At 44.0% G+C, this 130262-nt stretch overlaps 5 protein-coding genes across 6 annotated transcripts; 2 read left to right on the plus strand and 3 right to left on the minus strand.

Annotated features, from left to right (window-relative positions):
* Nucleotides 1-9387: 9387 nt before the first annotated feature.
* KCNG4 (potassium voltage-gated channel modifier subfamily G member 4) lies at nt 9388-19932 on the minus strand. Its single transcript, XM_070953016.1, has 2 exons — nt 19189-19932; nt 9388-10170 (listed from the first exon to the last, which is right to left on the minus strand). Exons 1-2 carry the CDS (start codon nt 19930-19932, stop codon nt 9388-9390), a joined length of 1527 nt encoding a protein of 508 aa, XP_070809117.1.
* A 23192-nt stretch (nt 19933-43124) lies between these two features.
* On the plus strand, nt 43125-53648 carry WFDC1 (WAP four-disulfide core domain 1). Its single transcript, XM_070953041.1, has 6 exons — nt 43125-43272; nt 49057-49252; nt 50896-50979; nt 51063-51203; nt 52119-52160; nt 53472-53648. Exons 1-6 carry the CDS (start codon nt 43126-43128, stop codon nt 53528-53530), a joined length of 669 nt encoding a protein of 222 aa, XP_070809142.1. The 5' UTR covers nt 43125; the 3' UTR covers nt 53531-53648.
* A 13629-nt stretch (nt 53649-67277) lies between these two features.
* On the plus strand, nt 67278-90597 carry ATP2C2 (ATPase secretory pathway Ca2+ transporting 2). Its single transcript, XM_070953122.1, has 22 exons — nt 67278-67334; nt 67749-67857; nt 68360-68509; nt 69968-70036; nt 71129-71204; nt 72268-72334; nt 73343-73467; nt 75769-75866; nt 76165-76266; nt 76920-77009; nt 78360-78461; nt 79339-79495; nt 80656-80826; nt 81601-81698; nt 81803-81853; nt 83202-83368; nt 84838-84906; nt 85010-85126; nt 86336-86483; nt 87567-87662; nt 89352-89493; nt 89916-90597. Exons 2-22 carry the CDS (start codon nt 67765-67767, stop codon nt 90032-90034), a joined length of 2307 nt encoding a protein of 768 aa, XP_070809223.1. The 5' UTR covers nt 67278-67334; nt 67749-67764; the 3' UTR covers nt 90035-90597.
* A 65-nt stretch (nt 90598-90662) lies between these two features.
* MEAK7 (MTOR associated protein, eak-7 homolog) lies at nt 90663-103870 on the minus strand. Of its 2 annotated transcripts, none has more exons than XM_070953123.1 (9): nt 103708-103870; nt 101971-102163; nt 99366-99562; nt 98373-98603; nt 96726-96870; nt 94717-95157; nt 93730-93848; nt 92358-92537; nt 90663-91428 (listed from the first exon to the last, which is right to left on the minus strand). In XM_070953123.1, the coding sequence occupies exons 3-9, from the start codon at nt 99534-99536 to the stop codon at nt 91300-91302; spliced, it is 1416 nt and encodes a 471-aa protein (XP_070809224.1). In that variant the 5' UTR covers nt 99537-99562; nt 101971-102163; nt 103708-103870; the 3' UTR covers nt 90663-91299. The 2 variants fall into 2 exon arrangements, with proteins under 2 accessions (XP_070809224.1, XP_070809225.1); XM_070953124.1 differs by lacking the exon at nt 103708-103870 and adding an exon at nt 103559-103589.
* A 13083-nt stretch (nt 103871-116953) lies between these two features.
* COTL1 (coactosin like F-actin binding protein 1) lies at nt 116954-125907 on the minus strand. Its single transcript, XM_070952992.1, has 4 exons — nt 125767-125907; nt 124523-124605; nt 120603-120760; nt 116954-117500 (listed from the first exon to the last, which is right to left on the minus strand). Exons 1-4 carry the CDS (start codon nt 125841-125843, stop codon nt 117390-117392), a joined length of 429 nt encoding a protein of 142 aa, XP_070809093.1. The 5' UTR covers nt 125844-125907; the 3' UTR covers nt 116954-117389.
* Between the last annotated feature and the right edge of the window lie 4355 nt (nt 125908-130262).

Raw genomic sequence — 130262 nt, forward strand, 5'->3', positions numbered from 1 at the left:
AGGAAAGGAAGGAAGGAAAATGAAATAAAGAGAAGGAAGGAGGGGAAGGAAGGAAGTTGAAATAAGGGAAGGAAGGAAATAAGGAGAAGGAAGTTGAAGTTGAAAGAAGGAGGGAGGGAGGGAGGAAGGAAGGAAAATGAAATAAAGAAAAAGGAGGGGAAGGAAGAAAGTTGAAATAAGGGAAGGAAGGAAATAAGGAGAAGGAAGAAATAAGAAGGGAGGGAGGGAGGGAGGAAAAGAGGAAAGAAGGAAGTTAGTTTAGCAACATTATTCTCAATACTCGTGGCAAATTCATGGAAAAGTTCTAGTGGCTTCACGTTCAAAAGAAATCCCAAATGACAAAGATGTTCATTTGCTTATGGCACAGAAGACAATTTTGTGCTTTTACTCTCTCTGCCAATCTAGGGGCTTCTTTGCTTCTCAAACCAGAGGAACCTCTAGATTACATCACTGTTCCCATGTACTTCCTGCTGAGGATTGTGGGAAAAACACATCACCATTTCTCCGCGGTTTGAGCAGCTCTGAGACCTCTGCAAAGAAAAAGCAGGGTTGGAGGTCACGTGAAACTCGGGGGCCGCTGGTCGAGGGTCTCTGCCCTACTTGCATCCTTGCTTGAGGCAATCGCTAATTACAAATGATGATTTGCCCATCGCTTTAATGAGTGGTTTCCTTCCCCTTTGCAGCTTCCTCTGAAATTTTTCCACAGCAAAATTGGATTATTATTTTTTTGCGGTTGGAGATTAAAGGAGACAAAAAGAGCGGATTCAACGTGCTGAAGCTTCTCCCCATCCTGGGAACCGAAAGAGGGATCAGACCAATTTAGAAAGGCTATTCAAGGAGTAATTAATAGGAAATGTTGGTTACTAACTAACCCCCGACTGTGCTCAACAGGAAAGCAATAAAAGCAGCAGAACCTAACGTTGGCATCGGGGGGGTCTTGTTAGCGCTTAGCTCCACACTGCAAATGGCAGCACTGTGAGTGTGTTTTGTTACACACTCACCCCCAAACACAACAAAATCAACCCTGCGAGATTACAGATACTTTTCCACTTACGACCGGTCACTTAGCAACTATTCAAGGTTACGAGGGATCTCCCCCAGGCTTCGAACCTATTTAATCTCGATTTGATTTGTCAAAACTAAGGGGCATCGGAATCAGTGGTGGGATTCAGCGGGTTCGCGCGAACCGGTAGCGGCGACTGCAGTATGCCCTCCCACCAGCCTGGATGTAATGCCGTCCTAGTTCACCACGTTTTGGAAGCTGTGGGCATGCGCAGAAGGTGTGCGCATGAGCAAAGAGCCTGCGCGGAAGGCTGACCATGCGTGGAAGGTGGCATACATGCTTAAATTTGCGAACCGGTAGGGAAGGTAAGTGAATCCCGCCTCTGAATTCAGAATGTCTTCAGATGAGATGAACAAGTTTGTTGAACAGTCTCTCTCTCTCTCTAGAAATAATTGACCAAAGAAAAGCTTGGTTGCCTTCCAAACTCTGTTGGGCCAGGTTTTCAAGGTGAGCCAACTTAAGAAACCGAGACTGCCAAGATTCCAGAAATTATAGGGTACATAACAGAGTCTTGAAGGCCTCTAAAGACCTTTGCTGCCTTTTTGAGGACATGTTCAAGGCAGAACTGTTTGGAGGCTCTTTCTCCTGCTTTTTTCCCCTTTTTTTTCCTTTCTTAGGGTGAGTAATGGTGTCTTCTCACCCACTTCCTTCTCAAGGCCAAAGTTAAATTTTTCTGCATGCTGGCAACCCTCAACTCCACTTCTGGACGTCTTGCCCAAGAAGAAGGAGGCAGAGAAGAACAAGAATAGCCACAGCTGAGAAGAAAACAAGAGGCTGTCCCTGCAAACAGAAAGTGGAGACAGACAGGTAGACAGACGGATGGATGGACAAGGCAGACAAACAGAAATACATACACATATTTTTGGTTTAGAAACCATTTCCAGCTGGGAGATTTGAAGGATTTGAGGGATTTGGGGGGGAGATTAAATTTTGACCTTCCTTCCCTGAGGCTTATGTGATTTTCAGTTTCTCCTTGACCAGATTCATGGGCTGTTTTTCGAGAAAGAGGCGTTTTTGCTTTGTTGTCAGGATTTCAAGAGAGATTCCTCGCCCGCCAGTGGTTGGAAGACAACAAAGAGAGGGCTTCAAGATTTCCACATCCCTTCGGTTCAGCCTTCCATCTTGGACACATCTGGAAATGAAGGAGGAGAATGCAGTGGAGAGGGCAGGATAAAAACTGGACTGCAAGCAAAAATTTACAGAAAACACTTCTGGGAAAACTCCATGAATTCATTATGCCACCACACTGACCACCTGAGAAGATCCAATGGTCCATATACTCAGATTTTGATGATCTTATTTTGAAGACCATAAAAAAAGCCAGTTCTCTCCATCCTTCAGGTTGCTTGACACAATACAGATAAACTAGATGGACCACCACCTCCTCCTCCTTCTCTTTCTCCTCCTCCTCCTCTTCCTCCTCCTCCTCCTCCTCAACTTCCTGTTGGTAGCCCTTCTGTTCCTGGTACTTTGTCTTTGGGTGGACCTCTTTAGATCTCCAAAGCAGGGGTGAAATTCAGCAGGTTCTGATAGGTTCTGGAGAACCAGTAAATACCAGTTTTGAGTAGTTCGGAGAATCGGCAAATACCACCTCTGTCTGGCCCCAGAGTGGGATGGGAATGGAGATTTTGCAATATCCTTTCCCCAGGAGTGGGGAGGGAATGGGGATTTTGCAATATCATTCCCCTGCCACACCCACCAAGGCACGCCCACCAAGCCACACCCACAGAACCGGTAGTAAAAATATTTGAATTTCACCACTGCTCCAAAGTCTTCCTTGTCGGATGTGGAACTTAGCAAGATGGTGAGCTTCTATCTCCATCAGCCTTCCGTGAGTTCCAGATGACCACTTGAGCCTGGAACATCTTCCTATGTTAACTTGAATGTTTCAATCTAGCTGGATCTTGGCCAGGCTCCACCGAAAGCTTTCGGCAGTCCAGATCCTGGTTTGAAACGCTACCTTCTCCATCGATTCCACTGAAATCGGAAACTTTCCGCTTCGTAACAAAAACAGCAGCAGGAGTCTGAAATTTCTCCTAGCTTGGGCACAAAGGAAGAGGTACAATAAATTACAGTAATTCAACCCATCTGTTTTGTTTTCTTTTTAATTCTCGGGAGTGCTCAATAAAGTTAAGTAACCGGGCTTAGGTAATCATTGAGTCCACTCACTGCCATTTTACAGACCAACCCAAGGAAGGCTGGATTTTATCAAGCTTCTTTGTGTCATCAGTTTCTGATCCAAAATGGAGGCCAGGTAGGACATCTGAAAACCAGGATGAGTTACCCAATGTTTCTTATCCCAAAACTCTCCCAGCTTTGGAAAACCCCAGAACACGATTGATTTGCATCTGGCTTAACACACTGAGGAACTCCATGTGAGTTTGTAAACTATGAATCCTGGCTTAGTGCAACGTGTGACCCTGGCCTAATGGTTGTTAATAAGAGTTGAGCCCCAAAGATTCCTGCAAATGAGGCAACCAGATTTAAAAGATAAGAAGCGATCGACTCTTTTAGGAATATGCTGTAATTTCTTTTTCTTTTTTTAAAAAAATCCGTGTTAACACGTAAGGTCTCTTTGAAGTGATGCAACAACGCAAACCAACAAACTAGGGCAGTTTGCCAAGATGCCAAAAGTGTTCTTTTAATTAAGCCTGGTGATGAAATGATATGAACGGTGGTTCTTTGCTGACCCAATCCTTGCTGATTATGACTGCCCGTACCACCAGACAGAATTAAATCACGTTAAGTACAAAATGTTCTTTTCAACATGTTGCTTCCTTTTTTGGAACGAAGAAAAACAATATACCCCCAGAGAAAGCACACGAAAGATGAAATCGAAGAAAAGGAGGAACAAACCGGGACTCAGCTGGCTGGATCGAATCGTGCAAGGAGAAACCTCAAACAACTTTAACTGGCTTCTGAACCGCTTTATCTTTAATCATAGAACCCAGAAGGTGGAATCATAGGCTGGAAGGGACCTCGGAGGTCTTCTAGTCCAACCTCCTCCTCAGGGGTGGGCTCTAAATATTTTTACTATCGGTTCTGTGGGCGTGGCTTATTTTGTGGGCGTGGCTTGATGGTCATGTGACAATTCTTTAGGATTTAGCAGAGGTACTGGTCTACCAGGCTTTTAACTGCTTGCAGAGCTGTACCAGTCTAGTCATTTGTTCTTGGAGCATCCTGGTCCACCCATTTGTTTTTTTAGCATCCTGGTCTACCACCAAACTGCCTTTTAACACTGATCAGCTGTAGGGCGGCCCTTTGAAGCCCCACAGCAAGAGTTTAAACAGTTTTTTTTCCTTCTAGCCATCAGCTGGGACTCAGGAGGCAGTGAATAGATTGGGGGTGGGGCCAAATAAAAGGTAAGAATAACACTGGCAGGGCGGGAGGGCCCAGCTCCCGAACAAAGAGAACCGGTTCGGTGACATCATATCGTCACCGCTACCGGCTCGGCCGAACCGGGCCGAACCGGGCCAAACTGCTCCTCCTCCTCAAGGCAGGAGATTAGACCATCCCAATCAAATGGTTGCCAGTAAAAAAAATTGTGTTTAAAATAAAAAAAAACCTCCAGGGTTAGAGATTTTCAAAAATAGAAGCCTGTTTTGACTTCAGTAATGAGAAGTGGTCCTTTGAGCTAAATTACTTGCAATTCGCATGCAAAGTGTCTTTTACATCAGCTACAAGTACCGCTGGAACTCGGCTTCTCCATCAAGAGATTGATAGAAAATGTGAATGAAAATAGAGGCACATTTAATCGGGCTTCTACCCTGTTTCCCCGAAAATAAGACATTCCCTGATAATAAGTGATGCTTGACAACTGACTCACATTTATGACCGTTGCACCATCCCGGGGTCACGCAATCCCCTTTTGCAAAGTCAAGGGGTAAGCCCGATTCGCTGAACAACCGTGTTATTAGCTTAGCAACTGCCGTGATTCACTTAACAACGGCGGAAAGAAAGATGGTAGAACGAGACAAAACTCACCGAACCACCGTCTTGCTTAGCAAAATAAATTTGCGGCTCAGTTGCGGCTGTAAATCGAGGACTACCCGTACCATGCTTGAAATAATATGCTGCAGTCTCTCTTTTGCTCACTTTTTTGTTTTTTTTTTATTGTTTCTTAGCTCGGTAAAGAAGACGTGAAAAGAAAAATTGGGGTGCAATGTTCAATGGGAGCAGGCTGGATTTTCCAGGATGGGGCGTTTCTTCTTTTTCACTCTTCTTTTGGGGGAAGAAGATGGTAAAACTGAGTTGTTTATTGTGCAAACCTCATGCAGCTAGAGATCAAACAGTGGGACGAGGTCAGTGGTGGGTTCCTCCCGGTTCGGCCGAGCCGGTTCTCTTTGTCCGGGAGCTGGGCCCTCCCACCCGCCCCCGTGTTATTCCTACCTATATTTCTTCTTTTTTAGCCCAGCTGATAGGTGCAGCAGAGTGGATTGCCGCACCTCAGCTGGGCAGATACCTGCCATGCTTGCGGGGAGCGCATGTTTTGCGCGCATGTGAGAGAAGTGAGCACGTGTGCGGCGATCGCGTGCAAAGCGCGTGCACGAAGAGAACCGTTAGTAAAGTCGGTTGGAACCCACCACCGGACGAGGCACAAAAAAAAGCATCAGGAAAGGTTCCCCCTCCCCCATTTGGGGCATTAGGGGACAGGAGGATCCATGATGAAGAGACTTTGGGGGTTCGGCATTGTGGTACAAATAGCCAAGAAAATATCGGCGGCTCCCTAGGTGTCTCAGTGGCTAAGACGCTGAGCTTGTCGATCAGAAAGGTCGGCGGTTCGAATCCCTAGTATAGGTCTCCAGCGTGAGCAGGGGGGGTTGGACTAGATGACCTCCGAGGTCCCTTCCAACGCTGTTACTGTTACATCTCGATCGCTGGATGCAGCCATTCCTCTGCTTTGAAGTCACAGACAGCACTAAAAGGGTTTCTCGATGCTCCAAGAACTCTGGGAAAATTCTGTGCTGTGGCTGCCTTTTCTTATTTAGCCCAAATTGGGACGGTGAGAAGTTTTATATCCAAACGTATTTCATTAATCCAAGCGTTTCCATCTTCCTTTAAAACATTAACAGAACCCAGAATGGGCTGAGAATCCGCTAGATGATCGACAGTCGAGCTGAAACTAAGTTACTCAACTAAAATTAGCAAACTGCCTCAAAACCGCCCCCACCCACTGAATAAGTTTCCCAGGCCTAATCCACATATCAAAGGATGAGGTCTGCAAACACGGAGTTAATTAAAATTAACTCTCCCAGCATGTTCACAAGAATACATACCTACACACACGCCCTTCAAGTGTCATCCTAGTATCAACACGGTGACACTTCCATACCCTGGACAAGCTCTCCCTATATAAGTTTTGCCACTGTACCCCGTTTCTCAGCAGCTCTCCCTCAAAGAAAAATGTTTTTGCTTTTAGAAATAAATATTTCTTCTTTCCTCACATAATGTCTGGATCTCATTTTATTTATTCTTGCTCTGTCCCGGCTCGAGTTGGAAACCCAAATTATTCTTCTGACAGGAGGGAGGGAGGGAAAGAGGGAGTGGGATGGAGTGGGGAGGGGGGGGGAGAGCTGCGGTCCAGATTGCCACTATTTTAATCACCCTAATGGAACAGCTGGCAGAATAGGCAGCCTTTCGCTGCCAGATATTCCTCTCCTATTGACCTTCGGTTGGGTGGAAAAGGACTCGTGGGCACCCAACAACACGACTGGTGATGGGCTCTAGTGCCAGCTAGCCCAGCGGAGTCAAGAACTGGGAAGCTCGGGATGAGGGGTGGGGGAGCTGGATTGAATTTTTATTAGATTTTTATTCCACCTCTATTGCTTTTTAAGTAACTCGAGGCGGTGAACCTATCTAAATACTCCTTCCTCTGCCTATTTGCCCCACAATAACAGTTCTGTGAGGGGGTTTGAGCTGAGACAGAGGGACTGGCTCAAAGTTACCCAGCCAGCTTTCCTGCCTAAGGTGGGACTAGAACTCACCGTCTCCTGGTGACTGGCCCAACATCACCCACCTGGCTTTCATATCTAAGGTGGGACTAGAATTCCCAGTCTCCTAGTGACTGGCCCAAAGTCACCCAGCTGACTTTCATATCTAAGGTGGGACTAGAACTCACCATCTCTTGGTGATTGGCCCAAAGTCACCCAGTCAGTTTCATGCCTAAGATGGGACTAGAACTCATAGTTTCCTAGTGACTGGCCCAAAGTCACCCAGCTGACTTTCATATCTAAGGCAGGACTAGAACTCACCATCTCTTGGTGATTGGCCCAAAGTCACCCAGTCAGTTTCATGCCTAAGATGGGACTAGAACTCATAGTCTCCTAGTGACTGGCCCAAAGTCACCCAGCTGACTTTCATATCTAAGGCAGGACTAGAACTCACCATCTCTTGGTGATTGGCCCAAAGTCACCCAGTCAGTTTCATGCCTAAGATGGGACTAGAACTCATAGTCTCCTAGTGACTGGCCCAAAGTCACCCAGCTGACTTTCATATCTAAGGCAGGACTAGAACTCACCGTCTCCTGGTGACTGGCCCAACATCACCCACCTGGCTTTCATATCTAAGGTGGGGCTAGAATTCCCAGTCTCCTGGTGACTGGCCTAAATTCACCCAGCTGGCTTTCATACCTAAGAGGGACTAGATCTCTCTATCACCTGGTGATCGGCCCAAAGTCACCCAATCAGGGTTTTTTGGCTAAAGTGGACTAGAACTTACTCCTGGTGACTGGTCCAAAGTCACTCATTCAGTTTCATGCCTAAAATGGGACTAGAACTCACAGTCTCCTAGTGACTGGCCCAAAGTCACCCAGCTGACTTTCATATCTAAGGTGGGACTAGAACTCACCATCTCCTGGTTTCTAGGCCAGCACCTTAACCACTGACTACACCAAACTGTCTCTCATCTCATAAATATAATATGTGAGTAAATAAATAAACAGGCAATTTTCCAGGCCTTTCAAAATGTTGCCTGGACATATTTCTTTTATGTCTATAAGTACTGTATGTGCATGAAGGCTGAAAAGAGCAGGTTTCAGCTGGAATAGCTATAGTTGTAGAGTTTACAAAACTATGCTGGGTTCTAGAAGAGACTTTAAAAACTTTGCCCCTCGCTCTCCTCCTCCTCCTCCTCCTCCTCTCCTCCTCCTCCTCTTCTTCTTCTTCTCCTCCTTCTTCTTCTTCTTCTTCCTTTTGTAGGATGTGGGGGAGAAGGGGGGCATTCTATTAATTTGAAAGCTTTTACAGAGTGCGGTGGACTTGAAAAAAAACCCATTAAATTTAATTTAAAACTGGTGTTTCGTTTGTTCAAATTCCCCGTGGTTTGATTCATTTTTTAAAAAAATGTAGCCTCTCTGGTGATTTTTTTTTTTTTTATCCTGGCTTGTCTACGTTGGAGCCTTCACACTACTCAAAGCAAGGTATTGTCCCTTTGGCAAGAAAAGTGTTGCAAAAACATTTGCTGTCTACAGGGATAAGGAGGGGGAAAGGGAAGGGAAGGAGAAAAGGGAAAAGGGAAATAAAAGAAAGCAGCTAGGAGAAGAGGAGAGGAGAGGAGAGGAGAGATGGGAAGGGAAGGGAAGGGAAGGGAGGGGAGAGGAGAAGGAGAAGGAGAAGGAGAAGGAGAAGGAGAAGGAGAAGGGAGGAGACAGGAGGGAAGGAACGAGGAGAGGAGAGGGGAGGGACAAACGGACAACATAACAGCTGAATAGTGATCAGGAGGGCTATTTCTTCCTCTTTTGGTTTACACCTTGTCCAAGAGCCATCTGGTTGGATTCGAGGCTGGTTTTGCACAATTTGGTAACTGAATGGGGGAGTCCTCCAATATAATGGATTCTGGATCTGCACATCACCACATTACAAATTAACCCAAGCTAAATCTAATCAAGCTCTAGTAATATTTCGTGACAGTTTAGTGCAGCGCTTTTGCTCTGGCGAACTCTGGAAGCCCAGGACTCAAACTTCTATCATCTCTAACGCAGTCCAATGGAGAAGATGGGGACTTACAGCTCTACACGCTGAAAATTCCCAGTTTACAGAAGGCTATTTTAGGACCACAACTTGATAGGTCCAACAGTCAGGTTTCTTTCTGAGATGCTGAAGACAGCAACAGGATTTGATCATCTCCGTTCCACTCTTTGGATGGTAATCTTGTCCATTTCTGTCTGATCTCACTCAAGCATCCATGGTTGCATCTCAGCAAAAGATGGGTTGCAAGCGGTGGATTGCAAGAGCTGGAGACTACCTATCATCTTTGGGAGGGAGGCCCGGCAAATCGATGTTGGTGGTGGCTTTGAAGTCCACATTCCATGGCCAAGGAGGTGAGCCTTATCCTTTGAAGATGTACTTGATGGGGTATTCGCTATCGTCGGAAGCGAAGCTCTCGCTCTCGTTGAAGGTATCTCTTTCGCTGATGGTGTTGGCACTTTTTATTCTCGAGAGTTGGGCATGCAGTCGCTTGTGCCGTTTCCTCAGCTCCGCGTAGGAATGGGAGAAGGTATGGAAGATGGAGGTAGCTGGAAAGGCCATAATTAGAATCCCACTCAAGATGCTACTGAGAGCCACCATCTGGCCTGGAACGCTCCTTGGGACCATGTCACCATACCCCACCGTAGTCATGGAGATGATCGCCCACCAATAGGAGGCCGGGATGCTGGTAAACTCCAGGACCTTGCCAGATTCGTTCTCTGCAAGGTAGACTAGGGGAGAAAACAGGGTGATGGCCACGCACAGGAAGAGCATCAGGAGGCCAAATTCGCGAGTGCACCTCTGCACGGTGAGGCCTATGGTTTGTAAGCCCAAAGAGTGCCTCGCCAGGCGCATGACGTACAGTATCCTCAGCGCCCGTAAGACCCGTAGCACCAAACCCACCTTCTCAAAATAAGAGCTCCCACTCGGGCGGTGGTCGTGCTCCAAAACTTCGTCATCCCCCATGATGAGGGAGACATAATAAGGAGAAATGGCCAGGAAGTCAATAATGTTCAAGGGCCCTTTGAAAAACTGGCATTTGCTCTTGGCTTGGATGAACCGCAGGCAAAATTCCAGGGAGAACCAAGCGACGCAGATGGTCTCTATGATGAAGATGTAGTAGCACTTTTGGGAACATTCACCCTGGATGCAGAAAAGGGGGAAAAGCCAAAATAGTGTTAGTATCCTGCAGTTCTATTGTATAGCAGTTTAATGAAAAGAAGGACTAGGAGCGATACGATAGCAGCGTTCCAATATCTAAGGGGCTGCCACAAAGAAGAGGGAGTCAACCTATTCTCCAAAGCACCAGAAGCAGAGGTGGTATTCAGCCGGTTCGGACAAGTTCACTCGAACCAGTAGCGGAAATCACGGGTGGGTCTAGGCCCACCCTGGCTCTAGGCCATCCTATTTAGGCACGTTTTTGAGGCTGGGCACATGCACCGAAGGTGTGTGCGTCAACAAAGTGCACACATAGAAGGGCGAGCACATGCATCGACAGGCCACGTGTGAGCAAAGCAACTGTACATGTGCGCATGTTCACATTTGCGAACCAGTAGGGAAAGTAAGTGAAAAGCACCCCTGACCAGAAGGCAGGATAAGAAGTAACAGATGGAAACCTATCAAAGAAAGATCCAACTTAGAAACAAGGAGAAATTTCCCAAGAGTCAGAACAGTTAATCAGTGGAATGACTTGCCTCCTGAAGTTGTGAATGCTCCATCACTGGAGGTTTTCAAGAAGAGACTGGACATCCATTTGTCTCAATTGGTATAGGGTTTCTTGCTTGAGCAGGAGGTTGGACTAGAAGACTTCCAAAGTCTTTTCCAACTCTGTTATAGACACCCAAAACTCTTATCTTCCCATGGAAATTTCTATCTTATCTATATCTAACTATCTCTGTCATTGAAGAGTCAGATAAACTGATCTATTGTTAAAAGCTTCTGTACAGGAATCTTCTCAACTAATGGTTGGCACCTGGTTAGAATTAGATCAGGGTCAATGGCACTCAAGAGGGGTTGGACTTAGTTTGCTTGTGGCTATGTAGGGATTCTAGCCAATCCCTCTTTTCACTCCACCGCCAGACTAGTTCTTCCATTTCTTCTCCTCCAACATCTATCTATAGCTATCTATGTATCTGGGCTAAAATGCACAACTCATTGAATCTTCTTAAAGAACTCAAAAGCATTCTAACAGCAATGAAAATACGGCCCTATCTTAAAATGAGAACCATTAAGGGACATTAGCTCATTCCTTTTGATTAAGCCCCTCTTTTAGCTGAAGGGTTTCCGTCGCTTACAATAAGATGCAATATAACCATTTCCTTCCTAATGGAGTCCAGGGCATGAAGAGCAGTGAATTTAATATTGTTGTCTTTGGGAAGACTCATCACTACTTGGAAGTAAAATATGTTTCTTGCACACAGAGAGTCCCTTATAGAAAGATGAGGCCAGGGTTTCTAGGAATAGGCCATGCCCCATGAGCTATCTGGTTCGATAGAAACAGAATTGGCAGTTTTGACCCGTATATTTATTTGTATGCTCCCTGAAGCATCTTGACCATTGTAGAACATGAGGCCAGTTCTGCAAAAACAAATCAAAAGCCTTTCCAGCTTAAGATGTTCTTTCCAACAGCATCCAAGGAAGACCAACAACTGAACAGAAAGCCATCTGGTGTTGTTGTTGGGGATTCCTATGAAATATCTCCCTTGCTCCTCACGAAATGTCACATCCCAGGATTCCCTGGGGAACAACTCCATGTGGGTGATCTTATCTCATGGTCTAGCCTCCTACCAGCCAGATGCTATATTTGGAACTTCAGAAAACTCTTTTCCTATGAAAATAACATCTATATCTATCTGTCTGTCTGTCTGTCTGTCTGTCTGTCTGTCTGTCTGTCTGTCTGTCTATCTATCTATCTACAGTATTTAGATATTTAGATCCATCAATCTATCTCCATCATCCATCCATCCACTCACCCATCCATCCACTCATCCATCCATCATCTATCTATCTATCTATCTATCTATCTATCTATCTATCTATCATCTATCTATCTATCTATCATCTATCTATCTATCTATAGTGTCTGTCTGTCTGTCTGCCTCCATTATCCACCCACCCAACCCACAGCCACCCATCATCTATCTATCTATCTATCTATCTATCTATCTATCTATCTATCTCTACAGTATCTATCGATTGATCGATTGATCCACCAATCTATCCATCATCTACCCATCCACTCATCCATCCATCCACTCATCCATCCATCATCTATCTGTCTATCTATCAATGTATCATCTATCTATCTATCTATCTATCTATCTATCTATCTATCTATCTATCTATCTATCTATCTATCTATAGTGTCTGTCTGTCTGCCTCCATTATCCACCCACCCAACCCACAGCCACCCATCATCTTTCTATCTATCTATCTATCTATCTATCTATCTATCTATCTATCTATCTTATCTATTGATTGATTGATCGATCCATCATTCAATCTCCATCATCCACCCATCCACTTACCCACCCATCCACTCATGCATCCATCATCTATCTATCTATCTATCTATCTATCTATCTATCTATCTATCTATCATCTATCTATCTATCTATCTATCTATCTATCTATCTATCTATCCATCCATCCATCCATCCTACAGTATCAGTCTGTCTGCCTCTCTATCTCCATTCACCACATTCACAGCACACACAAAAAAAATGAAATGGATAAAGCTGTACCAATTAGCTAGCTCTGCTCAATTGACAAGAGGCAAAATTCGTAAGAAGTAAACACTGCAATGCAGGAGTGATGGCTGCATTGGAATTAATTGCAAGAATGTAGATCGGGCTTTGCTGGCATGTTTTAATTGTGTAATTTTAGGAAATGTATTCCTTGGAAGAAGATCTACTGGAAAAAATTAGCTGAAAGTTTTAGAAAGACCGATTGGTCATAAATATTTACTCTCCCCAGACTAACACCTTCCAGAATTCATGAAAATGGTGTATTTGGAATAAATTGTGGATGACAAGGTTTCTAACGGATCTGGAAAAGATTTTTTTCAAAGAAATATGACAAATAAGGAGATCAATGAGTCAACGCTGTTTGTGGGTGTGAGTGCCTCTGATTCTCAGCAGAGAAATCTCCAACCCTATAAGGCATACTAGTAAGAAATTCTTGACTTCAAAGCATATTTTACTCAACGGTCATGCAAAGTTGATAAACCCCCCCCACACAAACACACTCAAGATTTCAAAAATGGACTTTGCACTTGTTCCACTACCTAATCCTTGTTGTTATTCCCGTCTGTTTTAATAAACACACAACCAGACCAAAAAATACAGCACATTAAGTCCAGTATCAAATGCCATCCAATGGTCTTTGAAGGTAATCTTGACTGCTTTCTACCTGGATCTTTGTAGTCTTAAAAAGTAATGCAGACTAGAATTCTTTCTCTGAAACTGGCCTATCCAGGAAAATTCCTTTTTGATGTCAGGTCTGGCCAATGGGAAGTTGTAAGAGAGGAGCAATCTCATACTAACTACCGTGCCTGGAGAATATAAACTCCCATTTCTGCATCTGCAGAAAGTTCTGAAAAGCATACCATCATGAAAAATTTCTGGGTTTTGGTACAGAATGGAGGGCTGATTTTACCTACTGGTCAACCCTGAAGCTGATCTGATCGAAGCTTAAGTGTAGCTTAAGTGTTGCCACACTGGAGCTGAGGGATAAGGAGAAGGGAATAGAGATAGCTGGGGTTTTTGTAGCCGAAATAAAATACTTTCTCTTGGGAACCAAGGATAGTCTCACACCTGGTCAGAGGGAGGAGGAGTGATGTCACCAGGTGTTCTGACCAAGGCTTCCTGGGAAAGCATAAATCACAATTTTAGTCCCAAAAAACCTCTTTTATTGAGACGGCTGCGAATTATGTTCATTCACAGCCCATAATAAGTCCCAAGCAGTTTGTGAATAGTCTGACAGAAGTCTGCCACAGTCTTTTGGGATAAGGCTGATAAGCACCCACCTTTATCTCCCTTGAAACACTGCCAAAGACCTAATTGCCAATTAGCTTTGCAGGGCCAAACGGAGCACAAAGTCAAAACGGAGCTTCAGAGTTTAAACCAACCAGAACGAACAAAGTTGCTTCCTGCAAAAGCTCATGTCCCTTTGCTCCACCTTTATGTCTTATGGGAGGGGCCAATCATCTCCAAGCCTTACTCCCAAGTTGCCCCTTTTGTCTTAACTGTTCTTGCCTTCTGGCAGCACTGCGCATGCATGCACTGGGAACAGACTCCCCCTGTTCCTCTGCCTTGCTGGTGTCAGACTCCAGAGACTCCGGAGGCAGCACATAACTCCCAGATGGCCCTGGCCCCCTCTCTGCCTCTGACACAGAGCTCTTGCCCGAGCCTTCCCCAGACTCCAGGACTGGCCCATGTTCCTCCCCAGCCTCCTCACTGTCCAACTCTGCTGCGGGCTCCGCAGGCTGCCAGCAGACCACAACGCCAGGCAACCAGACAGCGCCTTGATTGGACCATGTGACTGATTGTTTGGGGTTGAGGGAAAACATTTACTTTTAATTAGGTGAAAACCATGGGAACCTTCAGAGTCAGTTTTCACTACATCTGTGCCAGTATGATATATCTAATAAAGCTAATCTTTGAGGAAGCTACCTGCCTCGGAGTTTTGCTCGCTATGGGTCTATTACAGTGATGGGTTGCTACCGGTTCTCCCCAGTTTGGGAGAACCGGTAGTGGAAATCTTCATAGGAGAGTGAACTGGTTCGCTCTGAATGTCATTTGGGCTCTCCTCCCCACCCCCGTGCTACACCTACCTTTATTTTGTTTATTTTTTGCTCAGCTGTAAGGCGTGGTAGAGGGGATTGCCATGCCTCAGCTGTTTTTTTTCCTCAATGCGCTTGCGCGAAGCACAATTTTGGCGCACATATGAGCGATGCGAGCATGCGTGGAGCAATCGCGCACAAAACGGATGCGTGATGCAAACAGGTGGTAAAACTGATTAGAACCCACCACTGGTCTATTACTTGGAACCCTGACACCTACATTCAACTGGTAAAAGAGACATTGAAACACTGATAAAAAATAGTTGCCTGTTTGGATCCAGAAATGAAGAAACGTAAGGTTTCCTTTGAGTTAAATTCAACTCTTGTTGACTTACGGACCCAAAAATGCAGTTTTCTTGCCAACTATCCAGAAATCATTTTTCACTTGCTTTCTTCCAGACTTTCTGGTCTATCTGGAACTCAATCAATTTTTGTCAGTCTTTGAACCAAGAGTTAACCAGGATTGTCCCTCTTTAGCGCCTTCGAGATCAATCAAGGTATCTGGATATAGGTGATATAGGGATAGAGAAATATAGTTATAGATGTCAGCAATAAAGACAGAATACAGAATAACAGAGTTGGAAGTATCTTGGAATTTTAAAAAACAACAACAATATGGATGGATTAACGATGTGTTGAAGGTTGACATTCTCCTTCCTTAATATTGCTAGAGATTTTTCCTCAATAAATAAATGATTGGGTATTTGACATCAAAATTCTCCTACCGCTTATAACCATCTGAAAACGGCTGAAGCTTCTCACAGCTGCATTCCTATTACAAGGGCCTCTGACTCACATTTTTTTCTGCATTGCTGGTTATATTTGAATAATTAATCCAAGCTAAATCAAGCCATTCAAGGTGAGAACCGGGCAATTAAAAAAAAAAAAAACTATTGGTAAGAAGCTACAGTATGCAGCAGCACCAAATGTAAGCCTACGTTGTCCCTCTTCCCTGAGTGATAAATCCATAAGCCCCAGTAAGAACTGTTCTCTATGGATCATTGGGAAGATTTTATTTAGTAATGCTATTTAACACTAAAGGTTATACAACTATCCCTTCCCTCCCTCCCTCCCTCCCCAAAGCAGAGATCTGATTTTAGAAAGCATTAGGAAATTTTAAAAAGGGAGTTCCACCTAAGAAGAAAATATCTTTTAAGCTCATTTCTGTGGTGGGGGGGAAAAAAAGAGAGATTAGGGTGCAACTGTTTTGATAGGATATGACTGGCAGTGTGATATGATCATTAGCACGCCGGATGTTGAAAAGACCGACCAGGATTGAATGCACAGTCAGCCATTAAGTTTAATTTCCTTTAGCTTAGACTGTGTGACACGACTCTTTTAAGTGGAATAGGTGGATAAACCTTTGGCAGAAATGGTGGTACAGAACCAGGAAAAGCGTAAATGAAATTTTTGGCTTTGTTTTTTTAAAAGAAAAATATCTGTCTTTAAAAGGTATACTAAGGGCAACTCCCTCTTCCTCTTCACAGTTTTGGGAGATGTTTCCAGAATTCCCCAACCCCTTTTTTATTTTTATTTTTTGTGCCAGCACATTGAGATCCAAAGATTTGGCACATTAAGATTTTGGCTTGGCCTTAGACATGCTATTATATCTGGAGTTGGTCACAAGGTGAAATTGCAAGAACAACTTTGGCACAAGCTTGGCAAAGAGGACCTTTCAGGACAATCTTTGAATGTATGGAGCAATGTCAAAATTGGATGGATGGATGAAGAGAGAGAGAGATGATAGCTAGATAAGAAGATAGCTAAATAGGTAGGTAGGTAAGTAGGTAGGTAGGTAGATAGGTAGATACATGGGTGGATGGATGGATGGATGGATGAAGAGAGAGAGAGAAATAATATGTAGGATAGAGAGAGGAAGGGAGGGAGAGGGAGAAATAGGGAGAGAGAGATGATAGTAAGAGGGTAGATAGGTAGGTGGGAAGATATATAGATGGATGGATGGATGGATGGATGGATGGATGGATGGATGGACGGATGGATGGATGGATGGATGGATGGAAGGAATTGAAAGATGTCACCATATCAAATCCAAACCATAATGAGTTCTTCAGGACCACGATAGAGGGCTAAAGCACCTTTCCATCCATTTTTCAGTCTCTTTCTGTTGTTACCAGGAGCTTGTTCTGTAAAAATTGGGCAATGAACTTGTTCCTTGCCTTGTTGTTAAAAATTCCTGCAGCTGATTTCTGCAGATCATCTCCTTGTTAAACACATACACACACAGTTATTTGTGGTTGGATTTTTGTGGTTATTACTGTTATTATTTCAGGTCAGCTGGCAATCTTAAAGAAAGGATAACCTATTTCTCGACCCTCATTTCCCCATGAAAATCTCCCACTCCTCGCCACCCTTTGCCTTCAGAGAAAACATAGAAAATGGAAAGATACTGTATATATATATATATATAAAGAAGAAGCAACATCTTCCAGATACGTTATTGTGCTTCCATTGTCAGCTTCACTCACTCTCCCTTTCATCCTTTCTGATTCTCTCGAAGCCCCAGGCCTTGGGGATTTCAGTCCACAAATAATGCATGCCTTGGATAGAAGCATCCAGAAATGCTACATACATCCATACATCTACACATCCTATCTACCTATCCATCCACTTCTGGCTCTACAGGTGACCGATACATGTAAGAATATAAATTATTCTTCTTGTAAAACTCAGGGCCAATCAAACAACGTTTTGATCTGAAATCTGTTTTAATTGCTCCCTCCATCTGCCATTAAAACATGCCTTTCCCGAGGTTAAGATGTTTCAGATCAGTGACAGCATCTTCTCAGAGGAAACGGGAGATTGACAGCACAACATTCAAGAAACAAGTCCTGTTGAGTTCCACTAAATTGAGGAAAACGATGTGTGGAATTTCAGGTGTGCTCATCCAACTCCAACGTTTCCCCTTCAAGGAAAATGATCGAGCTACAAAGGGATTCTGAAGGCCACCATGTCAATTGACATGGTGGCCTTCAACATCCCTTTTGCACCTTGATCGTTCAGCTCAAAGCCTCGTGGCTTTTTCGATGCCACGCCCTCCGTGGTGAGCAAAAATGTGTGGACAAGAGTCAGCTAATGCAAAAGGAAAAAAAAGGACACTTGAATAACACCTGTAGCAAGGTGCACTTTCGTAGCCACGTTCCTGCTTATGGGTTCTGCCTCCAATCCCCAAGTCTAAATCTAGATAGTAGGCATGTTTACTCAGAAATAAGTATTGCTAGATGAAGTCTATCAAGTTAGCTATCTTGGATGAAGACGTTCCATCTAGGATGCCCAATGACTAACTAGTCGCATAAATCAAATCAAAACTTGATTATGGAATCAAAACATGGACCAGAAATTAAAGAGTAGCATATTGTCACTTGTTTGAAATTAACCCCACATGACCCTTACAAAGCAGCGCCTCAACCTATCTCCATCGATAGGCTTAACATAGATTGGACAGTAACTTTTTGGTCATTTGGGCAACACTGGAATTTGTAGTCCTACTCCATTTGTTAGGGCGCCAGATTAGGGGAGTTTGCCTTGGAGATCCAGGCTGGTTGAACTGAAGTCTCTCTCTCTCTCTCTCTCTCTCTCTCTCTCTCTCTCTCTCTCTCTCTCTCTCTCTCTCCCTCCCTCCCTCCCTCCCTCTCTCTTTCTCTCCTTCCCTCCCTCCCTCTCTCTTAAATGGGCAGGAGATATTAGAAGTAACTATACAGTATTTGTGATGGCTGACAGGTTGGGAATGACTGGTTTAGTCTTCATGATAGCAACTTACAAAGTCTTTTTCTAATGAAGGAGAGAGCCTCAAAATTAAGTAACAACTGGGTAGTATTTAGGGTGGGGTAAGACATGATTTAAGAGCCTTTACAGTGCTTCCCTTATCTTTTCATGAGATGGTGTGTAGAAATTCAGGGACAAAGAAATGATGCTTCACTACTCAATGTTGGACAGTTCCATGTACAAGTAACGCAAAAGCCAACCTGCTCAACCTGACATCCAGATGTGCGGTATGGCCCTGACCTTTGACCTACACTGAGCAGGAATAGGTCCATAGATACAGAGAGCCAAGTCTCCTGCCAAGAGACAGCTATGAAATATCTGCTCTAAACTCTAATGGTCTATTGAACGTAGACGAGGGGTCTCCAACCTTGACAACTTTAAGACTTATGGACTTCAACTCCCAGAGTTCCTCACCCAGCAAAGCTGGCTGAGGAATGCTGGGAGTTGAAGTCCACAAGTCTTAAAGTTGCCAAGGTTGGAGACCTCTGGCATAGCCCATTCATCTTTGATTTATTTTGCAAGTAGAACATCCTTACCCTGTCTTCTTCTTCCCTCAAGTCTGGCATAGTGCTGATACAAAGGCTTATTGCTGTGGTTGCCACAAAGAGGACAGAGAGACAAGCAAAGATTTTCCCAGGGAGACCCGACTGGGGGTTTTCCACCATGTCCCTCAAGTTGTTCATGAAACGGCCATATCTGGTCTCCTCCTTCTGGGCACAGGCCATCAACTTGGCCCTCTGCAGTTCATCTTCTTTGTGCTCCTCCGACAGTTCCTCTACCTTTTGAAGGAGCTTCTGGAAACAGCAGTTCTCCAACCTCGACTCCGCAATCCCCCAATATTTTAACTCCTCTCGAAAAGACAGGACGCACGTATTACGAAGGAGCATCAGCTTGCCTGCTGCAAGGAAGCTGACAATCATCCCAAAAGCACTCGGGCTCCGGTCAAAGAAGAATTCGTGGGTGTCTTCATCGTAGTCATCACAGATCTGGGTGATTTCCTCATAGCTGTTGCACGATTTCAGTTTGCTCAGCCTGGAAGAAGGGAACTCGTCCAGTGTACTCCAAGGTAGGAGATATTTACTGCCACCAACGTTGATCATGACCTCCTTCTTGCTATCAATGGCTGGGAGTTGATCCGAGCAGTAAATTCTCTGGACCTTCTGGTAATGGATCCCTTTGGTGGGCAGGGACTTGACTCCTGTGATGGGAAGCAGATGGCTCCAAGATTTGCTGGAAGCAGAACCATAGTCATGTTCTTTGCTCCCAGCGAGAATAGGCATCTCTCAGGATGATCATGGAGGACTTGAAACAGCATCTGAACAATGCTAACGAAGGGAAATGGGGGGGAGGGGGGAGGAGGTTAACAGAGATAGAGAGACAGAACCGTGGTCACCGGGAGATGGAAGAATCAAAATAACCAGGTGTCCAACCCAATTTTCTTTCTTTCAACTCTGCTTTGGAGAACATCTAAGTCATTTCTGAACAGAGGATGCTGTCTGATGCACCATGGCATGACAAGCAAAGACTGCCACTAGATCTGCTGTTTCAGGCCAAAAAAGTAAAATAAAAATCCATGCTATGTGGAAGTGCCAGGACTTGACTAAGAGACCTCCTGCGTAGAGCAGTTACGTATTTTTTAAAACATGAAGACCACCTCAAGGAAATCACCTGTAAGAATCATCGCTCGGGGGATCCCATGAAGGAACTAGTTCCAGTGTGAGCAGAATAGCTCAATTAAAAAACAAGCAATAAGAGTGCCCGGCAGCATCAAAAGTCCATCTGGATTACTTTCCAACAGAGGATGTCAAAAAAAGTTCATCCACTACATATGAAGGAATTGATTTTCCTCCACCAATTGACCCTGTCACCTACTCTTCAGAGGCAGATGGTCCTTTGCATGGAAGATGCTTCAACCGATGGTTGACCAACCCATCCTGCATTTATCTCATTCTTTTTAAGCTATCTGAATTGGGGACTTTCCCACAGCTGGAGCCACACTAAATTAATTAGGTTGATACGGGGAGGATTGCGCTTGCTTGACCCAAATCTGTTGCAAATCAATTTTATTAGATGACAATATTTCCGGGACAAAGAATATCTAGGAGAGGTTAATGAAGACCTTTGTGTGTTTCTCTGCTTTAGGAGATTACAATCATAGTTGTCCATCCTTAGCTGGATATTTTGCATATTAACGTTTGTTTGTTTTTTAATCCTGGACACGGTAAACAGGGTTTACCTTGTTTTAAAATAACGACTGACACAAGCCCAAAGAAATTCCTAGCCGTATTTTCTAAACGAAGAAGCTGATTGCATTTCAGATCATGAGTTGGACAAAAGCCTGTCAGGATTACTTAATTCCAAACTGATTAAGCTTTCGCTTTGAACCAGGGGGGAACATCTGCAGCTAATCATGCGAAATTCAAAACAGCCTCAAGTTTCGAAATTGCCAAGCTACTGGGTGTGTTTGGAGGGTCATCAGAAAGCACTGGAGGAAGTTGCAAACTTGCACACGATTCCCTCTTCCCTCCCCCCCCCAAAAAAATATTCCCTTGTCGGCTGTTTAATAGAAATATTGATAAAAAGTAAGCTAAGATTATAGCTTAAGGGTAGCAGCATTAGAGAGTTTTTCGAAGGCTCCCTAGCTTTTATACAGTCTCGCAAGGCTTCCAAACAACCTGGTAAGGTAGAACAGGATGATTTTGCCCCCAAAAGGCTGCATCTGGAAACATTCAGCCCTATTTTGTCCCTTCCCTTCTAAAGAGGATGCTGTAGAACCCAGCAACTGTGAATGGCTGGTTGAACAGATACATGCCTGTTTTTTCCATGCAAGGTTTATTTTTCCATGCATCGGAAGGCAGCCTAGGCTTCTGTGTGGTTTCCGAGCCTTCAGGGACTTGGTAAACCATAACCCAACTGGGGGGGGGGGAACCAGGACCTTGGTGTCCTTCCGTCCCTCTCGTACCCTGCAGCAAGCCAACAGCCGTTTCCCAAACCAACTTTCCCAAAGTTACTTACTGCGCTAAACACCGCCTGGATGCAAGCTGTTTCCCTCGCCAACCAGAGCAGGAATTGGATTTGCATCGCTGAGCAGGACTGACAGCTCGATCGACATCTGTCGCCTGGATTCCACCGAGAGAGAATAAACAGCTCTTGTCAGCCGTCAGGGATCTGCCTCTCTCCCTATGAAGGTTAGATCTCCAAGCATCTTTCCCCCCTCATTCGCTTTTCTGCAAAGGAGCGTCCAGCAGGAGCTTCCCAAGAGCTGGAAGTTCTTCTTCTCCTTCTTCTACAGTCAAAGGCAGACAGGGGAGCTTTGCTTTCTCCCTGGAGATTGTCAGCATGGACCAGAACAAAGCAAGGAAGGGAGGGAGGGAGGGAGGGAAGGAAGGATTCTGAGATCCTCTTTCCTTTCCCCTCTTTCCAGCATCCTCCAGTCCTTCTTTCCTTCCTGATTGCAGGAGACCCAACCATTCATCAGCAGTCGGGATAATATCAGAGACAAATTTATTGGGGAGTTGAGGCTGGCCAAGACAATTTGGAAAGCAGTCTTCTTGTAGACCTTCTGGATACTTCCAAAGGGGTGCAGTTCCCTTGCTTTTTATTGACTTTGGGGGTGCCCCAAATGGAAGGTTTGGCGGGTTTTCTTTTCTCAGGAGCCAGGATGTTTCAACTAAGGTGTTAAGTTTCAATTAATTCAAGACCTAAACGTGCTGAACAAGATGGAGAAAAGGATGGAGAAAATGGGATTTAGGGTGCTGGGGTGGGGAGAGAATGGCTAAAATAATAGATCAAAGGAGTTTGCTAGGTGAAAAGTTTGCACTGTTTGCTAGGTGAAAAGCCTCCCTCCCCATTCAGTTCATAAAATGGGACGGGAGGGGGGGAGTAGGATTTTACTCAAAGTCTCCACATTTTGGGAAGCTACATTCAAGAGAATTGTCCATCTCCACCTAGCTGGGTTTGACTTTCTACTTTCAACAGGTGTTCAGGAATCCTGACAAAATTTGTGAGTGTGTTGCATGTACTTGTAAACACACACACACACACCAGATAGACAGACAGACATGTAGGCAATATTCCATTCAATTCCCACAACTTTTTTCATTATATTCTAATGTTGTTATGATTGCTTTGGCACTAGAATCTTTCCTTCTTTCCTTCCTTCCTCACCTTCTTTCCTCTCATTTCTCCCTCCCTCCCTCACATTCTTTCCTCTCCTTTCTTCCTCCCTTGCTCTCTCCCTCCCTCCCTCCCTCCCTTCTTTCCTTCCTTCCTTCCTCACCTTCTTTCCCCTCATTTCTCTCTCCCTCTCTCCCTTCCTCCCCTTCTTTCTTCTCCTTGCTTTCTCCGTCCCTCCTCCCTCCCTCCCTCACATTCTTTCCTCTACTTTCTTCCTCCCTTCCTTCCTCCCTCTCTCCCTCCCTTTCTTTCTTCCTTCCTTCCTTCCTTCCCTCCCTCCTTGTCATGGACTTCTCAGAGTTAAATATCCTGCAAGGCCAATCCTACCATTAGACAAATTCAGCCCCTGGTTTTTTTTTCTATTCTGTGCATTCCCATTCAGTGGCGACCACGGGTGGCCTCCGTGGCACATGGGCCAATGCCAGGGCCTGGGGTTGAAGTAACAATGTGCCACCAGCCTGATTTGTTTCTGCATATGAAATCTCTGCCTCAGGCAGCAAACTGTCTTAGGAACTTTAGCTCTGCTGAGGTGATTTTTTTTCAAGCTTTTGCTGGTGGCCAAATTAAAAGAAAATAGTTGCTTATAGCTCAGGATTGTCTCTTGATAGCCCATGGGTGAAATCTCTGCTACAACATTACCCCATGGGCTACTTAATATTAATGATTTTTCTTTAAAAGAAGAATCCTAGAATATTTTGCATTTCTAACTTTTCTTTCAGGAATTTTACATTTCATGCGCCTGATTTCATTATCAACACTGTGGTCTGTCATTATCCATCACAAACACAATATGGACATACACAAAACACACTGTAGATTTCATTCCTGGATACATCCTTTTTTTTTTTTTAATCCAAATTGCTTCCCCAGAATCTACTGCCATCTGAAATGTTTTCAAGTCTGCATTGCCAAAAAGAAATAAAAGGTCAAATAAAATTAATACTGCCAAAATTTGCGTAGGCGTAGCTTAGACAGAAAACTTGGGTTGATTATACAGTAAAGCCAGCCCTTACAAATAACAATAATTCAAATATTAAATGCATCCAACAAAATTACATCAGTAATAAAAAAAAAGGAACACGGTGAGTAGCAGGTAGCCATGAATGTTGGCCAAGATGCCAGAAGAAGAAACATTGCATTGGCTGTAGAAAGACAACAGAGTTGGAAGTCTTAGCAGATTATTTCAAAACAAGGCAGCAGCCATTGAAACCAAAAGAAACATCTCTTGCAAAAGTCTTGAACCTGGACAATTATGAAATGTTGATACTAAAAGTCAAAGTCTAAATTCTCGAAAAGGGGTTTCCAGCAAACCTCTTTTTAAAACTCTGTAGAGATTTTCAGTCCTCCAGGTCATGGTTGTCCCAAAGGTGCTTTTTCAAGAGGCCACTGGATTTTCTGGTTTTTTTCTTTTGAAGATGTTTCGTTTCTCATCCAAGAAGCTTCTTCAGTTCTGACCGGATAGTGGGGAATGGAAGGGTTTATATTCCTTGCAGACAGCTGGTCATTTGCATCCTTTTAGGGAGTTGTTGAGGCCACCTGGAGGTTTATCTGTGTCCTCAGGGTCACCCGAGTGGTGCTCCTGGTTCCTGTAGTCTGCAATTTTTTCCTCTGGAAATCCATTCCTACTCCCACATCATTCAAAGGGTGTTCATCCCAAATTGTATAGCTGAAAGTCTGTAGAGATTATATAGCTATACTACCCTGTTTTCTCGAAAATAAGACCCAACCGGAAAATAAGTCCTAGCATGATTTTTCAGGATGCTCGTAACATAAGTCCTACCCCCAAAATAAGCCCCAGTTAAGATTGTCAGCCAGATGGATGCATTTAGTACCGTATTTCCCCCCCCAAAAAAGACCTAACCAAAAAATAAGCCCTAATGCTTATTAAGACACAGTCTTATTTTTGGGGAAACACGGTATATAAATCCTTCCAATCCCCACTATCCTGTCAGAGCTGAAGAAGCTTCTTGGATGAGAAGTGAAACATCTTCAAAAAGAAACAAGAAAGTCCACCTTTGGGATTCTTTTTTAAGACCTTCAATGAACCTCTATATACATTCAAGCATTTCGGGTCTCACTCGTGTTCTGATCTCCCATTACAGATGGCCCTGAAGATGGAACTTCTTGCAAACTAATATTTTTGAGGGTTCTCTTATCAAGGCAAACTATCTTCGTGTTTGAAGAACTGTTAGCCTCTCTTTTCCTACTTCTGCCCTTAGTCCAATCTCCAGAATGGGTAGTTTGTAAAAAAAACCCCAAAAAAACCAACAACAACCAAGGAAGTAATTCACAGGGCTGGCAAGGAATAAATGTGTTGGTTCTTATATTTCACACATGTATTAATTTCTTCTCTGTGGCAAAAGACTATGTTTTGTATTCTGCATTTTCCTGCATTTATCCAGACCAGATGGGAGAGATTGAAACATCTGTAGGTGTCGGTGGCAGAGCTGATGAAGAATAAAAAAAAAATATTTTGTTGCGTTGCATTCATTCTGTTTTCCTCCACTTTTCTTTCCGGAGGTACGTTATGATCAACCGAATGAAAAACAAGTCATTTAGTTGCCTCCAGATTGTCATCGTTGTAGGTGTTGGTGGGAGAGAAAGGACAGAAATGAAGTCATAGGCATCCTGACATCACTGAACAACTGATGCATCTTTGCAAAAGGATGGTAACGGCTGCTTCTTGAGAAACTACAAGACCCATCTGCCTCATACAAGCAAGACAAAACTCAGTATCAATACAGGAGAATATTTGTAGCTCAGGGTTGAAAGGAAGGATCCTTGGTGTCTCTCAGCTTGGTGGTTTTCTTGCAGGTATTTCCTTACCCAAGTAGGTAACATCATCAGTGCTAGAAGGGAGTGGGATTTGAGGAGAGGAGGAAGAGGAGGACTATGGAGTCCTTGGTGTTCTCTGAGCTTGGTGATTTTCTTGCAGATGTTTCATTACCCAAACTAGATAATATCATCAATGAAACATCTGCAAGAAATCCACCAAGCTCAGAGAACACTAAAGATCTCCCTCAAAAATCAGAGTAAACAGATCTTCGGTGACAGATAGAGGGATGAGATTGCCGTGCAGATTTTTGAAACTATCTCTGGCTCAGTTGGCAGGAGTTCTCCATAATCTCATTTTTGCACATCTGAAAGGCAATTTACACTGAAATTCTCTCAATTTCCTCAAGATGATATCCAACACTTGCAAAAAGCAACCCTTAGAATCCTTTGATCATCTTTGCAATGTGCTACAAAATTCAGCCAGAAAGAGAAAATGGACTCAGAGCGCTGAAAAATATCACCAAAGATCTTTCCAATTTTTAACCCAGTTTCTTTAAAGTATTTTTTTTTCCTTGCTCTCTGGCTGGGGGAAAAAAAAAAAAGAAGACTAATCCCACTGTTGTCCCTGCTGTCCATAACAACATGCTGCAAATCCTGTATTGGGGGTGCGGGGGTGGGGACGCACCATTTCTCTTTCTTTTTCTACTTTCGCAGAATAAAAAGGATTTATTTTAAGCGGCCACCTCGAGACCAGCACATTTATTATCATCTAAGCTTTTCTAGATCCCAGGTCATTTAATCAGATGGACTACAAAGCTGGAAGGTTTATTTTGTATTTATGCCGTAACCATTTTTTGAGCCTTTAGGGTGCCCAAAGATGCTTCTCTCTCTCTCCCCCCCCCCCTCTCTCTCTCCCTCTCTCTCTCCCTCTCTCTCCTCCCTCTCTCTTCTTTCTCTTCTTTCTCTCTCTTTCTTTCTTCTCTCTTCCTTCTCTCCCACTCTCTTCTCTTTCTCTCTTCTCTCTCCTCCCTCCCTCTCTCTTCTCTCTCTTCTCTCTCTCTTCTCTCTCTTCCTCTCTTCTCCTTCCCTCTCTCTTCTCTCTCTCTTCTCTCTCTTCTCTCTCCTCCCTCCCTCTCTCCTTCTTTCTCTCCTCCCTCCCTTTCTCTTCTCTCTCTTCTCTCTTTCTCTCTCCTTCCTCCCTCTCCCTTTTCTCTCTCTTCTCTCTTCTCTCTCCTCCCTGCCTCCCTCTCTGTCTGTCTTCTCTTTCCTCCCTGCCTCTCTCTCTCTTCTCTTTTCTCTCTTTCTCTCTTCTCTTTCTCTCTCCTCCCTCCCTCTCTCCCTTTTTCTCTCCTCCCTCCCTCTCTCTTCTCTCTCTTCTCTCTTTCTCTCTTCTCTCTCCTCCCTGCTTCCCTCTCTGTCTGTCTTCTCTTTCCTCCCTGCCTCCATCTCCATCTCTCTCTCTCTTCTCTTTTCTCTCTTTCTCTCTTCTCTTTCTCTCTCCTCCCTCCCTCTCTCCCTCTTTCTCTCCTCCCTCACTCTCTCTTCTCTCTCTCTTCTCTCTCTCTCTCTTTCTCTCTTCTTTCTCCTCCCTGCCTCCCTCTCTGTCTGTCTTCTCTTTCCTCCCTGCCTCCGTCTCTCTCTCTCTCTTCTCTTTTCTTTCTCTTTCTCTCTTCTCTTTCTCTCTCCTCCCTCCCTCTCTCTCTCTCTCCCTCCCTCTCTCTCTAACAATCTTTTCTTTTCTTTTCCTTTTGGCTTTCCTAAACTCACCAGCATTTGGGAAGCAGTGATGTTCTTTCCCAACAAGAGTTGTCACATGTGAACAGGAGGCATGCCAGTTTTATATATAATCTCCACTAAATTATATATTCCAAAGGAGAGTTTGCGACTCCATTGCCTAGACGAGGGTCGTCGAAGCAATTAAAGTTGATTTCCAAAGCAGACACAACTGTTTGATAGACCAGGGACGACAGACAAGGGACAGAATATTTGATGCTGGAGGTCTGGCTTGGCCTCCTCTTCTTCGGAGGACATTCATGATTTCTCCTGACCTTCCAAATCCTGAGTTTGAAAGGTGATCTGGAGGTGGGGGTGGGGAGCAGGCAGATTGAGTTGGATTAATTATAACAGAACGGCGTTTGCATGAAGGAAAGTGTTTTCAAATCATTTTCTGGGTCAATTGTTGATTTATAGCTGCTGTAGGAAACCAGATGAGAGTCAAGACTTCTGTATTCTGCAGAAGTCACAATTTCCATGTGAGCCACAATAGTGTGGCTGGGGGGGGGGGCGTTTCTGCCTATATTTCAAAGGGGAGGGGGAGGGGGTTACCACTTTGAAATTTCACATTGTTGGGAAATGTGAACAGAAAGCTACATATGTCTTTTTGAATGAGCTCCAGTTGTCCACTGTGGGAACAACGCGGGAATTAGGATAAATATTTCCAATCTTATCACTTGGGTCACAATTTCTATTCTGCCTTAATCTTTTCTTTTTTTTCTTTTCATTGTTCCTGTTCTTTAAATAATTACATTATGCAAGGCAGCCCATTTTCAAACCGATGTACAGTACATAAAATAAAATAAAAATGAGCGAGGAAAAGAAAAAAGAAAAAATATAATTCAACACAACAAATAAAAATCCTCAAAAAGACCAAAAAATGCCAAACTTGTAATTACAAATATATTCTAGGTTCCCCTGATTTTATAAAACTTTGAAAGAGGAAACTAAACTTTGAATGTTCACTGAATGTAAATCAAGAACTGCCAGGAACCGTAGTGGTGCAGTGGTTAGACTGCAGTATTGCAGGCTAATTCTGCCGACTGCCAGGAGTTCGATCCTCACCAGCTCAAGGTTGATTCAGCCTTCCATCCTCCTGAGGTTGGTAAAATGAGGACACAGATTGTTGTGTGCAATAGACTGACTTTGTAAATGGCTTAGAGAGGGCTGTAAAGCACTATGAAGCAGTATACAGTATAGCAGTCTTAAGTGCTATTGCTATTCCTTCCTCCCTCCCTCCCTTCCTCCCTCTCTTATTCCCTTCCTCAGTCTCCTTCCTGGTGGTGCAGTGGTTAGAATGCGGCATTGCAGGATAACTACCGATTGCCAGGAGTTCGATCCTCACCAGGCTCAAGGTTGATTCAGCCTTCCATCCTTCCGAGGTCAGTAAAATGAGGACCCAGATTGTTGGGGGGCAAGAGACTGACTCTGTAAACCGCTTAGAGAGGACTGTAAAGCACTGTGAAGCAGTACATACATCTAAGTGCTATTGCTACCTATAATGGAAAATGTTTGAATCATAGAGAAGAACTGGAGAGGACTAGGTTCTGTTTGGGCTGGACACTTCTTTTTTGAAGGCCACTGTTGTGGCCCGCCAGTGGTCAGCAGAGCTGGCAGCAGATTCGGACAGTGAGGAGGTTGCGGAGGAACATGGGCCAGTCTTGGAGTCTGGGGAAGGGTCTGACGAGGGCTCTGCATCCGAGGCATGGAAGGGGCCAAGGCCGTATGGCAGTTATCAGCTGCCTTCAGAGTCAAAACATCAGTGAGGCAGACGAACAGCTGGAGCCTGTTCCCAGGGTGTGCATGCACAGAGTTGCCAGATGAAGGAAACAGCTAAAGAACAAGGGTCGACTTGGGAGTAAGGCCATGGGTGGACGATGAATGGCCCTTCCCAGAGGGAATAAAAGAGGAGCGAAAGGGGAGTGGAGTTTGCAGGAGACAATTAGTTCATTACTGCATTCTTGGCAAGTATTATGGTGTCTGAAAGATATTGGCCTGGCCACTCTCTAAGCCTCCAAGGTCGGTAATTGTGAACTATCTTGAAAGACTTTGCTGGAGAGGAATTCAATGTAAATTAAATAAAAGGGGTTTATCGGGATGAGGACTCGGCTTTGTGTTGCTGAGGAAGCCTAGGTCAAAACAGCCATGGTCCTTCAAGAGGAACATCCCGGAGAGTTTGATCATAGGTACAAATGACACAAGTTGCCCAACACACACACGTCACATTTCACAATCAGGGAAGAGGCACGCATTTAGAAGACAATATTGTTCTGCACAAGTTTTGGTGTTTTAATTTATGTTTCTGGGATAAAGAGGGTGGCCAAAGACTCTTGCAGCCAACCACTTTTAGCGAATAAGAACAAAACTCTCTGAAGTGGAGACGAGGACATGTAAATATTTTATCACTTTAATATTTGATGTGCCTGGACGTTTACTTCTGAATTTAAGATAGAGCTGGGGGGGGGGGAAGCCAACATATTAATTTCTCTCCCCCCCCACTGCAAACTGCAAGGACTGCAGCTTTTAGCACTGATGGATTCATTTAATAAGGCATTGCTGCTACTAAAGTCCAGGATAAATGTGGACATGAGTTTTATAGGAAGGTGGAAAGGCAGAAGTTGGACGAAGCTTTGAATGTTAGGTTTTGTTTCATGCTGGTGACCGATCTCTTTCAGAATATGGTCCAAGCAACCTTGGAGAACTTCAAAGACGGTATCTCATGATAATTAAAGGATAAGTAAATTAGGCATCAATGAAGGAATACATTAGTTAATTAGATTGAAAGACTAAATCAGGTAAAATAAAGATGCAACATGGGTCTTGTCACTGGTTCAACGATGTCCATGGAGCATGGTCAACAAAAAAGCCAAGATGGCAGCCATAACAATGGGATCTGGCTTTTTTAGATGTGTGTCACATAATTATATCATAAGGAAGGCTGAGCGCCAAAGAATGGAGGCCTTTGAACTCTGGTGCTGGAGAAGATTCCTGCGAGTCCCTTGGACTGCAAGGCGATCAACCTGGTCAGTCCTAGAGGAGATCAACCCTGACTGCTCTTAAGAAGGCCAGATCCTGAAGAGGAAACTCAAATACTTTGGCCACCTAATGAGAAGGAAGGACTCACTTGAGAAGAGCCTAATGCTGGGAAAGATTGAGGGCAAAAGAAGAAGGAGACGGCAGAGAACAAGGTGGCTGGATGGAGTCACTGAAGCAGTCGGTGTGACCTTAAATGGACTCCAGGGGATGGTAGAGGACAGGAAGGCCTGGAGGAACATTGTCCATAGGGTTGCGAAGGGTCAGACATGACTTTGCAACTAACAACAACAGCAATCACATAATTTAGGTGAGATGGCATCTTTATCCCTAGCCTTCTGAGGGTTTTCATGCTATTGTATAAAATGAGACAATATCATTTCAAAGGGCTAGAATCCTAGTGTAGGTGTATAAGATAACTAGAAACACCTTTCTGTTTCAAGTAACCTGCACCATGGTATCTTCTCTCTGGTCTGGCTTTATTTGATATACTATCTGAGGAATATCATTCTTTCATTGATTAAATGAAGGAAACTGATCTCTCTTTGCCTCTCTTTATTCTTTCCTAAGTAACACTCCCATAATTAAAAAAACAAACAAACAAACAAGAGTGTTTGTCTTGTGTAGCTTTTCTCCGTTGTGTCATTTAATCTTCCCAACAGAAATGCTTTTAAGAAGACAGCCTTTTGTCTGAAATGTTATAGGGTCTCCTGCTTGAGCAGGAATTCCGTAATCCTTAGAAACGTACTCCAATTTTCTCTGATCAAAATGGGCCATGCATGAAGGGAAGTTGAAGGCCAGGGGGTGTCCAACCTTGGCAACTTGAAAACTTGTGGACTTCAACTTCCAGAATTCTCCACCAAGGGAATTCTGGGAGTCGAAGTCGAGAAGTCTTAAATAAACCATTTCTAATGAACCACTTCATTCCATGGCTGGTTTTCTGATTCTAAATAAGAGAGGAAGCTACTCAATCAAATTACCACATTTACACACACACACACAAACACACACACAGAAGATGCTGCTCCCATCTGTCTGAAGTGATGTCATAAGTTCACACCCACGCAGCCTTAGTAGCACACCAGTCTAACGGTTCCCGTCATTAATGTTACAGATTTTGTCGGTCTCATTATAGAGCTGTCTTGATGTTCTGCCGAAGTTTGGTTTTTGCAGCCAAAAGTAACGTTCGCAGAGGTGTGAAAATCTTCGTGGAAACTCTCCATTTCCTATCAAGTTTAAGCTTTACCCAAAATAATTTTTTTAAAAAAGAAGAACAAGAAAGCCAGACGGAAGCCTTCGAAATGAAAAACGCTCAGATATGTCATCTTTATTTGGGAATGAATATCATCCTCTCCCTTTTTAAAAAAGGTGGTGGTGACTGTTTTTATATATTTATTGTTGTTGTTGTTTTTAAGGAAGCGAGGTATGCCATCCACTTTTCATGAGAGCTGAACAGCTGCATATATACGATAGGTAGGTAGGTAGATAGGCAGGCAGGCAGGCAGACAGACAGATGATAGATAGATGATAGATAGATAGATAGATAGATAGATAGATAGATAGATAGATAGATAGATAGATAGATAGATAGAAAGAAAGCTGAAAGTCAATCCAACTTGGGTATTTCAACTGACCATCGGAAATAGATGCCAAGCACCTAAATTGACCATGGGGTTGTTGCAATCATTGTGTGAGCATTGATTGTAAGTCACTTTTTTCAGTGCCATTGAAACTTTAAATGGGTTGGTAGAGGAGGAGGAGGAGGAGGAGGAGGAGGAGGAGGAGGAGGAGGAGGAGGAGGGGGGGGGGGAGGAGGAGGAGGAGGAGGAGGATGACTATGGGGTCCTTGGTACTTTTCAAGCTTGGTTGCTTTCTTGCAGACATTTCATGACCTAACTAGGTAACATCATCAGTGCTAGAAGGAAATGGGTTTTCTAGGGAGGAGGGGAGAAGGAGGAAGAGGAGGAGAAGGAGGAGGAGGAGGAGGAGGAAGAGGAGGAGGAGGAGGAATGTAGGGTCCTTGATGGTCTCTGAGCTTGGTGGTTTTCTTGCAGAGATTCACTACCCAACTAGGTAATATCATCAGTGCTAGAAGGGAGCAAGGTATGTGGAGAGGAGGAGGAGGAGGAGGAGGAGGAGGAGGAGGAGGAGGAGGAGGAGGAGGAGGAGGAGGAGGAGGAGGACCACCACCACAACAACAACAACAACCATGGAATCCTTGATGCTGTCTGAGCTTGGTTGCATTCTTGCAAACTTTTCATATCCAAAATAGGGAACATCAACACTGCAGCTGATGAAGACCTAAAGACGTTCCCTGGTTGGCTCATGAAATGTCTTGCAAGAAAACAACCAAGCTCAGAGAGCACCAAGGACCCCACAAAAACAGCTGCCTTTTACAAAAGGAGAGAGAGAGAGAGAGAGAGAGAACTCTAACAAATAAATACCTGGATAAATCTGAATCGTCCGTTCATTTTGCTGATTTGATCCACTCCGAGTTACCAATTCCAATCTGAAAAATGGAGGCAATTCAATACTTCAGATTGTTCAAACAGACCCCTTTGGAAAATGGAGCCCATTCGGGGCCTTCTTCTAATCATCATTTGCCTGTTCGATCCACATTGCGGATTCCAGATCGAAACATTGATTTGATCTAGAGATTTATTTATTTATTATTTATTTATTTTGTCAGATTTATATGCTGCCCTTCTCCCGTAGGACTCGGGGTGGCTCACAACAATAAAACAATAAGAGTTAATAATATTAAAACCAATTTAAAATCCCCAATCCCCAAGTTAAAATCCACAACAGATCAGGGAAGTTGATGAAAAAGCCATGTCTTTAGGTCGGCGCGGAAGGTTCGGAGGTCGGGGGCCGTCCTGAGCTCGGTGGGCAACCCATTCCAGAGGGTCGGTGCGACCACAGAGAACGCCCTCATCCTGGGGACTGCCAGCCGACACTGTCTAGCCGAGGTGACCCGGAGGAGGGTGGTCCTATGTGAGCGAACTGGGCGGTGGGAGGCCGGTAGGAGGGGATCCTACAGATACCCCGGGCCTATGCCATGAAGGGCTTTATAGGTAAGTACCAGCACCTGGAAGTGGATCGGAGAACCACCGGCAACCAGTGCAGCTCGCGCAATAGTGGTGTTATGTGGGAGTAGCGGGACGCACCCGTAACTACCCAATTTGCCCACGAATCAAAGCTCCAAGTCAAATTTCTCACACGTGCCGGAGAACAATATCTAAAATGCAGCCCTTCTCCCGCCTTCCCAATTAAGCATATGCCGCCATCTGCTTCGGTTATAACAATCTGCGTTTCCTGCTTCGTGCATTATTTGCCGATCAAAATTGATCAAGGAAAAAAAACAACATTCAAACAGTATCTGGTGAAGGAGATATCTTCTTCTTCTTTTTTTTTTTTTTGTTCTCAGCGTTTACCAAAAAAAAAAAAAAAAACTCCACAAACGCCTTCCTGCAAAAGGTTTTGTGTATTTTAAAAGCCGCCTGTTATTGAGATTGTCGGCTTTTGAAAGGTCAAAAAAATGTTTTTCTGCCTCGGTTTTCCGTTTTTAGATTTTTTTTTTTTCCACTGCCGTCTGTCGCTCTGAGAAACGAGAAGAATTGCAAATTTTGATTTGATGGTAGGTATCGGGGAAATGCTGATTGGGAATCAGAGAGACAGCAATAAGGTGGAACAAAAATGAGAATGCAATGAATCAGAAAAATAGCTGGCCTGCTGCTGTGGTTTTAGGGCAGTGTTTCTCAACCTTGGAAGCTTGAAGATGGGTGGACTTCAACTCCCAGAATCCCCCAGCCAGACACACATATATGTGTGTCGTCCTCGTGTTTATGGCCATAATGGAGCCTGGAAAGTTCTGTGATGTCCAACTGCCAAGCAAATTTCAGGTGAAACTCAAAATAAAATTTCGGACGCTCTAAGGATCTAGTAGAAATAAGGAACATCTGTTTTGCATGAGAAGAACACTTCCCTAGCAAGCCCACGATTAAGCGAAAAGTTGCCTGTCAAAACAACAGTGGAAAGGACTTTGCGTGGGAACCTACATCCTTTGAGCATTTCTCCCCGGCATTCATAAAAATCTTAAATATTATCCAAGCTGGATGAAATGACAGTTTTAAAATACCGTTAATCCAAATTACCTTCTGCGTGAACCAGCAGGGCCCAACCTTCATTGCCAAGCTTCCAAAGACCCTGTTCCCAGCTTCCTCCCTGGTAAACAATCACCTTTGCACCAGCCCTGGCAGAATCCCTGTAATTAAGAAAGCCCACATTAAACAGTAATAAAGATTAAACAGTTTTGTCCCTGACGCTGTAATCCATCTACGTGAATGCCAAAACAGCCCAGCGGAGTGGCCGTAGTAATCAATTCCGTATCTACCACGGGGTTGCAAGCTGTGGATTTTTAGACTTGGTCCTACTCTAGGGGGACGTCGAAACTCCTTCGGCGATGCCTGATCTCCTCGGGCGTCTTCTTCCAGATGTGAAACTCAATAAACCTGACACACATTTGTTCTTGATAATTATCCCCACTCGGTGGATGCCGAAACTAATTTTCTTCCTGCTTTGTTTCTCATCAAAGGGCACCATTCTGGGATGGCTGTGGTTGATTTGTAGCCTTCCGTGCCATATGGGAAGACCTTTGAATTCCAGGCAAATCAGAAACCGGCTGCGTAAATCAGATGGCCTTTGTAGACAGCTAGAAAGAGGTTTGCAGGTGAGTTTTGTCCTCTGTTGGTGTTCATCTAATCATTTCCTTTCCTTTCCTTTCCTTTCCTTTCCTTTCCTTTCCTTTCCTTTCCTTTCCTTTCCTTTCCTTTCCTTTCCTTTCTTTCCTTTCCTTTCCTTTCCTTTCCTTCCTTCCTTCCTTCCTTCCTTCCTTCCTTCCTTCCTTCTTCTTTCTTTCTTTCTTTCTTTCTTTCTTTCTTTCTTTCTTTCTTTCTTTCTTTCTTTCTTTCTTTCTTTCTTTCTTGTGTTCAAACTAGTTACTTTATTGTCTCTGCCTATAATACAGGATATATTGGGATTCGAACTTGGGCTGCCTGCATATTAGGCAGTTGTATTACTTGTGGCTCAGAGGTTAATACAACTGCCTAATATGCAGGCAGCCCAAGTTCGAATCCGAGTAAGGGTATGGCTAGCTGATGAGAGTTAAATAGCTTGAAATAGATCTATACTAGTCTCCCTTTATTTCTTTATCAGCAAATATAAATTTGGTATAAAATGGTTTGTCGTGAATGTGACTGCTTGAGGGCTCCTGGATTGGAGCTGAAAGGCGAAAGAGAAGCAGTACGCTCCCTCCCACATGCTGGGGCAGACCAGGTGCCTCGATAGAAAAACACTTAATCTCTCCCCTGGCTCCACAAGGCTTAAAGTTGTCAAGTTTGGAAACTCCTGATCTACTTGCCTAATCATCATTTCCTTTTAATGACCCCATTAATCCCTTGCGGGGTAGAGTCAGGGCAGCTGAATGGAGCTGAGTGGTTACTGGCCAGATACCCTTCCTGTCGCCAGTGTGGAGTTTTGATCGAACTCACAGCCTCCTGATTGTGAGGCGAGAGCTCCACCTCTAGGCCACCACACCACTTGGTCTACCTACCTAATAAACTCATCCAATTAACTTTTTTTTTAAAATTTTGATTTATATGCCGCCCTTCTCCGGAGACTCAGGGCGGTTTACAATGTGCTCAGCAATAGCCTTCATCCTTTTGTATATTTATACAAAGTCAGCTTATTGCCCCCACAACTGGGTCCTCAATCTACCTACCTTAGAAAGGATGGAAGGCTGAGTCAACCTTGAGCCTTGGTGAGATTCAAACCTGCAGTAATTGCAGGCAGCTGGTCTTAATAACTAGCAGAAGAGGAGACACTCAAACTCAAATCCCTGGCAAAGACAAAGTCAATTTCAAATCTGGAAAAAAACAAAAAACAAAGGTGCAGACCATGTCAATAATAAAGAATTGGGAATGGTGGTGGAGAGAAAATTAGAACTCTTAAATTTAAGCCGCAAGGGAAGAAAACAGCTAATTTGTTGGAAATCAAAGCAAGCCAAGCTTTCTACTTTGTTTATAGAAGGGGCCCAAATCCAGATGCAGCTGGACATTAGCGGAAGAAGAATCTTTATTTAAGACTAGAGGCCTGGTGTTTTTCTGGTTTTAAATTAGGACTCCCCTTCTACCAAAAACAATTCATTAAGAGAGTTAAGGGAGCCGGAAGCCCTCATGAAAATATCCACTTCTTCTGTGGACAATTTTCAGCTTTTTTGGTCTCCTTAGCTAAAATAAAACTCAGATTCAATCTTGGAGAATGGTATCAAGCCAGCCTCACAGATCCTATTACAAACACGTTCCTTGACATAGTGAATTGCCTTCCCTTTTCCCTGGGCAGCCACAGCTACAGAGAGAAAATCTGAGATTTGAATCAAAACATAATGGCAAGGTCTTTTGCAGTGTCCAAAAAAAAAAAGGTCAGAACAGTACCTGTGATTCTGAGTCTGTCTAGCATTAAATAGCTCCAGGAATTTATCAATTATCTTTAAACAGATTTTAACAGATTAACAGAGTTGGAAGGGACCTTGCAGGTCATCTAGTCCAACCCCCTGCCCAAGCAGGAGACTCTACATCTGCCCAGTGGTAGGATTCAAATAATTTAACAACCTGCCCTAATGATTTCTTCCAACAACCAGTTTGCCAAACTGCTCAGAAAGTTAACAACTGGTTCTCCCGAAGTGGTGCGAACTGGCTGAATCCCACCACTGCATCTGCCCCTACCTAGGATCGAACTCACAACCTCCTGAGGCCACTTCTAGGTCACTGGGTCTATAACAGGTTCACCTCTGATGTTTTATTACCTGACTAGGTCACATTATCAGTGTGACTCTGTGGTTTGCTCCTGCTTATCTTTAGTAGCTTGCTCTATCTGTGTTTGTGAAGGTGTGACTTTCTCCTTAAAGGTAAAGGTTCCCCTCGCACATACGTGCTAGTCGTTCCCAACTCTAGGGGGAGGTGCTCATCTCCGTTTCAAAGCCGAAGAGCGAGCGCTGTCCGAAGATGTCTCCATGGTCATGTGGGCGGCATGACTCAACACCAAAGGCGCACAGAACGCTGTTCCCTTCCCACCAAAAGTTATCCCTAGTTTTCTACTTGCATTTTTTAAGTGCTTTCGAACTGCTAGGTTGGCAGAAGCTGGGACAAGTCACGGGAGCTCACCCTGTTATGCGTCACTAGGGATTTGAACCGCTGAACTGCCAACCTTTCTGATTGACAAGCTCTGCGTCTTACCCACTGAGCCACCTGACTTTCTCCTTAGTAGTTCCTTAATTCTTTACTAGTTGGAATGTTTCTTGAATCAAGGAACTACCAAGGAGCAAACCACACCCTCACCAATTCAGCCAGGGCAAGCCATTTGTATATAAACAGAGAGCAAACCCCACTCCCTTCTAGCCTTGATGGTGTTACCTAGTTGGGTCATGAAACTTCTGCAAGAAAACAAGCCAAACTCAGAGAGCACCAAGGACCCTATAGTTCAACCCCACGCTACAAATATTCTCTTCCGTTAGTACACAAGATAATTTGTGAACTGGATAGCATCTTTCAATTTTGCATCTTCACCTTGGAGATATTTCTTCCAGCAGAGGGAGCTCAGTAACAATCCACTTTTAAAGCTGTCATCGCCCAGAAAGTCTGCATTGCATAAATATTTGAGAAAAAGCAACGTGTTTAATTTCTAACAGAGCTCTGCAGTCCAAATGAGTTTAGAATGTTTTCCTTACGCCCTGGATTAAATCCTCCCTTCAGATGCTAATGAAAACACGAGATTTGCTTCAACTGAACTTGTGTAAATCACCAAGGTTTGTAAAACACAGTTTATGGCAAACCGGGTTTGCTTGTTACTGTTTCATCTCAATATTCCCATGAGGACCTCAACGCAGCAATCCAGGAGAGTCCCCCTCGTTTTATTCTCACAATAACAAGCCAATGGCTGTTTCAGAAACACACTCGCCCCCAGACAAAGACTTTACACTTAGAAAACATGGTTTTAATCTCAATAATCAAGAAGGAATTTGAACCCAGGACTCCTCAGGTTGACTATACACTCTTCTTATTTACTCATCCTTGCTAAGATTCGGTCCAAAAATGCTTTGGCCATCTGTGAAACCATTCGTTGTTTGCATCCCTATCAGAATGTTTCTGAACTAGCTGGCGGCTGATATCCTTGGCTGATATCAAAGATATGGCCTCACTGGTTAAAGAGTGGGGTGGAGGAGTGGGGACACCCTGTTTTAAGCCTTGGAATCCTCAGTCATGGAAACCCCCAAGTGGGACTTTGGGTCCATCACTCTGAGAAGAAAAGAGAAGAGAAGAGAAGAGAAGAGAAGAGAAGAGAAGAGAAGAGAAGAGAAGAGAAGAGAAGAGAAGAGAAGAGAAGAAAAGAACAGAGTTGGAAGGGACCTTGGAGGTCTTCTAGTCCAACCCCCTGCCTAGGCAGGAAACCCTATATCACTTCAGACAAATGGTTATCCTAATCTCTTCTTTAAAACTTCAGTGTTGGAGCATTTACAACTTCTGGGGGCAAGTTGTTCCACTGGTTAATTGTTCTCACTGTCAGAAAATTTCTCCTTAGTTCTAGATTGCTTCCCTCTTTGATGAGTTTCCACCCATTGCTTCTTGTCCTGCCTTCAGGTGCTTTGGAGAATAGCTTGACTCCCTCTTCTTCAGCACACCCAACCTCAGAGGTTGTCTGTCTTTGGGATAAAATGCAGAAAGATTCTTATACTAACCTTCTTGAGCTCTGGAAGAAAAAGATGGACTATGAACTGACCCAGTAAATCAATCATTTCAGTCAAGGACCAATAGAGAAGGCTGGTTCTTCTCCACTCCCCAAAGGGACATGATGTAGCTGGAAGTCTTTATGATGGATCAGAAAACAAGCCATGACACAGTTCATTTTGCGGTGACCTCCTTATTATCCACAGCTTTCTCAAGGCAGTGCTCTGAATGGCATTGCCAGTTGATTGACGCTTCCCTACACAAAAGCTGAGGTCACCGTGAGAGCACCCCAAGGAGGGGCAACACCAAATGGACATCTCCATCGTCTCTGGTGATGAGAACAGCTGAACTCTGTTCTGCAGCTTTGAGGCCAAGCTGCCTTGGCAGTTCATAACCTTGAATGACAAAAGACTTTTGGGTTGGGTTTAAGTAGACAAAAGAGCCAGAAACTGGTCGGAAGGCTCCCAACACTTGGATGGATGAAGACTGTGGGGACTTAACATTTTGTTTCTGGTGCCAACTGGAAAATTCTTTTCATAAATGAAAATCCACACACCCTTGAGAAGAGATCACCCTTCTGCTACTTAACTTTCTGCTCACGGATTGGGTGAAAATCGACGGGGCCAGGGTGCTAATGGACTTTTTCTTAATTGTAAGGAAGGGACTTGATGGTGGCTTTAATTCAGAGCAGTCCTTTGGCCCCAAATCTCCCCAAATGCAAAAACGAAAAAAGAAAAAAGAAAAAAAAAGAAAGAACTACACTGTTAGTCTCTTCTTTAAAAAAAAAAAAAAAGGTATGCAGGCCACACTTCTTCTATTCTTCCAGTGTGCAGCTGTGAGTGCACCATACCATGTGGTCCTTGGCTCAACTGTAGGAAACACAACAGGAATGCGTTTTGTACAGACTCTCTGTCTCCTTAGACTTCACGAAATGTGTTGCAGGACTGGATTTAAGGTCCCTGCCAAGCCACTGTAAATAACAATGCAAGCCGATGGACGAATTTACCAACAATTGCATGAAATCCCAACGCTGCATAAAACACAACTCCAGCAAGTTTTCATTTGTGCTTCCTAGGAACTAATATTATCTTGCCTATCCATACTGTTGGAGATAATATGTAGTACAGTGGTACTACACCTTCAGAGGTGGCATTCAGCCGGTTCGTACCAGTTTGGGCGAACTGGTAGCGGCAACTTCGCCCCCCCCCCCCCCCCCCCCCCCGGCAGTTCCTCCCTTTCAGAGAACACTTTCCCCATTTCATTAGACAAGGACCCTGGGCGGTCTTTGAACAAATCCCCAACAGGCGTCGGTGACCAAAATGCTTTGTCTTTGGTTACGGGTGACTGATTAATGTGATGTTGCGAAGTCCTGACAGCAGAGGTCTTCCTGCGGTGCTGCTGCTGCTTTCCACACAAGGCGCCCAGAATAAAGATTATGTTACTGGATATCTCTGTGCAATTTGCTGGGCGTCCATATTTGGAGGCTGCTGGTGCTCCAACTGTCACAACCGACTGAAATCCAGACATCAGGGTAACATGTCAAGGATGGAAGATTGAGTCAACCTTGAGACAGTCAGGATTGAACACCTGGCAATGGGCAGAGTTTGCCTGCAATATTGCATTCTAACCACTGTGCATCATGGAAGGAAGGAAGGAAGGAGGGAGGGAGGGAGGGAGGGAGGGAGGAAGGAAGGAAGGAAGGAAGGAAGGAAGGAAGGAAGGAAGGAAGGAAGGAAGGAAGGAAAATAGCAATAGCACTTATATACCGCTTCACAATGCTTTTACAACCCTCTCTAAGCGGTTTTACAGAGTCAGCCTCTTCCCTCCAATAATCTGGGTCCTCATTTTACCCACCTTGGAAGGATGGAAGGCTGAGTCAACCTTGAGCCTGTTAGGATCGAACTCCTGGCAGTGAGCAGTGTGAATAACCACAGTGATTCGCTTAACAACCATGGCAAAAATGGTCATAAAACTGGCGCAACTCACTTAAGAATTGCCTTGCCTAGCAACAAAAATTCTGGTCCCAATCATAGTCAAGGATTACCTGCATTTTCTTTTTTTCAAATGTAAGAATCCTTGGTGTATTTCTACGTCTCCGTGCCAATTTATCCTTCCTGTGGGGTGCCTTCCTTAATAAGGCACACGTAGTTCGTTTCACGCAGTGCACAGTTGTGCGAGAAAAAAAAACCCTCAAATGAGGCCTTCAGTTTTCCTTTAAGTTTCAAATAATGTGAACGATCATTGTTTGATAGAGATAAAGGCCACATGGTTATCAAGTTTTGTTTGTTAAACTGGCTTCCATAGAGGCCAGCTGGGAGGCAAACGAACGATTGCAAACCCACCAAAGGAAAACAACATCCACAAAAATAATGAAAGAATACAAGAATAGATTGCTTCATGATATAGGGAGTCCACATTGAGTTACCATAACTAGAACCAACCATTCGATTGTTAATCTAAGATGTTGTTAAGTGAAAACATGACTCTGCTTAGGATCTTAGTTCATTTTTCCTTTGCTTTACAGATCTGCCAAAGTTGTAAATCCGAGGATCGGTTGCAAAGTGGGTTTTTTTCCCCATCAACATCATAAATGCAAACGGTTGCTAAATGAGGATTATCTTATAAGAGAGACTCGTTCCTTGTCTGTTTAAGATTTGGGGTTTCCTTGACTCCTAGGATGCATCGTTAGAAACGCATCAGAAGTGCAAATACAGAATACAGAAATCAACACAGCGTTCTTTGGTTTTAGCTAGGTTTGAATCTATCCCTGTTTCATGGTTATCTCTGGTTTTTTTTTTGAAATGGTTATTCCAACCATTGCAGATTCTCTGGTGTTTTCTGGCCCAACAAGATGCTAAAACCATCTTCTGGATTCCTTGCAGGACTCTGAGATTCTTAAACGTCTTTGGCTTCCCCGCAACATGAAATAAAATAAAAGTAAAAATAAAAGGGTTGTACACCTTGGTTGGCCACCAGGTAGAAAGAAAGAAAGAAAGAAAGAAAGAAAGAAAGAAAGAAAGAAAGAAAGAAAGAAAGAGGGAGGGAGAGGAAAGAAGGAAGGAAAAAAAAGAGAGAGAGAGAGAGAAAGGAAGGCAGGCAGGCAGGCAGACAGGAAGAAAGAAAGAAAGAAAGAAAGAAAGAAAGAAAGAAAGAAAGAAAGAAAGAAAGAAAGAAAGAAAGAAGAAAAGAAAAGAAAAGAAAAGAAAAGAAAAGAAAAGAAAAGAAAAGAAAAGAAAAGAAAAGAAAATTAGAAAGAAGAAAAGGCCCTTAACAGCTGTGATGGACTTTCCTGGAAAAGCTGTTTGCTCCAACATGTCCTTCCTATTCCTTGGAGACCGTTTTTATCACATCCTTCTTATTATTTTCCCAGCTTTCTCCTTTTCTTCGCTCCCAGCGGCTGACATCCGATCCTTTCTTCCCCTCCTAATTTGAATGACCTCCCTCCACCACCCACCACCTCTCTCTCTCTCTCTCTCTCTCTCTCTCTCTCTCTCGCTGTCTCTCTCTCTCGTTCTCTGTGGGTCCGCTTTAGGAGAGCCAGATGTTGAGACAAAGGTCTAAAAATAATCTTTTCATCTATCTTTCCTTGGAAAGCTGGGTGGCCGGGGAGAGGTGGGGAGACCTCCGCTTGGGAGCAATCGCAAGATCAGGAGCAACGGATCCAACTTGGAGCAAGGAACTTATTGGCAACGCCACAGCATCCTTTCTGGACCCGGTCTTGAACCCTTTTAAGGACAAACCGTCTGGGAGAGAAGAGAATTTGACTTCGGCGGATTAGCTAACTTCCATTCCTGCCTTTCTCTTTTCTCCTGCAAAGAAAGCTGAAGCAAATTCCATCCTCCACAGGGGTTTGCAATTTTCTTTTTTTTTTCTTTTTCTTTTCTTTTTTTTTTTTTTTGGATAGGGCCCACAAAGGCACCTGGAGGAGGACGTAGAATGGGGAGCAAGCTGCATTTTTGCACCAGGTTCTTCACAACGACTTTATGCCTCGTGTTTCTGCTCTACCCGTCCTGGAACTATGCAAAGAGGCGCTGGAGAAGACAACTGAAGGCTTCCCCATTGAAGCTGGCGGAGAATTACGACGTAAGTAAAAGCTGCAGTCAAGAAAAGGGGAAGGGTAGAACTGCGACGCGTTGCAGGAATCCTCCGAGGTCACTTAGTCTGACCTTCTGCTGAAGATGTAACAACATGTACGGGATGTAGGTTTTTGTAGTTAGGCTTCACGGTGGTTTGATGGTCTTTGAAGGAAAGAAAACTCACAAGTAAGTCTTTCAGCTTTCTCTCCAGAGAAATCGAGTGATTAGAAGCTTCCACGTTTGGCTAAGTTCTGTCAACATCTGTCTTCAGATTTTTGTCATAGTTTCATCGGAATTTCCATCCCCATCAGGTCTTTGCTCGTTGTACATTTTCTCTGTCCTAAATCCCCCAGAGAGTTTAACAGAACATAAGTGCTTCTGGCTTGGGTTGAGTTGTGTTGCTTGGCACACATCTGGAGAAATATTCTTTGCCAAAAGGGATGTGGTCTAATCAAGCAAAGACTCCCTTAAAGATGTTTTTTATTTTTACTTTTATTTCTCTTCTTCTGTTTCCACAAAGGGACAAGTTTGATACGGTTACTCTACCCACTTATGTACTTACACCTAATTTAGGAGCAGGGAGGTAACTTCTCTGCTGCGAAACTTTACTTTTCTCTTTTTAATTAACTTTGCTCTGTTAATTATCTATTGAATTGAAAAAAAAGTAATAATTGTGGAATTTAGGGTGATAAATTGTGATTTCTTTTCCTTACTTGCCCATGGTGAGTTATAGTTGAATTTACACCAGGTTACAGCGTGTTTATTGTGCTTTTAATTTATGGGGGGGGGGTTGATAGCTCCAATAACTGAAATCTTAGTTATATATGCTTTCTGGACTGTTTTAATGTTTGCAGAAGTTAAAATATGTAGGAACACTACGTATTTCTTCAAATATAAGTCCTAAGAGAATCAGAGAGAAACTTATTCTTAATTATGTGTTCATTCTGATTCTGAAACTGCAGAATAGAACTGAATTCTTCTTAAGAAAACAGTTTCTTAATATTGGCAAAGAGGTAGCCAATAATCTATGCATCCAAAAGTTTTGTGATGCCTAAAATGCTAACTCACAAACATATGGTTTGTGGCTGCCACTTTTCAAACACATATAGCTTCTTAATATGGGTCAGTTTTTAACAATAACCCTTTGGTTAGTGGGATATAGGAAACCAGTGAAATTCATTAATTAATTGTTTTCAAACACTGGCATCTCTTCAAAAATAAATAATAGGGGAGGGAAAAGCAGAATTAAAAAAGAATTAACTCTGGAATACTTTTTTAGGAAATAAGAGCTTTCAGGCAAAATGAGACAACACATTTAAGATCAGATATTTTATTAATTTACTGGATGGCTGCCTTACAAATCTTGTTTACTGGTATGAAATGCTTATAATGCAAAGGTGATTTTCAAAAGACAACTGGACTTTCTTGCAGGTTTTTTTTCCTTAAAAACATTTTGCTTCTCCAGGTTTTCAAGGAAAAAGACACACACAAAAAGACAAGTTGTCTTTTGAAAAGCACCTTTGGGACAACCTGGATGATTGAGACTCTCCCATGCACGTGGTCAGAAGGCCAATCCCACATCTGGCAACATGAAATCTTGGTATTTTACCTGGCAAACATGATTGTCAAGAGATTCATGATCATTAAAAAAAAAAAAATCTTTCCACCATGTGAACCTTTCTCCTCAACCAAGAAGAGAAGCAACCTAGAACTAAGGAGAAATTTTTTGACAGTTAGAAGAATTAACCAGTGGAACAACTTGCCTCCAGAACTCAAAAACTCCAACACTGGAAGTTTTTAAGAAGATGTTGGATAACCATTTGTCTGGAATGGTATAGGGTCCCCTATAGGGGGTTGGACTAGAAGACCTCCAAGGTCCCTTCCAACTCTGTTATTATTCTGTTCTGTTCTGTTCTGTTCTGTTCCTTTCCACTCCACTCCACTCCACTCCACTCCATTCCATTCCATTTTTCCACTCCACTCCACTCCATTCCATTCCATTTTTCCACTCCACTCCACTCCACTCCATTCCATTCCATTTCACTCCACTCACCTCCACTCCATTCCATTCAATTCTTCCACTCTATTCTACTCCACTCCACTCCATTCCATTTTTCCACTCCACTCCATTCTATTCCATTCCACTCCACTCCACTCACTTCCACTCTATTCAATTCTTCCACTCTATTCTACTCCACTCCACTCCACTCCACTCCATTCCATTCCATTCTTCCACTCCACTCCACTCCATTCCATTCCATTTTTCCACTCGACTCCACTCCACTCGACTCCATTCCATTCCATTCTTCCACTCCACTCCACTCCATTCCATTCCATTCCATTCCATTCCATTCCATTCCACTCCACTTGCCTCCACTCCATTCAATTCTTTCACTCTATTCTACTCCACTCCACTCCATTCCATTCCATTCCATTCCATTCCATTCCATTCCATTCCATTCCACTCCACTCCACTCCACTCCACCCCACCCCATTCCATTCTGTCATAGCCCACATCCATGTCTGCTGATAAAATTGTGCCAAAATTTACATAGTTTTCCAAACACTGTCCTGAACACATGCAGGATTTTGGCCTGGAATTTCCCCAGCGATTTCTTTGGCCTCAGCCAAATAAATCAAATCTTGGGTCAAATAAATAAATCAAATCTTCTTGGTGGGTTCCAGGATAAGATTCTCCCATGGTGTGTTCGGATACAACTTGGCTCCTTTTTAAAACAGGCTCCGTGGTGTCCTTCCCACATCTTCCCAAGACCCAGTCTCAAAGACCTTCCAACCTGGTTCCGAGGAACCATAAAGGAAGCTGTGGCACCAACCCAGAGCTGTGGACTGTTGGGTGGAGTTGGCTTTCCCAAGGGAGGAAACCAACTCTGGGGCAGGTGGAAGTCCCAAAGGGCCTGGAGAATTGTTTGAGGTTAAAAGGCCAAGGTGTTTTTTTTATCGCTGTTTCTTTGAAAGACCGTTTCCTCTCTTTGTAACAAGAAGCCCTGAGAATTTTCAGGAATGAAAACTTTTTTAAAAAGAGAGGGGGTGGTGGAAAGAGGAGGAATGGTGTTCTCCACTGAACTCAAGGACATTTTTTTAAAAAATTTGATTTATATGCCGCCCTTCTCGGAGACTCAGGGCGGCTTACAATGCGTTAAGCAATAGCCTTCATCCTTTTGTATATTTATACAAAGTCAGCTTATTGCCCCCACAAACTGGGTCCTCAATTTACCTACCTTAGAAAGGATGGAAGGCTGAGTCAACCTTGAGCCTGGCGAGATTCAAACTTGCTAATTGCAGACAGCTGGAGTTAAATTACAATGCATTAGTCTGCTGAGCTATCCAGGCTCCTGGATAGCTTGAGAGGATTTTGCTAATTTGTTTTAGATCTGTATGTATAAATAAAAGAAATTCTATGGAATGAGTGAGTATATGGGTACCTTTTGATGGTGCATTAGACTTGGTTACTCCTCTCCTTAGTTTCTCCAATATTAACAAATATGCAAAGGGAGACTCCCAGTGGCAGACTTTAGGATTAACTCTCATAGATTAATCAAGTTATAGGTGAGGTAAAGGTTCCCTTCGCACATCTGTGCTAGTCGTTCCCGACTCTAGGGGGCGGTGCTCATCTCCATTTCAAATCCAAAGAGCCAGTGCTGTCCACACAGGGACTAAGTCAGAGACTTAGAGACTGCTGACATCCTTTTCCTTCCTATCATATCATTGTGAGTTGCAAGGGGCAAGCGAGATGCTTCCTTGGTCCCTCAAGATGACAGATAGTTTTTTTCCCCATATATACTAATAGAAAGTCACTTCTCCACTACTATGAGAATAGTACAGTACCTAAATTGAAAGGATTACATCTCAGAGGTCTGAGACAGCTGGAACAAAGTCGGAACAGACAAAGAAGGACATCTGGCAAACTCACCTGAAGGGAACTTTGTCAAACCACAGCAAGAGTGAAAATGCGGTGTTATTTGGATGTTACCTATATCTGCTGGCTAAAAACATCTGCTCACATCACTTGGTGGGAATGGCCCAATTTAATGGGAATTCTGTTCTTCTAAATTTGGTTTGTGTCCAGGCTGTGTAGGATATAATCTTTCTCATCTGAAAAGATTAGTAATAATCCTTTTGAAAGGATTTTTATTCCTGGTGGCAGGTCATCTGCGTATCCCCCGAGCTAGCAGAAACACTCAGAATGCCTCTGATTAATTAGAAGAGAATGTGGGCCAAAGTAGGAGAAGCTGTGAAGTCAAATTTAGTGCCTTGACCTTGGAGATGTCGGAGCCATTTTGGGGGGTGGGGGGTGGAGGACAAGAGACAATCATCCTTCCGATTGGAAGGATTTAACTTGTATATCTGTAGCTCAGGGTTGAACTGAGAGGTTTTTGGTGCTCTCTGAGCTGGCAGGTTTTCTTGCTGACATCCCATGACCCAGCTTGGTAACATCATCAGTGACAGAAGGGAGTGCTAGCAGTATTTGCATCTGGGAACAATGCAGCTTGGTGGTTTTCTTGCAGGCGTTTCATTACCCAGCTAGGTAACATTATCAGTGCTACAAGGGAATGGGGTTTGCAGGGGAGAGGAGGGAGAGGAGAACTGTGGGATCCTTGGAGCTTTCTGGGCTTGGTGACCACGTCTTTGTTTCAAAGAGATTTGCACCAGATAAATCCTCATGGTCTTTTTGTGAGTGCTTGGTGCTCTCTGAGCTTGGTGATTTCCTTGAAGACATTTCGTTGCCCAACTAGGCAACATCATCAGTGCTAGTAAGTGTGGAGTTTGCTCTATGTTTAGATATAATAACTTGCCCTGCCTGTGTTGGTTGGGAGTTTGCAGATCACGCACCATCTGTTTATTTGTTCCCAAATGCAAATACGGATAAAAAAATCAATAAACTTCTGTCATCTCCTTTGGCAAACATATGAAATTTAATCGGCATTGCATTCTGGTGTTTTTCACTGCTCAAAACTAGGGATGAGAAGATAGTTTCCATATGGAGCCATTCTCAAGCGGAGGACTCTGCAGAATTGTCCTTGCTAGCTAATGCCACCTTGTGGAACATCTAGGTATATTATATACAATTCTCAAAAATCTTTCAGAAGAAAAACATTATGCCTTGCAAGCTTTCTATTCCTCGGTTCGCGTGAAAACCTCGAAACAGGGGTGAAATCCAGCAGGTTCTGACAGGTTCTAGAGAACCAGGTAGTGGAAATTTTGAGTAGTTTGGAGAACCAGCAAATACCACCTCTGGCTGGCCCCAGAGTGGGGTGGGAATGGAGATTTTGCAATATCCTTCCCCCAGGAGTGGGGAGGGAATGGGGATTTTGCAATATCCTTCCCCCAGGAGTGGGGAGGGAATGGGGATTTTTCAGTATCCTTCCCCAGGAGTGGGGAGGGAATGGAGATTTTGCAATATCCTTCCCCCAGGAGTGGGGAGGGAATGGGGATTTTGCAGTATCTTTCCCCAGGAGTGGAGAAGGAATGGAGATTTTGCAATATCCTTCCCCCAGGAGTGGGGTGGGAATGGGGATTATTCAGTATCCTTCCCTCAGAAGTGGGGAGGGAATGGAGATTTTGCAGTATCCTTCCCCTGCCACGCTCACCAAGCCACGCCCACAGAACCGGTAATAAAAAAAATTTGGATTTCACCATTGCCTTGAACAATCCGTCAAGTTACAAAGGTGAATAGGTGTGTTAGCACGTTTGATAGAAAAGGATGGGAGAAGGTGTTTGAAAAATGCTGAAGGGGGGGGGGGTCAAGTAAAAAAAATCTATTTTCTTCCAGGATTATGAGGACTCCCTTCATCCCCATAGCGCACACTACCAGAAGAATGACCGGTGTCCGCCCCCATCACAAACGTTACCAGAACGAGCGTGTGAGGCACCCAGCTGTCGATCGGACTCTGAATGCGAGAAACACAAACGCTGTTGCTATAATGGATGCATCTACGCCTGCTTAGAATCGGTGCCCCCACCCCCAGGTAGACCAGCCCCATAATAACTCATGCTGGAGGTGCGATCGGAGTAGGCCCATCCCTGCAACGCTTGCTGTATCCCAAAACAAATGTCTCGAATGTGGGGTAGCTTTTAAATTGTCCTTCGAGTCCTTCACAAGGATGGGTGCAAGGTACACGGAAGCAGCATCTGTTTAAAGTGGTAGACCTGGTTGATTCCCAAGATGCTATTATGGGAGTCTACAAAAAGGATGAAAGATGCACAGGGACAGGAAGCGTTCGTATCAGGGGTGAAATGCTCCCGGTTCAGACCGGATCGCCCGATCCAGTAGCGATGGAGGCGGGTGATTCAGAGAACCGGTAGCAAAAATCCTTGCCCCCCCGCCCTACCATGCCCAGCTGAGCCGCACAATCATCAGAGGCTTTTTTTTTTACTTTTAAAAGCATTTTTCTACAACCGCTTCGGCCAAAAAAATGCTTTTAAAAGTAAAAAAAAAAGCCTCTGATGATTGCGCGGCTCAGCTGGGATCGTCAAAGGCTTTTAAAAGGAAAAAAAAACCTTTTTTTCTTTTAAATGCCTCTGACAATCCCAGCTGAGTTGCCAGCTGATCGTCAGAGGCATTTAAAAGAAAAAAAAGCCTCTGCCGATCAGGCAACTCAGCTGGAATCGTCAGAGCCTTTTGAAAGCATTTTTTTACAACCTCTTCGCCGAAGAGGTTGTAGAAAAAATGCTTTTAAAAGTTAAAAAAAATAAATTGACTACGCCCACCCAGTCACATTACCACACCACCACCACCAAGCCACGCCCACAGAACCGGTAGTAACAAAGTTTAGACTTCACCACTGGTTCCTATGGCATGGATCATCAAATCGTGGTTATGGCCAGTGGTGCGACCCACTGGCATAGCCTCTTCTGTTCATCTCGTTAAATGTGTCTTCTTCCTTGGTGCTAGCTGAACTCGGTTGTTTTCTTGCAGACGTTTCCTTATCCGAATTAGGTAACGTCGTCAGTGCTAGTCTCGTTGATGTAGATCAGGGGTTCCAAACTCAAGGCAAGGGGGCTGGATCCGGCCTGTGGGGTGCTTAGATTTGGCCCATGGGGCTGCCCAGGAAACAGCGAAGGACCGGCCTGTGGTGCCTCTGCCAGAGAAAACGAAGTTCAGGAAGGCCACATGTGGTCCTCCCGGACTCTGTTCTTCGTTGCAACAGCCTCCTGCAGCTCTCTGCCAATGAAAACGGAGCTTGGGGGAGCCACACACACCCCTCCCCACACGAGCTTCGTTTTGAGTGGCAGAGGACTGCAGGAGGCCGTCACGGCTGAAAACGGAGCTCGGGAATCCGTTTTTGCTGGCAGAGCACACAGGCCATCACAGGCGCCCCACCCCCGACACAAGTGATGTCAAGCTGGCCACCCCACCCCACCACTCCCTGCCCCCCAAGGTCAAACACATCCCTGATGCAGCCCTCAATGAACTCGAGTTTGACACCCCTGACGTAGATGATGTTACCTATTTGGGGTCATGAAACGTCGACAAGAAAACAACCAAGTTTAGAGAACACCATGAGGACCTCTCATTTCAACCCTGAGCTACACATATTCTCCTTTATGGATGCTTCTTCTTCATAATAAGAAATATTCTGTCTCTTTTTTTTTTAAAAAAAAAAACAAGTTTTAGACTGGCTGATTCAGCCTAAACCTCGCTGGTTGGGTGGAAATGGCTGGCTCCTGGACGGACCAGAAGAAGTCCTACAAGGTACAGTAGCAGAACTACAGCAGTGATAGCACCAAAAGTGCCATGTGGGGCCTTCGTTGATCTTGAGATGTTTGCTTCCATAGCTGAAACATGCAGTACCACCAAGGATGGAGATGACCCACTTCATTGTCCAACGGGATTTGAATGCCACATCATTCACCCTGGGAATGCCGCCGAGGGCATCCCCAACCAGGGACAGTGCATCAAGCTACGTGGGAACTCGGGTGAGTTACTGGTAGGAATGCAAAGCATCTGAGTTCATAAGTCATGGCCCTGCGGGATAATATGTGAAAGTCACATTCATAAGGACTTCTTGCAGAAGACAGGCGTGCTAGTTAGAAGTTGTCCTAGAAGAGGTGGTGAGAGGAGGAGAAGAACTGGAATCAAGATGTAGAAAAAGTCGAGGAAGTTCAGTTTTGCCCTGTCTTTGCATTCCAAAATTTAGATCAGGGGTGTCCAAATTCAATTCAAATTCAAATTCAAACCTTTATTGTCAGTACACAACATATGTGCAATGAGATTGGTTGAGCTCCCTCAGTGCACACACCCAACACAAAACAACTCACAGTGAAGATAGAAAATCCCTAACCCAATAAATCATATTAACAACCCCCAGTCCTATTGCACCAGTGTGAACATGTTACCCGTCGCACTGGCCCTGCAAGTCCATTGTACTAGATAGTTATGATGTTATTTCGCATTCAGGACATCCCACAGATGAAAACTCAAACTCAATTTTATTGAGGGCGGCATCAGGGTTGTGACCTTGGGGGGCTGGGGTGGGTGTGGCCAGCTTGACGTCAGTCATGTCAGGGGTGCCTGTGCTGGCCCAAGCCTTGAGTTTTGACAGCTCTGATTTAGATATATCCAGGTGTATTGGGAATTGGTAGAAAAACTAAAATAAGGCGTTGCTGTTTCCTGCTGTAGTTCTCCATCCTTCTTGGTTTCTCTGCCTCCGTGAAACCTGCTCTCAGAACCTAAAGCACAGCTCGGGTGTTGGTTCCCAACTCAACTTTGTCATTTCCTTTTTGAAGAGATTTGAAGAGAAAAGAAGGCTCACCACGCTTGTTATCTGTGCAACATGGGCATTTGTGAAGATGCTTAAGCTTTGATTTTTCTTTTTTTTTTTCCTTCTCCAGATGGATGGAATCTAAGACCCAAATACTACAAGGACTATTTTGGTAAGTTTCAGCACTAAAATAACAAAATAACAGAGTTGGAAGGGACCTTGGAGGTCTTCTAGTCAAACCCGCTGCTTAGGCAGGAAACCCTATACCAGTGATGGCAAGCCTTTTCGGCATTAAATGCCGAAAGGTCGCGCGGAAGCATTGCTCATACATGCACACCCTCGACGGGGCTGCGCTCCAGAAAAGCTGAATTTCTGGGTTCTAGCACGCCCAACAATCAACTGGCCAGCACACATGCGCAGGCCAGTTTCTGGCACTGCCATGCGCGCAAAGGGATCACGCTCCAGAAAAGCCAAACTTCCGGGTTCTGGCACTCATGCGGATCTGACAATCAGCTGGTTGGCGGGCATGCACTCACCGGTTTTTGGCACTGCTGCACACATGAAGGACAGCTGATCATTGCGTGGGCATGCATGCCAGAAACCCGGAAGACAAACAGGCAAGGCCGCACATGCTGGGTAACATGGCTTCACATGCCACTTCGGGCACGCGTGCCATAGGTTTGCCATCATGGCCTTATGCCATTTCAGACAAATGGTTGTCCAATCTCGTCTTTAAAACTTCCAGTGTTGGAGCATTCATAAAAAGCAGTTCATGATTAAATCGTATTTCGGAGAAGCAGCAATCTGAAGAACACGGATCTAGAAAGGTTGTTTACTTAGGTCATCCTCAATTTATAACCACTTCTTGAACGTTTGACATCCAAAGTTACAACAGTGCTGAAAAAAAGTCCTTCTTACAATTGGTCCTCGCAATTATGACCATCACCCCATCCCCATGGTCAGACAGTCACAAGTTGGGGACTGGGCAACCAGCTCGCATTTTCGACCAGCTGCAGTGTCTGCCAGTCACATGATCACAAATTGGCACCTTTTTCCAGCAATTTCTGGCAGAAAACCCCACATATTCGGAAGGATGGATTCATGCTTACAACTGTGGGGTTCGCTTAACAACTATGGATTCACTTAACGACTGTCTTAAAAATGGTCGTAAGATCACGTCGGACTCCACTTACGATTGCAACAACTTACGCCAGAAACCCTGGTCCCAATTGTAGTCATAAGTTGAGGTTCATCCTTCGTTTTACCATAATAAACAAGAAAGAGATCTTTGGGTTGAAGAGGCCGGGCTGTGCAGAATATAGGAAAAGATCTGGAAACCAGGAGCCAAACAAAAATGCGACAGGAAGTGAGATTGTTTTCGTGGAAAGGAGTTAGTTCGCCTTGCCATTTCCTAAAAAAAAAATCTCAAAATTAATTTAGGTTTACTATTTTAACTGCTTGTTTTTCCGCCGTTCTTTTGCAGGGCGCAGTTCCAGCAATGTCGTGGGTTATGTGAAGCAAACGCAGAAGCATCTTGGTTAATTCAAAGAGGACTTTTCCAACCGGCCAAGTGTGATGTCAAAGGGAAAATAAAAACGACATTAGATGGGCAAAGGATAATCATAACTGAGGGACAAACATTTTTGATCTCTTGGTGCCAGGCTAGCTTGAATTTCTTTTCAATGTGCCTCATATAAACCTACTGCCGGGGAAAGGGGTTAGATGGTCTTCAACCCTTATCATTAAAACCAGGATGGACAAGAGTGGTTTTTTCTAGTAACTCTATACCCGTGATGGTGAACCGGTGGCACTCGTAGCCATATTAGTGGGCACGCCAGCTCAGCTCTGGTGTGCATGCGTGCACCGGCCAGCTGATTTTTGGGCCTTCTGGGCCCACCAGAAGTAGGGAAACAGGCTGTTTCCTGCCTCCGGAGGGCCTGGTGGGGGTGGGGAAAGCCCATTTTTCTTTCTCACCTAGAGAGGCTCTGGAGACTGGGGACAACAAAAAACGTCACTTCCTGTCCAACGGAGAGTTGGGAAATGGGCCATTTCAGGCCTCTGGAGGGCCTCCGAGGGGGTGGGGAAGGCTGTTTTCACCCTCCCCAGATGCATAGAGAGGATCTGGAGCCAGGTGAGAAAGAAAAACGGGCCTACCAGGCCATCGAGTGCCAGGAGTGGGGGGCAAAATTCCCATTTCCTCCCGATCAGCTGGGACGCGGGAGGAAGAGAATAGATAGGGGCAGGGCCAATCAGAGGTGGTATTTACCAGTTCTCTGAACTACTCAAAATTTCTGCTACCGGTACTCCAGAACTGGTCAGAACATGCTGAAACCCACCTCTGATACTTAGCTCTCTCAACCATTCATTGTATGATTTAGCCTCCAGATCGCTTATCATCTTTGTTGCTCTTCTCTGTAGAGTTTTTAGGGTCTCAGCATCTCTTTCTTATCCAAAAAGCCCCTTCCCAATTCTATCATGGCACGAATGATCAAAGCGATTTGCAAATTTGCACTCAACCTTCCAGCAGATCTAAGTGAACTTTTTCCTAAGGTTAAAATGATACAAAATTAGATTGGGGAACGGGCAACGTGAAATGTTATGCAATAGGATCAGGTGGCAAATCAGGCCCAAAATGGACAACGCACTTTGCACATGGAAAAAAATCTCCAGGATCCATTTGCAAATTTCAAATTCCAGATACTTTGAATGTAAAAAAAAAAAAAACCCATTTAAAAAAAAATCTAGATAACCTTCCATAAAGCAGCTATTTTATTCCACCTCTGGACAAGAATTCCTCAACCGTGCAATTTTCACACACGGATCTACGGACTGTGACACAAGAATGTTCTTTTCAACTTGGAGGGAAGCGGTGTCAGGTTTTCGCTCTTTGAATTGAGGAAACCAATCAACCCCAGATAATTTGTTTTAGGAGGGTTGAAAAAAAAAAAAAAAAGAGCACGGTTGGTTTCATCATTGTGTAAAACTCCCGACGACACAGCCTTTCCATGGGGTAATTATGACCTTTAGTTGTTCTGCCGAATGTTAGCTGTGTTCTCCTCTGTAAATACACATTGCTCGTGCAAACAGAAGAAATTCCTCTGCAAAGACCAAAGGAAAGCAGAGTCCTTGAACTTTTTCCAAAAGGTTAGGTCAGCTTAGACTGGATGCTTTTTGGAAGGTCTCTTTTGTACAGCAGTGCCTCTCAAATGTGGCCGCTTTAACTCATGTGAACTTCAGCTCCCAGAATTCCCCAGCCAACATTGTTGGAAAAGTTATGAACATTCATTTAATATTTGTTAAAATAATAATAATAATAATAATAATAATAATAATAATAATAATAATAATAATAGTAAACTCAAAAAAAAAAGTAAACTCAAGATCTTGTGGGACTTTAGGATTCAGACTGACAGGCACTTGGTCCACAACACACCTGACATAACAATAGTTGAAAAGAAAAAAGTATGGTTCATTGACATTGCAATACCTGGTGATGCACGAATTGAAGATAAGCAGCAAGAAAAAATCACAAAGTACCGGGACTTACAAATTGAAGTTGAGCGACTGTGGAAAAAGAAATCGTGTGTTGTCCCGATTGTAATTGGAGCCCTCGGAGCAATACCCAAAGGGCTACCCCGCTATTTAGAAATTCTAAATTTGCCGGACTTGAACATTTTGACTCTACAAAAAACCACCTTACTCAGAACAGCTTACATCCTCCGACGATACCTTAACAGTTCCTAGGTCCTTGGTTAGGACTCGAGCTGCTGAGCTATTAACCAGCCTCAAAGGCTGTGAATCTCACTAAAGATTAACCAATAAATAATAATAATAATAATAATAATAATAATAATAATAATAATAATAATAATAATAATAGTAATAATAGTAATTTGCAACTGAAATATGAACAGAAGGGGATGTCAACAGCATCAGCCCTTTTAGAGGGGCAGAAACATAGGTCTTCATTCTAAAATGTGTGCAATTTTACATGGGTTTTTTTTACAAAGGGGTAGAATGTAGTTTTCTTCCACAAGTGACTCCCACCGTTTCATTATAACCTTAGGGTCACCCTCTTTTTAGGTAAATGCCAGAAAATTGAGCTCCTGCCCAAACTCAGTAACAGTAAAGTAACCCAACAGAGTTGGAAGGGACCTTGGAGGTCATCTAATCCAACCCCCTGCTCACACAGGAGACCTGTACTAGGGATTCGAACCACCGAACTGCCAACCTTTCTGATCAACAAGTTCAGTGTCTTAGCTACTGAACCACCTAGCTGGGCTCACCAAACCAATCTCACCTAGCCGAACTCACCAAACTCCAAGGTCATGAGAAGTTTTGAAGAGGTGCTTCATCTTGGGAAGGCTTCAAGGACATTGGGCAAATGGATGCATCACCATCTCCACCCTTAAAAAGCAATGTCTTGTTCTACCGGCTTCCTTTTGGGGGTTCTTCAGTCCAAAAGATTCTTCTGGATGCACCCCAGCAGATCATTGGGAGGGATAAACAGTCTTAGAAAGATGGATACCAATGCCTTGAAGCCAAGAGTGGACACCTCAAGGCAGGGGTGGGGTATTGGGGAACCATGTCAGCTTACAATAGCAAAAAGATGAGGAGTCTGGTGGAATCCTTTCCACAGCTCGGGACAGCTTCTACTTTCCATGAAGTTTGTTAATTTTTTAAAAAATGCTGCCAGACTTCTCTGTAGAGATTCTCAGTCCTCCAGATCATGGTTGTCCCAAAGGCCGCCCTGAATCTCCGGAGAAAGGCGGCATATAAATTGAACTAACTAAATAAATAAATAAAGGTGCTTTTTCAGGAGGCAACTGGATTTTCTTTGCTTTTCTTCTTTGAAGACGTTTTGCTTCTCATCCAGGAAGCTTCTTCAGCTCTGACAGGATTCAGAGGAATGAGAAGCAAAACGTCTTTAAAAGAAAAAAAAAGAAAGTCCTGTTGCCTCCTCAAAAAGCACCTTTGGGACTACCAGACTTCTCTTTTTTTTTTAATGCCATAAAGCAGTAAACAAGAAGTACAACAGCAACTTCACAAACTCACAAAGGCTGAATCACTCACTTAATCTGGATGCCGGTTTGTCTCATTTCTGGATTGATCCAATCCCAAGACACAAAATAACCTACATTGGGCTTACTCCACACGAGACCCTCTTTATACAGACAAAACATATATATGGAAATGCACCAACCACAAGTTCTGTGCTTGCAACTCCTGCAGCACAGCTGAACAGTTGCAGAAACTGGCTAGAATTACGGTGATGCAAGAGTAGGAATTCAGCCCAAATTGTGACCTAGGGCAGCAGATAGGACTTTAATCCTCTGGTAAACATACAACGCTGAGTTTCCCAGGACTTGGAGGAAGGCTGAGCCTCCGCAGACGAGACCTGCTCAGGTAGGTCAGCTGTTCTGAGCAAGAACCTGGCCCCTCCCAGACATCTGTTGCGAGTGAGTGGCAGGCGGGGCGTTTGCTGTGTGTCGGTATCAGGTAAACGCCCCCGGATCACCTTTCCGTGCACCTCCTGAGCTTAGGAGGGAATGTGAGCGTTTCAACCAGGGGGAAAAAAACATATAAGGTAATTCGCAGAAGCAGCAGCTGCAGCTGTGGCAGCTTCTTCTTGAGCTGCGTGCCCTCCTGACCTGTGCCTGCTCCCCTCCTGCCCACCAAGATGGGAGCCAAGCACTGCTTTGCCAAGTTCTTCAAGGATGGGTCCTCCTTCCTCCATCTGGGTCGGAAATACCAGTCCCTGGGCAGCAAGGAGACAGGAGAGCAGGTCAGGAGGTTTGCTATGGAGGGATCGTTGGGTTGGAACTGACCATCTGACTTGTCGTCTGGGTCATTTTGGTTAATCTCCAGGGACAAATTGTAGAGCAGTGTTTCTCAACCTTGGAAGCTTGAAGATGGGTGGACTTCAACTCCCAGAAACCCCCAGCCAGCGCTGCTGGCTGGGGGATTCTGGGAGTTGAAGTCCACCCATCTTCAAGCTACCAAGGTTGAGAAACACTGCTGTAGAGGTTCTCCATCATCCAAGTCACGGCTGTCCCAAAGGTGCTTTTTATTTTTTTCCAGGAGGCAACTAGACTTTCCTGTTTTTTTTCTTTGAAGGCGTTCCGCTTCTCATTCAAGAAACTTCTTTCAGCTCTGATAGGATAGTGGGGAATGGAAGGATTTATATGAAAAAGGGGGGAAAAACACACAAGAAAGTCCAGTTGTCTCCTGAAGAAGCACCTTTGGGACTCCGGGGAGAGAGAGAGAGAGAGGGAAATGTGGGTCTTGCAAAGAGGGAGAAGAGCTGGTGGAGTCGCTCAGACCTGCGTGTGAGTTTGTCACTGGCTGCAAGTCTTAATAGGGACACAAAAGTGTTATTGTTCGGCTGAACCACCTACCGTATTTGGCTGGTGACTTCTCAAGTGATTCTCCCTGTTATCGCCCCCATTCAAAGTCTCTTAAAAGTAATTTTTAATCGTTCTAATGACATTTTGCACAGTCCTTGTTAGACTTTGGGATTGATTCTCTTGGAGCATCTGTTCAACATCATGGGAAGGAACGTCCTGGGAACGAATGAGTGGTGGAAGAATGGGAAAGGGGGAGGATCGACGTAGGCAGAGGAGGACAGGATGAACGTTCAACATGAGTCTCAACTCAAAGGGTTGACCTTCTGCTCTTCACTACTCTTAAACTTCCTCGCCTCTTCAGTTGTTGGGTTCACGCAGCTCTCTAAGCCCACATTCTGGTGTAGCAGAACATAGTGGCTGGGTTGACACCAACATTAGCCCTAAAACCAATAGTAGTTTGGTTTCCCATTACACATTCACCTGGTAACCTACTCATCTCCCGTTGTCCCACTTCACTGTCCTGTGAGAATCCAAGAAGAACCGTTTCACATACCCAACTGAGAATTCTTCAGCACCCCAGAGCTACTTTGCCAAATGAGGGAACTTAAACTGCCTGTGTATTTTTTTCTCTCCAAATTTTCCTTTCCCCAGTTTGTTCTGTTCTTATAAGATTTATGTGCACAGCCTCTGCATGAAACTATGCTAATAAAACTCAGGGCAAACATTTCTGTTATGGGAAGGGATAAAAAAAAACCCCTCTTAAAAGTGCTTAATCTTTCATCGCACCTGATTGCTATCCTGATAAAATAGCTAGAACGGATACTTTTAGCATCATGTGCTATTTCAAAAGCCATTAAAGAGGCAGGAAAGTTTCAAGCTGGTTATATGTTTATTTAGATATTCAATACCTAAGGAATGAAATTTGGCAGGTTTTGGGGTTGTTGTTTTTTTTTTTTTAAAGCGATCTGAGAAATAAATGGAGCCTTTTTTCCTTCCCCTTCGGGGGGCCTGAAATAGCCAGCAGGAAACCAGTAATAAGATGCAATAAAATCAGAGAATAAAGGAAACTGTTGCAGATTAAATCTGGGCCCTTTTAAGAAACTGTTCACCTCACTCTTCCCTGCATTAAATATCTCCTAGAAACTAAGCAATGGAGAGGCAAACAAAGTTTTATTGAAAAATGGGTCCAGAAAGTAATCAAAAGTGCTCCTGGAAAATTTAATAAGCCTCTTTTTTTAGAGCAAGGAGTTTAATGCATCTCTTTAGCTGGAATGCTGGTTTTTCTCAGCAAAGATCTACCTCTGTTTAGAATGGAGGTTAATTACTGGTAATTAATCAGGAAAGGAAACCCTTCTTTTTTTTCTTTCTTATTTTTGCCAGAAAACAGAAGATAAGTTTGCTCAAAAACAATACAAGTAGTCCTTGATTTACGGCCAAGAATAGAGCCCAACATTTCTCTTGCTAAGCGAGACATTTGTTAAGCAAGTTTTGCCCCATTTTATGACCTTGCTGGCCACAGTTGTTGTTAAGGCAATCCCTGCAATTCTTCAGTTAGTAACGTGGTTGTTAAGTGAATCTGGCTTCCCCGTTGACTTTGCTTGTCAGAAGGTCTCAAAAGGGGATGACGTGATCCAGGGGCCGTTGCAACCGTTATAAATACGAGTCAGTTGCCGAACATCTGAAATTTTGAACATATAACCATGGGAACGCTGCAACAGTTGTTAAGTGTGTAAAACAGTCGTAAGTCACTTTTTTTCAGTTGTAACTTTGAAAGGTCACTAAATGAACTGTTGTAAGTCAAGGACTACCTGTATTCAAATCCTAGCACTTACATTAATTAATTAGTTAATTAATTTATTATTCATATTTCTATGCCACCCACTCTCCGAGGACTCTGGGCGGCTTATACCAAAGACAGTATACTAAATAGTATATTGCCTTCAACAATCTGGGTCCTCATTTTACCCACCTCGGAAGGATGGAAGGCTGAGTCAACCTTGAACCAGTGAGATTTGATCCGCTGATCTACTGAACTAGCAGTCAGCTGAAGTAGCTGCAGTACTGCACCCTAACCACTGCCCCACCTCGGCTATATCCATCTTCTTGGCCGCGCTATAGAAATGGTTTGCTAATGTCTTGTTCTGCAGAGGGGTTGTAAAAATAGCCAGATGGCAGAAGCTCTTTATCTTGGCTATTATTATTTTTTTTTAACCACACCCTGTGCACCACACCTCATTCCTCTGGATTGATTGAGTGATTGGATTCATCCACTCATTCATTCATTTTAGCAAACATTTGCTCCCATCCAAGAAACTAGCTTCTAGGCCCCAAAGAAGTCAATCATGACCCAAAAAATAAGAGATGAAACCTCCTGGCCTGGACCATCCTGCGGTTGTAGCACTCATTCAGAACTTGTGAAAAACCTGAGTTGGGTTTTATCCAGGGGTGAAACGCTACCAGTTCGCTCCAGTTCGGGCAAACTGGTAGCAATCAAAACTACCGGTTCTGGCAAACCAGTAGTAAAAAAAAAAGCTTCCGGTTCAGTTGAACCGGTAATTTTAAAAAGCTACGATCCGACGATCACCTGTGCCGCGCAGTTTAGCTTTGCTAGAAAGTAGGATTTCTTGCTTTCTAGCGAAGCTAAACTGCGCGCCACAGCTGATCCCCCCCCTCACTGTTCTACTTACCTTCCCAAGCCTCCTTTTGGCACATACTGCACACACGCATGCCCGAACCAGTAGCTTTTTAAACGCGCAGCACCCCTGGTTTTAACTTGTATCCCAAATGTTGTCCAGTTCAGGATCATTTGTCTCCCCCATCCAAGACATTTGGGCTCTTTTAGTCCTATGAAGTTGCTAACCCATAGCAGACGCTGGTTTGAAAATGTATAGGTATTTGCAATAATAAATGTTGGTTGTGCCCAACTATAATATGATCTTTTCCATACTGCTTTTTCTATTTCCTTCTTTGGAATATTTATACTGCCTTCCTGGAAAGATCTCCATTTCTTGATCTTTTTATATATATACTCAGGCAACAAATATTGTAAGGTTAGCACTCCAGATGAGAGCAGAGTTTAATTTTTTTTACAAAAAAAAAAATTGTATCAAGGACACAGGTTTTACCCATCTATCCATCCCCCAAATTTCACATCAGTTGTTCCCAAAGCAGAACAAAACTAAAAACTAAAAAAAAAAAAATGAAGAAAGGCACCCAGGAAAAAAAGATTTTAAAAAGTGCCATTTCCCTAACTAACTGGAAGGAAGTTGTACCTGATTCACCCACCCACCCACCCACCCCCCGGGCTGGCTTCTAAGATTACATTGCTCAAATGTTTACAAGATTTCCATCACACCCACGAAGCCTATAAACCTGGTTTATTTGAACCGAGAAAAGTTGTAAAACACCCTGAGTGTTTTGCCAGAAACCCCAGATGAAAGTATTAACCCCTTTCTGCCATTCCATCAAATTTCCATCTTTCTTAAGCACTGGTATCATTTGAAACAAAAATAGAAACCTAGGTAATACATTCATTTTTATTGCTGCTATCCTTCCCAGTAATGATAGTTGTAGCTTTTTCCAATTTTCCATTTCTTTCTGTACTTTTTGCCAAAGAACTTCATAATTGTTTTTAAACAATTTCCTAGATACTTAACCTTTTTAACTATTTCAAACCCCGTTATTCTCCCTAAGTCTTCTCTTTGAGTTATGGACATATTTTTAGTTATCATCTTTGTCTTATGTAGATTTACTTTAAATCCAGATACTTTGCCATATTGACCTATTATGTCCAACATATAGGGAGCCATTTCTATAGGCTGAGATAAAGTAACAACCAGGTCATCTGCAAACGCTCTTAATCTATAATCCTGCTGTCTAACTACAATTCCTTTTATTTTATCAGAGTCACGTAGCTTATTCAACAAAACTTCTAAAGTTAAAATAAACAACAATGGCGACAAAGGACAACCCTGCCTTGTACCTTTCTCAATTTTAAAAACATCTGTTAAACCTCCATTAACTATTATTTGTGCTGTTTGTTCCTGATATATTGCTCTAATTGAGTGTATAAAATTCTCCCCAAAATGCATTTTTTCTATTATCTTAAACAGAAATTGCCAATTCAATCAATCAAATGCTTTCTCTGCATCCAAAAATATGAACGCTGCAGGGACCGGGTTGTTTTTTTCCAAATATTCCAATAAATTTATAATTTGTCTATGTCCCCATGTCTTAAAAGGGGCCAAAACTGGACCAAAAGCCTTTGATTCTGATGTCTATATAAATATGTATCAAATCTAATCCTTGCAAGTCAGGCTCTTAGAAAAGCATGTTTAACATTCCCCACTCCTGTTCGGTGTCCACGTTGGCTTGATTAAACTAATAATTCTGTTTCCTCCAAAAAAAAAAAAAAAACCCATCTGGTGAGAGATGACTTGCCTATTTTATTTATTTAGCTTGCCAAGGGCAAAGTTTGTCAGAAGGAAATCTTGGCACCACAAACCAAATGCAAACACAAAAGTCTTCCCTTTAGATTTCCTGATGCGTTGCAGCCCTGGGCCTATTCTGGATCGCTTCTGTTAACAAAAAAAAGCATTTATCTGCTTCTCAGAAATTTAAGGGCAGTGTTTACTTTAATTCCTAAACTTGAAGTCACAATGAACTTAATCAAAAGAGCAAAAGAGAGAAGGCGGAAAAAAAAGAACACCTTAGAAACCAAAGCAAACAATCAATCAGAGTGCTCATTTTCACAACTCAGGGCTTATGAAACTCCTGGCTAGGGATATTAATTACCATGAACAAAGAAATGCCACATGTTCAAAAACTACCTAACTTAGAGCCCACTGGAGCATATTTCTCAACCTTGGCGGCTTTGTGATGATGGACTTCATCTTCCAGAATTCCCCACTAGCATGCTCTAAGATGTGTGGACTTCAACTCCCCAAAATCCCCAGCCAGCATGCTTTGAGATGTATGGATTTCAACTTCCTGAAGAATTCTGGGAGTTGAAATCCATGCTTTTTAAAGCATGCTGGCTGGGGAATTCTGGGAGTTGAAGTCCATCCATTTTAAGGTTACCCCGGTTGAGAAACACTGCTCAAAGGGAACCATGGAAGGAAACCTTAAGTGCATCCACAATCAATCCATAGCCCCATGAACTTCTACACCGTTTTTTGTGGCCTCCAGAAATTCTTTCCCAAGAATTTCCCTGGGATGCACAATTTCAAAAAACGGAAGTGTGTTTTTTTGCTGTCTTAAACGCTGACTGAGTTGGCATAGGGCACTTCACGAGGGCTGTTACCAACCTGCCAGCTCCATTCCCAAAGCGCTTGGTTAGGATCGGAATGGATGGGTGCCTTGGGTGAATGCAGACCCTTTCAATGCATGGTTCAATCTGGCAAAGTGTGTTCATGCACTAATCTGGTTAAATGCATTGTACTGCTCCTGGACTGGACCACAGGGGGAAAAATGAACAGTAGACAGTTTCCTCCTGATCAGCTGGGACTCAGGAGGCAGAGAATAGGTGGGGGCAGGGGCAGTCAGAGGTGGTGTTTACTGGTTCTCTAAACTACTCAAAATTTCCACTACTGGTTCTCCAGAACTGATCAGAAGCTGCTGAACCCCACCTCTGGAACATGGACATGAACGAAGGAAATGAATACAAATAAATGGGGACAGTAGGACAGGGATGGTAGGCATGCTGATATGCTTATGCAGGCCCCCTTTACGGACCTCTTAGGAAGGGGGTGAGGTCCACAGTAGACAGTTTGAGGTTGAAGCTGTGAAGGTTTGTAACAACCGAGTCCGGTAGAGTATTCCAGTCATTGACCACTCTGTTGCTGAAGTTGTATTTTCTGCAATCGAGTTTGGAGCGGTTTACCTTGTTATCAATTGTTTGCCTGTGTGCTATTGCAGTTTATCTGTCCTTGGCAGGTAAAGCTGAGTGTAAATCTGCAATGGGCAAATTAACCAAACAGGTCAGAAGTCCCATAATTCTGCTGAATTGGGTTTGAAAGGCCCACCCCTGATCAAGAGGGGGAAACAATAACGCCTTCATCTTTGTCAAAGTTCATTTGACATTTGCTAGTAGTGGCAAAGAATTGGCATTTGTGTGTGAAAGTGGGAACCTGGCCCTCTCTCTACCCCAAGCAGGGATTTATGACAAGGATCAAGGAGAGTCTTAACTGTTACCCACCGACTAACGTTCCTCAATTTATCGTTTGCATGATGCAGTCAGAAGACGAATCTGAACTGAAGTCACTTCATCAAGAGAAGGAAATTGAGGCCATTCCACCCAAAACAGCTTGCCAATGTCAAGTAGAAGAGCTGGCCAAAACCTTGCAGGTAAGTGTCATCGAATTCTTAAAGGGAGGACTTTAGTATTATCCCTATGGAAGGATAACCGTCCGTGGCTTAAAAAGATCTGTTCAGAATAAGGTAAATATTGTCTATTTGAAGAGCTTTTTATAAAGTGAAGGAATGTTTGCTAACCTGCTTAAAACCGTTGAGGTAAAGAATGTCAGACAAGAGGACTGATAGATACAGTAATTCGTTGTTGTTTTTTCCCCCGGCCACAATATTTTCTCTGCATAAGAAGACAATCTCTTTGCAAAGATTCAAGCCAGTGCAAGTTCTTTGTGAATAAGGAAGTTTATAGCAATAAACACAGATTGTGATCTTTTCCCACTAATGATCGCTAGCCACAACATTAAAAGTTTGTCCAAGAACTTGAGAAGTCAACATTTTGATTCACCGCCTCTTTCCTTTTTATCACGGTGGAAAACGAAAAGCAGTTATAATTAACGGCACTCCTTCCTTTTGAATTGACGAGGCAAATGGCAAATGTGAAAAATGAAAGGTGACATTTCAAATCTCATTGCACACATAAACACACATACAAACACAAAATCGAGTCAGCTTGCAAGCTGGTCAAGTGTTTTATCTAGGCTACTTCAGTTCAAGTGTTGGAATGAAGATGCACACATTGGCCCCGACCAGAATTATGTTAGGAGACTAACAGATCGGGTCTCCACTTAATTATTTCTCCTGCTTTTAATGAGGTGGAAGGAGAAGACCTCTTCCCTAGGATGCTATGTGCTTTGCAGCTCTGATCATCCGGGTTCCTACTTCCTGGAAGACGTTACTTGAAGAGCAAAGGTTCCCCATCTTGAAAAGTTCTTCTAGAACAGTGGTTCTCAATCTTCCTAATGCTGTGATCCCTTAATACAGTTCCTCATGTTGTGGTGACCCCCAACCATAAAATTATTCCTTAAACTATTGAAAATATATGTTTTCCGATGGTCTTAGGCGACCCCTGTGAAAGGGTCATTCGACCCCCAAAGGGGTCCCGACCCACAGGTTGAGAACCACTGTTCTAGAAGATCAGTGTTTCTCAACCTTATCACTGTTAAGATGGACTTCATCTTCAACTCCCAGAATTGGATTTCAACTCCCAGAATTCCCCAGCCAGCCAAGGTTGAGCAAACTCTTCTAGGTGTTAATGATGGTGGAGCCAAGCACTAGGAAATCCAAATGTCAAAAAAAGGGGTAACTGTCTGATCAAAGTCCGTTTGTTTATTGACAGAGATGTTTAGCTCCATTGCGCCAAGCCAGTTTTGACCCAAAGTCTTGACCCTACTCCTTTGCTCATTGGTGTCTCTTCCAGGTTGACTTAGACAGAGGACTTTCAGAATTCTCAGTGCTGCACCGCAGAGTCAAGCATGGCTGGAATGAACTTGTGGCAGATAATACTGAACCAGTGTGGAAGAAATACCTTGACCAGGTAGCACATTTTAGCAGCAGGAAAAGGTGTGATTTGTGGTGGCAAAGTGGTGTAGACACAATATTCCTTCTATGGCTGAGACGGGATTGTAGTGATGGACAGTAAGTTGAAGATATAGAGAGAAAAGTGTACTTTCAATGTGTCCAGAAGCTCAAGAGAAATCTGTGGTTAAGGTGGCTGGAAAACTTCTGCAGTTGGTGCAGAGATCTGGATCTATTGCAATGAATTCTGTGTGTGAACTGTAGCAACATTTACGGTAATTTTACTATTGATTAGTTGATGAGGGACCATCAAGACTTTGTTGACTCCTGGTAACCAGATAGATATATCTTCTCTGTGATGTCCTATCCCTAAACTGGTCCTTCAGCTCTTATAATGATGCACCCATAACCCCTTGAACTGAATCCCTCTACCTTTCTGGTGGTTGTCCTCTTGTCCTCTTTCCTTCTACCACTCCCAGCATTATAACATTCTCCAGAGAGATGCGTCTTCATACAACACATCTAAATTAGGATAATCTGAGCCTAAGTCTCACAATAAACTGTTAAACAAAGAAAACAAGAATGCCCTTCATCAACATCAATTCTTTCTTTCATTGTAGTTTAAGAACCCTCTGATCCTTTTGCTACTGGCTTCTGCCGTGGTTAGTCTGATTACTAAAGAGTACGAAGATGCAGTGAGTATTACAATGGTACGTGGCTTCTCTCTCCAATGGAACCGTGACCTCTGCAGCCCTTGGCTTCAGCATAATCAGAAGGGAACACTGCCAAAGGACAAGAAGAAAAATCTAAGGATTTTTAATTAAATCTCTCCACCTTTTGTTTCTGTCAAATGGGTTGTATGAATGACTTCCACATACACGTGTGTGTGGGGGGGGGAGAATTAAGAATGTTTGCACCCTTAAAAAAAACTGCAGTTAGTTATTATATCCAGATAGTTGAGATGGGATTTGCCAGGAACTGTTTTCTGGCATTAAAAATGTATCTGATTTATCTACCAATTTCATATTTTCTTCCCCAATAGGCTGTTGTTATTGTTGTCACAGTAGCATTTGTCCAGGTACGATAATTTTCCACCTTAGATTATTATTACTATTAGTAGGAGTAGCAACAGCCATCAGTGGAGTCACATCAGTTGTGCTTCTTTTCCTGCAGGAGTATCGCTCTGAAAAATCGCTGGAAGAACTGAACAAGTTAGTTCCACCAGAATGCAACTGGTAAGCAGGATCCTTGGAAGATATCTCATTCCTTGTGGTGGGAGTATGTACAGCCTCTCCTTCTCTTCCTTTCTGCTTTGGAAGTCTTCTGGCCACAATCTTTGCAGCCAAAATTCAGACAACGTCTGAATTCTGCTCAAGGAACTCTTAGCATCAGAGCTTCTTGTACTCAGCTGGCCAGTTGCTCCAACCTCTTGACTATGAGTCATCTTCTCTGCTTGATGAATGTGAATAATGGTGAAAAACTCCTATTTCCTTATTATTAGTATTGGTGATTTATCTATCTGATCTCTCTCTGTGTGTCTGTGTATATCCTTCCTTCTTTCCTTCCTATCTTCATCCACAACCCATTCACAAATGTGCTTTGCCATGTGTAACACCTAGTATTTCTTCTTTGTCTCTCTGTAAATCCAGCCTGAGAGAAGGAAAAATGCAACACCTTCTCGCTCGAGAACTTGTGCCGGGAGACGTTGTCTGCCTTTCCATCGGAGATCGCATCCCTGCAGACATAAGACTCACAGAGGTAATGCTTGAGGGACACACAAGGTTCCTGAATATCCCCTATGCATGTGATCACATGAGACAATCTGGAGTGAAGTTCAATAGATAGGCCCATGTTGCTGGCCCTTATGATTCCAAATCACTAAGAGTAGGTGAATTGAAGAAGTCCATGCAAACCTCTTAGTTCTGTGTGTCTGAAAAGTGTTTTCAGAGTCCCGACTTCAAGATTTTTCTGTGGCTGGAGATGTAGCACATCATGGCTCAAGGAGAAGAAGCCCAATTGTAGATTCCTTGGGTGCAACTCATTTCACAACCAGTTTGCTTGTTGTTCACAACCCGTTGGCCATGGAAATTCTGGCCCCAAATGTGGCCGTAATTTGAAGATCACCTCTATGCAAGCTCATTTATTTATTTATCTAATTTCTTTAGTCACCCATCGCATGATTCTCCTAGTTTAAGTGAAAGAGCAGCGTGGACTCAAATGAAGCAGTGATCAAATGCACTCATCCTGATTTTCTTTGAAGGTGATAGATCTCCTGGTGGATGAGTCCAGCTTGACTGGTGAAGTGGAACCTTGTAGTAAGAACGATGGCATCTTAGCCACTTCGGGAGACATAATGACTCTCACCAACGTGGTCTTCATGGGAACTCTTGTGAGATATGGCAAGGCTAAAGTGAGTGGCTTTCCATCTGTCACATAACAAAGAGAGTTGGCGTGTGCTTGAAGTTCAGCGTGTGCTAGGAGCTGTTTGAAGATTTTCAGTGTTGACATCAATCCTAGCCTCATCATTCCATCTAGCTTTTGAGAGGTGGGAGTGATGACGTCTGTTTGGAGGCTCTGAATCTGAATCAGTTCTTCATATCTTGAGCCAAGAGAGCTGTAAAACAAGTTGAGCATTCTTTCATTGCAATCATTCTTCTCTAACATAGCTAGGCTCCCTCTTGCTGTTGGGAATGTTGATCTTTCACCTATCTCTGACTTCTGAGATGTTTGCTGCTCTGAAGGGTGTTTCTGGACACTTTAGACAAAGGGTAGCTCCAGCTTTTCCAGGTCCTGAGAAAACTCTGCAAAATAGTTGTCTGTTGAGGATGCTACATGGTTTCTGGGCTTGATCCCTTCCTTTCTGATCCATCCTTCTATCAACTGTAGGACCTCACATGATGAAGAGATGGGCTTTCTTCCTTCTCATAATGAACCCTGACTAAATCAGCCAGAACTAAATCTATAGAACTAGAAGAGATTGACTTCACTAGCAATGGACCACTCTGTGGTCCAAAATAGACATTTTTCATTCGATGTTCGGCTGGTGGATAGCTCTCCCAAGTGGTGAACCATGGAGTTGCATGGTGGCAGCTTCTGAAATATAAAACCAGCTTCTGTCTATCCACAAGAGCCAATATATCCCCTTGAGCATGAAGAAATATAAGAATATTATCTATTAAGAAAAAACTCCTTTTTGAGCAGCGATATGTCTCCATATTCTTGGTTCCTCCACTTCTGAATCTAGATTTCTTCCCTGAACTTCCATCCCAGCTCCTCCTGGACTTTTGGATTCTGGCCTGCTTCTCAAGAAAAATTTCCCTTAAGATGTAAATGCTGTGTTTGCACAACACTGAATCATAAACTACCCACCCATATTTAAGTTAGCTTGTAGTACAAAGCTTGCGCACACAATTAGGTTATGGTTCAGCATGTTGTGTGAATCCAGCATATTGGGTGTATTGAATAACCTTTATTCACAAAACAAAATGCATAACCATGTTTTCATTGTTCCTACTATGTGAAAAATATGCCACAGTTAATATGAAGGGGAAAACTCTAGCTTGGAGAGAGAAGACTATTTAATTTTGAAACAGTAAAAGTGAAAGGCTCCTTTCCCAGTTCAGTAGTCCTGATCTAAAGCTTTTAGCACAATAGAAAGACCTTAAAATTGCATTTATAGTTGTTGCAGAACTTACATAGTTGTCCCCCAAATATTTTAGAAGTATGCAAGGGGCTGGGGAGAATAGGATGTAAGAAATTCCCTACATTGTTTCAGAAAAGTGTCTGCAACTTTGGACTGTGAATTTTAGAATGTAAGCAAAAAGTCAACTTTGGATATACCATTTTCTACCCTCTTTTTATTCTGTAGGGGATTGTTATTGGAACTGGTGAAAACTCACAGTTTGGGGAAGTCTTCAAAATGATGCAAGAGGAAGAGGTAAGACAGGGGTGGGCTTCAAAAATTTTAGCAAGGGGTTCTCTGCCCGGTTGCTGGGTGGGCGTGGCCATGGTGGGCATGGCCCAGTAGGTCTCCTGCACCATGGCAGGGGGAGGTGTTTTTGACCTCCCCAGGCTCCGGAGGCTTTCTTTGAGCATCCAGGAGGGTGAAAACAGCCTCCCCAAGCTCTGGAGGCCCTTTGGAGGCTGGAAACGGGCCCAAACTTCCAGTTGGCCCATTTTTCGCCCTCCCTGAGCCTCCATGCATGCCTTGCACTTACCTGCATCCAAAACAGGCCGCATGGGGATTCCTGGGAGGGGAGGGGTGGGCGGGGCCAGCCAGGAGTGGGATTTGGGGGTTCTCCGAACTGCACAGAATCTTAGCTAGAGGTTCTCCTGAACCCCTGCAAACCCCCAGCAGCCCACCCCTGTGTAAATCTACTATAGTACAGCTGCAACCATGTAGAGCTTGCAAAGATTCAGGGTTGAGTGGAGCATCTATTGATCAGGATCTGGCCATGACAGTATATCATTCGATTTCTGTGGGATCTAGAATTCCAGGTACAATTTAAGATGTTTGTCCTTGATGGCCATACAGGTCAGGTCTACTGTTACTATACAGTTATAAGAACAGAGTCTTGCAACTCTGAATGTGCTTCCTGAGCATTGATGATGTTACCGAGTTGGGTAAAGAAACATCTACAAGGAAACAACCAAAGTCAGAGAGCACCAAGGATCCCACAATTCAACCATGAGCTATAAATATTCTCTTCCATTGATACCATCATCTCCTTTATCTTTATGTAAACTAAGGAGGGGCATTCTCAATTTGCCCCAATTTAAACCCTTCTTATCTGACCTTTGCCTTGGTAGCAGCTCTTCCTCCTGTTCTTCAAGATATTCTCTCTACATTGAGCCAGGGAGGACTTTAGAGATGACACGTAACACTTTGAGTCACACTTGGTAGCTGCCTGGAAGCCAGTGCAGATGCTGAGAAGGTATTATTATGTGGCCAATCAGTTTGACTGATTTCTATCATGTCTTTTGCCCTTCTCCTTCCATTTCTTCCTTCCTTCTGTTCTAATGCTTCAAGACTCCAAAGACACCTCTGCAGAGAAACATGGATAAATTGGGGAAACAACTTACTATTGCTTCCTTTGGGATCATTGGTGAGTTTTACTTTTATTTTTTTGCTCTTTCAAAAGCTTTGGAGACCACAGACCATATGAGCTGTTTCAGTCTTCCTCTGTCCTCATCGGTGTTTCTCAACCTCATCAGCTAGAAGATGTATGGACTTCAACATGGTTAGCTGGGGAATTCTGAGAGTTTTTTTTTTTTTTTTTTTTAATTTGATTTATATGCCGCCCTTCTCCGGAGACTCAGGGCGGCTTACAATGCTTTAAGCATTGTTGAAGCCCATACATCTTTAAATTGCTTAGGTTGAGAAATGTCAGCATGAAATGTGGTCAACATGAAATACCTTGATACCCCTCTTTAGATGTTCATATCCGTGGATATGAAAATACATATCCATGGATATACTAAAAAGCAGAGACATCACTCTGCCAACAAAAGTGCGTATAGTCAAGGCTATGGTTTTCCCCAGTTGCAATGTCTGGCTGTGAAAGTTGGACCATAAGGAAGGCTGAGCACCAAAGAATTGAGGCCTTTGAACTCTGGTGCTGGAGAAGACTCCTGTGAGTCCCTTGGATTGCAAGGTGATCCAACCGGTCAGTCCTAGAGGAGATCAATCCTGACTGCTCTTTAGAAGGCCAGATCCTGAAGAGGAAACTCAAATACTTTGGCCACCTAATGAGAAGGAAGGACTCCCTGGAGAAGAGCCTAATGCTGGGAACGATGGAGGGCAAAAGAAGAAGGGGACGACAGAGAATGAGGTGGCTGGATGGAGTCACTGAAGCAGTCGTCATGAGCTTAAATGGACTCCAGGGGATGATAGAGGACAGGAAGGCCTGGAGAAATGTTGTCCATGGGGTTGCGATGGGTCAGACACGACTTTGCAAGTAACAACAACAACAATCCATGGATATGATCAGGAAGTTGAGAAATGGTGGTCTACATGAAATGAGGGGTCTTGATTCCCCTCTTCAGATACTTATGTTTATGGGTACAATTGGAGAAATAAGCAATTTTTTGAGCACATAGAAGGCCTCGGTTACTTTGCCAGATCTGTGATGCGGTGGAGTAAATAAAATGATGTCTATGTTTTTCAAGGTTTACTCATGCTGATTGGCTGGCTGCAGGGGAAACATCTCCTTGACATGTTCACCATTGGAGTGAGGTAAGTTTGAGAGAGATTTCTTCCGCATGTAGACGTAGCATGTTGAACTATCAACGAACCCGAAGCTGAGTTGCCATATCATGTTGAGACTTGGTTTGTTGAACTATAATTGGTTTTTAAAAATTGTAGTACTTGATTCTAACTTCAGTTAACCCATAATACTTGGGATCACTCATGCTAGGTCAAAGCCAGATATACTACATTATGAATCAGTATGATATGCAAACTTTCTCACAGGGTCAAAAAGGAACGTATCTATTGGACTTCCTGCTCAGTGAAGGAATTCCAGCCTCTAATATAAGACCAATGCAGAGAACAGATGTTCTCAGAAGTCTTCTCATCTTTAATAAATTACAATAGATTTCTTCTATCTGGCTATCTGAATATGTTGTGTGACAATTCCCAACACCCTAGATGTCAACCCTGAAGTGGACCTGTCTGAGGCCATCTTTGTGGCTTCAGGGTTGCAAGACAGAAAAGGGACAGGGAGGGGGGATTAGTTAGCTGGTGTTTTGCAGTCAAAACAAACAGTTTTCCTGTGGGAATCAAGGTCACTCCAACAGGTGGCTGGGAGAGGAGGAGCAAAGTAACCAAGCAACCAGCTAGCACCTCTATTGGACAGTGTGACTGATGACTTGGGGAAAGGGGAAAACTTTCAGCTTTAATCAGGTGAAAACCGCAAGAACTTTCAGAGTCGGTTTTCACCAGTTGTGCCAATATGATGTATCCAAATAAATTGGACTTCAGTGGGTGCATTACTTGGAACCCTGAACTAGAGACATCAGGTCAAGACAGCAGAACTAGAAATCTTCTTGAAAAGTCAACTTTGACCTAACAGTCTAATAGACATTCCACAAAATTCTACATTCCTGGGTCATTTACCCATATCATGTCTTCTGTCTGTACTCTAGAATGAGGGTTTTGGAGCAAGTTGATGCTTGGGTATACTTCCTTGCAGGAAGAGGTAGTGGTGTGTAACATCAGTGGTAAATGATTGTGTGTGCGCAGCTTGGCGGTGGCTGCCATCCCCGAAGGCCTGCCCATCGTAGTCACGGTGACGCTAGTATTGGGTGTCTTGAGAATGGCCAAGAAACAAGTCATCGTAAAGAAGTTGCCCATAGTGGAAACTCTAGGTGAGTCAGACACATTCCATGTTAAGGGGGGAAAACTGATAATAATAGGGAATATACCACAATTGAATTCACTAATGCCAAGGTTAATTCAACTATGACAGTTTCCATTCTTTTAATTAAGGTGATTCCATGAGCGCTGATATTTATTTTAAAGTTTCTCATTCTTTTTCTGGGTTCTCGTTACCAATAGACTGCATGTAGCTATTTTTGAAACCTGTATTCATTTAAGATTATCAAATTGGCTTAAATTTCTGTGTTAAAATACTTCTTGGTAAAATATGGAGCAAATTTTTCATTTGCAAAAATACTAAAGACCTTTAAAATTTGGCAGTACATTTCTCCAGAGATTTGCATTTGCAAAGGGAGGGTCAAAAAATAGATATGCCAATAAATAATCTGAAAAAAGGAGAAATGTTCAGATTTAATTTCTTCTTTCAAAGTTTTCAGATGCACTCGTGTATTAAAAAATTGCATGCTTCTTTCTCCTTCCTTAATTTCTTTTTCTACTTTCCTTTGACCTTCTTTCCTTCCTTCCTTCCTTCCTTCCTTCCTTCCTTCCTTCCTTCCTTCCTTCCCTCCCTCTCTCCCTCCTTTCTTCCTTCCTTCTTTCCTTCCTTCCTAACCTAGTAAAAGAGGTTAAATGCAGCATTTTCTATGGTCCCCAAGACTGTTTGTATGACACAATTTGAGGAATGATCACTGGATTTCAGGAACACTGGAGAGAACGTAATTTTAAAAATCTCTAGGAGGGTACAAATCTAATATTTAAAACCTGGAACAGCCATCTGTCAGACATTTTCAAGGGGGGAAACTACCATAAGAAGCAAATGAAAATAGACAATACAATGAGTGCGTCTGACCAGAGGACATTAATTCCAGGTAGAGAGAAGAATTAGTGATTCCTCCTCATGATTTATTCCTGAGAAGGTATCTTTTATTAGTTCAAGCAATCTGAAAAATGCAAACGATATAAGTCTTCCTGGAGATAATAGCCCTTCAGAATCACAAGAAGGTTAGATGAAGGAGATAAAATTAATAACATTTTCTAGCACAAGATAGAATTGATGGTTGCTGGCTTAGTGGTTTTTAAATGGTGGCAGACATATAGGATAAATCTTTTAGATGGCCTCTGATATGAGAAGTGGCCATCTTTTCTGGTGGACCTCCTGAAGTTACCTAGAGTGCCACCCTAAGACAGAAAAGATTGGGTCAAATAGAATACAGAATAACAGAGTTGGAAGGGACTTTGGAGGTCTTCTAGTCCGATCCCGTGTTCAAGCAGGGACTTTGCTACAGACAAATGTTGTCCATTCTCTTCTTAAAAACCTCCAGGGTTGCAGCATCCACAACTTCAGGAGGTAAACCTTTCCACTGATTAATTGTTCTCAAGATCAGGAATTTTCTCCTTAGTTCTAGGTTGCTTCTCTCCTAGATTACTTTCCATCCATTGCTTCTGGTCCTGTCTTACTGCGGTAATGGAGTCTGGGAGGGATGCATTCAGCCACGCCTCGCAGACAAATATAATGTCGAATATAGCCGTATTTAGTAAGAGGAGGAATTCTGGCATTTTGTTTGCGAGGCTCCTTGCGTTGAGTAGCTTGCATTTAAGGTCTGTAGTGGTGGATCTTGAGGAAGTTAGGGGTGTGCATGCCTAGTATCAGTGGTGGGTTTCAAAATGTTTTACTACCGGTTCTGTGGGTGTGGCTTGGTGGGCGTGGCTTGGTGGGCGTGGCAGGGGAAGGATACTGTAAAATCTCCATTCCCATCCCACTCCAGGGGAAGGTTACTGCTGGGACTTGGGAGGCAGAGAATAGATGGGGGAAAGACCAGTCAGAATTTTTACTACGGGTTCTCTGAACTAATCAAAATTTCCACTACCGATTCTCCAGAACTGGTCAGAACCTGCTGAAACCCACCTCTGCCTAGTATCTGTTGTTGGGGTGCTGGTTGTTGGGACGTGGGCTGTTTGTCTTACTTTTTAATACAGTGAGCGCAATAGTCAATGTATAAGTCAGTCTCTCCTTGGACTTGACATCTTTTGAGTTCAGAGTGGAGTTCACGGGAACAGACACATTGTAGTATGGATAGGTCAGGTCATGAGCAAAGTTTGTTCAGGTACTTTGGAGAATAAGTCAACCCCCTCTTCTTTGTGGCAGCTCCTCAAATCTTGGAGCACTGCTATCATGTCACCCCTAGTCCTCCTTTTCATTAAACTAGACAACTAAATCTTTGGTATTTGGAAGGTCCATGCTATTAACTTACTAATGTAAGACCCAGTTTGGACAAATCCTTTCTTCTCAGGCTGTTGCAATGTGATTTGCTCTGATAAGACTGGAACTCTGACCACCAACGAGATGACCGTGACTCAGCTTGTGACCTCCGATGGATTTAAGGCAGAGGTACTCCAGATGTTTCCTCAGCACTAATGGGTTTAATCTTAGCCATTCTTATCTAATGTCTTAGATTTGATTTTTTTTTTTTTTTAATGTGGTTCATACTTGTCCTACCTCATGGACTCTAATTATTCGTTTCCATCCCAAATTTCCTTGATTTATGACTGTTTCCATTGTCCAATTCTTTGAAAAGAGAGAATTGCCTTCTAATCAAGATTTTGTCTTTGTAATGAAGATGGAAATGGTTGGCTGTTTCCTTGGGATATTTCTTTACATTCTTTCTTACTGATTTATATTCTTCCAGGTGAGCGGAGTTGGATATAACAAAGAAGGAAGCGTATGCCTTTTACCATCTAAAGAAATCATCAAAGGATTTTCAAACATCTCTGTGGGAAAACTTGTGGTGGTAAATTATTTGATTACTTCAAATAACAGGTTATTCCAATAACCTGTTACCGTATTATTAATAACAGCGCCTTGAAGGATGAAAGCAAATGCAGCATTTTCAGAATATTGAAATGCTGCTTGTGAAGTTTCATTTCCAGTCCTGAGGCACCCATAAATACGTTTATTTACTCCTAAAATCATTTCTGAGGCCTCTGGGGCAGCTTCCAAAAATCTTGAAGAACCTTTTAACAATAAGAATAGGATAAGAGGGAACAAAAGTCATGAACTCAGCATCTTTGAAAAGTCCACACTGAACAGAAAAGCTATAACATCTAAATCTCAATAAAGGGGAAATCAGTATTTTTTTTTTAAAACCAGAAAATTCCATCCACAAAAATGGTCTGTCCCATTAAACGATGACATATTTGCAGTGGACAACCTATTGCTGGAGAGATGCTGTTGTTCTCTTCTTAGGAAGTTCATTTAAAGTAAAGCAAAATTTCATGACACACAAAATGTTTGTTTATTGGAGGTTAACTTTTGAGACTGTAGACCTGGCTCTTGGTTTGAGAGCTCACCCTTGAATTAAGTTGAACCCAGAGCTGATGTACAGAAGGTGATTCGTTCACCCCTCTCTGCACTCCCTTAAAAGCTGAAATGATATTTTTGCAGGCTGGTTGTGTCGCCAACAATGCCATGATAAGGAAGGCAGCCGTGATGGGGCAACCCACGGAAGGAGCCCTCCTTGCCTTGGCTATGAAGGTAAGGTCCTTCACTATGATTCATAGGCTGATTAATTTTATATTTCATTTGGTTTTGTTTAATCTGAAAATGCATAGAGGTAGCCTCTTACTGTACTGTGATTGTCAAGACAGGAGATATTTTTTTAACATTCTGATGATTGTGCGATTAAAAAATGAATCAATCAGGATATTATACAGTTGTCTGCATATCATGCAGCCCTACCATTTCTTCTTAATTTCCCTTAAAAGGCCTGGATTTTAGTCAGTTAAAAATATGCACAAGCATGGGCGCACACAATATCCAATGAATTGGAATAATGCCACATAATCCTGACCCCATGCAACACTTCCATTAGATCATTGACTGGAAAATAGGGGGCTGGGAAAGACAGAAATCTTCTAATAAAGGAAAATTATTTCCGGAAGTATCGATGTGTGCGAAAGAAGCAGTTCAGCACTGGAGAGATGGAGAAAGACAACGCTGGAACAAAAGAGGCCATAATCATCTCAGCACCTCCTTTGGGGGAAGCTGGAGAGATTTAGAAAAGTGCCGAACCCCCATTCTCCAAGGGTGGAAATTGTGTGTTGCCAATGAGTAGAGTAGAGTAGAGTAGTGAGTAGAGAGTGGAGTGGAGTGGAGTGGAGTGGAGTGGAATGGAATGGAATGGAATGGAATGGAATGGAATAGAATAGAATAGAATAGAATAGAATAGAATAGAATAGAATAGAATAGAATAGAATAGAATAGAATAGAATAGTTGGAAGGGACCTTGAAGATCTTCTAGTCCAACTCCCTGATCAAGAAGGAGACCTTGTACCATTTCAGATTTCAGGTTATCCAATCTCTTCTTAAAAACTTCCAGTATTGGAGCACCCACAATTTCTGGAGGCAAATTGTTCCATTACTTAATTGTCCTCGCTGTCAGGAAATTTCTCCTTAGTTCTAGGTTGCTTCTCTCCTTGATTGGTTTCCACCCGTTGCTTCTTGTCCTGCCCTCAATGTGCTTTGGAGAAGAGCTTGACTCCCTCTTCTTTGGGGCAGCCCCTGAGATATTAACAGAGGTGAATCCACTGGCAGGAAGGTGACTTAACTGGGACTACAGTCGGCTGCTTGTATATTTGCAATAAAGCAAGGTGGATAAGGAATGTGAGCGTTCAAAAGGAAACTCAGTCTAATCAGCCCTGGTTTGATAACCTTTTCCAAAACCTGACATTGCAGTTCAAAAGCAACATAGACATTCGGCACTAAAATATTCAGCTTTTGACCGGAGGGGTGTCGATGCGATTTTGTGTTGATCTATTCTAGTTCGACCAAGGCTGTGAGTAATGAATTCATGTTGACATTCTGTCCTTCTCTTATCTGCTTTAGATGGATCTGGATGATATAAACGATACTTACCTGCGGACAAAAGAGATCCCCTTTAGCTCAGAGCAAAAATGGATGGCTGTGAAGTGTGCTTTGAAAAATCAGGTATCTATAAGAAAGCAACTGTGTTGGTTTTAGCCGTCTCCAGACCAAGCTTAGAAACTAAAAGAAGAAATCATTCGTGTAGGAATCCGTTCCAGTTAAAGGCATGTTGTTACTTACCGTATTTTTCAGACTATAAGACACACCTAAATTTAGACGAGGAAATCAACGAAAAAAAGTTTTTGGCCTCCGCGCGCCCCATTTTCGGGCCTTTTTTCAGGCCTTTTCCAGCCTTTTTCCAGCCTATTTTCAAGACTTTCTTCTGCCTGTTTTCTAGGCTTTTTTGGGCCCATTTCCTAGGCTTTTTTCAACCCATTTTCGAGGCTTTTTCAGTCCATTTTTGAGGCTTTTTTCAGCCCATTTTCAAGGCTTTTTTGGCCCATTCTTGAGGCTTTTTGGCCCATTTTTGAGGCTTTTTGGCCCATTTTCAAGGCTTTTTTCAGCCCATTTTTGAGGCTTTTTTAGCCCTTTTTTGAGGCTTTTTTCAGGCCGTTTTTGAGGCTTTTTTCAGGCTGTTTTTTCCAAAACAATTGGCCAAAAACAGCCTCAAAAACAGGCCAAGAAAAGCCTTGAAAAATGGGCCAAAAAAGCCTCGAAAACAGGGCTTTCCAAACATGATGCTCAGTTTTCCTATATACTTGAGGGATTCAAGCCATGTCAAATAAACTACGACGTAGCTTAGCATGAAGATTCACTTCACAGCTGTCTCCGTCACATGCTGAGTTGGAGAAAGAAAATATTTCCTTTCTTTATATGGGTATAGCATGCCATGGTTTAAAGATATTGTGTATATAATGAGAACCAAATTAATTCGGGATGTAAAAAGGTCAACAGTTCTAAACCTTCTCCTGGTGGTATCTTCTACCTTCTCCTTTCCCAGGACCAAGAAGACATCTACTTCATGAAAGGGGCCTTTAAAGAAGTGATGCAGCATTGCACCATGTTCAACAACGGAGGGATTGCTCTGCCCTTGACTCCCCAACAGAAAGCTTCCTACGCCCAAGAGGAAAAGCGCATGGGTTCCCTTGGCTTGCGAGGTCAGTCCGTGCCTGGGTCTCATTTTACCCCCGTCTTACGTGCTCAGCAAATGACGGTTCTTGAGCAAAACCAAGGTCTTTAGCCATCTAAGGAAAACAGCTCCATACTAAGGACAGCATTATCGAAAAGACCCTTCCATGCTCACCAAAGCTCTTTCAAAGAGCATTTGGAGACAGGAATGTGAACAGTGGAGGTGATGGATGGCTGTGGTATTTTGATTACGAATGGTGCTATGGATGTGATGGACTATTGTGAAGTGACGGTTTCCTAGGAAGGGAGGAGCACATTGTTTTGGCCTGCCAGCGGCCAGCGGAGCTGGTGGCAGACTCAGACAGTGAGGAGTTTGGGGAGGAACATGGGTCAGACCTGGAGTCCGGAAAAGACTCCGATGAGTGCTCTGCGTCGGAGGCAGAGATGGGGCCAGGGCCATCTGACAGTTATCAGCTGCCTTCAGAGTCGGATATCCCGCAACAAAGGGATGAAAGAGCCACATGCGGCTCCGGAGCCGCAGGTTGCTGACCCCTGATTTAGAGTAATGGAAAATTAAATAATACGATACCCACTTTTAAAACCAGCTAAATGGATCTATTTTCTCCCCAAGATAAAATTCAGAAGGGAATGAGTTTGGTTAAGTTGTCGTTGGTCACTGTCTGCTTCTGGAGTTGTCATTCTGGTATCTCAATGTCACAATATTATCGGACTACACCCTGCATTTTTAAGTCTCCTTGACAGGAGGTTGACAATCCTGGAAGGAACATCCTCAAAGTAATAAATGAAGCAGGACTGTTCCATTGTGCAATCAAGGTCAATGAAAGGATGAGTGTAAGCGATTGGGAGAGGCCATAATCCAAAAACCTCTTACAAACGTTGTAAATTAGTGGAAGGTTCTTATAAAAATGTAAATATCCTGGTCCTGAAGAGTTTATTTTATAGGCAAGGGCCAAAATCTAGAATGTATTTTTTTTTAATTTGGATGGATAAACAAATTGAAAGCCAACCCAACTGAATTAAGATGGGTCAAGCATGACCTGATAGCAGAGAATCAAGTTGCAATGTTCTGTACCAACTGCATTTTTCTGGATTCTCCAGAGGCCACTCCATGCCAGTAATTTAACTGGAAAGTAATATGATTCATCCCAGTCCTCTTTTCTCATCTTAGTGCTTGCCTTGGCTTCTGGCCCAGAACTCGGCAGACTAACCTTTCTGGGTCTGGTTGGAATCATCGATCCCCCACGAGAAGGCGTCAAAGAAGCCGTTGAAGTTCTCAACGGCTCAGGTGTAGCTGTGAAAATGATAACCGGAGATGCCTTTGAAACAGCTTTGGCCATTGGTAAGCAAGACATGAAATACAGTGATTTATTTTATTTTTTTTTAGAATGGGAACGTCCTATTTGCTTTGATCCTTATCTTGGTTCCATCTTAGATAAAGATGAAGCTGGGCTGAAAGATTCAGGTTGGACACAGCAAGGCTGTCTCCCTCTTAAGCTAACCCAACCGTGCAAAAATTCCCACACAACAACACTATTTTCTTAATTACAAATTGCTTTGCCCTGCTCGTTTAACAAGTCAGAGATCTTCAACCATTTGTCATCTGCATGATCTGATTTCATTAAGGAAGAGGCCGATAATTTCAGAAAATGCAGATCCTTTCTCCTCCCTTGCCAACTCCAAAAAAGTCATATGTCATGGCCCTGCAACCTTTGTCAATGGCAAAAGTTAAAATTTTGCAGAGTCCTACCTTTGTTTTTATTCCAGAACTTCTCTGAAAGTTCTGAAGAAGGTTGCATGGATACTTCTTTCCAAGAAGTCCAATGGAGTTAAATCTGGATCCAAGTCAACATCCTTTGTGGCTTCCTTGAGATCATTTATAGGTTCCTTCACTCAAGAGATGCAGCCAGAGAATCACAGACCAAAAAAAAACTCCAAAACCTAGAACTGTCCAGAATGCCCCATCATGAAAAGTCTCAGAGGAGGTCCAATTTTGAAATGAAACACTAAAAAAAGCCTCCTTTTGAACCATAATGAACCATTTCTTTTTCCATGAGCACACGTTTTATAGAAGTTAAATACCATTATGTGCTTAAGGCATTTATTTTCCTTGCAGGGAAGAACATCGGTCTTTGTAACGGGAAAATGAACGCTATGTCTGGGGAAGAACTGGAGAACATGGATGATTCAATGTTGTCTTCAAGAGTCCAAAATGTAATGGTGGCTTGAAGGAGTCATGAAGAACGTGATGTTGGGCAACTCTCTTCTCAAACAAAGCCACTGTCTCACGTACATCTCTTCTTCCCCTCCTCTTCCAGGTGTCCATCTTCTTCCGAACAAGCCCCAAACACAAAGTTAAAATAATAAAGGTATCTTAAAGGATACTATAAAGTGCCATAATTTTTCTCTTCCTTGCAATAATTCTGCTTCTTGGTCATCTCCCCTTAATGTGTGAGTTAACTGCTGACTGCAAAATTAAGATTTGTTCTTTGTCTTCGTTTTTCTTGCAACTCGTTCTGAAACTAATGAGCTATTCCTTCTACGCTGACAATCGGGAGGAAGCTATTCCGATAGTGAAGAATGAAATAATTCTAAAACTAGGATGTATTTTTTTTTTTGTATCAATGGGTTCACTTACAAAAGTTAAAACTGCGTCTTTTAGCAGTAACAAAACCAGACTGTTGCCCTTTCGTTGAGCAAAGGAAATTTCCAACTCTGTTCTGCTTCCTTAAATAGTGAAATTAACAACGAACTGGAAAAAATAGACTGAACTTGTTAGTAAAAATATATTGTGGCCTTGATCAAATTATTACTGTTTTCTTTGCCTGTTGGCTCCACCAAAGTGCAAGTTAACTTTTATTTGTTGTTGATTTGAGACTTGTGGCTTCTTGTGGGTTAAAAACCAGCAGAATTAATTAGCTAAAAAAAGACTCCCAACAACTAATCCACAATCACCTTGTTCCAGTTTATGACAATCCTGAAGGGACAATCAGATAAATCATTTAAATAGACCTGGATGTAAACACCCATTTGGCTAATGTGGGATTAAGGCATCAATATGAACGTGGTTTAGTTTGAGTCTGGCGATTATCTTTGCATGAACATTTATCCTTGGATTTATGGGCAAAGTAATCTCTGATAAAGAGATTTCAATAGATCACAAATCTTACTTTTTTTAATTGGAAGAATTAATGCTTACGGTTTCCAACAGCCGACTTAACATCTGTGTACATTTTAGCATCAATAACCTAAGATTTAGGTTATTGGACATTTAGCTCTTTTCTCAATGTTAAATGTCCTCAACTTATGACCATTATTTAACAACCGTTCCAAAGTTACGACGGCACTGAAAAAAATGACTTATGACCACTTCTCACGTTGTTGCAGTGTCCTTGGGACACATGATCACCATTGGTGACCTTTCCAGGGGCTCTTGCCAAATGAAGTCAAGGGGGGGGGGGACTGGATTCACTTAATGACTTAATGTGATTCGTTTAACGAGCACAGCAAAAAAAAAATACAATTGGGCGTGACGTATTTAATGACTGCATTGCTTAGCAGACGTTCTGGTTCCAATTGTGGTCATAAATCGAGGACTGCCTAAAATTTACATCGGCTTCCTTTCCCCCCCCCCCCCCACAAGTCAAAGCTTCTGTCTACCTAAGAAATCCCAACCAGAGGAACGCCGAGGTTTAAACTCATCTGTAATTTCTGTAGGCTTTGCAAAAGGCCGGGGCCATCGTGGGAATGACGGGGGATGGAGTGAACGACGCCGTGGCTTTGAAATCTGCCGATATTGGGATCGCGATGGGACGGGCAGGCACGGATGTGAGCAAGGAAGCTGCAAACATGATTCTTGTGGATGACAATTTCTCAGCCATCATGTAAGTGGTTCATGCCGGAACTATTTCTCTGACACATACACTTTCTCAAACCCTTTGATAGCAATAGCCCTTAGACTTATATACCACTTCACAGTGCTTTCCAGCCCTCTCTAAGCGGTTTACAGAGTCAGCCTCTTGCCCCCAACAATCTGGGTCCTCATTTTAGTGACCTCGGAAGGATGGAAGGCTGATTCAACCTTGAGCAAGTCAGGATCGAACTCCTGGCAGTGGGCAGTGAGTTAGCTTGCAGTACTGCATTCTAACCACAGCACACCATGGATTGATGGAGGGAGGGAGGGAGGGAGGGAGGAGGGAGGGAGGGAAGGAAGGAAGGAAGGAAGGAAGGAAGGAAGGAAGGAAGGAAGGAAGGAAGGAAGGAAGGAAGGAAGGACAATAGCAATAGCAATAGCACTTAGACTTAGATACCGCTTCACAGTGCTTTACAGCCCTCTCTAAGTGGTTTACAGAGTCAGCCTCTTGCCCCCAATAATCTGGGTCCTCATTTTACCAACCTCAGAAGGATGGAAGGCTGAGTCAGCCTTGAGCGTGGTGAGATTTGAACTGCCAAATTGCAGTCAGCCAGCAGTCAGCAGAAGTAGCTTGCCGTACTGCACTCTAACCACTGCGCCACCCTGGCTCATTGATGTTACCGTGTGTCACCACACAGCCCACTGAGCACTCTTGAGTGTACACTCATGCCCACTTCTTCCACTGAAAATGAAGAGGGTAGAATTGGGTGGGGGGAATAAAATGTTGGAAGCCAACTGCTGATATTAAAAGTTCTCACTGGTTCCTGGGCGACGGTAATAAAACCGAGGCAGTTAACGAACATCAGAACGTGGCTATGGAGATTCTCAGTCCTCCTGGTCATGGTTGTCTCAAAGGTGCTTTTTCAAGAGGCAAGTGGACTTTCTTGGTTTTTCCTTGAAGACGTTTCGCTGACCACCATCTGGTCAGAGCTGAAGAAGCTTCTTGGATGAGAAGCGAAACGTCTTCGAAGAAAAAAAAATGGAAAGTCCAGTTGCCTCTTGAAAAAGCACCTTTGGGATGAACGTCAGAACAGTGTGTGAAATGACTTCAGGGTTATTTCTGTTAATATATATACATACTTGATAAATGCTGATAAATACTTGTGGCTCAGAAGGTTAATTGAACTGCATATATATATAAATATATAATATATATATATATATATATATATATATATATATATATATATATGTATGTATGTATGTATGTATGTATGTATGTATGTATGTATGTATGTAAATATAAATATAAATAAATATATTTAGGCAGTTCAATTAACCTTCTGAGCCACAAGTATTTATCAGCAAAATATAAATTTGGTATAAAATGGTTTATATATATATATATATATATATAGTTTACAAAAAAAAATGGATGATGTTCTTTCCAAGCTCAACTATTTAGATCCAAGTATGGAAGTTGTGTTTTCTTCCCAACAGACATGCCATAGAGGAAGGGAAGGGCATATTTTACAACATTAAGAACTTTGTTCGATTTCAACTCAGCACGTAAGTCATGACTGGATCCCAAGGAATAGAACCGAGGCTGTTTTTTTTCAAAGAGGGTGGAGAAGGTTGGTTAAATTTTGTCTCCTGCTTTTCCTCCTTTTAGGAGCATCTCCGCTCTAAGTTTAATAGCTCTGTCCACCATATTCAATTTGCCAAATCCACTCAACGCTATGCAGATCTTATGGATCAATATTATCATGGATGGCCCTCCAGCTCAAAGGTGAGGACCCCAGTGTGAAAATTAGGACCTTCCCATCCCGAAATCCAGATCTGATTCCTTTCTGTTTCTTCCATAAATTTAATTGTATAAAATATACAATTAAAATAGAAGCTGAAAATCCTTGTTTGAAATTGGATTTTGAGGGAAAGCTGGTTGATGCCCATCCTTTCACCAAGCTACAAATACACCAGACAAATGTATGCGCTCAGTATTTGTACAACCATCGCTTCTTTTGAAATGAGAGTTTAGAAAACTGTTATCAAATCTCTCACTTCATCCCCTTTTCTTTTACCCAAGGATTCAGTTGATACCAAGTGAAGAGAATATTTGTAGCTGAAGACTGAATTGTGGGGTTCTTGGTGCTCTCTATGCTTGGCGGTTTTCTTGCAGACATTTCATGACCCAACTAGGACTGTGCTAGAACTGATGATATTATCTAGTTCGGTCATGAAACGTCTGCAAGTAAACCACCAAGCTCACAGAGCACCAAGGACCCCATGATTAAGATGGTAGTACAACTTATTTTCTTCGTAACTAGTATTTCAGTATCCCTACTTACTGTCCAAGTTTGGCACTGTCCATATTTGGTCCGGTGTAGTCCAGCATGCCTTAGAGCAGTGATGGCTAATCTTTTGGCCATCGCGTGCCAGGAAGGGGGTGGGGGGCGGGGAAGGTTCGTGCACGCGCGTGCCCACACCCATAATTCTATGTGCCCCGCGCATGTGCAAGCGACCCCCCTCCCCCCCCCTGCTCCTGGCACGCGATAGCCCAGTAGGCCAGTTTTCTTTCTCAACTGACTCCAGATACTCTCTATGCATCTGGGGAGTTGGGAAACGGGCTGTTTCAGGCCTCCGGAGGGCCTCTGAGGGGGTGGGGAAGGCTGTTTTCGCCCTCCCCAGATGCATAGAGAGGATCTGGAGGGAGAAACAAAAACGGACTTTCCGCACTCCCCCCCCCCAGGCCCTCCGGAGGCAGGAAACAGCCTGTTTCCCTACTTCTGGTGGGCCCAGAAGGCCCGAAAATCAGTTGGCCAGAGCGCATGAGCTGGCATGCCAGGCAACATGCCATAGGTTCGCCATCACGGCCGTAGAGTTTCAAAATCTATCCATGGCAATTTCCATAGTAAATATAAATAACCGGTTAGTCTGTGTTTGTAAAATAATGTCTTCTTTATTATTATCATCATCATCATCCTGGGACCGGAAACAGCTTGGGTGTTGAGCCAGTAGACAAAGATGCTATCAAAAAGCCACCAAGAAACACCATGGATACAATTCTCAGCAAGTCCCTGATTCTAAAAATTATCCTTTCGGCAACTGTTATCATCCTGGGGACCATGTACATCTTTTGGAAGGAGGTGAGATCGTAGTAGATGATTGTAAGGCCATTCCTGGTTGCATCACTCTTTTTTGACCCCGTTGCTGTACTTTCCTTCATGTGCGCATTTCGTTAACGTGAATTTTTTCCTCCTTTAACGCAACCAGCTCAAAGAATGAGCCTTCGCTACTTGGCTCTGGATTTGCATTCAGGATGAGGATGTGCAAATTGGTTGAATTTGAAACTCCAGACCAAAGTGGGTTTTTTTTGAAGACACACAATTTCTTTTTCAGTAGCCTTTCTCAATTTTTGCAGGCGTCTATGGAGATTCTCAGTCATCCAGGTCAGGGTTGTCCCAAGGCTGTTTTTTTTCCAAAGGCAACTGGACTTTCTTGGGGTTTTTTTTTCCTCTTGAAGACGTTTCGCTTCTCATCCAAGAAGCTTCTTCAGAACTGAAGAAGCCTCGTGGACGAGAAGCGAAACGTCTTCGAGCAAAAACAAAGGAAGTCCATTTGCCTTCGGAAAAAGCACCTTTGGGATTTCCTGGAAGACGATTCAGCAGTTCCAAATAGGCTCTGCATCCATTCGCACTCTTCAGGTGAGCCTGAGGGCGCAGATAAACCTCAGTGACTCTCAGAGAGAGCGCTAACGACCAGAGGACTGCAAGGAATAGAAATCCTTCCGTTCGCCACCATGCAGTCAGAACTGAAGATGCTTCTTGGACAAGAAGCAAAACGTCTTCAAGAGAAAAAACAAATTAAGTCCAGTTGCCTTTAAAAAAAAAAAAGCGCCGTTTGCACTTTTTGCAGGTGGAAATTGCCAGAGTGGCAAAATTGGGCTTTTTTTTTTTTTTTTTTTTTTTGCATTAAGCTTTGATCGATCTTCTGGTGGCTCGTCTTGTCAGCAGGTATGGATTTATGCCCGTGATATTTATATGCTTTGGCACTACTGCCTTCCTTCTAAATCTTTCTCAAAAGAAGGGCAACCCGTTTTCAAGGCGATTATGACTTTACCAACAAAAGGTTCATTGTGAGGTGGGGGGGGGAGCTTTAGTATTTATGCTGACACTCAGTTTTTTCTTCCTCCTCTTTTACAAAGACGTTTTATCACCTTGCCTTTCCAGATTCCGGAAAGTGGCATAACGCCCCGTACGACAACAATGACTTTCACTTGTTTTGTTTTCTTTGACCTCTTCAACGCCCTGACCTGTCGTTCTCAGGTGAGTGGAAGCTAATTCAGCAGAGTCCATTGAGAAAGAAAAGGGCTTTGCAAACTAGGAACAGGCACAACATTTTTACAAGAGCCGGCTTGATTTTTGTTTTCCTTGGGGAGAGAAGCTGGGAGGAACTGTGCTGTCCCCTTAAATTGCTCCTCTCTTAGTTTAGCCCCGGTGGCGCAGTGGTTAGAATGCAGAATTGCAGGCCAGTGCTAAATGCCGACTACCAGCAGTTCGATCCTGACCGGCTCAATCAGCCTTCCACCCTTCCAAGGTCGGTAAAATAAGGACCCAGATTGTTGGGGGCAATAGGCTGACATTTCTAAACCACTTAGAGAGGGCTGTAAAAGCACTATGAAGCGGTATATAAGTCTAAGTGCTATTGCTATACTCCCACTAAACAATTCCCTGACTGTTGTGCCGTGGCCTCCCACCATCCAGACCCAGGAAAATAACAGTCAATTGCTTCCTTTCCTTTCTTTCCTGTGGCTAAGTCTTACTGAACCCAAAATACCTTGTGTGTGAATGTAGATGTGCACAAGTGTGCATGCGTGAGGATACACATACAATACATACAAGCTTAAATTAAACAACTATCTATAAAGTTACAGCATCAAAATACATATTTGTGCAAGCACAACAACCAGTTTTAAAGTAAGAATTCCATTTTTTTTAAAAAAATTGCCTGTCGGTCTCCCAACATCTTCTAGAATTGTTTTTGCTAGGAATGCTATTATGGCACAATGGTTATAAACCTGTTTTCGGTAAACTGAAAGTTACTGATTGGAAAAGTAGGAAATGTGTATTATTTACAGAGAGAGAGGCAGAGAGAGAGAGAGAGAGATCTAGCGCTGTTTCTTTTAATAAGCTCAACGGTCTCCTGTTTTAGTGTTTCTCCAGTCATTTGAGGTAGAAGATTACTGGACATGAAATAAAATTCTTGGGGTGAATCTGTAACAAAGCATTAGTCAAACTGGACAGGAGCATTCAAGACAAGATACGGAGGGTAGGGGAATTGTTTAAAGTCAAAGCAAGAACAATTTAGCAGGAGCATAGAGTGATTTCATACCTTGCTACCCTCAACAAAGAGTCACTGCATCTTTGAAAGAATTTGAACAGGGAACTGCTAATTTTATTTTGTCTCAGTAAAAGAAAAGTTAAAGGCTAATTTCATGCATCACAGTAAGTCATGGTTTGCTTTACCTCGGATGCTAAGTAAACCATAATTTACTGCAGCCCTATATTGTACTAAGCCATAAATCGTGGTTAAACAAGCATGCTTGACTTCATATTACGAAGTAAACCAAGCAGACTCTGGTTTGTTAGGATATATGACCAGGCTATGCAGATTAAACATGTATGTACATTTAAGACATCTGAAGGGGTTTTTTTCTCCCCTCCTTCTAAATACAAAACAGCAAATTGGCACTTGCAGGAGAAATACTAAATTCACTCAAAATTCACTCCTTGAACTTCCTTATCGATGCCAACAATAGTAAGAAAAGCACCTGCTTTAAAAAATACCTGCATTGACGTTGCATTGATCTATCGAATACCTGGTTTAATTAATCATCTGATTTGTTTTTTTTTAAAAAACTATTTTGAAAAAAAAAAAAAACAGGCTGGGTTCACAGAAGAAAAGAAAAAAAAAAGACCAAATGACTTATTGAACGATTCCTTTTTCTCCTCCAGACGAAATTGATACTAGAAATCGGTCTTTTCCGAAACCGCATGTTCTTATATTCGGTGGTAGGATCGATTTTGGGTCAAATGGCTGTTATTTACATCCCTCCCCTGCAAAAGATCTTCCAGACAGAGAATTTACGAGCGTTGGGTAAGTCCCAGAGCTACCCTTTCGAAGGAGGAATTTCAATCTTTCCAAATAAAAGGTTTTAAGCTCTCGGTTATATAGATCGCTGGGACCCTAATCATACGGTCTGCGAAATTCAGCTTCTAAGCCTCGGGAACGGAAGAGAAGCAGCTCGTTTTCAAAATCACGTGTGTTTTCTTTTCGACAAGTCTAAATGGCAACCTTTGAAAAACGTGAACCGTGAAAATGACGAGGTTCAGGGGACACATTATCCTCCTCTTTATTTTCATGTCCGCGTCCTTATGGCTGCCATCCACTGTAAGAAACTGTAGCCCTCCAAAATGCAGTTTCAATGGAAGTTGAATTGATTCTCGGTTGCCAACTGATGCCACCTTGGTGTTTTTGCTCTCCGTATTAGTAACCCTTTCATTTCCTTCTCTTGACAGACCTCTTGTTCCTCACCGCCCTAGCGTCTTCCGTCTTCATCCTCTCGGAACTGGTCAAAGTGTGCGAGAAATATTGTTGCAGGTCGAAGGCGGATCACAGACCACTGGAAATGGTCTGAACGAACAGGATGCCAACAGCGCGAGGGCAAAGACCATCGGGCGCGGGGCCAAAGGAACGGTCAAATAAGAGACCGAGTAGCCCTCAGCTGCATAATGGATTGGGAAAAGACATTCAGAAGAGACCCTCCCTAGTTTCTCAGGCTGTAAAGGTGACGGCAGAAGACCTGGATTTCCAGACTTGAAAGGTTCTGCCCATGTAGCCTCACAACAAAGTGGAATCAGCTCATCGGGTCGTGAATGGTTCCTATCTGGTTAACCTGGCGTGGCTGCAACCTTGCCCTCCAATTGGGTTCAAAGGAAATGTCAGATTCTGCAAATCCCTTGGGAGTAATACGGGTCTCTTCTAATCTCGGAAGGTCCCCACAACTCTTTATCACAGGCTGATCCGGTTTTCTGATCACCAGGCCACTATCCGGTCCTGCAAAATTAAAACGATGCCTGGATTCCATCTAAGTCGTCTGACAATTGTGTCCCCCTTCAATACAGGCCCCAAAATTGAGGAATCACCTGCCTTTTATTTATTTAAGCTGTAATAAAGACACTTGTTAATAAAGACTTGTTAAGTCTCCCTTGGTGTCTTCTGGGGTTGGGTCAATGGGGTATTGCGATCTTGGTGTTCAATTAGGATTTAAAAAAAAAAAAAAAACATTGACTGGATTCACACATTAAGAGTCTGCTTTTTTGCTAGCTCATGAAGCTAGAAATTCACAGCCAACATTTGTCTGGTCTCTTAAAAAAGACTCAGGCTGAGCCTGATCCAATCGTTTATATTGGTGCGATTAACTCAGATATGAAATCCTGATTTCCGGATATGGCACCTCAATAGACCCCCAATATGCTTTATATGGAGCATTTAAATTTTCCCAACAAAATACGGATTGATTTGCACGGAAGACATTGAGTTTTGACAACTCTTGTGAATGATCTGGGGTCCCTCCAAGGAATACTTTTCCACCAGAAATCTGGGAGTCCCCTGAGGTGGGCTTGCACCCATAATAAATGTGAATAATGTGAAAAGAAGGTGGTCCTGAATTTAGAACAATACACACCCAATCCCGGGGGGGGGGGGACGGGACACACAGGGACACCCTGCAGATAATACGTCCAAAGTTTGTAAAGACACCAATTGTTATTTAACCAAATCTCATCACGCTTAAGAGATTGGGCCACGGATACCGCCATGTGGAAAATAGAAAGCTTGGAAGATGTTCCAGCAAAATCCTGGTCAGACTTGGGGGGAGGAAAAAGTTTCCAAGACGAGATCTCAGTTGTTGTCTTCTTCATCATCATCAGGTGGTTTCCGAAACCCATCACTCTGGCGGCTTTTCCCCATCATCTCTAGCAAAGCTTGGGCCTCTGGGTCGGCGTCTAAGATGCTCTTCTGTCCTTTTCCCTAAAGTCAAACCCAGAAGAGAGGTTGGGGAAACAAAACAAAACAACTACCACAGCTGAAGGTGAGCAGATCTGGGCTGCAACCAGCTCTGACCGACTATGTTTGTTCCTGAAACCTGAGCTAAGACAGTTGGGTGGATTCCTTGCCCGTCCTACCGCCTGGCAAACATGGAAAGGTTCTGCTTTGACCTGATCAGTGAAACAGGTTAGGTCAGATGACAAGAGCTGCCAGAAAAAGCCAATTAAGTCAGTTAAGTAAGTCTCTTGGAGCTGGGGCGCCACGGGGGAGGAAGGAATCAAAGTACACTGATTTTTTTATTATTATTATTCAAGTTGTTCAAAAGAAAGAGAAAATGCAGCTGCTAAGCCAGAGATCAAGATACACAAAGCCTGCCAGTTGCATAAAAGATCTTAGAAACCAAATACCTGAGAATTTAAGAGTCCATGTCCTGCATTAACCTATTTGCCTTGCTCGGAGTGGAACTCCATGGATGGGAAGAGACTGAATATGCACAACCTATGAAGCCCAGGTTAACACCTCAACGGGCTACGGTCCAACCAAGTGATGATTGAAGCTGATGGGTTGGCTCACCCCATGAACCAAGGGCTAGATAAATAGTTCGGGTGAAGCGGCCCAAACCGGTAGCATTTCACCCCTGCACAGAGCCCTATAGGCCCTGTTTCCCCTCCCCTTCTTCTCTTCCTAGCTTGGTCATGTTTTTGGTTGACTTCCATGCAACTCCAATCTTGGGGAACTTTTCCATTTTCTGCTGCAGGACCCCTTCGGCTTCTCCCCAGGTGCAAACAAGACGCTTAAGCCAACTTTGGACTTATGGATTTCATGCCCTACTACGGAGCAGGCAACTCCTGCCCAAACAGGAAGTTTACATCACCACCTAAGGTGGCTTTGCTCGGAGTGGCAAGACTTACATTTTTGGCTTCCGGGAGGTCTCCCACGGCCCACACCTCCATGGAATCCAGCAGGAAGTCCTCCTTGGCTGACAGCTGAGGGCTGTTGTACGTGGTGCACCGAGGCTTGGCTTTGCTGTGGCCTTGCCCAAAGTTACTGTCCACCCAGAGGCCAAAGTATTCGAGTTGACCTCCCATGCCCTGGAAGGACCAAAAAAAAAAAAAAAAAGAAAAAAGGCAGGCATGTGATCAAGTCTGTAGATATAGGAAAAAGTTAAGAGAATGCAAGAATGAACCTCCAACCAATGGAAACACCTGCAAGGATTACAGGTAGTCCTTGATTTATGACCACAGTCGAGCCCAATTAACAGTCGAGCGAGTTTGGCTCACTTTACCTTTCTCGCCATAGCTGTTAAGTGAATCCCTACGGCTATTAAGTTGGAAACATGGATGTTCAGCGAATCCGGCTTTCCCACTGACTATGCTTGTCAGAAGCCTGCCAAAGGGGAATCACGTGACCCCAGGATGCTGCGGCGGTCATAAATATGAACCAGTTTCCAAGTGTCCGAATTTTGATCATGGAAACACAAGTGAGGCTGCAGCGGTCATAAGCATGAAAAGTGGTCATAAGTGCCGGGGATTTTTTTCAGTGCCGTTCGGTCACTAAATGAAAGATTGCAACTTGAGAACTACCTGTAATCCATTTTTAAAAAATTAGCTAAGAGCGAAAGCTGGATACGCTTAAAAAATGATTGGGGAGAAGAGCTTTGGACGTCTGCTACTCATTAAAGCAGCCTCTCTGGGAGCCACATCGGATTTGATGGAAGTTTGGGCACCCTAGTCTCACATTGGCAAGGACACTGAAAGTCAGCTGCCTCAATGAACAGCGGAGGAGGTTTGCCAATTGCAGAAAGTCCAGAATGTCTCTTTTGACACAGAAATCTCCAACCATGGTAACTTTACGACTTGTGGACTTCAACTCCCAGAATTCCTCAACCAGCCATGGAATTCTGGGAGTTTTAAGTCCTCATGCTGGCTGAGGAATTCTGGGAGTTGAAGTCTACAAGCTGGCTGAGAAATTCTGGGAATTGAAGTCCTTGTGCTGGCTGAGGAATTCTGGGAGTTGAAGTCTACAAGCTGGCTGAGAAATTCTGGGAATTGAAGTCCTTGTGCTGGCTGAGGAATTCTGGGAGTTGAAGTCTACAAGCTAGCTGAGGAATTCTGGGAGTTGAAGTCTACAAGCTGGCTGAGGAATTCTGGGACTCCTCAGAAGTTACCATGGTTGGAGACCCCTGTTTTGACACATTTTCAAAGCATGGGTAGCTGTACAAGCCATCATGGGCAAAGCCTTGGGGCCAAAGCAAACTCGAACAGCTCACTGTTTGTTACTCACAAGTCCGTTCGGCATGGTCTGCTGCCCGTGATTGAGGTACATGTAGTGGTTATTGTAGCCACTGCAGGTGAAGACTGCCAGCGAGGGGGAAATGGAGAACAAAAAACATGTGTTGTTTCCTGTGAGGAACAAATGAATGAAGAGTTACGGACCAGAGAGAGGAAAACAGAAAAGAGTCATCCCAGCAGAGCCTAATTGGAAAAAGTGAAGTGGCTAGTCCTCATTCATTTCCCATTTTGACGGGAGAGCTAGCTGTTGGAAGTTTCTTCTAAGAGAAGACTGCCACCTAGAGGATAGCAACAGCTGTCACAGTTTGTGTATGCATGGGTGTATCTACTTATCTACCACTAAAACTCTCATTTTGTGGTTATCCGTTTGTCTGTTTGCGCCCTCAAGAGAGCCCAAACGGTGCATTGCACAGCAACAATTTTTGAACCAACGTACCATACTTGGTATAAGACGCAGCTTACTTTTTGGGGAGGAAAATAGGAAAAAAAAATATATGCCTACCAGATATTCATCTAGCTATCGTCCTTAAGTCTGGTCAGCTTCAGCACATTCGTTTGCTGTTTTTTTTATCCCCTATTTGGGGATAAAAAACAGCTTCTAAGGCACAGCTGAGAGGAAGCAGCAATGAGAAAAGCAGGCAAAGGAGGGGGGAAATGCTTCACTCGTTAGAGCTGAAAAAAAGCTTCTAAAGAACAGCTGAGAGTCGGAGATCTAGTGCCTCGTTAGGGCTTCGTTAGGGCTGAAAAAAAGCTTTGAAAAAGCTACATTCGGAGTATAAGACGCACCCAAATTTTCGGCCTCTTTTAGGAGGGAAAAAAGTGCGTCTTGTACTCCGAAAAATACGGTACTTAAAATCTGTTAACTTTAATGCATGAAAGATCCGGAACAATTGTTTATAACTTTACGTGGTCTAATTCATGGACAATTCTGCAGCCTGGGGACCACCTTTCATCTCGCCTTGAATTCCAAGGAGCTCACCTTGAAACTGGGGCTTCACCTCCCAGGAACAGGAGGAAAACCCGCCGAAGATGTAGCCATCGGTGTCCTTCAGGACCAGGAGGCAGGGCCCTTTGTTGACAACATGTCCGCACAGCTGGCTAAAGCTCTCGCCGTGGATCCCGGAGGCGAAGAGCAGCTGCCACTTATCCCGAAGTTCAGAAGGCAGGTGGGCATTGAGGTAGGTGATGGAGGGGAGGTCGAGCAGGCTGACGAAGGCGGACCCTTGCAGGCCTCTGCATTCCGGCAGCAGACGGAGGGTCTCGTCGGCTTCGTCGGAGAGAGGCTGCAGGAGGAGCAGGCCCTGCTGAAGCACCACCTTGAGGAAGGTGGAGATCTGTGGGACTCGGAAAAGCCAATCCTCCAGGCTGTTTTGGTCGCACGTGGCATCCAGGACAGAGTCTCCCTCCATCTTCTTCCCCTCTGAAGCAAGAGAGATGGGTTTGGCCAAATCAGAATTTGGCAAGACGAAACCCACATACTATGTACATACCAAATATCAGGCTTTCTCCATTTAAGAGGGGTGGACTTCAACTCCCAGAATTCCCCTAACCCTAATATAACATCTGCCTGTCTCAGAGTGGATTCTGAGGTAATCTGAGGTAACAGGTAATCCTCAACCTATGACCATAATGGATCTCAGGGGCTGCCCCAAAGAAGAGGCAGTCAAGCTATTCTCCAAAGCACCTGAAGGCAGGAGAAGAAGCAATGGGTGGAAAGAAACTAATCAAGGAGAGAAGCAACTTAGAATTAAGGAGAAATTTCCTGACAGTTAGAAGAATTAACCAGTGGAACAACTTGCCTCCAGAAGTTGTAAATGCTCCAACACTGGAAGTTTTTAAGAAGATGATTTGACTGAAGTGGTGTAGGGTTTCCTGCCTAAGAAGGGGGTTGGACTAGAAGACCTCCAAGGTCCCTGCCAATTCTGTTATTCTATTCTCTCTGTGGAACGGAGTCTGGAATTTTCATCATAAGTCATGACGGTTGTAAATTGAGGCCTCCCCGTGACTAACCTAATTTTACACTTTTTTCTTTTTGTGGGGCTCGTAAAATGAATGCGGCGGTCCTAAAGTGAACACATCAGTTATTCGTTCCTATGGGTGGGTGGGTTGTTGTTGTTTTTGCCAAAAACCAGTCAAAAGGACTTAACATTAACAAAATACTTCCTAAAAACTGCAGGAGTGGATGAGTGTGCTGCCACCAGAACTCCAGAACTGGGTTATAAGTACTTTTGGATGGGAGTCCGTCATAACCAAACAGACATTAAGCCAAGGACTACTTACAGTAGTGGCCAAAATTGTGGAAACCTTTTGGGGAAAGTGTATTTTTGAAGTTTGATGGCTAATAACACCACTTTTTTTTTTTTTTTGGAGTGTCAAGATAATCCTATTCCACTGCTGGAATGGCCTGGGAATAGCCCAGACCTTCACCCAATTGAAAATCGATGGATCGGACTAAAGAAACTTGTTAGTCAGAAGCGGCCCAGCAATAAAACCCAGTTAATAGAAGCAATCCTTCAATCTTGGTTTCACATGATAACAGCTGCAGAACTAAAAGACTTGGTTCCCTCCATGGGAAGACGTTGTAAGGCTGTGTAATTCATGCTAAAGGTTACTCAACGAAGTATTAACTGACATAGTGATAATTTTTGTCTATCTCCTTTTTTCTACGTGTTTCACTTTTCTTCTTTATACTGTAACTGCTATTCTAATAGCAAATCCTTCATAAAAGTTATTGCATCACATTCTTGATTAAATGATCTTTCCATTGATATGTAATTTTATGGTATTACTCCCCCACAAAAAAAAAGGGGGTGTTATTAGCTAGTTTTAGAAAATACACTTTCCCCAAAAGGTTTCCACAATTTTGGCCACTACTGTATATGAGGGATGTTAAGTCAGAATATTATGGCTCTTTCCTATGATAGGCTTTGTTTTATGTCCTGCTGTTGCTTAGGTCACAACTTAATAACACGAGCGCTTGCAGCTCACCTGCAGACTTCAGTTCAGAGGCCAGCTGAGTAGCCAAGGCTTTGATCCTAGGGACTGAATTATTCAGCTTCTTTGGATTCCACCCTTTCAGCAGCTTCCTGTAGCTTAGCACGTGGACCACGGAGGTGATCAGATCCCCTGCAAACTTCAAGGAGGCAATTTTTTTTTTTTTTAATTTGATTTATATGCCGCCCTTCTCCGAAGACTCAGGGCGGCTTACAATGTGCTCAGCAATAGCCTTCATCCTTTTGTATATTTATACAAAGTCAGCTTATTGCCCCCACAAACTGGGTCCTCATTTCACCTACCTTAGAAAGGATGGAAGGCTGAGTCAACCTTGAGCCTTGGCGAGATTCGAACCCTGCAGTAATTGCAGGCAGCCGGTCTTAATAACCAGCTTAATAACAGGGTGCCTTAAACCCCTGTACTACCAAGGCTCACTATGAGGGGGTTTTTTTTAAAAAAAATGGTCTCTGATGTTTTTGCTCCTAGAAACAAGTCCTCTCTCGTAAGGACCGAAAAAGTGCTTCTCTGAAAAGATTTTGGAGACTTTATTATGTTTTTACCTTAATACAATATTCTTACCTTTATATATTTTAGTATTTGAAATGTGGAATTTACAGGCGGCTGTTACCTATAAGCTGGGTTGACAAAATCAGAAATGAGGAGGGCATAAGCCACCTGGGAAAGCTAAGGGAAATCATAAAAAAAATCATAAAAGAGCGAAAGTTAGAATATTTTGGACATGGGATGCGACACCTGGAAAAATACGGCATCCTTCACTTAATCCTCCAGGGAAAGATTGAAGGCAAACGTGGTCCAGGCAGAAGAAGATGATGAACGTGGCTTCAAAATCTAAGGGACCGGTTTGGACAAAACTCAGCAGCATTTTTTCGTGCGGCTGTTGATCAAAATAGGATCGCCAACGTCCGATGACGGACATGGCACAAGAAGAAGAAGAATTATACTTTCACATACTTTATATTTATTTATTTATTTATTTATTAAATTTATATACCGCCCTATTCCTGAGGGACTCAGGGCAGTGAACAGCGAACGATAAAAATACATGTAATACAAACGTTAATAAAAAAACCAATTAAAATATACTAAACACTCTGGTCCTAGATAATTCAAGACATCCCAGTTTAAAATAAAATCAAAAAGCAATATAAAGGGAAAGTTAGGTCAGGCCGGCCTTCTGAAACAGGAATGTTTTGAGGGCACGGCGGAAAGTGCGCAGATCCGGAATCTTCTGTATCTCTGGGGGGAGCTCGTTCCAGATGGTGGGTGCCCTCACAGAAAAGGCTCTCCCCCTGGGGGCCGCCAGTCGACACTGTTTGGCTGACGGCACCCTGAGAAGCCCCTCTCTATGGGAGCGTACTGGGCGGTGAGAGGCTATTGGTGGCAGAAGGCGGTCTCGTAAGTACCCCGGTCCTAAGCCATGGAGCGCTCTAAAGGTGGTAACTAAGAACTATAAACTCTATTATTTCCTGCTGCTTTAGTTCAACATATATCTGTGTCTGTATGCGTAATGTCTTTTATTAGGGTTGCGTATCAGTGACTGCGTGAGAGATGCCGTGTGCTAAATAAAGAAACAGACCTCTGCTTTCCCCCTGAACGCAAGCGAGATGTCGGCCCGCTTACCTCTAGGATTTGGCTTCCCTTGACAGCCTTCTGAGCACCTGAGACCATCTTCAGGACAATCCCACTTTTTTCCTGGGCGTTGCCCTTGAAGAGGATGGAGGCAAAGGCCACGAACTGCTCCTTCGCCACGCAGGGGATGGGCTCGGGGGAATTGTGAGTCTCCTGGAGGCTTCTCATCCCATTGTACAGTCTCGTAACCATTGATGGAGGCAGGGCATCCTTGACGTAGGCCTAGGAAAGGGACCAAAGGCATCCAGAAAAACATACCTAGTCCTCGACTTACGACAGTTCATTTAGTGACCGTTCAAAGGTACAACGGCGCTGGGGAAAAAAAGGACCTTATGACCATTTTTCACACTTACGACCACTGTTCAAAATTCAGAAGCTCGGCAACTGACTCGTTTATGATGGTCACAGTGGCCCTCGGGGGGCGGTGGGGGGGGGGAGGGAGTGTCACGTGATCCCCTTTTGCGACCTCCTGACAAGCAAAGTCAGCGGGGAAAGCCGGATTCACTCAACGACCGGGTGGTTACTAATTGAACCACCCGCCGTGTTTTCAACTTAACGGCTGGGTCAAGCAAGGTGGTAAAATGGGGACAAAGTTCACTTAACAGCTGTCTCGCTTAGCGGCAGAAATCTGGGGCTCAATTGCGGTTGTAAGTCGAGGACCACCCGTAAGAAGTAGCTTACCCCCGTCACCAGAAGAACAAAACCCTAGAACGGCTCCTCTGGCATGTGCCACAGGCCGAGTCACAGCCTCACAGGGTTGTTGTTACGGGAGTGGGGGGGGGGAAGAATTGTTGTTGTGAGGAAAAAGAGGAGGAGGAGGAAGAGGAGGAGGAAGAGGAGGAGGAAGGGGTATTATGTAAATTTGCCGCCTTGTGTGACTTATAAGATAATAAAGGCAAGGGGGAAAAAAATATAATAAACGAATAAATTATAGGCAGTCCTCGACTTACGACCCTAAGGGAGCCTTGCCCGTTGCTTCCTTACCTTGAGTGCTTCAAGGGTCACCCCAGTCTGGGCCTTTTTCCCCACCTTCACCGCGACGGCCTCGTCCGCTCGAGATAAGGCGCTAAAAACGCCATCGACGTCAGCGAGCTCATCGGGAAGAAACCTGGAGAGGTGTTTCTGGTAAGAGCCGTTGCTTTCCACGTTGCCCATTTTCCTTCGGCCAGGGGGAAGAAATCCTGCAAGGGATCGGAAAAGAAATACATACATACATACATACATACAGATGCAAAAAATTAAAATCTCGGGTGCTTTTCCACGTCATTATAAATACGTTGGTTAAAATATTTAAAATCCTGGTTAAAATCCCATCTTAAAATCTTCTAAAAATCCTTACAGAGCACTCTGCAAGGTCCTTTAAAACCGCAGCTAAAATCCTACCAGTGACTTTAAAAGTTTTTCTTAAAGCAACCTTTCGACAGGCTCACAACCCTGTCATCTTCAGGCTCTTGTTTCGTTTAGAAGCTATGGGTATATATATATATGTATATAGGAGGGGTAAGTAAGCTTCAGCAGCAAATGAGGAGGGGCTCAGCCCTGCGAGGACAGGAGAGGGTGGGGAATAAGGGGAGGAAGAAAGCAGAGGGTTGCAGAGGGACACCGAGATGGCCTTGAGAAAGGTATTCAGTAGCCCTTAGGTCAACACCAGCTGAGTCTGCCAAGGGAGGAGGAAGTAAAAGAAGAAAACCCGAGATTGCTCTGCCCTAAGGAGGGGAAGGGAGGGGACAGAGAAACTCGGTCAGGCTTTCAGGAGCCCAGTCTAGTGGGAAAAAAGGACCAGGGGTGACACGATAGCAGTGTTCCAGTATCTCAGGGGCTGCCCCAAAGAAGAGGGGGAGTCAAGCTATTCTCCAAAGCCCCTGAGGGGAGGACAAGAAGCAACGGGTGGAAATTAAATAAGGAGAGAAGCAACCTGGAACTAAGGAGGAATTTCCTGACAGTGAGGACAATTAATCCAGAAGTTGTAAATGCTCTATCTCTGGAAGTTTTTAAGAAGTGATTGGACAATTATTTACCTGAAATGGTATAGGGTCTCATGCTTGAGCAGGGGGTTGGACTAGAAGACTTCCAAGGCCCCTTCCAACTCTGTTATTCTTCCTTCCTTTCCTTTCCTTTCCTTCTCCTTCCTTCCTCTTCCCCTTCCCTTCCCTCTCCCTTCCCTTCCCTTCCCTTCCCTTCCTTTCCTTTCCTTCCCTTCCTTTCCTTTCCTTCCTTCCCTTCCTTCCTTCCTTTCCTTTCCTTTCCTTTCCTTTCCTTTCCTTCCTTTCCTTCTTTTCCTTTCCTTTCCTTCTCCTTCCTTTCCTTTCCTTCTTCCTTTCCTTCCCTTCCCTTCCCTTCCCCTTCCCTTCCCTTCCCTTCCTTTCCTTCCTTCCTTTCCTTATCCTTTCCTTCCTTCCCTTCCCTTCCCTTCCCTTCCCTTTCCTTTCCTTTCCTTTCCTTCTTTTCCTTCCCTACCTTCCCTTCCTTCCCTTCCCTTCCCTTCCCTTCCTTTCCTTTCCTTTCCTTCTCCTTTCCTTTCCTTTCCTTTCCTTCCTTCCTTTCCTTTCCTTCTTCCTTTCCTTCCTTCCCTTCCCTTCCCTTCCCTTCCCTTCCCTTCCCTTCCTTCTCCTTCCTTCCCTTCCCTTCCCTTCCCTTCCCTTTCCTTTCCTTTCCTTTCCTTCCCTTCCTTCCCTTCCCTTCCCTTCCCTTCCTTTCCTTCCCTTCCCTTCCTTTCCTTTCCTTCCCTTCCCTTCCCTTCCCTTCCTTCCCTTCCCTTCCCTTCCCTTCCCTTCCCTTCCCTTCCCTTCCCTTCCCTTCCCTTCCCTTCCCTTCCCTTCCTTTCCTTTCCTTTCCTTTCCTTTCCTTTCCTTTCCTTTCCTTCCCTTCCCTTCCCTTCCTTTCCTTTCCTTCTTCCCTTCCCTTCCCTTCCCTTCCCTTCCCTTCCCTTCCTTTCCTTTCCTTCCCTTCCCTTCCCTTCCCTTCCCTTTCCTTCCCCTCTCACTGGGATTTTTAAAGAGGAGACTGGACAGTTATTTGTCTGAAACCGTGTAGGGTCTCATGCTTGAGCAGGGGGTTGGACTAGAAGACCTCCAAGGCCCCTTCCAAATCTGTTACGTTAGGACCCTGTTATTAAACCCAGCAACAAACCCACAACCGCATGGAGTCCTTGCGCAACCCATTTCCCCGACCTGAAACACCTCAAAAGGCCCGAATGAGAAATCGGAGGAGGCGAAAAGGATGTTACAAAACGCAGGGAACTTCTCGAAAGCTTGTTCTCCGCGAACACGGGCAGCGCCAGAAAGCAACCCAACCAGGAAAGGCGGATTCGTTAAAGGACGGGTTTTCTCTACAGGTGGTCCTCGACTTGCAACCAAAGTTGGGACCAGAACTTCTGTTGTTAAGCAACGAGGCTGTTCAGCGAGAGCCGGGTGCCATTTTTACAGCCTGTTAAGTGAATTATGGAAGCTGCTAAGTGAACCACGTGGCCGTTGAGCGAACGCACACACATATGGAAAATATCAGGAATAATAATATATCACGCGCAATGAATGCTGCCTGCTTCTTTGCTTAGCAGAATGAAACCGATCAGAAAGAAAAAGGCAATTACCTCTTTTTATAAATAAGGGCTTCCAAGAAAAGTAATTGCTTTTTTTTCTTCTTCTTCTTGATGTGACTCCCGTCAAAGGTTTGCCCAGAATGTGGAGGAATTTAACGGATGAAATACAGGTCCTTTATGTTCTCATCTCGTCAAACAAGCTGTGTCTTGGCTGGTGGTAGACCGATATTCATAGAGCAGGGACCTGGTTAAAGAAAAAAGGGGGGGAAAAAAACACCCAGCCTTTCTAAAACACACCGTTAAGACACCAGGTTTAGCTTTCTGATTTTCAGCCATTTATAAATAAAGAGGTTGCTGGTGTTAAAACAATTTACGCTTCCCCTTTTGGTGGCTGCACCAATTTTCTAACCGTGGTGGAACTGAAATCTGGAACCTAGCACCTGAGAAGTGGAGAAAGCAGAGGTTTTTAAACTCGGCAACTTTAAGAGGGGTGGATCCCAATGTATTTATGATGGTTGCAGCATCCTGGGGATTATGCGATCGCCATTTGCAACTTTCATAGCCATGTTCCAACAAGCAAGGACAATGGGGGGAAACTGGATTCACTTAATTAATTTATTTATTTATTGGTTCGATTTATATGCCGCCCTTCTCCGGAGACTCAGGGCGGCTTACAATGCGTTAAGCAATAGCCTTCATACTTTTGTATATACCTGCTTAGTAGGGCTTTCGGCCCACCCCAAACGGTGTTCTTTTTTTTTAATACAAAGTCAGTTTATTGCCCCACAATCCGGGTCCTCATTTTACCTACCTCGAAAGGATGGAAGGCTGAGTCAACCTTGAGCCTGAGCTCAATTGTGGCAAAAAAAAGATAATAATGATAAAATCAGATGCAATTCATTTAACAATTACCTGGCTATCTATCTTATCATCTGTCTATAGCTATCTATCCTTGTATGCACATAAACACACACATTAAAAGACAGAGGCTTTTGAGAGGTGCCAAGTCCAGCTTCTCCATGCCCTGGATGAACTGAGCCGCAATATATATAAAAATAAATATAAATTGTTTGGCTTGAGGTCCCTGCGGCTGCTACACTCCAATACTAAAAATATTCCCTTTGGGCGCAGCCAGAATTTGAACCTGGGAACTATAAGGTAAGTCTATCATAAATATCATAAAAAATAAATGTATACGTTCAAAATATATGCAAAAAAGTTTTTAAAAAGGAATAGGGTTGCCTAAAGTCTCCATACTTTTGGCTGCCAGAGACCAACCCAGCTTTCTGGCAAAAAAGAAAAAGAAATGTTTCATTTACACACTTTAAATCATTTTTCACCTGTTTTATCGCTGCCCAGAGTAGCCCCGTAGCGAGACGGGCAGCAAATAAATTGAGCAAATAATTAAAATCTGCCAAAGAAAGAGTGCAAAAGGAGAGAAAGGCAGGGAGGCCAGGGGAAGCCTTAAGCAAACAGCCCAAAGTGCATGCAGAAGCAGGAAAATTTAATGAGTTGCCCAAGACTTGGGCAAGGAATGCAAGCTGGCCTACCTTGCAAGGTGGTTGTGCAAAGAAAAATTTTAAAAAGAGATGGAGTCTTCCTCTTTACTTATTATTAAAAACATGCAGAGAAAACATACCTATTTGGACTAACTCAGCTGGAAAACTTGGTAAAGGAAGCGAGAAAGAAAGAAAGGGGAGGGGGGAAACCCCCCCAAAGCTCCTCCCCTTTATATTCATGATACATTAATATTCATGAGGCTCATGAATGTCAATGAGGGCCACCCACCATGCCTCGCGCCCCGCATGAATAATAAAGGCGGCCCCGGGCGGACTCCGCCCCCTCCGTCAAGGCCGAAAGTTCGCGGCAGCCGCCGCCTCGCTTCGTAGGGACGGTGCCGGAGGCCCGGAGGGATCCCCGCCGCTCGATTTCCTACAGCGGCTTCGCTGTTCCGCGGCGCTGCCCCCCCGCCCCGCCGCCGCCGCCGCCCTCAGCTCCGAGCAGCCGCCAGCTGGGGCCCCGCCCCCCGCCGCAGAGCCCGCTTGAGCAACAGAGCACTCAGCCAATGGGAGCGTCAGAGGACCTCGGGGGAGGAGGGGCCGTTCTAAACGTTACGTCACCGCCTTCGTCATTCATGTGGCTTTAAAACGCCTCAAAAGCGGAATATCACTGCCATTCTAGGCATCGGCAGCTCAGTGGTAAGAAAGCCTCCTGGGAGTTTGTGCAGTCACGCCGGAAGTGAAGTACGAAGGGGTTGACTTTCTAGATGTTGTACTCTATGGTGTGGAGGTTGAGGAGATGCGAGCGCCCTCCTGCGGGAAAGAGCGTCTTCCTTTTCAGCTGTCGTAGCCAATGAGAACCCTCCTAAGGGCGAGCCGGACAAAAGCCTCAAAGGTGTCTTGAAGTCGCGAGTTCGAATCCCGGTTGCGCCCAGGGGAACTTTTTTATTTTTATTTTTAAACTATCACAAACTTAGCAGGCACAGGGGGCTAAGGCAGATTATTTTATTTTATTTCTCCTGGAGGTTTTTAATTCTGTGTCTGTCCATCCAGATCATGCCCAATTTTATGCTTCTACAATAATACATGCCAATAGGAGAGCTGGTTGCAAAAGACAAACTCTGCATCTTAAAGACTCTCTTCCAGCTCGTTGAACTACCGGTGCAGAAATATCCAAGTCGTTCCAAGTGGAAAGATTAGACTTTGCCATTGGCCGTTGCCTTTGCTCTAGATCAGCCTCCCCTGCCTTTAGCAAATCTCACAGGCAGCAAGGGTGGCAGCTTGGCTGGGTGTGAATAAAAGTGCCCAGGATGGTGCCAGCCGCCTTGTGCTTTTTGGGCTGATGCCCACACAATGGCAGTGGGATGTTTATTAACGCACAACGCGTTCCAGGAGAAAAAACGGAGCCTTTTCATGGTGTGCCCAGCTGTTCAGAAGGGATGAAAGGAGAATTGTGCAACAAACGAGGACCGTTGCGCTGTTTCCCCTCTTGAGTTCCACACTGATCGCCTGAATAAGCCATTTCGGCGGTCAAAATCACCGCCTTCCCACATTTTTTTCATTGTTGTGCAATTGCCACAAAGATCCGGGCTACGCTTCCGCGTGATGCCATTGATGCCAAGGAGAACAAAACCGTGCTGGGGTTATATTGTAGGAAGTTAGCAGTCACCCCTCTCCCTAGGAAAATGAAATATTCTAGGAAATATTAAAAAGCAGAATGTTCTATTTTCCCTGGATGAGAAATGGAGAAACATGTTTTTAGGCAGGACACAGACTCACTCCTAATAGCCCCCACCCTCCCTCAATAGCCCACAGCAGATGTCCACACTTAAGAGATAAAGAGATAGCTAGGTCTATTCATAGGCAAAGGCCCTCACCCAAGATCCAACAAAGGTAGGGTTAGCCCCACTGGTGGGTTTCAAATTTTTTTACTACGGTTCTGTGGGCGTGGCTTGGTGGATGTAGCAGGGGGAAGGATACTGTAAAATCTCCATTCCCACCCTACTTCAGGGGAAGGTTACTGCAAAATCCCCATTTCCTCCCGATCAGCTGGGACTCGGGAGGCAGAGAATAGATGGGGGCGGGGCCAGTCAGAATTTTTATTACCGGTTCTCCGAACTACTCAAAATTTCTGCGACCGGTTCTCCAGAACTGGTCAGAACCTGCTGAAACCCCCCTCTGCTTCCATCCTTCTGAGATTGGTAAAGTGAGGACCCAGATTGTTGGGATCAAGAGGCTGACTCTGTAAACTGCTTAGAGAGGGCTGTAAAAGCACTGTAAAGCGGTATACAAGTCTAAGGGCTATTGCTATTTATGTCTCTTTTTTTCCTCTGTTTGTTTCTCTCTCTCTCTCTCTCTCTTCTCTCTCTCTCTCTCTCTCTCTCTCTTTTTTTTTTTTTTTCCCCTCCCTCTCTCCCCTCCCACTCTCTCCAAATGCAGTAAGGCTGACTCTGCCCACTGCCAGCAGTTCGATCCAGTCGAAGGTTGACTCAGCCTTCCATCCTTCTGAGGTCGGTAAAATGCGGACCCAGATTGTTGGGGGCAAGAGGCTGATTTAGAGAGCGCTGTAAAGCACTGTGAAGCAGTATAAACCGTAAGTCTAAGTGCTATTGCTATGACCCTAATGGGCAGGCTCCATTATGGTCATAAGTCAAAGACATCCGCATTATTTAAGGAGGACAAAAAAAAAAAAACCCTTCCTTATAAGGAAAAAAAGCATTGCATTGCACACCTGAGACAAATTAAATGCATAAATGACGCTTCTACCTCTGGCTTGTTAAGTCATTTGATCACCGCTGGTTAAATTTAACTTAAGGGTAGATTCAGATTGCAGCGAAGGTTCGTTTATTGTTGCTAATTTTTTTTCCCCCTTTTAACCATAAAAGGCAACCTTGGCTGCTGCTTCGCTCCCACTGGCCCCCGTTCTCTCTCGTTCTGCACAGTCATCTTCCTGTGGTTTTGTTTTCTGCTCAGCGAGGTTCCCTTTGACTGACAGCTCACCTGATTCGCTGACATTCCTTCCGTGAATGTGTTGACCATATTTGGTTACAAGCCTGGAGAAGCTTTTAGGGTTGAGCTGAATCAGAAGCTGGTTGTCCCCCCCTCCTGAAGTGTCAGACGGTCCTGGGGGAAGAAATTTCAGGGTTTTTTTTTTCCCCACAAGGTTGCATTTGGTTTTGCAGATCATCAAAAAGTCCGAGGCCACAGAAAGGCGTGGGCAGCCCACCCCTTTTCTCCGGTGGACCTTTCGAGCTCTCTTTAAACCGCTTAAAAAAGGAAAATATTTCAGGCTTTTGAAATGGAAAACCTGGGGAAGCAGGAGCGCCGATCCCAAAATAAGCATTTTATTTCACCTGTAAATCAATGGTGGGTTGCTCCCGGTTCGCCCCAGTTCGGGAAAACCGGTAGCGGTGGTGGCAGGAGACTCCGCCCACCTGCCCAGAAGTCACCAAAAACACTCTGCGCATGCACAGAAGCGCCTCACGCTCGCGCTACCGATAGTGAACCGGTAGCGCCTGGATTTGAATCCCACTACTGCTGTAAATCCCTGGAGGTAATCCTCGACTTTACCACCACAAGGTTCATCATAATTGATCAACATGGTTGAACATCTACCTCTGTTCGTCTTTTGACCGTATTCAAAAGAAAAAAACAAGTTGCCTCCTGAAAAAAGCACCTTTGGGACAACATGACTGAGAATCTCTACAGTCTTTTAGCTATACAATTTGGGATGGACACTTTGGAATGGTGTGGGAGGAGGAATGGATTTCCAGAGGAAAAAATTGTAGACTCCAGGAACCAGGAGCCCCACTCAGGTGACCCTGAGGACACAGACAAACCTCCAAGTGGCCTCAACGACCCTCTAAAAGGATGCAAAGGATCAGCTGTCTGCAAGGAATATAAACCCTTCCATTCCTCACCATCCACTCAGAGCTGAAGAAGCTACTTGGATGAGAAGTGAAACATCTTCAAAGGAAATACCAGAAAATCCAGTTGCCTCTTGAAAAAGCACTTTTGGGACAACCATGACCCAGAGAACGGAGAACCTCCATAGACATCAAGGACTATCTGTGACATCCCACAGTGATGTCCACAGTACACAACCTGAATGCTTCGTGTGCGAAACAGCCCTTGAAACTCCTGAAGGAATAGAAGATTTTAAATCCCAAACTTCAATTCCCCTAACGGAGTTATTAATGGCCAGCTCTAAATGCATCTTCTAACAGCAACGAAAGAGCCTATTAATTTATAGCACACCGCAGCGAAGGCTGAATCAATAGCAGATTGAACTGGGGGGGGGGGGGGGTTGGGAATAAGAACCGACCAGACTAGCTGCTTTAAATAACTCCGTGTGTTGAGGGGTTTCCGCTGTTTAATCAGGGCCTGAAGGAAGCCGACGTCCTTTCCTGGGTGTATGAAGTGAATGCGTTGCACTTTCGTTCTCACTGTTTGGACAAAAAAAAAAGCAGAACCCAAATCGGGGCTAGATCTCATCCTATGCAGGGAAGGCCCTTCGTCAAGCTATATAAACTTGGGAGGGCTTGATACCCACTTGCCAACCGAGCTTTAATGCCAGAGCATTGCAGCTTAATCCCAAAGATGCTTTTTACAAAAACACCTGGCCTTCCTTCCTTCTTGTTTTTCCCACCTTTGAAAACGTTTCGTTTCCTTCTCGGCTCAAGTTCTCCGCAGCTGAGCAAGGACCACGTACATTTCACAAGATGCCTTTTAATGTTTGCCTGGGCTAAGGAAATGCAGAATTTTAGAAATTCAATCAGAAACAGAGCTGGGAGGGACCTTGAAGGTCTTCTAGTCCTGCTCAAGCAGGAGACCCTGGCCTATAGCATTTCAGACAAGGGCTGTCCGATCTCTTCTTAAAAACCTCCAGTTGTCAACTTGCAAAGCTTTCAAGTTGCCATGAGCAGGAGGGAGGGAGAACTGAAGTGAATTCCATACATTCTTTCCGACCGCAATCAGAAGGAGGGTGTTAGGTTTCACAGCCAGCCAAAGTGGTTAATTGGAGAATGTGATTTATGACATGGCCAGAGAGGAGGGGAGAGACAGGGTCATAGGGGAACGTAAATCTACGTGGGATCAGTCCTAACTGCATCCCAGTATTGCCGGAATGTTGCTCCTAATAAATGACTATATTTCCTTTGAAGTTTGGATCATGGCTCATGAATTAATTAGGGCATCTTTCGGAAACTTGACACCAGTGATGATGGAGCACCCACAACTTCTGGAGGCAACTGTTCCACTGGTTGATTGTTTTAACTTGTCAAGAACTGTATGATTTATGACTTATCTCTTGTTCGTATGTACACTGAGAGCTTGCGCCCCAGAGACAAATTCCTTGCGTGTTTAATCACATCTGGCCAATAAAGAATATTCTATCCCCCTCGAGGTGACCTTCAGATGAAAGCATCTCTAGAGCAGGGATGTTCAGCCTCGGCATCTTGAAGACCTGTGGACTTCCGCTCCCAGAATCCCCATAGCTGGCTGGGGAATTCTGGGAGTTGCAAGTCCAGAGGTCTTCAAGTTGCCAAGGTTGGACATGTTGGGTTACGTGGGATGAAATGAATATTTGGCGGTTGGCCCGTTATGTCAAGGCGGCCTGCGCACATGGCTACGCTTGATTTAACTGACCAGCAGTGTGAGCAAAAGTTGATCCTTGACCCCGGCAGCTACTCAGGGAATCAGGACAATAATGCTTAATTAATCTCATCTTCAGCCAGGTCCGTTCGGAGGGCAGGAAGTGAGAGGTTGCCCGACTTGGGAGCAGCTGCTTTGCTCTTCAGCCTTTCCAACTGGATGGAGCCATTTCTGCCACCCCTCCTGTGATTGAAGAAGACATCAGAGAGGGAGAAAAAAAAAGGGGGGGGGTGTCTGTGTAAAAATCTTTTTTATCTAATTGTGGATGGAGAAAAGACCATGTTGAAAAGACTGGGACTGTGCAGCCGGATCCTTTCATCTGCCGAAAGAATAAATCCCAGGATTAGGAAGAAATGAAACATTGATTATGCCGGATCTGTTTCTCAGTAACTTTGAAGCCTTACAGCGTGAAATATCCTGCCATTATATTAATAGAAGACAAATGGTGACCTTTCCTTTCCCTCTCTCTTTTTCCTTCTTTCCTCCTTTCCTCCCTCCCTCCCTCCCATCCTTTTCCTTCCTTCTCTTCCTTTCTCTTTTTACTTCCTTCCTAGTCCATCCCTTCTATCCTTTCCTCTCCTTTTTTTGTCCTTCCCCTTCATTCCCCTTTTTTATCTTCCTTTCCTTTCCTTTCCTTTCCTTTCCTTTCCTTTCCTTTCCTTTCCTTTCCTTTCCTTTCCTTTCCTTTCCTTCCCTTCCCTTCCCTTCCCTTCCCTTCCCTTTTTAATCTTCCTTTCCTTTCCTTTCCTTTCCTTTCCTTTCCTTTCCTTTCCTTTCCTTTCCTTTCCTTTCCTTTCCTTTCCTTTCCTTTCCTTTCCTTTCCTTTCCTTCCTTTCCTTTCCTTTCCTTTCCTTTCCTTTCCTTTCCTTTCCTTTCCTTTCCTTTCCTTTCCTTTCCTTTCCTTTCTCCTCTCCCTTCTCCTTTCTTTTCTCTCCTCTCTCCTTTTTTCCTTTCCTCCTCCCCTTCCCTTTCCACTGTGCCCCCGAAAATTGTTTGAAGGTTTCCTTGTCTAGGAAAAGGAACCGTGGAGCCAAGCCTGGAAAGCAAAGCAAATTTTCTATTGTGGTGAAATTTATCTTCCACTGTCCAAACGGTGGTTCTGCCTCTTTTGGGATGCTTTAGATTTAGAATTTCTTTTGAATTTCTCTGGTGTTTTTTTTTTGTTTTTCTTTTTCAAGTCTACCATGTGCCTAGAGCTCCTGAAGGCTGATCTTGTTTTCTCTTGTATGCTGTTCCACCAGACTGAAGGCTTTCTAGATATTTGTACCCCTCGTCCAGGGGTCAGCAGCCTGTGGCTCTGGAGCCGCATGTGGCTCTTTCACCCCTCTGCTGCGGCTCCCTGTCTCTCAAAATATGCGTCACAACCGCCAATGTGTGACACCCGCCAGCACGCGATTTATTGAGTTTTTCAACCCCCGGTAGGCCAACCATGGATAAAATCCAAGAAAAGAAAAGTTTCCGAAGAAAACAGAATGTTTAATTCGACTACATATGCTAGTTTTGTGGCCCGCTCAAAAAATAGTCAGGCACAGGAAGGGTTTTGTGGCTCCCGGTGTTTTCTTTTCTGTGGGAAACGGGTCCAAATGGCTCTTTGAGTGTTTAAGGTGGCAAACCTCTGCCCTAGTCTGAAAATGCCTTGTAGAGTAGGACTTGTGTCCACTAGGGCTGGAATTTTGACTTTTTTTTTCCCTCAAGGATAGGGCCCATATGAAGGATATGCAGCCCCCATACTTCTCTTTTTTGGTGGGGGAGAGGCCCCTTTATAGTATATTTTTAGGAAAGCAGCTCAGGAATCCGTACCATTGCTTTTGGCAGTCGGACTAAGCCTTGAGCCAAGCAGTTAGATAAAATATAGATGCTGGGCATCAAAAAGCAAGGATCCTTTTGTTATCTCCTCAACCTTCTAGAATCCAGCACATCGGATGGCCCTAAATTGTCAAATTACAACCGAGGAAGAGAAGATAATTCATAAGGAAATCCATATCTGCCTCGCCTGTCTGTTTCCTGCCCAGCCACTGTAAGGCTTCTGCTCCATATCATCTTCCTGGTCTGGTCCTAGTTTCAAGATCTCCTTCAGCTTTGTGAACAAAAGTCTTGGCTGCACTTCCTTTTGGAGAATCGGTCAGTTCCCTGCCCGACCTTCTTGCTGTCCCTCAACCTGAGTTTCGTGGAGCAACGGGGAATTTCCTAAGCTTTGGAAACTCTGAATAATTCTCCATTTTGCTGAGTCAGCTGAGACACACGGGCCCGAATACTCTACCCAGACAGCTGGATAGTCAGGAGGATGACTCTACAGGAAATTCTGATTGTTTCAGCAGTTCAAGAGGCCCTACGGTGGGAAGTCACATTTTACAGATTCCCCAGAGCAAGAGTTTTAGCCTTCCCCACTCATGAATTCAGAAATATGCCTGGATTTTTTGGGGAGACAATCTCTTCAAGCCCATGAACTGAACCAGCTTTAAATCTAATTCGAGAACAGATCTCATTTATATATCATTATTACCCCATTCATAAATCTTCCCAGCCTATTTTTCCTCTTTCCTTCTCTTTCTCTCTTGGTGAGAAAATATGTACCTCCACACAGAGCTGGCCTTGGAGAAAATAGATGGAAGCTGTTGGGAAAACATGAACTTAGCCCTAGGAAAACAGGAAAGGGTGAGAAAGAAACTCGGAGACAATCCCCTTTGAGTCTCTTTGGTATAAGAGGCAAGAAAGGAGCAGTATTTATCAAGCTGTTGTCGAGATTCTGTTACTGTAGCCTAACTCAATGAAGTAAAATTCAACTATTAATTATGACATCTGGTTCCTAACGTGGTTTATGATGAAGTGAGATCGTTAAGAGGCAGTAATTAGCCCGAACATGGTATATCTTGATTAAAAACTCCTAATAAGGAGAAATTTCCTGACAGTGAGAACAATTAATCAGTGGAACAACTTGTCTCCACAAGGAAGTTATTATTATTATTATTACATGTATTAAGTTGTGAGTGCTCCAACACTGGAAGTTTTAAAGAACAGACTGGACAATCATTTGTCCGGAATGATTCCTGCTTGAGTCCTGCTGGAGCAGGGGGTTGGACTAGAAGATCTCCAAGGTCCCTTCCATGGGACCTCTGCTTGAGAAGGGGGTTGGACTAGAAGATCTCCAAGGTCCCTTCCATAGGACTTCTGCTTGAGAAGGGGGTTGGACTAGAGGACCTCCAAGGTCCCTTCCAACTGTTATTGTTATTTGGTCTGTTCTTGGATGGGAAGTTACAAAGAAAATGCTGAAAATTGTAAATGACTAACGGGTTTCACCCTGGAGTCGGAGGCAGTTGGCTTTGACTTGGAGAAGACTTTAATTTTGCTTTCTTTCTCCCCCAATGACTCGATTTGAGGTTCATTCCATGACTGTGGGGACAAATACATCTTGGAGGTGGAGAAAAAAAAAGCTGGATTGCTATGACAACTGTTGTCAAGGAGTTTGATAACAATGTGCTTGGGAGGGGGAGGACGGGAAAGAAAGGGAAAAAAATCTGATTTTAATCATGGTACTTTGCAATCTCCTCGAATAGCCTTTCCAGTGAATGTTGTGTCTCTCATCGTTGTCTTCTAGTAAACATCTGGATTCTTGCAGCCCAAATATCACCTCCCAGATGCAATGGATTTGCAAGGCTTGTTCAGGTTCCCCAAAAGCTACGTATAAAACCTTCCCATAAACAGAAAGAGGCGACAGTTTGGTTTATACAGGGTAGTCCTCGCCTTACGACCATAACTGAGCCTAACACTTCGGTTATTAAGTGAGACAACTGTTGAGTTGAGTTTTAAGACCTTCCTTGCCATAGTTCTTAAGTGTGAAGTTAGTCACACAGTTGTGAATCTGGCTTCCACATGGACTTGGCTCGTCAGAAAGTTGCAAAAGGGGATTACGGACCCCGGGATGCTGCCACCGTCATAAATATGAATCATTTGCCAAGCGTCTGAATTTTGATCACCTGACCACGGGGATGCTTTAACCGTCATGACTTAGTTGCCAAGTATCTGACTTTATGGAGATACTACAACGGTGGCAGGTGTGAAAAACAGTCGTAACGTAAGTCACTTTTCTCAGAACTGTTGTAACTTTGAACGGTGAGTACACGAACTGTTGTAAGTCGAGGACTAGCTGTGCTAAGGATTCGTTCGTGGTGGGAATTTGCTTTCATTGTTTTTCTCCTGGAAGGAAACTGCCATCTCTGTTGACTTGGATTAAGTGGGCGAGCCATGAGTTGCCGCCTGGCTCAAAGTCACTCAGATATACGCCTAAGCCTCAGTTAATAGGCTGAGAACAACCAAGAAATCCTCAACGAAGGCAAGATTAAGGACACCTCCGTAGGGTTCCAGGAACTGCAGCTGGTTTTGTCACTATAACAACACACTAATGTGCTTTTCAGATCGCGAGCGTGTGGGAAATAGATGTAGGTCAATGAGCACAATTTCGTACGCTCGGTTAGAAAGCATCTTGAGCTGAAAGCCCTAGAATCACAGATTGGCTGTTGGGCTGCAGAGATGGGGAAGGGGACTGCTGCCCTACCACCCCTCTCATCCCCATGATAATCATCAGAGGTAAAGGAGTCCCTGTGTACCCCAAAGGTGCTTTTTGCAAGAGGCAACTGGACTTTCTGGTTTTTCTTTGAAGATGTTTCACTTCTGATCCAAGAAGCTCCTTCAGCTAAACGTCTTCAAAGAACAACCAAGAAAGTCTTGAAAAAAACACCTTCAGGACAACCCTAACCTGGATGACTGAGAATCTCCATAGACGAGTCCCTGTGTATTTTACTCCGCTAGTCATTGGCAACTTTAAGGGGCAGTGCTCATGTCCAATTCAAGGCCATTGAACCCAGCGCTGTCTGAAGACACTTCGGTGGTCATGTGGGCAGCAGGATTCACAGAGCCCTGTTATCTTCCCACCAAAGTGGTACCTATTTATCTACTCGCATTTGCATCCTTTCGAAACTGCTAGGTGGGCAGGAGCTGGGATGAGGACAGGAGCTCACCCCATCGTGTAAGTGCTCGGGTTTCGAACTCAGGCTGCCCACTTTCTAGCCAACAAGCCCAACTTCCTAGCTGCTGAGCCACCCCACTGGCCCTATCATCAGAGACATGGGTCAAAATACCTTCCCTTTCTTAGCAAACCCTTCAAGGGTCTAATGGTCATATACTTCCTTGTCCCTGGACGCATAATGTATCAGCACTTCAACCTGCATTTACTCTGGTGCTTTATTTTATTTGAAGACGATATCGAAACCTGACATAATGTGTTATTCATCTGAATGCTTGCTCTCCTGAGGCAAAAAAGGGTTAGGAAGAACATAGGAGCCGGGCTCTGGACAGACCTGCATGCAAGATTTCTACCTGTTTCCCCAGTATGCCCCCTCTCACCCCCCAGTACACAATGTCCTATGCAGTAGGGAAGAGATTCAGCCGCTGAATCTCTTGGCATCCTCTTGGCTCATTTCGAAAGGTCATTGCATCTAGGAAAAAAAAGGATGCAATCTAAGATCATGTAACTGTGGAGATGGAAGAGACCATAAGGAACATCTAACACAATTCTCTCCAATATGCAGGAAGATTAACTAATCAAGGCAAGAAGCAACCTAGAACTAAGGAGAAACTTCCCGGCTGTGGGAACAATTAGTCAATGGAACAGAAGTTGCCTTCAGAAGTTGTGGGAGCTCCAACACTGGAGGTTTTCAAGAAGAGAGTGGATAGCCACTTGTCGGAAATGGTCTAGGGCAGTGTTTCTCAACCTTGGTAGCTTGAAGATGGGTGGACTTCAACTCCCAGAATGCCCCAGCCAGCAGCGCTGGCTGGGGCATTCTGGGAGTTGAAGTCCACCCATCTTCAAGCTACCAAGGTTGAGAAACACTGGTGTAAGGTCTCCTCCTTGATCAGGAGGTTGGACTAGAAGACCTCCAAGGTCCCTTCCAACTCTGTTAATCAGACAATCGTCAAGAAGTCGCTGTCCAGCTTCTTAAAAGTTTTCAGAATCCACAACTTCTGTAGGAGACTCTGACGGAAGCCTTTCAGGAAATTTTTCTAAGATATTGGTCATTTCTAGCCCTACTTTCTGTTGGCCTATCAATATTTATTGGTCATTTTCCTTGTAGCTTCCCTCCATGTTCCTGAAGATGGCTGAGATTTCCCGTAAATTGTCTTTTCTTTAGACTTGATGTTCTTCAGACTGGACCCATCTCTTGCCCCCACCCCCCTAACCAAAAGACTGGTTGAAATGTAAGGTGGGCACACAGTCCATGATTTGACAATCCAATACTCTTAACCGCCAATGAAAGAATAGAGGAGTTCGCACACAATTCCCATTCCAATTCCCCTTCGAAGCAAACAGCATTAACATTTCACAAGGATGCAACCCAGGTCTGCTCTATAATTGTTTTACAAGTCTCACCAGCAATCATCTTACACATTCAGGGTACAAAGGCAGAAATAATAACAACAATAATAATAATAAAAAAAGAACAATGACGGTACAAAACAGTACAATCAGAAAAGGAGACCTTTTGTTTTCTCCCTTATTTACTGGTCTTTACAGCAACGTTTTCAAAACAAAGAAAAAGAAAAAAAGAAAGAGAAAGAAAGAGAAGGGAGGGAGGGAGGGAAAGAAAGAAAGAAAGAAAGAAAAAGAAAGAAAAAGAAAGAAAGAAAGAAAGAAAGAAAGAAAGAAAAATAAAGAGAAAGAAAGAGAAAGATCATATGATGCAAAACCAAGCTGTTCCTTTAAGGCAAATTATATTCCTTCGTATTCCATAAAAAACTGAAATAGAAGATTATGTTTCCCCTTGATAGCTGTTTAATGCCAAATATTTCAGCTTCTCTTTGACCTTTAGTGACGTCAGCATGCGTGGATTTGCAGGGGCTGCAAACAAACACATTCACTACTCACCCCAAATCCCCTCCGACCTTCCACCCACACACGCATGTTTAGAAATTCCATTGTGTGTGTCAACGCTTCTTACTCCTAGGGAAATGTACACACAATTGCAACTGGAGGCTGCAACACTCCGCATAGCTCTTTGTGACAAAGTTCCATTGGGCATACGGAAATTATTTTTAAGCACAATGGTAAAAACAAAAAAAAAAACCACCCCACAATCTGGCACATACCTAACTGAAGAACCAAACCTTCTGGAAACAGAGCTCTGAGTAAATAAGTTTGCTTATGTGGAATAAAGGAACTTTTATGTCCCACAAATGCATGACTTGTTTCAATCAAGGCCCACATCTGGTTTTGAATAGTAGATCAGTGCTCACCCTTCTACTACTAACTGGTGCCTGGCCAAAGAGGCTGGCCCGATTTAAATAGGATTTCATTTCAGTGAATCAAATACCACCCGTCTCATAATTCACCCTGTATTTCACCTTCTTCCTTCTACCCCGTTAACAGTCTCGACCCTGTAGTAACTTTAGAGAGCTGTGTTTAGTCTTGGGGAGGTCTCAGGTCACAGCCCCTTGACTACCATTATTATTTGAGGGTGAGGGGGAACAGCAATTTTGTGCTTTTTTTTCTCCTTTTTTTTAAACCACCTAGAAGTAAAACCCTCCAGTGGCGTGGAGAAGATTGCAAATCTCATCCAAACCCACCAGAGATGACTTTCAGAAGGAAGCATGCGATTCGTGGGCGGCGTAACTCATTGTGCACGTTGTAAGCCCTTTTGTTGGTCAGTGAGGGAAGACAGCTGTCAAGAATGAATTCGTGGTTCATCCTTGGAGACTTTCTAGACCAGAGGTCTTCAAACTTGGCAGCTTTAAGACTTGTGGACGTCAACTTCCAGAATTCTCCAGCCAGCATTGCTATTGCTGGCTGGAGAATTTTGGGAGTTGACGTCCACAAGTCTTAAAGCTGCCAAGTTTGAAGACCTCTGTTCTATCTAGACCGACCGAGCTTCACGGAAAGATCTAAAGCTCTCAAGAAGCCTTCAGCAGGCCCTACAGCCAACACCATGACTTAATGGCCAATTTCCTATGGAGCCAGGTACCTACATAATATTTGTTAAAATGAGAAAGACAGTGGTTAAAAGAAGAATTTAGAGAGAGAGAGAGAGAGAAAAAAAACACGAGAAGGAGCTGGTTTGGTGGATGAAATGGGGGAGAAAAAAATTGAGGTCCACTTCTGGAGATAGGAACAGGCTTCCGAAGAGCCTTAAATGAAGCAGCTTCGTTCTCACACTTGCCTCAAATTATCTTCCAGTTTTGTTTTCACAGATAAATTGTGCTTTCCCGCCTCCTTGGGTGGCACATCTATTCAGGTGGCTGCAGGAGGCACGGTGTGTTCCTCTTCCGGGTTTATTCTGCCTGAGCGTCATAATTCGCCCCTCCAGCTTTCTTCAATTCACCCTTGATGTAATCTTCATCCAGTTCCTTGTGATCGCTGATCACAAACTCTTTGGCGAAATTCTGCAGGAGACCAAAAAAAAAAAAAAAAAAAAAATGTAATGTTTGTTTAGCGAAGGATGGGAATCGGATAAGGTAAATGTCCTCATCACTAGGGCTGAATAAGATGATGGCCTGGTCACTTTTATAACAGTAACAGAGTTGGAAGGGACCTTGGAGGTTATCTAGTCCAACCCCCTGCTCACGCAGGAGACCTACACTAGGGATTCGGACCGCCGAACTGCCGACCTTTCTGATCGACAAGCTGAGCATCTTATCCACTGAGCCACCTAGCCAGGTTTTGAAACAGGAATGGAAAGATTTCCAAAAACAATGCTCCCAGAGAAACTCTTTCACGACTTTTGGGTAGTTTTCCACTGCCAATAATGCAGTGGTGAAATCCAAATTTTTTTACTACCGGTTCTGTGGGCGTGGCTTGGTGGGTGTGGTGTGGCTTGGTGGGCGTGGCAGGGGAAGGATATTGCAAAATCCCCATTCCCACCCCACTCTGGGGCCAGCCAGAGGTGGCATTTGCCGGTTCTCCGAACTGCTCGAAATTTCCGCTACCGGTTCTCCAGAACCTGTAGGAACCTCCTGGATTTCACCCCTGCAGTAATGCCTCCCCATTCTAACATTCATCTGAAACCGTTACTGCATGGACCTAACCAAGCAGTAATCACATCGTAATCGAGAGAGCGGCAGAGAGGTATGAGAAAACATAGAAAAAAAGTTACTTCCCAAAATGTTAGCACATATGAGGTCCTTCAGAGGTCTTGAATTTGAACTTCCAGCGTCAGCCATGTCCATGATAAGAGCTGTTGCCGATAAGGCCTCAAGTTGTGACTGTAATGGAGCCTGCCCATCACGGTCGTAACTCACGATGGTTGTAAACGATTGCACAACCAACCTGATTTTACTATTTTCTTTGTGGCAGTTGTTAAAGCGAGGAACATGGTTGTTAAGCGAACTAACGCTTCACACCAGGGCATGGTTTTGCCCAAAACCAGACGTGTTAGGAAATGATAACTTGTTGGGTTGACAATATATAAACCCTCAATATAGCTTTAAGACTGCTGTATTGCATCATACTGTGTCCTGATTGGTTAGCTCTGTAGCCAATCTCCTTAAGAGGGAGGTTGAAACATGGTTTGTTTCTCTTTGCTGACCATTATTGCTCTTTGCTGATCATTATTGCTCTTTGCTGTGTTTGCTACTGTTTGCAACTGTTTATTGTGTATGACTATGACGACTGGTAAGAAGACTTTGTTATTGGAATATCCCTGGACTATTGTTTTACTATCTACTGCTTTATCTGTGTATGACCTGGACTGTTTATTGGACTGTGCCTTATTACTATTTCCTAAAAGTAAACACAACTCAGTGTATCTGTGTGTTGGCTGTATTTATTCGCAACTACTCCCAGTCGCTTTCATGTGCTTGCTACTCTAGGGTTGCTCTGCGAATTCCTTCACAAGATGTCAATGCCAGTTTTCAGCAAAACCATTGTAAAATAACGGGGTATTGCCGACCACTTGAAGTGCAGTTACGGGACTAGGGGTGGGGGGAGTGGTGACCACCATAACTTTAAATCTGGGTCATAAGTACATCCAGGTAGGTCCATCAGAGCTTTGAACAGTGACCGGTCATTGTTGGAAGACCCCCTGTAATTCAACACAGGTAGAAGGTCCCAAGTTTGGGAAACTTCTCCTCTCTTTTTCCAGCCAGGAAATGGAGCAGGTGTGGTCAGTACAATAGCTCACAGATTTTGAGCGCTTCTTAAAGCTGACGAGCCTCTTGAAATACAGCGTCCTTTCTGTCTGTTTCCCGCCAAAACCGTTTTTCTGGATCCTCTTAAATTTCCATCCAAGACAAACAAGGACTTTTCAGTCTCCCCCACTCGATTTTGCCATCCCATTTTGACCTTGGAGATGGCCTGAGGATGAATGACCATCTCTGTGCTCCTTCTAGAGCGCATGAGCCCCACAAACAAATACATCCATTTGTTTGGGGCCAGGAAGCTTGGGGGGGGGGCCTTGATAACCTGAATGGCTAAACACAACACAAAAGGCGGAGTCCAAGGAGAACCACAACAAACATCTCTGCGAACGTTTGATTCAGCCTCTTGGACGGAACAAAGAAACTGAAGATTATTTGTAGCGTAGTAGCCATGCGTCCTTCAGAGCTTCTTTCAACCTTACCGTCACAGAAGCATCAGAACATCTAAATTAGCCATTTTAATGTCTTGGAGGGCATTTTCCTTTAGATGTTGGCTTCCTCATTTCAACGGAAGGACAAGAACGCAGAGCAGTTCAGAATCACTGGTGTAGATCAAATGCACTCAGTCAAATTCTTTTGACTGCAACTGCTACAACCCCTTGTTAACAGGTTACAATAGCTGGGTTAATGGAAGTTGAAGTCCCAACACTTCTAGAAGATGATGACTGCTTTACTTCGGATGTAAGTCCAAGGTTAGGAAACTTGGCATCTTCTCAGTTTATGGACTCTGGCTCCCAACTAGTAGACCCATAATATGTAATTGAGGGTGCTCGAATGAAGTGCCTTGATCCGCATAAAAAAAGAGGATCTTAGAAATCAAATCTCAAGGTGTAACCAAGGATGTCTCCTATTAGCACTTTCTCCTGTCTCAGTAAAGGAAAGTATTTGTAGCTCAGGGTTGAAATGAGGAGTCCTTGGTGTTCTCTGAGCTTGGTGGTTTTCCTGCAAACGTTTCATTGCCAAACTAGGTAACATCATCAGTGCTAGAAAGGAGTGGGGTTTGCTATAAGCTGAGAGCAAACCCCACTCCCTTCTAGCACTGATGATGTTACTTAGTTTGGTAATGAAACGTTTGCAAGAAAACCACCAAGCTCAGAGAATACCAAGGACTCCACAGTCCTCCTCTTCTTCCTCCTTTCTCTCCTTCTCCTCCTCCTCCTTGCAAATTCCACTCTCTTCCAGCACTGATGACATTACCTAGTTGGGTAATGGAATGTCTGCAAGAAAACAAGCAAGCTCAGAGAGCAACAACGACCCTTCAATTCTCCTGTCTTCCTGAACAGCTTCACCAAAAAAAAAAATAACCTTCTTGCTGGGACCAGAAATATTGACTTGAACACCTCCACTTACCTGTACAACTTCTTTCACGAGGGTCTTATCGGTCCCTGTTTTAGCTCTCTGAAGGCCACTGACGTTCTCCCCTATCCAGGTGATCAGTGCAAACTTGACTCGCTTGCTCATGGTGTCTCCAGTGGTGAACCGGATGAAGCCAAACAACCGAATGTCATCTTGAGAAATAAATATAAATAAAGGAATGAACTGGGAAGGCAGGCGAAGCAAAATTCGACCTATCAAATTGGTCATCAGATTGGCAAATAAATAACCTAATTTCCATTGTTGTTCTCCTCCTGCTTTCATCCAGCTGCATTCAAAACAAAAGAGCCTTGATAGTACAAGGGTTTAGTGCACCCTGTTATTAACACAGCTGCCTGCAATTTCTGCTGGTTCGAATCTCTCCAAGGCTCAAGGTTGACTCAGCCTTCCATCCTTTCTAAGGTAGGTGAAATGAGGACCCAGTTTGTGGGGGCAATAAGCTGACTTTGTATAAAATATACAAAAGAATGAAGGCTATTGCTTAAAGCATTGTAAGCCGCCCTGAGTCTCCGGAGAAGGGCGGCATATAAATCAAATTAAAAAAAAAAAAAAACAACAAATCTTCACTGGTAAGATTCATGGCCTCCTATGAGTTTTCTGGTGGCTGAGGATTATATCCCATCTGCCATTCTGCTACTTATAGTAGAGAATATTTGTAGCTCGGGGTTGAATTGTGGGGTTCTTGGTGGTCTCTGAGATTGGTGGTTTTGGCTGTTGCTGCTACTTATTTTTTAAAGACTTGTCATGAACATCTGGGGCTTTCCACACCATTACATCACAATGCAGGTACAAAAAAGGAGCAGAGTTTTGATTATATGGTCATGGCGGCATTTTTACTTCTTTTAACCGTTTCCTCTGGATACTTCTGACTCAAAGTCTACAGCAGGATTTCTCAACCTTGACCATGTTAAGGTATGTGGACTCCAACTCCTAGAATTCTCCAGCCAGCATTCTGAGAGTTGAAGTCCACCCATCTTAACATGGCCAAATTTGAGAAACTCGGCTCTAGAACATCCTCAAATCAGGAGTGAAATCCTCCCGGTTCAGACCGGATCGGGTGATCCGGTAGCGATTGTGGCAGGTGGTTTGGAGAATCGGTAGCGATGGCGGGGTTTCACCCCTGCCTCAAACATAAAAGAACTTAAGCCAAAAGCTGAAAAAAAGGAAGTACATAGAAGAAGAGATGCGCTAGGCATGATTTGTATGCATGTACATGGTGTGTGTATTCAAGGAAACAACTAGGATCGCCAGAGAGAGGCCCCCAAAAATAAAAATAAAAAAAACCCAGGAACTTTCCTTTGTGCAAAATTAAATCAGAATCCCAAGCAAACCGGAAATTGGAAGCAGCAGGGGCAGCAGCAGAAGGAAAAAAAGCTAACAAGATGGCATCTGTCCTGCAGCCCGAAGAAATTGATTTATTTTTTATTTTTCTTTGCAAAGGCAAAACGCAAAAGGGAGGGGGGGAGAAATGATTTGCAGACAGACAGGAATGGCTTGTCAACAGAGAACCTCAACCACAATCATTACCATAAGGAGGACTCCTCTTCCTCCCTCCCTCCCTCCCCCACCCACCCGCCCGTACTTTGCCTCGGTTTCCAGGCTGGCCCTTTAAAAGTAAAACATGAAAGAGGAAAACACAGGGTGGCAGGCACAGAAGATGAAAAGCCAAGACATGAACTGTTTCATGATGTTTCCTGCTGCAAGCTTTCTTCTGTGAGCTGAAAGCAAAAGAAAGCAGGACGGAAGAAAAGAAAGGAGGGAGTGGAGGCTTTGAAATTTATTTACAAAAAAAAAAAAAAAAAGAACAACCCATTCAAGAGCCTTGGTGGCACAGCAGACTAAAGCGCTGTTAAGTAACACCAGCTGCCTGCAATTACTGCAAGTTCAAATCTCATCGGCTCAAGGTTGACTCAGCCTTCCATCCTTTCGAGGTAGGTAAAATGAGGACCCGGTTTGTGGGGGCAGTAAGCCGACTTTGTATAAAAAAGAACACCGCTTGGGGGGGGGGGGGTGAAAGCCCTACTAAGCAGGTATATACAAAAGTATGAAGGCTATTCTTAATAAATAAATAAATAAATAAATAAATAAATAAATAAATAAATAAATAAATAAATAAATATGCATTTATGACAGCCATCTCTCTAACAGCCCCTTTCACGATTTCTCCTGAAAGCCCGAATGGTTTCTCCCCCCCGCCTCCCACACACACCTTCTTCTTTGCTTTAATTCATGCTGGCTGGGGAATTCTGGGAATTAGAAGTCCATACACCTTAACATGGTCAAGGTTGAGAAACCCTGCTATAGACTTTGGGCTCAGAGGTGTCCATAAACAACCTATTCAGACGGCTCTATGACTAAGGAGAAATTTCCTGACAGTGAGAACAATTAACCCGTGGAACAACTTGCCTCCAGAAGTTGCAAATGCTCCAACAGTGGAAGTTTTTAAGAAGAGGGTGGATAACCATTTGTCTGAAGTGGTGTAGGGTTTCCTGCCTAGGCAGGAGGTTGGACTAGAACAGGGGTCTGCAACCTTAAACACTCAAAGAGCCATTTGGACCCCTTTCCCACAGAAAAGAAAACACCGGGAGCCACAAAACCCTTCCCGTGCCTGACTATTTCTTGAGTGGCCACAAAACTAGCATATGTAGTTGAATTAAATTATGTTTTCTTCTGAAACTTTTTTCTTCTCTTGGATTTATCCATGGTTGGCCTACCGGGGGTTGAAAGGCTCAATAAATCGTGTGCCAGTGGGTGTTGCACATTGGTGGTTGTGACACATATTTTGAGTGACAGGGAGCCGCAGCAGAGGGGTGAAAGAGCCACATGCGGCTCTGGACTAGGTTGCTGACCCCTGGACTAGATCCCTTCCAACTCTGTTATTCTATTTCTATCCATGTCTCTAACAACCTCTTTCACAGTTTCTCCCAAAAAGATTGGGTTTTCTTTTTTTTCTTTGGCTTTAATTCATGCCAAAATGGGCCACTCTAGAAACCAGAAAAGTTAAGTAAGTAAGTAAGTAAGTAAGTAAATATGAAGGTTACAAGGTTTGCAATCGCTTGGAAGGGACATCACAAACATGTCAACCCAGACCTTTGCTTGGGTGAAGGTGGATAAATGCTACTTTGTGCTGGTGAAGATTTGGTTTTCTTGATCTGTCTTTTCTGTCCGCGCCCAAGAATGTTTGAACATCGGTAGGCAGCCCTCCATTGGCCCTTTAGCTGTGCGTCCGTGTTCAGACATGCTGGGTCGTGAGAGACAGAGAGAGAATTTCTGCCAGCCTAAAGCGAAATAGCCTGGCTAGATGGCTCAGTGACTAAGACGCTGAGCTTGTCGATCAGGAAGGTCGGCAGTTCGGCGGTTCGAATCCCTTAGTATAGGTCTCCTGCGTGAGCAGGGGGTTAGATTAGATGACCTCCAAAGTCCCTTCCAACTCTCTTACTGTTACTGAATCCTCTTCCAGCCAAAATAACACAACACCAGGCCTTTGCGTGTTCCTTAACGTGGCTTGCAAGCGATTGCCGGTGTTGGAGAAAAGCCTGCATTTGGGCGTGAATTAAATCAAGTTTCAAAGGTCACCATGGACAGACTGAGCAAGAGAAAAAATTCCTGGACAACTGGCTAGAATTTGGGCTCTGGTTGAAAGGAATGAAAGCACCCCTGAACCATCTGCGTCTTTCTTTGAAGGGAAGACTGAGAATCGCCCAACAAAAGGCCTGGGAGATGGATGACATCATTACTGTTCAGGGCTTTTCAAAGGTTTTTTTTTGGGGGGGGAGGAAAGGGGGTGTTGGGGAGTGTTAAAAAAGCACATTTCGAGGCTGTTTGGCCTTTCCTTCCTTCCCCCTTGGCAACACGAGGAACGTGGGTTGGGTGGAGGAGAGCGAAAAAGGACTCACCTGTACACTGTCGTATAAATTCTTCGTAATCCGCCCCGTTGTGTCCTGGGATGATGGTGGAGCCGTCATACTTAAATGTCACCCTTTGGGAAAGGGGGAAGGAAGAGGCGAAGGAGAATAGAGGAGGAGGGGGAGGAAGAGAAGGAGAAAGAAGATGGAGGAGGAGGAGAAAAGAAGGAGAAGGAGGAGGAGAAGGAGGAGAAGGAGGAGAAGGAGGAGGAGAAGGAGAAAAGAAAGGAGGAGGAGGAGGAGGAGGAGGAGGAGGAGGAGGAGGAGGAGGAGGAGGAGGAGAAGAAGAAGAAGAAGAAGAAGAAGAAATTAGAAGAAGAAGAAGAAGAAATTATTCAGATGGTTCGTCGCTAAGATTTCAGAAGCCTTGTACCTCCCCAGCCAGACCTACCCAGGTTTTTGCAGAGTGAGATGGCCCAGTTCCCACCTGCCCCAGAAGCTTAGAAGAAGGAGCCTGGTGGCTCCCAAAGGGAGATGATGTCATAACCAAATGCGTTTTGCAAGAACTCTTAATGATAAGGTGAAGTCCTTCCTTGCAACTCAAAACGGGTTGGGCTTCAAGCAAGAGAGGAGAACCAACTGCCAGCTTAGCCAACATAGAAGAAACCTTACCCCACCCCCACCCCCCATGAGGACCTCACAATGGGTTCCAAGGCCCATCAACCCCTTTTGTGTTAGCTTGGGAAGATAGGCGTGGCTTCCAATGGGTTCCAAGGCCCATCATCCTCCCCCTGTTGTGCTAGCCTGGAAAGACAGGCACTCAAAGAAACCAGTGCAAGATTGGAAGAGGTGGAAAGACCTGGCCCTTAGAATGACCAAGAGTCGGACATGACTGAATGCAGGAAGGCAGGCGTCGTGGGTTCCAATGCCCATCATCCTCCCCCTACTGCTAGCTCGTGGAAAGACAGGCGTCATGGGTTCCCAATGCCCATCATCCTTCCTTTGTGCTAGCTTGGCAAGACAAGTATTATGGGTTCCAATGCCCATTATCCTCCCCCCTTGTGTTAACTCGGGAAGAAAAGCATCATGGGTTCCAATGCCCATTATCCTGCTAACCTGGGAAGGCAGGCATCCTTAACAACCCCCCCACCCCCACCCCCTTCCACAAAAGCAAAGCGAATCCCGTTGAAAGACCCTGAATGATAAGATCCTCTTCCCGGCTCTCCGTCCCTTTCGCTCCCCGCCGCCCCCCGCCCCGGTGAGCTGCGACCCCCCTCCTCGGCTGGGCTCCTTACCAGTTCACTCCCGTGCTGTCATCCCTCACCAGGTTGTAGGCCCTTCGGCAGGCTTCTTTGTCGATCTTGGTGGCCATCGCCGCTCTTTTAAGAGGCGCTCCCGGGATTGAAGACCAGGCGGCCGTAAAGGAGAGCCAGCCGCGCGGCGAGAGAAGAGCGAAAGGGACCTCCGGCTCGTGCCCTTAAGAGAGCAGGCTTGGAAAGCATCCGAAGGGCTGAGCGGAGGCTGAAGCGGGGGCTGCGGGGGAGGCGGCCGCCGAGTCCTTCTGCTTGCTGCAGTCGGTCCCGCAGCCTCGCCGGGGAAGGGATCGGTCCGAGCGGATCCGGCTTAACCCTTTCTCTGCCGGACGCCCTGCTCTGCAGCGGCTTTATTGGTCCCTGATCCGAGGAGGAGGAGGAGGAGGAGGAGGAAGAGGAAGAGCAGGGCTTGCTGGGCCGTCTCCTCCCCTCCCTACACCCGCGTCCTCTTGACGCCCCTTCTTTCCAGCTCAGGGGTCTTTGCTACCCGCCCCCTCCCAGGTCTTCCTCTCCTTCCCAGCAAAAGGGAGACAATCCCTATATAGGCGGTGCAACCGAGAATGCAATTCACTGCTGGGCTTCCTCTGGCATTTGTAGAGCTTAGTGCGCGCCGGGGCTTTGTGTGTGTGTAAGGGAGTGTCCGCGAGCCCGAGTGGGTGGGTGGGTGGGTGGCTAACCGTGGGTGGGTGAGAGCCAGCTAGAGAGCTACCTATACAAGATGATGTGGAGGAATGGGTCCATTAAGGGGGAGGAAAGGAGGGGATGGATTGCCCGCCTGCCTCCCTGCCCGCCCCCCCGCCCTTTGGATGCGGCGCAGGGGTTGCCGTAGCAACCGCCCCCCCCATCCCGTTTGCAACCCGAGCCGAGAGGAGAAGGGGTTTAGGTGGGAAGGGAGGGGAAGCTCAGCAACTGGATCTGCGCTTGAAACTCTGGGCGGCCACTAGATGGCAGCAGAGAGACCCGGAAATCCGCAGAGAAAGTTTTTTTTAGGGCAAACTCCACTTCGTTACAAACCGAGTTAGCTTTTGAACCAAAGCCTGTAATTTTAAAGTTGGTTTGTTTGTTTGTTTTTTTAATTAATTATGAAGCAGTAAGACTCTAACTCCTTAACAATTACTGTTAAATCATTTACCTGGCCCCGGATTTTTTTTTTCCCTCCTGAGGAGTGGAGGCCTTAGGTCCCCTGGATATATTGCTTCTAAATCGGTCTATAAAAGCAGTTAAAAGTATTAAAACAGTTTAAAAAAAATGTCTAATTCGAGCACGTACAAAACAAGATTTGTATTTCTGCTGCTTCCGTGCTCATGACATCGGTCTGGCTTTCATGGCTGCCACCCGATTTATATCTTTATTATAGAAATGTCCATTCCTGCCTGCAAACAGGATTTTGACAAATGTCTATGGAGATTCTCAGTCCTCCAGGTCATGGTTGTCCCAAAGATGCTTTTTTTCAAGAGGCAACTGGACTTTCTGGTTTTTCTTTGAAGAGGTTTCGCTTCTCATCCAAGAAGCTTCTTTACCTGTGAAGAAAGAAGCTGAAGAAGCTTCTTGGATGAGAAGCGAGACCTCTTCAAAGAAAAACCAGAAAGTCCAGTTGCCTCTTGAAAAAAGCACCTTAGGGTTTTTGACAAAAACAGTTGGGTTGGATGAAAGATTAAATCAAGGAGTGTGATACATCTTAGTATGCCGTGGGAATCCAGAGTCTTTGGAAGGTTTTCCTTGTGTACTTCCAAGCAATCATTTAGACAACATTGCAAATGAGAACAGAAAAATAAATAAATGATTCCAAAATCACCAAATCTTGGAAGTCCTGTGAGATTTGGGGGTCTGACAATGAGAAGTCAGTCTTTCGGTTTAAGAAGAAACACTTGGGCATACAATTCATACAGATTTTTTTCTTTCATTTTTTTTTTCTTCCCACTTATCCTTGCAAACCTCCGGTCTAAGAACTAGGGCAGACTTCAGTTATTGCTTGAATTAGACATTCTCCCTGGGGCAATTATCCTTTGAATGTGGAAATTGAATTCTTTCAGATCTATTTCAGGTGCAGTTATCTCCCTCTGCTGGCCTGGAAAAAAAATATGTTTTTGGGTGTGTTAAAAAGTAACAAAAGCAAATGGAGGCTGGAGGACAGAAATCTCCTCAAACACCCCGAGGCTGCGGTTTAATAAATTAAAGAGTCAAGTTTGATTACTTGGGTAATCGCAAAGATCGGGAAACAGATCCTGTCTCTGTCTGGCATTTGGAAAATATGGTATTGCTGTCTTTAAATTTTGCAGAAGTTTTAGGGCTGGAGGATTCCGAAAAGGGGTAGGCCTAGAAGTCCAGGAAAATCTTTTAAAAAGTAAAAACAACTGATACAACGGTGCAGTTTTCCCAGCAAGAAAATAGAAGTGTTTGTCATTTCATTCTTCACAGGATCCCCCCCCCTATTTTTTTTTTTTTTTTTAAAAAAAACCTGGTCTTGTAGTCCACAATCTCGGTATAACCCTGGCTGTCCTAACCAAGGAGCGCTTGGTCCAATGGATGTCAAATCCATCCATCCACTGGACTGTCCTGAGTTTTGAGCTGGGCCGGTTCAGAACCATAAAACAAACCCAAAACTTTGTCTTTGTTTGATTTAACTTCTAATGGAAGCCGAGGCACAACTCAGGAGCATCAAAAAGCATCGATGTTGCAAATCTGGTGTTTTGCGGAACCTGCAATTTAGTTGCAAGGGAGGAACAACATCCGAGGACGGGTGGGAAACTTCTCCAGACCCCCGAAGCGAGTTTTTCTCCAGTCTTTTCCCCCCACCCCAAACTCCCTTCTTTGTCAGGGCAGCAAACAGAGGCGGTCCTTGGAGGGGGGGCCCTTCTTCCCCTTCCCAGCCGCCTGAGAGGAATGCTAATAGCGAGGAGGGGGCGCACGGGAAGCCCCTGCCACTCAAACCCTTGCAAAAAAAAAAAAAAAACCCAACCCTCGTCGCTTCTCCTTTGCACCGCAGCGGAGCCCGGACAAGTCCCACCTCCCTCGCTTAGCCAGCCAGGCCCCTTTTTTGCTCTCATTGGCTACCTCCGCTGCCACTCCGGCCTGCCAGTTCCTGGTTGAGAGCCTGGGCTGCCGAAGGAGCGGAGGGGAACCAGGGTAGCCCGCGGGGAGAGAGGTAAGAAGAGCAGCGGCAGCGGCAGCAGCATCTCCGGCTGGCCGCGAAGTCCAGGGATGCTGAGGCTGAGGCATGATGGGAAACTCCCGCGGTCCTCATTGCCGGCTCTTCTTCGCCGCAGGTTCCTCCTTGGCTGGGGCTTTTTTTTTGGGGGGGGGGCACCCAGGCAGCAGAAGCTGAGGTCTGGACCCCGCCTTTGGACCCCGGCGTAGACCAAACTATGGTTTGCTTGCTGCAGTCTGCAAACCATGGTTTATGGATTCTCGCGTGGCAGAGAGGCTGTTTCGTGCAGTGGTGAAGGCACCAGGGCTAGAAAGTGGGAGATTGGGAGTTCTAGTCCTGCCTTAGGCACAAAGCTTTCTGGGTGATCTCGGGCCAGTCACTCTAACTTGGCCCTAGGAAGAAGGCAATGGCATAGCAGGCAGAAATCTTGCCAAGAAAAGAGCAAGGGGCTTAAGGAAGTGATGGAATGTGCTGAAATGAGTAAACTGACATTTGAAATTAGAGAACAGGAAGATAAACAATATTGTTCAGCCTGGACTGGGGGGGGGGGGGGGTTTAACATGTATTTTAATAAGTTTTTATTCGGATGTTTTATTGTTGTGAGCCGCCCCGAGTCCTGCGGAGATAGGGCGGCATATAAATAAAATGAAATAAATAAATAAATTATATGATACGGGATTTATTTTATCAATGGCTAGACAATAAAGCATGGAAATGAAGTATGAAACATGAAATAAATGTAATGATAAAATATATGAAGCGATTTTTTTTATGGGAGACAAGCCATTGTTAAATGATTGTTATATGAGAATAATAGCACAAAGGGATAGAATAAATTGTTAAATAAGAGAAATTAAATAATCTGTAAATTTTGGATATGGGATTAAGCACAAAAGAATTGTAACCGATTGACACACTTTCTGTAATTGTAATGGATGATGGTTGTTTTGTTTTGTTTTGTTTAAAAATAATTAAAAAGAAAAAAAGAAAAACACAGGGGCTGGGTCCAGACAGTTGTTGAAGAGTCAGCACTGTCTCCAAGACAGACAACAAACACACAACAAATGCACACGCAAACACACACCATGGTATACTAGCTTGTTTAGCAAAGCATGCTTAAATCACGTGCTCCTAGCAAGTTTGCCATTCCTCATCATTTCTTGATTTCCCTCCAGCGCCCAAGAAACACTTTCAAATGAAAAACAAAAAATACTTTTTGGCAGTTTTTTCTTCTTCTCTGCCTACCAGCAACCAAATTTCTTACCCTTTGGGTTCAGATTTAAGATACCAACCCTTGGTAACGAAGAGAATAAATCCCCTGGTTGAGTAG

Source organism: Pituophis catenifer, unplaced genomic scaffold (assembly GCF_029215685.1).
Source record: "Pituophis catenifer annectens isolate HBS135680 unplaced genomic scaffold, rPitCat1.0.hap2 SCAF_13, whole genome shotgun sequence".
Lineage (NCBI taxonomy): Eukaryota > Metazoa > Chordata > Lepidosauria > Squamata > Colubridae > Pituophis > Pituophis catenifer.

Bases quoted from the DNA above. Each gene is read 5' to 3' on its own strand.
- KCNG4 (XM_070953016.1), bottom strand. From the start codon at position 19,932: ATGCCTATTCTCGCTGGGAGCAAAGAACATGACTATGGTTCTGCTTCC. The intron at 10,171-19,188 runs GTAAGGATGTTC...TTCTGCATCCAG, and splicing joins TGAGGGAAGAAGAAGACAGG to GGTGAATGTTCCCAAAAGTG.
- WFDC1 (XM_070953041.1), top strand. From the start codon at position 43,126: ATGGGGAGCAAGCTGCATTTTTGCACCAGGTTCTTCACAACGACTTTA. The intron at 43,273-49,056 runs GTAAGTAAAAGC...ATTTTCTTCCAG, and splicing joins AGCTGGCGGAGAATTACGAC to GATTATGAGGACTCCCTTCA. The intron at 50,980-51,062 runs GTACAGTAGCAG...TTGCTTCCATAG, and splicing joins ACCAGAAGAAGTCCTACAAG to CTGAAACATGCAGTACCACC.
- ATP2C2 (XM_070953122.1), top strand. From the start codon at position 67,765: ATGCAACACCTTCTCGCTCGAGAACTTGTGCCGGGAGACGTTGTCTGC. The intron at 72,335-73,342 runs GTAAGTTTGAGA...GTGTGTGCGCAG, and splicing joins ATGTTCACCATTGGAGTGAG to CTTGGCGGTGGCTGCCATCC. The intron at 81,854-83,201 runs GTATCTTAAAGG...TAATTTCTGTAG, and splicing joins ACAAAGTTAAAATAATAAAG to GCTTTGCAAAAGGCCGGGGC.
- MEAK7 (XM_070953123.1), bottom strand. From the start codon at position 99,536: ATGGGCAACGTGGAAAGCAACGGCTCTTACCAGAAACACCTCTCCAGG. The intron at 96,871-98,372 runs GTAAGCGGGCCG...GCCTCCTTGAAG, and splicing joins AGGGAAGCCAAATCCTAGAG to TTTGCAGGGGATCTGATCAC. The intron at 92,538-93,729 runs GTGAGTAACAAA...TGGTCCTTCCAG, and splicing joins AGACCATGCCGAACGGACTT to GGCATGGGAGGTCAACTCGA.
- COTL1 (XM_070952992.1), bottom strand. From the start codon at position 125,843: ATGGCCACCAAGATCGACAAAGAAGCCTGCCGAAGGGCCTACAACCTG. The intron at 124,606-125,766 runs GTAAGGAGCCCA...CCTTTCCCAAAG, and splicing joins GACAGCACGGGAGTGAACTG to GGTGACATTTAAGTATGACG. The intron at 117,501-120,602 runs GTAAGTGGAGGT...GGTCTCCTGCAG, and splicing joins TCGTGAAAGAAGTTGTACAG to AATTTCGCCAAAGAGTTTGT.